General features: G+C 36.4%; 9 protein-coding genes, 1 long non-coding RNA gene and 2 pseudogenes across 12 annotated transcripts; 1 reads left to right on the top strand and 11 right to left on the bottom strand.

Annotated features, from left to right (window-relative positions):
- Positions 1-4,251: 4,251 nt before the first annotated feature.
- On the bottom strand, positions 4,252-5,630 carry LOC133873024 (wall-associated receptor kinase-like 10; annotated as a pseudogene).
- Positions 5,631-21,539: 15,909 nt separating this feature from the next.
- LOC133870815 (NAD(P)H-quinone oxidoreductase subunit 5, chloroplastic-like) lies at positions 21,540-28,992 on the bottom strand. Its single transcript, XM_062308080.1, has 8 exons — positions 28,986-28,992; positions 28,681-28,892; positions 28,496-28,562; positions 28,361-28,400; positions 27,986-28,118; positions 27,459-27,530; positions 27,214-27,294; positions 21,540-22,029 (listed from the first exon to the last, which is right to left on the bottom strand). Exons 1-8 carry the CDS (start codon positions 28,990-28,992, stop codon positions 21,604-21,606), a joined length of 1,038 nt encoding a protein of 345 aa, XP_062164064.1. The 3' UTR covers positions 21,540-21,603.
- Positions 28,993-32,498: 3,506 nt separating this feature from the next.
- LOC133870728 (wall-associated receptor kinase-like 22) lies at positions 32,499-34,781 on the bottom strand (annotated as a pseudogene).
- A 49-nt stretch (positions 34,782-34,830) lies between these two features.
- LOC133870655 (wall-associated receptor kinase-like 6) lies at positions 34,831-35,787 on the bottom strand. The gene has a single exon (XM_062307856.1). The coding sequence runs from the start codon at positions 35,734-35,736 to the stop codon at positions 34,831-34,833; it is 906 nt and encodes a 301-aa protein (XP_062163840.1). The 5' UTR covers positions 35,737-35,787.
- A 9,868-nt stretch (positions 35,788-45,655) lies between these two features.
- On the bottom strand, positions 45,656-49,639 carry LOC133873018 (wall-associated receptor kinase-like 10). The gene is made up of 3 exons (XM_062310727.1): positions 48,540-49,639; positions 48,189-48,329; positions 45,656-47,036 (listed from the first exon to the last, which is right to left on the bottom strand). Exons 1-3 carry the CDS (start codon positions 49,435-49,437, stop codon positions 45,847-45,849), a joined length of 2,229 nt encoding a protein of 742 aa, XP_062166711.1. The 5' UTR covers positions 49,438-49,639; the 3' UTR covers positions 45,656-45,846.
- Positions 49,640-50,123: 484 nt separating this feature from the next.
- Positions 50,124-54,081, bottom strand: LOC133870567 (uncharacterized). Its single transcript, XM_062307761.1, has 2 exons — positions 53,346-54,081; positions 50,124-53,284 (listed from the first exon to the last, which is right to left on the bottom strand). The coding sequence occupies exons 1-2, from the start codon at positions 54,079-54,081 to the stop codon at positions 50,124-50,126; spliced, it is 3,897 nt and encodes a 1,298-aa protein (XP_062163745.1).
- Positions 54,082-65,497: 11,416 nt separating this feature from the next.
- LOC133872999 (uncharacterized) lies at positions 65,498-96,753 on the bottom strand. 3 transcript variants are annotated; one of them, XM_062310703.1, is made up of 18 exons: positions 96,365-96,752; positions 95,299-95,357; positions 94,976-95,057; positions 94,662-94,729; positions 93,731-93,800; positions 91,720-91,801; positions 90,280-90,344; positions 83,016-84,068; positions 82,792-82,854; positions 82,661-82,707; positions 82,227-82,272; positions 82,038-82,117; positions 81,292-81,405; positions 76,243-76,327; positions 73,385-73,510; positions 72,739-72,819; positions 66,191-66,316; positions 65,498-65,916 (listed from the first exon to the last, which is right to left on the bottom strand). In XM_062310703.1, the coding sequence occupies exons 1-18, from the start codon at positions 96,665-96,667 to the stop codon at positions 65,854-65,856; spliced, it is 2,613 nt and encodes an 870-aa protein (XP_062166687.1). In that variant the 5' UTR covers positions 96,668-96,752; the 3' UTR covers positions 65,498-65,853. The 3 variants fall into 3 exon arrangements, 2 of the variants coding, with proteins under 2 accessions (XP_062166687.1, XP_062166695.1); XM_062310711.1 differs by having other exon boundaries at positions 76,246-76,327; positions 96,365-96,751; XR_009901098.1 differs by lacking the exons at positions 65,498-65,916; positions 66,191-66,316; positions 76,243-76,327 and having other exon boundaries at positions 96,365-96,753.
- Positions 96,754-97,395: 642 nt separating this feature from the next.
- Positions 97,396-98,247, bottom strand: LOC133866787 (late embryogenesis abundant protein 1-like). Its single transcript, XM_062303426.1, has 3 exons — positions 98,157-98,247; positions 97,911-98,078; positions 97,396-97,742 (listed from the first exon to the last, which is right to left on the bottom strand). Exons 1-3 carry the CDS (start codon positions 98,178-98,180, stop codon positions 97,662-97,664), a joined length of 273 nt encoding a protein of 90 aa, XP_062159410.1. The 5' UTR covers positions 98,181-98,247; the 3' UTR covers positions 97,396-97,661.
- An 8,527-nt stretch (positions 98,248-106,774) lies between these two features.
- LOC133872990 (late embryogenesis abundant protein 2) lies at positions 106,775-107,576 on the bottom strand. Its single transcript, XM_062310690.1, has 3 exons — positions 107,423-107,576; positions 107,137-107,337; positions 106,775-107,015 (listed from the first exon to the last, which is right to left on the bottom strand). Exons 1-3 carry the CDS (start codon positions 107,447-107,449, stop codon positions 106,935-106,937), a joined length of 309 nt encoding a protein of 102 aa, XP_062166674.1. The 5' UTR covers positions 107,450-107,576; the 3' UTR covers positions 106,775-106,934.
- Positions 107,577-109,513: 1,937 nt separating this feature from the next.
- Positions 109,514-113,536, bottom strand: LOC133872980 (beta-amylase 1, chloroplastic-like). Its single transcript, XM_062310679.1, has 4 exons — positions 113,095-113,536; positions 110,921-111,131; positions 110,647-110,757; positions 109,514-110,568 (listed from the first exon to the last, which is right to left on the bottom strand). Exons 1-4 carry the CDS (start codon positions 113,457-113,459, stop codon positions 109,852-109,854), a joined length of 1,404 nt encoding a protein of 467 aa, XP_062166663.1. The 5' UTR covers positions 113,460-113,536; the 3' UTR covers positions 109,514-109,851.
- A 1,606-nt stretch (positions 113,537-115,142) lies between these two features.
- LOC133872972 (uncharacterized) lies at positions 115,143-116,003 on the top strand. The gene is made up of 2 exons (XR_009901094.1): positions 115,143-115,619; positions 115,713-116,003. It is a non-coding gene; the product is annotated as an uncharacterized LOC133872972 (long non-coding RNA).
- Positions 116,004-116,956: 953 nt separating this feature from the next.
- Positions 116,957-119,922, bottom strand: LOC133872962 (beta-amylase 1, chloroplastic-like). The gene is made up of 4 exons (XM_062310662.1): positions 119,173-119,922; positions 118,399-118,609; positions 118,118-118,228; positions 116,957-118,033 (listed from the first exon to the last, which is right to left on the bottom strand). Exons 1-4 carry the CDS (start codon positions 119,772-119,774, stop codon positions 117,230-117,232), a joined length of 1,728 nt encoding a protein of 575 aa, XP_062166646.1. The 5' UTR covers positions 119,775-119,922; the 3' UTR covers positions 116,957-117,229.
- Between the last annotated feature and the right edge of the window lie 4,073 nt (positions 119,923-123,995).

The raw sequence follows: 123,995 nt of genomic DNA, 5'->3' as shown, positions 1-123,995 counted from the left end.
AGGACATGCTGAACTAATTAGTCCTAGCTAGTTCAATAATTTCATAAAAAAGGCAATGAAAGTCACCCGTGTTTGAACTCATTCATTTCTGATAGTTATCTCATGACATTAGGTAGTTGATTATCAATCACATAAAAATAAATTATATGAAACCTCAAAAATAAATGCACTACATGCATGCTGAGGCCGGCCCTTTTTTTATTTTTATTTATTTATTTTTATTTATTTTTATTTTTTGTAAGTATGCCTTGGAGGAGGAAAAGAAGCAAAATAAATTTACAATGTGGACTAATAAGATGCCCATGAAGATGACCAGAAAAAGGCTCCCATTTAATATCAAGTGATGTACCGAAGAATTTCATAGCAATTATATATTTTCCAACACCAAACTGGGCATTATCTGATTACTAAAATGCTCCGATCGAGGTTTTTCTTTTTCATTTTAGGGGTAAGTTAGAGAGGTGCCATAGAAAAAAGAGGGTATAATACGAACCTAAATTCATAATCATCAACAAATTGCTTCTTCAGTAGGGGTGGAAGTTGCATGTTCACAAGCCTGGCGAGGGGTACGTACTTCTCTCTCCTACCATGCGGTTGGTAAACAATTAGCTCAGTGATAGAAATCAAACTGGATGAAATCAAACGGGCCCCTAACTATTAAGGTCACCGGCTCACCAATGTTGCCGGATGGCCTAGCGGCCCATAACCGAAGGGTCCAAAGAGGTTAACAGTCCACAACTAAGGGTTGGCTAACTAGGCCCCAAATGGCATATGGTAGAGTTGACAATTTTTGACACGATTCCCGAATTCGACACGAACATGACACCAAGTTATATGGTTTGAGTTTAGGCTATAACTTGTTTATGACCTATCTACCCGTTTATGACATGCCCAACCTGTTTATGACCATATTAGCTAAACGAGTTGACCTGCCATTCCAACGTGTTGATTCGACCAACCCGTTTTGCCAACCCTAGCCTATGGTTAGCTCATTTCTAGCTTAAGGTTAAGTTTTATCTAATTTTTAAGAGGCGGTATTATTTTGTAATGGTTAGTAATATTTAATTTATGTTTTAAGAGTCAACATTTAATAATGTGTTTGGCCTAAAAGTCAGTCAATTTAAGGTTAGGGATTCTGTCAAAGTCTATTTAAACAGTCTTTTTTAACCCTATGATTCAAACGATGGTAACATTATGATTGAGATTATGATTTTTATGAAAAAAAGATATTTATTTCTTGAAGACGTGATTTCTCTTCACTTTTGGTGGTGAGAGTCGTGAAACTCTGGTTCAACCATTTCTTATCGTTATTTTGGTGAGCCTTTGAATTAACGTAATATATATATTTATTTTATGTTGTTTTCCTTTCCGTCCCACTTCAGAAAATTGTGTTTATATTTGTAAAAACTAAAAAATATAGGTAAAGAACAAAACTTTTAAAATTAATCAAGTTGCTCGTGCCTCGTGAAAATGAATAAATTTAGGATTCATTCATTCCAAATGAATTTTAAATCAATTATTTTTTAAGTACCCTTTATATGTAATTATATTGAAAAATATTTTATTCAAAAAGGTTTGGTTTAGTTTAGACGCCTAAAAGTAACTTGGTATTGGGTAATGATGTATTACCAGAACATAAAATAACCTATTAAATTTTTAGGAAAAAATATACTTTAACCCTCTAACTATCACCTATTTTACAATTACATGTCAAATTAAACACTTTTTTTTTAAACCTAAAATACCCTTAAAATTATTTAAAAATTAATTTAAAAAATATATAAAAATAACCATTTGAAAAAAATAAATTAAGGGGGTTGTTTTCAATTTTTTTTGTTTAATTTTTTAATAATTTTATTTTTTTCAAATGGTTATTTTTTAATAACTTTAAGGGTATTTTTGCAATAAAAAATATAAAAGTGTCTAATTTAATTGACATGTGATTGTAGTATATAGAATTTCAATGTCACTTTTTAAAATTTAGAAGAGCAATTACAAAATAAATAATAATTCGAAGGCTAACATTATCTTTAAACTTTGACGGTTTAAGGAAATGACAGACACAATTTTATTATTCTATCCTTTCTTGTATATTTTTGTTTTTGATTAATAATGGAGACTAAAAATAGTATTTTACTTAATTAGTTAGACGAATACATATATATATATACACACTTCCCTTTTCAGAAAAACCCAAATAAAATAAGGCCAGAATGGTAAGTTCCATTTGTCCTGAACGAAGCTAATTAGACGACTTGGAGAAAGTGTAGAGCCGACTGGTTTCATTTTACTTGACTTTCTCCTAGTCTTCTTTTATATATATAAATAAATAAATAAATAAAGAAAAAAAGACTTGGAGTCTTGGAGAAAGTGAAGTAAAATTGAACCGGCTGGCTCTGCACTACTAAATTCAAAGAATCAAATAATGACAAAGGGTGGAATTAAAACACAACAGAAGAGCCCAAATTGGTACCAAATACCAAATATTAAGAAGGTTTGTTGCCTGTTGCCATCCCTTGAGTCATTTTAGGTACAGGTGAAAGGTGTGGACAGAATGGAGCCAAGGCCTTGATAATATCATCCACTTATAGAGAGAGAGAGAGAGAGAGAGAGACATCGAACCACCTTTCTCCATCAGTGTCAGCTCTCATTAAAATGAAAATAATGAAAGAAAGTTAGCCTGCTCATTCAGCAGTTTCATTTTCTTCTTCTTCTTCTTCTTCTTATTCTTCTTCATTCAATAGTATTTTCAAATTTCTGCTCTTTTTGTTCCTCACTCACAACAAATCTGAACAAATATAATGGGGTCAGTGGCATTTCAATATCGATCCTACTCTTTCTGGCTCCTCTGTTTTAGTCCTATCGCTCACAACAAACATTAGATCGATACTTGATCAACTAGAAGACAGTAAACCGTTGAAATAAAAAAAGCTATTTGTACAAATTGTTGATATGGTGGCTTTGAACTTTAGCATTCCACCCACACATTAACATGGCCAATCCCTTGTATTGGTGGAAAAGTATGGTCTTTCACGTGAACTCTTTTCTTATCTATAAAAGAAGTGCATTAAATTCTAGAATTCTTGTCCCAAATGAATTTGGCTTTCTCAAACTAACTTCAAAGCTTTCTTCGCTTAACTTTGGACTAGATGTCATGTAATTTTAAGAATTTAAGTGTTCATTTAAAATGAATAGTTTGACACAAAAAGTAAAAAGTAAATAAAAAAATTATTTATATATATATATATATATATATATATATATATATATATATATATATATATATATATATATATATATATATATATATATATATATATATATATATAAGTAAATGGTCCAGCCAAACTACCCGTTTAAGGAGTGGTCAATCACTCCAAAGGTGCGGTTGGGGTGGGCCAACCATCCTCACAGGGTGGCTGATGAGCCCCTCACCCTCACCGCACTCTCAGGGTGGTCAGACCACCCCAGCCACTCTCATGAGGGTAGTCCGACCACCCTTTTTATTGTCTTTTCTGAATTTTGAGAGTGTAAAAAACCCTTCAAACAGCTGTATAAAATAAAAGACAAAAGAAAGCTTTGTTCTAAACCACACCAGAGTATGAAAACAAGAGCCTAATAGAGGCACACATGCAGTACAAGAAAAAATTGTCGTTCCTCAATAACTCTCTCAAGCGCGCTGCTCATAGTAATCGAAGAAGAAAAATTTTCTATAAGTTACTTTTTGTAAGTGTAAAATTTGGGTGTAATGAAATTTTGTGTTTGAATGAATTTTTATTCTTTTCCACTATTTACTCAACCTTTGGTTAGTGATTAGCTTCGTGTTCATTTCTACTTACTCATATATGTATCTCATATCAAGGAAGCATATAACTTGTCAAATTCTCAAGGGTTGACGTGAATTGCTTGATCGTGAAATGGATTAACCAAATAACTTGTTCATTTAAGATGTAGTTTAGTTGGGTTGGGTGCTTATCTTGAAGTTGTTGACATGAATTGATATTGTGTTAACGTGGATTAGATTTATTTTTCATTGTCATTAATTCTTGAACTGTAGTGGAAATCTCGAGGCAGGAAAGACAGCTACTCATAGAATCATAGACTTAGTAAAGCAGCTTAAGGCCTGATTTAATCTAGAAATGAACATAGAGCTTTTGGTTATCTTATACTACCATAAGACAATTGGACATATATTATTAATCCATGTTCTTAGATAATTCTTGAAATAGCTAGCTAGTAGAATACAACATAAACTCCAAATTATATAGCCTACAACATGACATTAAGCAAATAATGATTCAAACTGATTAAGAAGATAATAATGGTTGGACGTCTACAGATGAGGTTGAAATTGTAGATGAGGCAACAACATCCCACGGCCCGTGCATTTCTGCTTGGACATATTCAAGCTCTTCATAGTTTTGCTCGAGGTTAGGAGCTTTTTGCAACATTTGAATTGACTCCAACTCCATTGTAACTTCTTTCATTGTAGGTCGTTTTTTCTCGTTTAAGTTCAAGCACATTTTCACAAGGTTTGCGACCGCAATGATCTTTTCTTTCTTGCCCTCCTTCCAAACTTGACGATTAATAATATCAAACAAATTGTTCTCATCCATCGATTGAATGAAATATGTGGCTAAACTTTTGGATTCTTGTGCTCTTGTTGAAGAGATCGCTTTTTCTTCAGTTAACAACTCAGCATGGATGACACCAAAACTATAAACATCACTCTTTTTTGCAAACTGACTTGACTGAAAATACTCAGGGTTCAAGCATCCAAAAGTTCCATGCACTAGTGTGGTTAAGTGAGTTTGATCAACAGCGATGGATCTTGAAGTCCCAAAGTCAGCCACTTTAACTCTGTATTTATCATCTAAGAGTATGTTTGTAGATTTAATGTCCCGATGTTAAATGGGCATGGAAGCTGCTGAGTGTAAGTAAAAGAGAGCTCATGCAACTTCTGTTGCAATTCGTAAGCGCATATCCCATGTTAGTGGAAATTCTTCGGTTTGGCCATTGACATATTGAAAAAGAGTTCCATTAGGAACGCATTCGTAAACTAGTAGAGGAACTTCTGTCCCCAAACAACAACCAATTAACTTAACCACATCCCTATGAATAATTTGTGAAAGAATAACAACTTCATTAATGAATTCTCCGAGTTTTCCTTCATCAATTACCTTGGACTTTTTCACTGCAACAATTCTTCCGTCTGCCAACATGTCTTTGTAAACAGTACCTTGCCCTTCCTGGCCAAGAATTCTATTCACATTAAAAAGACCAGTGGCCTTGTCTAAATCGTTTGAACTGAACAATTTAGTGTTCTCAACATTGGCTTCATGTGAAGATAATTGTTGTTGTAACAATAAACCACCATTTCGTTTGAAGAACTTGTTCTTCTATTTAATCCTCCTTTTTTTTACCACTTTGTAGGACCACCATTCACCAACAAGTAAAACTAATACCCCAAGGCCGCTGCTAATACCTACTTTAAGCAATGTAGTAGGAAAAGATTATTCATTGCAGTATAAGATTATAACAATAGTTTTCTCAATGAAAATGTTGACTTAAAATAGAGAGACATCTTCTCTTAATGCAACAAACTCGTCTGACAAACTATCCTCTCACAAAACGTATATTAATATATATTTTGATTGGTGTAGTATTCCAATAGATTCCGAAAAGAAGTAATCCTAAAAGTGGTTCGTTGATAGAGGAACACAATTAAAATAAATAAATAAATAAAAATTAAGGTTTTAAAGGTTTCCATTTGAATCCTGCTATTGCAACTTTTAAAATCATGATCGTTTATTTGGTCACGATTTATTTACGCCATCTGATTTGAGGAAAAAAAATTATAGGAAAAATGGTGGTCGAACCACTAGCTTCTTGAGAATTTTAGAGTTGTTGGCTATTCAAAAGAGGTGGTCAACCACCCCATAAGCCTTGAAGGGTGACCAAACCTCCTCCAAAGAAACCTCACCAAAACTCATGAGAAGGTGGTTTGACCACCCGTCAAGGCTTATGAGAATGGCTGACTACCGTTTTAGGGTGATCAATTGCCCCAAAAATCTTGAAGGGTGGTTCAGTCACCTTCTTTAGTTGGTTAGCTGAATAATTATTTTCTAAAATTTTGTTCTACATCAAAATGGTTGACTTAGCAAACTATTGGTCATTCCAATATATCCCAAAATCAAATATACTTGAAGCATTCCTCTAGATAGTAGTAAGTGAATTTCAGGAATTTTATTTTATTTTATTTTTTGGAAAATTTGATTGCTTAGAAGGTGTACTATAATTTTTTTTCAACAAAAAATAATAATAATAATAATAACAAAGAATAAGACACATTCACTTGGAAATACTTCAAAGATTGAGATATGAGCACTTTAAGAGACAAGGAGTATAGTTGATCAGAGCCATAACTTTTAGAAAATGTAAATATGGGGAGTCCATTTTGATCCCTATAAATTTGTGCTTTAATTTTAATTTTAATTTTTTTTCTTAAAACATGTGATTTAAAATTTTTCTCCAAAAGTATTATATTAATTCTCCTAAAAGAATGTCCATACAAAGCAAGTAGAACCAATTGAAACAAGCAAGATGAAAGAAAATCAAGGAAGCCTCAAGTATTTTCCAACCCAAGTAACATATCTATGAGTAATGCTACACATCATCCCTTTGTCCTCCTTTTGTCACCCCAAAATTGATGTGGCTCTTAAAATCACCATTGAATTTTTGATATATCACTTTTAGATTTTGATCCAATGATGATTTTAAGAGCCACATCAATTTTGGGATGACAAAAAAAGGACAAGAGAATGATGTGTAACATTAATCCATACCTATAGTGGCCACTCCAACCGAAGGCTTCGAAGGGTCAATTATCCGTCTGTAATAAAAGAAAGACCCTAGAGTATTTTCACAGGATTTATTGAAACCACAAGGTGACGGTCCGAGCTCGCATTCGTTAATATCTGACAAATATGTACAAGGAGATATACACCGTTAGTATCTAGCTAATAAATCAAAAACAAAATTCAGAGTGATCATTAAATCACAAATTTTTTATTTTATAAAATTAAAAAAAAAAATTAATCATTTAAATTGATATTATAATTTAATTTAAAGTCGTACGCCATTACCGCGTCCTTCTAAAAGTTGCCAAGAAGTTCTATGAAGTTGCCAAGAAGACCAAGTTGTCTTCGTCTGGAATAGCCATTATTGATCAATCAGTACCGTACCTCTCATAAATTACTGGAAAATGATCACAAGGAACATGATGGTCCACAATTGTGACATTCCGAAGTAGATGAGGCCACGCAATTACCTCTGATTTGTCTTAAGTTAACTTGACAAAGATCAAACAACCAATATTTAAGTTGATCATCTACCCCATTCATTCAATTTCAAGATTGAATTATATCAAGATAGAGGTGCTTCCGCGCGTGCCCCGGCCTATAGAATATCGCAATTAAAAAGCCTAAAAGTCATTGCATTCATTTCTAGCAGTGGCGGTCCTACATGGAGGCTAGGGGGGGCCCTGGCCCCCCCAAGCCCCAAAATTTTTCCCTAAAAAAAATATTTTTCCAAAAAAAAAAAATTAAAATTTTACCCCTTAACTTTTCAATTTTTTGGTTTTGCCCCCTCAATTTTTTTTCTTTTCAATTTGGCCCCTCCATTTTTAGAAGCCTAGGTCCGCCACTGATTTCTAGCTAAGTGACTGAAAGTGATGCAAGAGAAGGTATTAATAAATCAATATAGTAGTTGAGTTGTCATACTGAATTAATAAATGGCATTTTAATATCTTAATAAATAAGATTTTCACATGAAAAAAAAAATCATGATATTTGAAGATTATTTTTAGAATAATATCTTTTACATACTTTTTTTACAAGTATTTTACTTTGTCTCCAAGCTTAAAGTTATTTATGTATTTTTATTCTTTTCTTCTTTTTTTTTTAAGTATTTTGCTTGAAAAATACTTAAACTTTACATATATAAATGCAGATCTGTATTATTTTGAAAAGAAGTTTTGAAGCATTAATTAAATCAGTACTCTTTCATAGTTATTTCTCTCTGTTTGCTTATTTGGGCAATTAAGGTATTTCTATTTCATATTTGTTATTTTATCTTTTCTTGAATTTCCTTTTTAATCTTCAATTTTTAATTTTTATTGCTATCATTCAATGTCAGAATAATTTTAGTTATACCCGGCGTCCATCTCCACATCTTTGCAAACATCCTATTGGAAAAAGCTTGAGTTTGTTTGGCAAAAATGTTTAGAATTTTTTTTTTTTTTTTTTTTTTTTTTTTTTTTTTTTTTTTTTTTTTAAATGTGTTTCTGTTTTGACATTTGAGTGTTTTATAAATCTTTTATATTTTGAGTCATTTATTAATGCATTTTATTTTATTTTATTTTAAAAAAATCAAATTAGTAAATAAATTATAATTATTAACGAGTTTATAAATTATTTATAATATTTCATTGTAACAATGTTCAACAAAGCAGATCTGCTCCCTCCTCTCCTCTCTTTTTCTTTCTACTTTTCGCTCCTACCATTTCCCTCCCATTCTGGTTTTTTCTTTTGTTTGTAAGTGTTCTCCGACCATATCAGTAAATCTGGCATTTTTGTTATGCATCTGTCCATCTACCTCCGTGTTGTGCCATTCATTTCCTCCCTGGTCGTTGCTACTGTTTGCTGATTGTGTTTTTGCTTTAAATAAGAGTTTTATTCTTTAGATTTTCCTCATGAACGATTTATGGGATGAAGGTTAGTCAAGTGTGAGAGGTTATCTCTCACGGCCTGGATAGTTCGGTGTGAGGTTATTTTTTATGGCCGGTTTAAATAAATTTTTCTAGGATATTTGACTACCCTTGTCTTTGATCTAGTCTGCTCGGAGTAGATCTGCTATTTAACTATTTTTGTACATAGGTTAGGGAAATATGAAAGTCATAGATAACACTTTATTGTAAGAATTTTGTTTGTATCTATGACTATGTAACCTCATAGCATGTGGCTATGATTTTACAGAGCTTTATACTTTGTGATGTAAGAGCTTTTATGATTGTGATATTTGATTATTGAAATACTCAAATCTTTCGTTAAAAATAAAAATAAAATTATTAGACTCTAAATTATTTTTTTCATAGCTTTGGGGTTGAAAGTCCCCTTAGTCTTTTGGGTTTCCAAGTCCACCCGGCCCAGCCATGTACATGGGTCCATGGAATATCCCCATCATGACTATTTCTACACCCTGGTGCACGCCATTCTTAAACATTAAATGTCTAGCTAAAACTAGATGAAGACGTGGTTTGCACACAGAATAATATAAACTACAAACAAACTAATTCAAGTATAATTAATAGAGTTTAAGAAAAATTAGTACCATAATTCAATGTTATCTTGAGGATTTATTGAAAAACAAACCAAGCACAATCAAGTGCTAGCCGCCCAATTTCAAATATTGAAAAACAATAGAGCGATCTGATTTTTATTCATGCATTACAAAGAACAAATCGAACAACACCAATTTGTTAATTGTACAAAGAGATGATGCAAGACAATCCTGATGGTCAATGTATAATGGCAGAGAAATGATATTTGGTCACCTTATGATTGTCTTTACATACCTATGAGTATCCCAGCATGAAGTGGTTATGAATATTTCATCATGTTTACTGTGTTGGCCTAAATTACTAATCGCTCTATGTCATATCAAAGTGAATTCAAAAGTTCCTAAGATATATGTGCAAAAAAAAATAATAATAAAAAAAAAATAGTTCCTAGAGTCAAATTTCGTTAAAACATTTAACAGATTTTGTTAGGTGTCACGTCAGCACTAATAAAAAGATGACACGTTCCACTCTTAATAAAAAAAAATATAAATATATATAAAAAAAATCTCAAATAATGGTGATATATCATTTGAAAAACAACTTTTTTTAAAAAAAAAAAAAAAGAAGATAAGTGTATCATTTTCCTTTTAAAAAAATCAAGAAGATTTGAGTGTGACGTAAGGGGGATTAATAAACTAATGTTTGGGGGTGCAGTACTGATACATTAATATTTTTATAAGACTCTAAATTAATTTTTCCGTAGCTTTGGGGTTGCTGAGTCCTCCGAGTCTTTGGGGTTGGCAATTAAGTCCCCCAGTCATGTACATGAGTGTCCATGGAATATCCCCATCATGACTACTATTTCTACATGCACCCAGGTGCACGCCATTCTTAAGCATTAAATGCCTAGCTAGCATTAAATGTCTACTATTTCTACACCCTGATGCACGCCAAATGTCTAGCTAGAGCTAGATGAAGACAAGGCTTTCAACATAGCCTATGCAATATTAATGCAAATATATATGATTGATGATTTGATGGTATAATTCTATTTATTATACACAATATAAATAATTAAAATTTATGCACTTCAAAGATTTTTTATATTGTTCTAAGCATTTAATTCAAATGAATGTTGGAGAAAAAAATTATGCACTTTAAACTTTCTTGAATGTAAAAATGGGACTTTTAAAAAGAGTAAATAAGTGAAATTTTTTAACAATTTATAGAAGTTGAGATTTTCCATGAATGTGAATAATGATAATTTCAATTTGTAACTACTTTTACCATAATTGATGGCCCTAATTAGAAAATATTTATCAATTTTTTACCATATTAGAGCCTTCATTTTTTTTTTGGTTGATGTTGTGAAAAGAACTTTTATTGTACAATTATTAATTTGAGGCCTTAATTAGAGAATATTTATTAAATTTTTACCATATTATAGCCTTAAAATGTTTTTTTTTTTTAATATTTATTGTATAATAGTTAGTTGGGAGCATTAGGCGATTGCCTAAGTCGTCTAAGGCTATGTACTACTACGTTTTTCCAAATAGACTTGTCTCCAGCCAACCCTAGAGAAAAGACTTTCAGAAAATCGATCTGAGAGGGGGAGGTAGCAGATCTGCTCCCTCCTCATCTTCCTTTCCATTTCTACTCCCCACTCCTACCCTCCCCCTCCCATTTTTTATTTTTTTTTTAATTTATTTGCAAGTGTTCTCCTACTAGATTAGCAATTTTGACATCTCCGCTATGCATCCGTCTATCTACCTCCGTGTTGTGTTGTTCATCTCCTTTATGGTTGTTGCTACTGTTTACTGGTTGTGTTTTTGCTTTGAATGTGAATTTTTTTTCTCCATAGATCTGCCCTCATAGACGATCTATGGAATGAAGGTTAGTCAGGTGTGAAGGGTACAGTTATCCCTCACGGCCTGGATAGTTCGATGTGAGGGGTTATGTCTTTCGGCCAGTTTAAATAAATTTTTTTAGGATATTTGGCTTCAATTGTCTTAGATCTAGTCTGCTCGGAGCAGATATCATCTTTAACTATTTTTGTACATAGATTAACGGAAGGTGAAAGTTATAAGAATTTTGTTTGCATCTATGACTTTGTAACTTCATAACATGTGACTATAATTTTGCAGAACTTTATGCTTTGTGATATAAGAGTTTTATGCTCATGATCTTTGATCAATAAAATATTTAAATCTTTCGTTCAAAAAAAATGTTCAACAGAATATGAAAAAATAAAATAAAGAAATACATGCAACAAAATCTTATGATCAACCAAAAAAATTTAGAACCAGAGGCTAGATTAATTATTGATTAATTACCCTCAATGTTGCTCCTTAAACCTCCTGATCACGACCCCGCTAATAGCAACGTTAATATTAAAAGTGTCTTTTTAAACTCTCCAAACCTTCTTGAGGTGTTGCAAAAGAGTAATGATAGGCGGGGGCCATCTTGCCGGCCCCTGCTCAGCCCTTTCCTACGTGGAAAGGGCCTTTTGCCTTTTAATATATATATATTTTTAAAAAAAAAAACGAAAATTGAATTTTGAAACCTGATTTAGGTCCATTCTATACCCATATCTTCCCCAAACCATTTTCCCCCCAAATTTTTCCCTCCGTCTCTCTCTACATCTCCTCTCCTCAACCCCACCGTGAGCTCGCCACCGTCGACCACTCCACTGTGCGTTCTCCATCTCCGGCCAAAACCCAACCACCATGCGTTCTCCATCTCCGGTTCGGCTCCGACGACCCAACCAGGTTTCAAAATTCGATTTTCCTTTTTTTCCTCGCCTTGAATCCGAAGCCATGCACACCAGCATGGGTTTGGCGGGTCCGTCCGGCGACAGAAAAAGAAAGATCCAGCCGGAAACCCACGCCGGCGTGGGTTTGGTGGGTCCGGCCGGAAACCCACCCACATCAGCACAGGTTTCCGACGGTGCCAAACCCCTTCTGTCCGGCTCTCCTTCTGTCCAAACCCCTAACACTCAACCTCACAAAAACTGTTCTCGCCTAAGTTTTGGGGATGGGGTTTCGATGGGTTGCAGGTTGGGTTGGGGAGGTGGTGATGGGGATGGGGTTTTGGCGGGTTTGCGGTAGAAGGCAAATCAGAGTGGTGGTGGCAACTGCGATTGTGGTGGCGGCGGTTGCGAGTTGGCTTGAGGAGGTGATGATGGGGATGGGGTTTCGGCGGCTTTGCGGTTGGAGGCGAATCGGAACATGTCTTGGGGAGTTTCGGCTTTTTTTGTTCTTTTTTTCATGAATTTGGTGTGATCGGGTGCTTTCAGCCAATAGTGTTTTGATATGTTCTGGTGTACTAAACCGACGTGGCGTGTTAATATTGGGGGGCAAAAAATAGCCCATTTATGCCAATACCTAATAGAAGTTGCACTCATAAGAACATTAAGGGGGAAAAAAAAAAACAAAGAAAAATATCTAAGTAACTTGACTTTTTATTTTGAGTAATTAAGCAATCATAATTAAACTTGAGATTCGTGATAATTGATTAGTGCTATATTGACAAATGCGCACTCTTTTGATGCTGTAATTAACATTATTAATTTTTAAGTTCTATTTCGGCATGAAAAATAATTTTTGTATAACTTTCGTATAATTTTTGTATAATTTTAACACTTTTTTTTTTTTTTTTTTTTTTTTAATATGATTAACTATTGGATCTATTTTCCTATATGTGAGCCATAGCTAAATATCTAATGGCCGATCTAAAAAAAAATAGTTTTTTTTTTTTTTTTTTTTTTTTTTTTTTTTTTTTAACAAGGAAGAACCTTCATTATAATATGAGACCCAAATGGCCAGTCGCAATAATTAGGGGTACAAAGACTCCTAAAAAAAAATTTTAGGACTAAATCCTGACTTGGGGAGCAGCTGCCTTAGCAGATAGACAAATAATAAAGCTTCTCTTTTTTTACACATAAGTTCCACTATAGGAGATAAGAGAGTGCAAGTTCTAATTTAAAAGTTGTTAAAAAGTTGTGGAAGAAGCATTATTCTTTCACTATAAATATATATGGCATGAACTTTATCGCATGTATTATTATTATGAGGAATGCTAGAGCATCTCCTTGTATTCTCTTGATGTTCTCCTAGAATGACATAGATGTAATTTTTTTGATTAAAAAATTACATTTATGCCATCCAAAAGAATATACATGTAAATTTTTAATTACATCTATGCCATTGCAGGAGAACACTAGGAGAACATCTAGAGATGTTTTAGCATTTCTCTATTATCATTATTAGCCTATTATAATTAGGTTTGAACTCAAAATTACTGCTATTATTGGCCAATTATAATCATCTATGGAAAACGTTTTTGCTCCTGTAAAAATAATATTCTATTGCCATACTATGTTGTATTAATTGTACATTCTTTTATTTTTTAATTTGTTTGCTTTCGTTCTCTTTTCCAAGTCATCTTCAGATCTAGATAGAAACGAATGAGAACGACTTTGAACAAATCCCAAATTAAAACATGCTTAAGATCGAGACTTTTATTATGCATTTTAGGTCTATATTTGTTTTCCAAATTAAGAATGTTCATGGTGCTTCAGCTTGACTTTTGAACGTAAATTAAAGCAGATATATGGTCTAAAATTAAGATGCCTAGCTAGCTAAGCTGGCTATTACTAATTTTCTGACTCAAACTGGTTGAACATAGGATCGTGCCCAACAGGTTCTTGCTTTCTTGTTTTCAACAAGTTAGACCATCTTCTTTCACTAAACTACCAAAAAAAAAAAAAAACTGTTAGTATCATTTGAATAATATCACTTTTAAAAGATTATTAATCATAGGGTTGGAATTTTAATTGAAGTGCCATTACCGCGTCCTATTCCAAAAGGGTACGGGATGCTAACATCCCCACAGATTGCTTGACATGAAGTACTATTAATTGCTAACCCGCTGCTTGTACATATAATATTGCATCAATTAAACACAATAGCACAATCATGATCTGAAATACCATTTTCACCGCCATGGATGACGGAATTGTTAAGCAGCTGGATATAAGCCCCAAGCCCCGGCCCGCTTTATACAACGTACGCCATTACCGCGTCCTTCATTCTAAAAGTTGCCAAGAAGTTCTATGAAGTTGCCAAGAAGACCAAGTTGTCTTCGTCTGGAATAGCCATTATTGATCGATCAGTACCGTACCTCTCACAAATTACTAGGAAAATGATCACATGCAAATGGATGGTCCACAATTGTGACTTTTGCATGGGCGCGTCTTATATATCCCAAGTAGATGATCGAGGCCACGCGCTTACTTCTGAATTTGTCTTTTGTTTAACTTGACAAAGATCAAACAGCCAATTAAGTTGATCATCTACGCCATTCATTCATTCAATTATATCAAGATTGAGGTGCTTCCGCGCGTGCCCCTATAGTAGTTGAGTTGTCACATACTGAATTAATTTATGGCATTGTAACATCTTAATTAATAAGATTTTCACTGGAATGAAAAAAATAGTCATGATATTTGAAGATTATTTTTAGAATAATATTTTTCACGTACTTTATTTACAAGTATTTTACTTTGTCTCCAAGTTAAGATTACTTACGTATTTTTAATTCTTTTTTTTTTCTTTTTTTTTTCAAGTATTTTACTTGAAAAATATTCAAACTCTACCTATATAAAGACATATCTGTATTATTTTAGAAAGAAGTTTTGAAGCATCAATTAAATCACACTTTTAGAGTTATTTCTCTCTGTTTGCTTATTTGGGCAATTAGGGTCTTTCTAGCTATTTCATATTTGTTATTTTATCTTTTTATGAATTTCTTTTTTAATCTTCAATTCTTAGTTTTTGTTGCTATCATACACTGTCAGAATAATTTTAGTTATACCCGACGTCACAAACGTCCATCTCCACATCTTTGCAAACATCCTATTGGAAAAAGCTTGAGTTTGTTAGGCAAAAATGTTTAGAATTTTGTTTTTTTAAAATGTGTTTTTGTTTTGAAATTGAGTGTTTTATGAATCTTTTATATTTTGAGTAGTTTATTAATGCATTTTATTTATTTTTTTAAAAAAATCAAATTAGTAAATAAATTATAATTAGGGTTAAACACCTTTTTAGTCTTTGAGTTTTCACAATTTTATTTTTTAGTCTCTGAGCTTCAAATTGCATCACAAATGATATCTCAATTTTAGGAAAAGACTGAATTGGTACCTCAGTTAAGTTTTACGTTCAAAGACTAACGGTTCGCTACGTGTCAACCTTTGAGGTTGACAAGTGGCACTATATAAAAAAATTAAAAATTAAAAATCTTTAAAAATAAATAAAAAATTGATTTTTTTTTTTTTGAAAAATGAGCCACCCTCTTGGCCACCATGGGTGGTTTAGGAAAAATGAGTACCTTAATTCAATGTTATCTTGATGATTTATTGAAAACAAACCAAGCACAATCAGGTTCTAGCCGGCCAATTTCAAATATTGAAAAACAATAGAACGATCTGATTTTTATTCATGCATTACAAAGAACAAATCGAACAACACCAATTTGTTAATTGTACAAAGAGATGATGCAAGACAATCTTGATCGCCAAGGTATAATGAAAGAGAAATGATATTTGGCCACCTCATGATCGTCTTTACATACTTATTAGTGTCCTAGCATGAAGTGGTTATGAATATTTCATCATGTTTATTATGGTTGGCTTAAATTACAAATCGCTCTCTGTCGAATCAAAATAAAATCAAAGGTTCCTAAGATATATACGCAAAAAAAAAAAGAAAAAAAGAAAAGAAAAAAGGATAGTCCATAGAGTTAAATTTTGTTAAAACATTTAACAGATTCTGTTAGGTGCCACGTCAGCACCAATAAAAAAAATGAGACGTGTCACTCTTAATAAAAAATATAAATATATAAAAAAAAATCTCAAATAATGGGTGATATATCATTTGAAAAACAACTTTTTTTTTGTTTTTTTTTTTTAAAAAAAAAATTATAAGTGTATCATTTTCCTTTTAAAAAATCAAGAAGATTGGAGTGTGACGTAAGAGGGATTAATAAACTAATGTTTGGGCTGCAGTACTGATAAAATAATATTTTTATAAGACTCTAAATTAATTTTTCCATAGCTTTTGGGATTGCCAAGTCCCCCGAGTCTTTGGGGCTGGCAAGTCCCCCCAGTCATGTACATGTGTGTCCATGGAATATCCCCATCATGACTAGTATTTATAATTTTCTACACCCTGGTGCACGCCATTCTTAAGCATTAAATGTCTAGCTAGCTAGAGCTAAACGAAGACATGGTATGCACACGGAATATCTCCATCGATCATGACTATTTCTACACGCTCGTGCACGCCAAATGAAGACATGGCCTATGCAATATTAATGCAAATACACATGATTGAGGGTGTAATTTTATTTATTATATACAATATAAATAATTAGAATTTATGCACTTCGAAGACTTTTTATATTATTCTAAGCATTTAATTCTTCCAATAATTTGTAGAAGTTAAGATTTTTTATAAATGTGAATAATGAGACTTTCAATTTGTAATTACTTTTACCATAATTGAGGGCCTTAATTAAAAAATATTTACCAATTTTTTACCATATTGGAGCCTTCATTTTTTTTTTATTTTTTTTTTATTTATTTTTTGTTGTTGTGAAAAGAACCTTTATTGTACAATTATTAATTTGGGGCCTTAATAATTTATTAAATTTTTACCATATTAGAGCCTTAAAATGTTTTTTTTTTAATATTTATTGTATAATAATTAGTTGGGAGCCTTAGGAGGCTGCCTAAGTCATCTAAGGCTATGTACTACTAAGTTTTTCCAAACAGACTTGTCTCAGCCGACCTTAGAGAAAAGACTCTCAGAAAACAGATCTAAAAGCGGGAGGGAGCAGATCTACTCCCTCCTCTTCATCATTTCTCTTTCTACTCCTCGCTCCTACCCTCCCCCTTCTATTTTGGTTTTTTTTTTTTTATTTTTTATTTGTAGGTTTTCTTTGACCAGATCAGCAATTTTGGCCTCTCCACTATGCATCCGTCCATCTACCTCTGTGTTGTGTCGTTCATCTTCTCTATGGTTGTTGCTGCTGTTTGCAGGTTGTGTTTTTGCTTTGAATGAGAGTTTTCTTCTCCATAGATCGGCCCTCATGGACGATCTATGGGATGAAGGTTAGTCAGGTGTGAAGGGTACGGTTATCCCTCACGGCCTGGATAGTTCGGTGTGAGGGGTTATCTCTCACGGCTAATTTAAATAAATTTTTCTAAGATATTTGGCTACCCTAGTCTTAGATCTAGTCTGCTCGGAGCAGATGTGCTCTTTAACTATTTTTGTACATAGGTTAGCGAAAGATGAAAGTCATAGATAATATTTTATTATAAGAATTTTGTTTGTATATATCTATGACTTTGTAACCTCATAGCATGTAGTTATGATTTTCCATAACTTTATACTTTGTGATATAAAAGCTTTATGCCCGTAATCTCTGATCAATGAAATACTCAGATCTTTTGTTCAAAAAAAATGTTCTACAAAATATGGAAAAATAAAATAAAGAAATACATCCAACAATATCTTATGTTCAACCAAAAAAATTTAGAGCTAGAGGCTAGATTAATTCTTGATTAATTACCCTCAATGTTGCTCCTTAAACCTCATGATCAAGACCCCGCCAATAGCAACATTAATATTGAAAGTATCTTTCTAAACTCTCCAAACCTTCTTGAGGTGTTGCAAAATTATGGGCTACCAATTTGAATGGTGGAAAGGTTTATAGGAGGGGATTCGGATTCTATCTGTAGTCTAAAACAGCACCGTTTTAGACTACAGTAGAAGCCTAGTGACTTAAATGTGAACCTTTCTTTCCCTAAAACTCTAAGCTTTCATTTTTCTCTCTCCCTATCAATTAGTGTACTTAGGGGTGAGCAAATTATCTGATTACCGGCTACCGAAAATATGCCGACAGCCACCGAACCGACTTCAATCGCTTATCACCTACCGATTAATTATAAAATCAAAATTAAAAAAAAAAAATTCAACTTTTCAGGTCGGTTACCGACTTACCTGACCTGACCAAGGCTTAGTTTTTTTAACAAACTAACAAAACGACGCCATTTTGAATACCTATATAATCTAATTTTTGGAAACCCTACCATTCACTCCACTCAACCATCACCCTCAACTCAAACCCACAGCGCCGTCTCCCCGCTAAACCCAGAAACCCTAGCCCGTTCGCCCCTCCCCCCCATTCAACCGTCCATTTAAACGTCTTTCAAATTCCATGCTTTTTAATTTCTTTGCCTTGGTTAACTTTCCCACATCAACCAAATTGATCGGAAGTACTGCGTTTGGGGGTTCATAAATCTCATTGACCTGCCATTCGCTTCTCTTCCATTTTCAGCTTCTCTACCAAAACTCTCTCCCTCTGGTTGCTTCTTTGTAAACCTTGTACAACATAGATATATGTCGTTTATGCTTTTCTCTATTTTTCGATCTACGAAACTCTTTGTTATCGTTTTCTAACTGATTTAGATCCTTGTAGTTATTGTTATTACATATTTCACATAATTTTATTTTATTTTCATGTTTTGAGTTTTACTTGGTTTTTTTGGATGTTGCATGTGTTTATGGGCATATCTGTATGTGTTTGTATTACCGTTTTATCCGACCGACTATTACCGATTTTTCGATTTTCTCAATTTTTCCGACAATTTTGAAATTAAAGTTTAACGGAAAGATGTCGGATAATTATTCGACTTTATCGACAAGGGCGGGTCGGTAATCGGAAATGCTATTTTCGACAACGACTCACTCGATACCCACCCTAATAAAAGATTGTGTACTGCCTTTTCTCTCTACCTGATTTCCTTCTGGCTTCCTCTACTCGCGATACTCTCTAGCTACACAGCACTTGATGTTCTTCAAATACCCAATATTTTATCTTTTTTTTTAAAAAAAAAAAAAAAAAAAAAAACTATTTTCATGCAATTTTAATTTATGCTTCAACTTTTAAAAATAATATTTTAAATTTTCACATTTTTTACTTCATTAATTCCATTTAAAAAGGATTATGTGTCCCTTAAGCATATAAGAAACAATTTTTTTTTTTTAATACTATTAAAAAGCATGTGATAGCACATACTATAAAAAGCATCGACAGCCTAAAGCAGAAGATCATATATACTGGCTAGTGCCAGCTGCACATACTAGTTATTGGAAAAATTTGATACCGACAATTACCAAAGTGACTTGCACAATATATATATATATATAACTAACATTACAAAATGTTGAAATTGAGATGACCCACCTATAAAAAAATCTATCTTTCAAGTATTGTTTAGTTTGGCTTCAATATATATATATAAGAGAAAGAAAGGTATAATTTAGTATAAATAAGGGGTATAGTACTAGTAGATTGGATTAAATAGGATTCCTATATGATTAAATTTCTATTGCATGTGTTTGATAACATCTCAATTATACTCTCTGTACATATCTGATGGAAGATACATGTATAGCCTTGTTGCAGGCTTTGGGGACATCACAAGCTTCTTTGTTCATGGAATTCCAACCTCATGGCAGTTTGGTAATTGGATCTGACATTCTGAAGGAGAAAAAGAAAAATAAACTCGAACCATTTAAATTCGATCACCAATAATGATCTATAGGCTGAAACTAGAAACAAAAGAAAAAGACACAACAGTAGCATACAGCCTGAAGAAATATGATCTATCAATCCAATGAATCAACAATTTCTCAACAGAACTGATTCAATTTGCTATAACTAACTTAGCAACCTTGAAGAGAACCAGAAGAACAATAAAGTACATGTGCAGCTAGCATCTAATTACTCAGATAGATGAAACATACCTCTAGCAATGTGATGTAATAAAAATCCTCCATATGCTGCATAAGAGCAGTCCCATCTCAAATTGAACGGTATATATTTATTTCAGTTTGTAAAACCTTTTCAATAAGTTCCTTCTCACCTTTCATCTGTATAAAATGCTCTCAATCAGAATTTCGTTCAGAAATCAAAATGGTGCAACTGGAATGAATATAAACTCATAAAATCATATTTTCAGCAGTATATAAATTGTTGATGAAGACTATAGTTAATGTATTGAATCTGTAAGAATTGAAAACACTCTATAGAAGAATTGGAGAATTCAAAATACTCTGCTTGGTTAAAATGCAAGTGCAGAGATTGTGTTTCTATTTATACAGTGCAAGTTACACGTTGAGCTTCTTAAGCTAAGAATAAAACAAACTTATGAAACTTAGTGCAAATAATAAACAAACAATTAACTAGATCCTATGCTGATTACATCAGAAAACATGGAGCCAGGAATCCTGGACTGCAGGCGGCTACTAGCTGGAACTGTGGACCGATTATTAGGCTGCTGTCTTCCAAGGTGATTTCTGTATATGACATGCTGTAAGTAGGGTTGCTGATGCAGAGGAAAGTTAGAGGATTATTGAAACGGCTTTGATATGCTGCTAGGAGAGTCTGCTAGAAACTGAGCTAGGTTCGGATTACACTCCTCTGCATGATGCTCTGCATGGTACTGATTTTGAAGCTGATTCTGAGGTGGTGATTTTATCCTCTTAACAGAATCAATAGGTAAAACTCATTGAATCTCTCATGTGACCTCAACTCAGCCTCCCTAGATATTAGACTTCATGTGTTGATCACAATAACATACTCAAAAGAATTTTAATTGCAGTGGCATTGAATCGGGAATTCTGATGTACTTAGCATTTAGTAATTCCTATTCAATAAAATCAATTTTTTTTTTTTAATAAACCAAAAGGCATAATGAAAATTCAGATCTAAAAACCAATTATGCACTCCAACGTCTAAAATCCAATTAAATTTTAAATGAAACTTTTCATTTAAAGGTCCCAGACATGAACATTTTGTAAAGTATTTGGTTTAACTGCTTTTAGTAATGTCTAAACCCAACGATTCAAGGCAACGATAAAGAATCCTGGAACAAGTAAAGACCGTTTTCAGTTGTCTCAAAAATAGATCATAATTAATCAAAATAAATTAATTTCTTACTTCTTAATTTTTTTTTTTTTAAAAAAGTAATGATTTGCAATTAATCCTGCTGTGAAAAAAGCTATTATTGTGAAAATCGGTGAATACAACCAACTATCATTAAGAATTTCATCTTTAGACCTAAAACAGGCAAGGGGTGGAATACCACAAAGGGAAAGTATCCCTAATAAAAAAGCAGTTTTTGTAATCGGCACATGTTATGTTAAACCACCCATAAGAACCATATTCTGACTTTTGTTTGGAGAATATCCAACAATCGCTTCCATTGAATGAATGATTGATCCAGACCCTAAAAACAGCAATGCTTTTGAATAAGCATGAGTAATCAAATGAAATAAAGCAGCTCGATAAGACCCAATACCGAGAGCTAACATCATATAACCCAATTGAGACATTGTAGAATAGGCTAAACTTCTCTTAATATCTTTTTGAGCAAGAGCTAAAGTAGCTCCTAATAGTAATGTTATTATACCTATCAAAGCTATTATATTCATTATGTAAGGTATAACTATGAAAAGAGGAAGAAGCCAAGCTACAAGAAAAATTCCTGCGGCTACCATAGTAGCAGCATGTATAAGCGCTGAAATAGGAGTAGGTCCTTCCATAGCATCGGGTAACCATACCTGAAGGGGAAATTGAGCGGATTTAGCAATTGCACCATAAAATAATAAGAGGGCACACAAAGTAACAAATAAAAAATTAACTTCATTATTATAAATCAAGTTATTGAATATCTTAAACAAATCTCGAAATTCGAAACTGCCCGTTATCCAATAAAGACCTAAAATTCTTAATAATAAACCAAAATTTCCTACACGATTAGTTACAAACGCTTTTTGACAAGCATTCGCGGCAATTGGTCGTGTGAACCAAAAACCTATTAATAGATAAGAACAGACTCCAACTAATTGGTCGTGTGAACCAAAAATGATACTTGTGATTTTAATGCCACGTAGTATGAGAAAAAAAAAAAACCTCAATTTTTTCTTTTATAAAAAAAAAAAAAATGACTCTTTTAAAAAAAAAAAAAAAATTTAAAAAAGGAGAAGCCTGCCACCCCGTGGCAAGTAATTAGGCCACCACCAAAAGGCCTTAAAAAAATAATTGAAGATTGGCCTTAGAGTTGCGAAATCCCTCCAAAGGCCAAGAGTGGCGGAACCACCCAAGTCACCTCATGGCATATGCTCTACATTTCATAACCCAAGGGCCAAAGCCCTTTTTTTTCTGAGCGGTTTTGCCGTTTAGGGGCATATGCTCTATATTTTATAACCCAAGGGCCAAAGCCCAACGTTTTGCGAAACTTAAAACTGAAGGGATGATGGGATATCAAATTACAGAGAGAATTAAAAAAATGCACCTCGAGTTGATACTATTTAGAAATTGACTTCTAGTCAAGACAACACTCAAGCCAACAGAATTGAAGCATTTATGGCGCCAAGCACAGATTTATCTGAAGATTTTTCTCATATCTCTTTGGCCTTATGTTTTGCAAGTGGTAGATTCATTGCTTGCAACTTGGGTGGGTGGGTTGCGCTATCTGTTTGCTGTAGTTGATAACTTCTAATCAATTGGTGCTATTTGCTGGACTGGACCCTCCAATTGGCATTCATGTAGATTCCTAATAAATTAAGATCGTCTATAATTATTTATCTGAATTTAAGAGAATTTTGGTAAGTAAATAAAATCCACACGATCAACTAAAAGTTAGATTGTCCAACCACTTATTCGGTTTGGACTAAAAATGATGTCAGGCCATGACGTGAAGTTTCTTCAATCGCAGTATGTTTCTTGTACGTACGTGAAACGTGTATAACGTGACCCTTCCAATCTCCCGTCCATATTCTAAAAGTCAGACCGCAAAGTAACCACTTGCTACAAGTCATTGTGCCTTCTATTTAACGATCATCTCCCAACTCATTTTTTCTTTATGTTCCCTCCACTTCAGTCGAGTGTGCCTCCTTGCAAAATCAGCTCTTTCTCATTTTTTCTTTAAGTTCACTCTAATCGAGTTCTACCTCCTTCGAAATCAGTCTCTTTCTCGATTACACATTTCACTTCTTTCAAAATATATTCAGTCTTATAAATAATTTATCATAATTACTCATCTAAATAGTTTCAAATTTAGACAAATAACTACATATGATTTGATGTGTTGATAATTTGGCTAGTAAAACAGTTGTTTGCTGGTGAGCTGAAGCTAGCTGTTCCGTTCAAGTCAAAAAAACCCAACTGGCTCGATCGGTCAGTGGTGACAAGATCAAACACACAAGCTACTTGTTATGCCAAGTTTCATATATATATATATATATATATATATATATATATATATATATATATATATATTCAATCAAATTGACATTGTGGATAGCGAAAGAAAAAGAAACGTGCAGAAGCTTTTACGTTTTATTTAATGAAAAATAAAAAAAAAAATCCAAATATATATATATATTCAATCAAATTGACATTGTGGATAGCGAAAGAAAAAGAAACGTGCAGAAGCTTTTGCGTTTTATTTAATGAAAAATGAAAAATAAAAAAAAAAATCCAAAAATGTCAAACTTTGATAAAACTGAAATTCATAAAAAAGTTTGTATAATGCTCAAACTGATGCTTTAAGCTCAATTAAGAACTGTTAAAATAGGATTAAGCGACGTGAAAGCTTACTAGAAAAAATGATTGAGGTCGTTGTCAATTAATAATGGCACAATAGACACTCAAATTGCTGTCAAAATTCTACTGCGCGTGTAATTTTTTTTTTAACCCACTTGTTACCTAGCATTTTGCTGCAAGTTACTCTTAATTACCCTTTGATTATAACTTTCATGTACATAAATTCCAAAATTATATGTAAGTTGAGTTGAGGAGACAAATTATTTGATTTCGGTGTTTGAATCTGAGTTATTGCATTGTCGTGTAGTCCATGAACCACGCGTACAAACAAAGATTAGATTATAATCATTAGGAAAATATATGCAAAACAAAAAACTTCATCTTTTCCTGCTTCTCTAGACCCCAAATTTTCCTTGACTAAGTTGGGCCACGCGGAATAGCTATTCATTCAAAAAAGAAATAAGCTATTATTGGTGTGACACCTGAGAAAAATAAAGGAATTCGAAAATTAGAAGCATAGAAATATTGAGATAAAATATTAAATTTATACACATAAAGAATGATAAACTTGAGCACGAAGGACCGAAAATCAGAACTGAAAGTCAAAATTTCCAAGTTTCTACACAAGTCTTGATCGGCTGAGGAGAGGGCTAGATCGACCGAGAGAGTCATACCACCTATAAAAAATATTTTCGTGCGGGAAAATGAACAGTTGAGATTTGGGGTTGGTGATCTCGATCGACTGAGCAACGGTGTGACACGCATTTAATGTGGTAGAGTGGCGATTTGATCCAAGTTGATCCGCATTTAATGTGGCAAGTCATGATCTCGATTGACTAATCAGCGACAAGACATGCATTTAATGATATCGAATCATGCTCGGTGGATCGAGCATGAGACTTGATCGACCGAGCTCGAGTTATATCGACTTCTTGAGCCAATTTACTGAAAAACTTGAGAAAAACCTAAGTTTTCATATGTTTGTCCCTAGGCTTGAAAAACTAAGAGTGAGGCTGAGAGAAGGGAAGAAAGAAAGAGAAGGAAGTGGGGAAGCAATCTAGAAGGAAAAAACCCTACTCTTTCGTAATGTTATTTGGAACTTGAAATTTTAGTTGATACGTATTGTGTATGGTTGGATTGGGTTAAGCAAGTGTTTGTGAGTGTCTGATTGTTATGATAATGGAGGATGAGGAGCTTTCATGAGGTTGTTATCATGAGACAAGGAGGTTTTGTAAATTAGGGTTTTTATGAGTGCTCGGCCTGGCCCAATGTTGATCGCCTTTAGGCCCTGCCTACCGCTGGCCATTGTTCAGCACAGCCCATCGTCGACCATTTCTCGACCTAGTCTCCAACCATCCTTGGCCTAGCTTGTTGACCACCACCCGACTCCATCTCTGCCCACCACTCAACCTTGCCAACGTCTGGCCCGACGCATAGTCAACAATTGTTCGGCCCAGACTCCGGTCATCCACGGCCCAACTCATCGATCACTGCTCCGCTCCATCTCTAGCCACCCTCAACCTCAGCCTACTGCTGACTACTAGCCGTCCTCCGACCGTAGTGTTTGGCACCTACGACGACCGTTGTACTAGGCCAGTCTCCAGCCACCGCTTTACGCTGATGATTGCCATCTAGTACTCTTTCCTAGCAGTTTAAGCTTGTAAGACAACTAATAATTTAACATGATATCAGAGTAGAATTCATATGTTTAAACTCTTAACTCTATAGTCTATCTCATATTTCAATTAAATATTCCACGTGTTAGACCATACTTGTTGAGAGAAAGTGTTAAATAGATGATAATATTCATCATTTCCTATCGGCTTAAGTTTTTGGGACAGATGATCATTTAACACCAACCACCAATCATTTTAGAGTTATTGGGGCACACAAACTTGTGCAACAAATTTTTTAGCTTATATTGCAAAAAAAATATATATATAGATATCATTCACCCCTAATCAAAAGATAACATCAGTCCATTTTCCTTATAAAGGTTGTCAATGAGTTCATCAGTAACCAAGCATGCTACACGATATCTCAATTTACTCTTTTATCAGTAATGTCAAAACATCAAGGTTAGAGAGAATGGAAGGACTTCCACTTACCAAATGGAAATGGGATAGTTTCTTTACACCAGAGTTATAACAAGAACTGGTAAACACGAGTTATCACCAGAAACTGGGAATAAAAGATGTACATGACAGCAGATCCTCATATGTGCTAAAATAACAAGCAAAGATAAACTCTTGACATGCAAGAAATATTCTTCTAAAAATCCCCCCATTCTCCTTCAATAAACATATTTTTCCCTGACGAAAGTATGAATGGTAGATTAATACTTCCAAGAAGCCTACACTTTGCCAACTTAGTTCACCCTCCTTGATATACTTTCCTAACATTGACTAACGGGTATAACAGATAAATGAATGAACTTAGGCCACTGAGGAAGGCCGAAATGATGTAAGGTGAAACATCTTCTCCTTAAGTATCTTAATAGTGACAGTTCACATCAGTTGACATGGAGTTTCTTTCAAAGGATAAAGGAACTCATTCCTGAAAGTTTGCAGAACAAACCTAAGGACTTCATTTGCATACTAACATCCCCTTAAACAATGGACAAACATGAGATATAAATGGTTTTACTCCAATGGCAAGATAAGTAGACACCACTCAGTAAAATCTGGCTTTTTGTTTGGTTTTGAAATCTCTTTAAAAAGAAAAAAGTTGAAAAAGCAATGTTGTTGACAACGCAAAAAGAATTAGGGCTTTGAAAGCAAAAACCTCCTGCTACTGAGCATATTTCAACTTCGTTATTAGAAGTCTCTGTCATCAACTCATATTTTTCCCTTTGAGGCAAAGAGACACAACATCCAACTAGTCGAACCCATAATCTAAAATATAAGCATTAAGCATGAAAATGGGATTCCCACAAGTTATATTGACAAGTTATGCATTATATTTTTACTACATATCGCCCACAGCATGTCCATGCAAGAGTTGTGAGTATTGCTTTTCCATATAAACAAAGAAGCCAGTTGTCTACTTGTGGTGCATCTGTAAATGAAGTGTGGTCGAGCTGCTCTTTAATGATTTGCATTCTTTCAAGGAGTTTGCAAGAACTCAATTTGGTATGTTTAAGAAACATAACTGAACAAAAAGCCCAAATTAGGAAGGTTAAGAAGCCGAGAACAAACCTCAGATTCGTAATAAAGCCCAGCATACAGAGAAGCATAGAAATACTCATTCTCCCTTCCATTTGAAAATGCAGCAACAAGCTATGCAGTAAAACCAAAATTTACAATCAGATGAAGTTCTTGGAATTATATGCAACCATACTGCTCTTATATGGTAGCTCTTGAAATCAACATGTGCCCAGTTCAAATGACAAAAGAAACAGGAAAAAACTCAAGACTTTTAGGTCAGAAGCATTAAATCAAACCTTTTCAGGATCCCCGCCATTTTTAAACATGTTATAGGCTTCCCGCATGATGGGTCGTGGATCTTTGCCAACCTGCATTCAGTTATTAAGTGATTACATGAACATTATTATTCTTTGCACAGTTAGCACTTGGAGACAGAAAAAGGATGCCATTATACTCTAAATAGACAGAACCATAAAATCCCACTAATTAAGTAACTTTGTTCAGGATACCAGGTCCTTTACCTACAGATGCCCATTAGTAATCGAAGTGTATGCATAATCATAATGTAAACTACTTCGTCAGGTTGGGGATCACCAAATCAATTTATGCATATGCAGGCACATAAATACATTTTTTTGCATCATGTCTCATGCACAGGGAAATATCCATCGGTTGGTGGCTGGCGAGTTAAGTACTCAAAATCAAGGCGTGTGGGCCGCCTAAATTTGGTAATTTTTTTTTTTTTCTGGATGAATAACTAAGTTAATCTTTTTATATTTCAATAGAGTCAATGATGATGTTGCTTCTTTAACAACAAACTTACCTCAAGAAACTGTTTCCTTGCTTCGTCAACCCCACATAATTGGGCTTCACAAAGAAAGCACCATATGGATTCCTCTGTGTCATTTGGATTATGTGCAACATCTAACCGGAATTGCTCTGCCCCTTCTTCAAACCTATGGAAAAGAGAAACCCGCTTTAATCTCCTCACAACATTTTGAGCTTCATGTTTTATCTTGTTTACGTCTATGGGGAAAAAGGAAAAGAATAAATTAGGGAAAATTGAGCAGAGTTTTCCTCTTTACTCGAAATAGCGATTTTCTCTAAGTTCAAAATTCTGCTTGTATTTTCTTTGCCAAAGTATTCTCAGTAACCAAACAAAGGCACAAAGAAAACAGGACCAGTAAAGAATTAATACCTATCAAGATAGTATAATGACAGCCCCCTTTGCCAAAGATCTGACAACAACCATCACCAATTCAATCTGATCTAATTCAACAGATAATATATCCAAATCACAAAGATCCGTTATCAAAACTTCCCTATAACCTACATGCCTTCTGACGAGGATCCAACTCAATTGCCTTATCGAATTCCACCAAAGAACCTGGCACATCACCCTTAACAATAACAAACACTCCAAATTACACAAGCCAAAACTAATTATAAAACAAAGTAGAGAAAGAAAGTGAGAACTAACATGTGTAATTAATTAAGTACATGATGAAGCTAGAATACCTGCCGAAAGAGTAGCATTCCACGTCGAATGGCAGAAACGGCTTCGCGGGCATTGTTACCCCCAGTTAAGGTGTCCCAGATTCCAGAAACTGAAGGGAGGAACAATCTTCTGGATAGAGTTGGCGGTGGGGTTTGGTGGCTATGAATTCTTGAAAGATGGGTGGTGAAGAAGTGTGAGCCAGTGTGCGTTTTGAATGGAAATGGAGGTTGGTCTCAATTTTCCACTCCCATTCTCTCATTCCCGAGTTACCCATTTCAAGGTTGCCCCTCTCTTCCATCCATGGCCATGACCCACATCCTTATACCCGCCATTTCCATGTCCCCTTCTTCACACTTCTCTCCCTCTATACCCAGAAAGAGAGAGATAAGGCGCCGAAGAGTAACTCTTTATGGTTAAGGTTGATCCGGCAATTCTTTCAGTTTCAGTCTTGTCAAGGCATAGTATAAAATAACATAAATTAATTTTAACTGATTTCAAGTCAGATTTATGGATAACATAAAAATTGTCTAACTTAATGTTGTGATTTGGGTTGGAATCGTATTAAGGCATGTATATAAGACTATATAAATCAATTTTAACTCAATTCATTAAATTAAACAGGTCCAATTTAATTAAACAAGTTAGGCCATCAACCCTAACCACAAATTTCATGTTGAATTCTTGTCGAATTTACGAATCTTATAAAAAATTGTCAACATTGGTCTATTATTTTATATGTTCCTAAATATAGGTTAAATGGCTAAAAGGTACATGTAGTTAGGTCCTAAATCAAATTGTTGTCTCGGTTTCAAAAAGCGTCACAAGTAGTACTTATCTGCAATGTATATTCTCAGTTGATACTTCTCTTAGTCCTCTGTCCAATTTTTTAACGGATCTCTATGTCACCAACCTTAAAAATGTCGACATCTATCTCAATTGCCACGAGCCACGTATCACATATGATACTTATAATTTCAATACCACGTAGTATGAGAAAAAAAATAAAAAATAAAAATAAAAAAAAAAAACCTCAATTTTTTTTAATAAAAAAATGATTTTCTTTTTCTTTCTCTCTTTTTTTAAAAAAAAATAAAAGAAAAAAAGAAAAATGAGTAGCCAGCCACCTTGTAACCCTGGGAGATAATTCAGCTATCTCCAGCCACTACCAAAAGGCCTTTAAAAAAAAAATAAAAATAAAAAAATAAAAATAAAAATTGAAAATTAGCGTTAGAGTAGCGAAAGCACTCCAAAGGCCAAGAGTGACGGAACCACCCAACTGCCATGAGCACGGCATCACTTCCTATACTTCATAGAGTAATGATTCACTACCACCTAAATATACAACTTTTTACCATTTTACCTATGTGGTAAGGTGGTCCTTCACCTTAATTTATTTTTAAAAAATAAAAAAAAAAATTCAAAAAGTAGTGGGGGACCACTTTACTACATAGGCAAGATGGTAAAAAATTATATCTTTAGGTGACAGTAAATCATTATTCTACATCATAACCCAAGGGCCAAAGCCCTTTTTTTTCTGAGCGGTTTTGCCGTTTTAGTGGACTTCATTTAGGGGCATAAGCTCTATATTTCATAACCCAAGGGCCAAAGCCCAACGTTTTGCAAAACTTAAAACTGAAGGGATGATGGGATATCAATGGTGTCCAAAATATTAGAGAGAATTAAAAAAATGCACCTCAAGTTGATACTATTTAGAAATTGACTTCTAGTCAAGACAACACTCAAGTCAACAGAATCATTTATGGCGCCAAGGACAGATATCTCTGAAGATTTTTCTCATATTTCTTGGGCCATGTGTTTTGCAAGTGGTAGATTAATTGCTTGCAACTTGGGTGAGCCTTTTTTTTTTTTTTTTGGGTACGTTAGAAAGCAACAGATACAGAATAAGAATTTCAATATTTACATATGTGTGATGCCAATAAATATAGTTTGGAAGAAAACCAAGTCCCCACGAGTTACCCAATAAATACCACTTTTTATGCAAAGATTAAATGGTCATTCATAAATTAGGCTTCAATTTTGAGCCACTCTTTGCAGCTGCATTTTTCAGAACAACCACTATTAGATTGACAGTGGTTTAATGTGACCTAAACATTAGTTCATAATAACATGAACTTGCATGAGTTCATATTAACACGAAGTTATAATCACTCTTTCGACTCCCAATATAAGTTAAAATGCGCACACAAGTCATAGGTATATTAGTAGTGGGCCTAATGTTATGGGTATAATAAGTATTAGGCCTTTGCCTTAGTAGTGTAATGGGCCTTTGGCCTTATTAGTTTAGTAATCGTTTAAGTAGGTTTATATAAACAAGACCAGTAAATAGTTTTAGGCAGAGAAGTTGTAATTCAATCTTAGACTGAAAATGGAGGGGGAGTACCATGGAGGTTTTGGGCATCCTTAAATTTGCCTGTTATCAGTGTTTTCCATTTTCCAGATCAATTCCATTTTAATGTCTTCTTCCATTTCTCTCTATTTCTTCTCTAAATTCCTATTAAACTAAAAAACCTGTTACATATGCCTTCCCGTAGACTCGTTACACATTCTCATTTATATATTTTTGGTGTAAATTTGGTGTTGAGTGATGTCTGTGTCTAAATATTGCTTGATTTATACACTCGTGTACGTTTAGATACAGCACACATGAAGTAAGCACAATATTACTTGCAGTTGTTTGATAAAATGTCTCAACGATGATGAATGGACTGCTTTGTGTTATTGACATATTATCTCTCCTCCAATATCCAAAAAAACTTACATTAATTCTTTTGGTTTTTTTTTTTTTTTAAGCAATTGAAAATTAGTAGTGGCAGTCAATTAGAATTAGATTATATTAGCAGAGAGGCTTGGATACTCAAACTCTTTGCAACATTCTTCAAGAATTGATTTTGAAAAGTTATTCAAAATGCTTCCACTTCGTCACCACATCCACATGTCAATTTTATTTAGGGTAATTACATTTTCTCCTCATCAACTATCAGTCATTGTCAACATGCCCCCATGAACTGACACATCGACCAAAAAAGAGCATCCAACTACCAACTTTACATACTTTGTCCTCCTCCGTCAGGGAATCCCGTTAACTTGGACGGAATATTCTATTTTTGAGCGTTAATTTTGGTTTAAAGACCAAAATGCCCTCCAACAGTAATTAATAAAAAAAATATTAAAATTAATATGTTTAAAAAAGTTGAGGGCATTTATGTCATTTTTGAATTTGAGTTAGGGTATTTAAGTCTTTTTACGAATTAAACTTACGGAAGGAGGCAAAGTATGTAAAGATGGTAGTTGGATGCTTTTTTTTGGTCAAGATGTCAGTTCATGGGGCCATGTTGACAATGGCTGGTAGTTGATGGGAGAAAAAGGTAATTACCCCATTTTATTTTATTTTTTTATTTTTATTTTTTTTAATATTGATTGTGGTGATTGAATTGATTAACTACTGGTTTGATAAATTGGGATAATAACAACTTGGGGTCTAAACCAGAATTTTCAAACCCGAATGAAGTTTATTATCTAATTCAGCAATCTAATTAGTCATCCTCTATAATAGAGTTGATTGAAATATTTCACTAGGAGTAAAGTTCCTCTTCTGTTATGTATCAAGCAGTATCACTAAAAATACCAGACAAGACACACTGATAGAGCCTCGACACGAAGCTCAAAGTGCATGAGCTAATTACCTGATCAAAATCAAGTGAAGTCCCCATTTTGAAATACACTTTTAAGTCATTTATTATGTTTTTTTTTATCAATTGGATAGGCATACCATCATGCAAGATCTTGCGTCGGTAGCATTCACATTTGTCTTCTCCCTTCATTTTGAAAATTTTAAGTACAATAATTGGTTGTCTATGGACCCTGAAGATGGGTGTAACTCCATTGCGACTTCTTTCATTCTTGGACGTTTCTTCCCGTTTAAGTACGAGCACCTTTTCGTAAGGTTTGCGACTGTAATGATATCTTCTTTCTTACCTTCCTTCAAAACTCGACTATCAAGAATATCAAACAAATTGTTCTCCTCCATGGATTCAATGAAATATATGGCTAAACTTATAGATTCTTGTGTGCTCGTTGAAGAGATCGCTTTTTTGCCGATTAACAGCTCAGCAAAGACAACACCAAAACTATAAACATCACTATTTTCTATAAATTGACTTGATTGGAAATACTCAGGGTTCAAGTATCCAAAAGTGCCATGCACTAGGGTGGTTAAGTGCGTTTGGTCAATAGTGACAGATCTTGAAGTTCCAAAGTTAGCTACCTTAGCTCTGTATTTATCATCTAAGAGTATGTTTGTACACTTAATGTCCCGATGATAAATAGGCAATGAAGCTGCCGAATGTAAGTAGAAGAGAGCCCTTGCAACTTCTGTTGCAATTCGTAAGCGCATATTCCATGTTAGTGGAAACTCTTCGATTTGGTGATGGACATATTGGAACAGAGTTCCGTTATGAACGTATTCATAAACTAGCAAAGGAACTTCCGTCTCCAAACAACAATCAATTAGCTTAACCACATTCCTGTGATTAATTTGTGAAAGAATGACGACTTCATTTATACATTGTTCGAGTTTTCCTTCATCGATCAATTACCTTGGACTTTTTCACCGCAACGATTCTTCCGTCTACCAACATGACTTTGTAAACAGTGCATTGTCCTCCTTGGCCAAGTATTCTATTCACATTAAAATGGTCAGTTGCCTTCTCCAAATCTTTTGAATTAAACAATTTGGTGTTCTCATCATTTGTTTCATGTGAAGATATTTGTTGTTGTAACAATAAACCACCATTTCGTTTGAAGAACATGTTCTTCTGTTTAATCATCCTCCTTTTCTTTATCACTTCGTAGGACCACCATCCACCAAGTAGAACCAATAGCCCAAGGCCACCACTGCTAAGACCTGCTTAATACAATGTAATATAAGAAGATTTTACTCATTGCCGTAAAAGGTTATAGCAATAGTTTTGATTGAGAACGTTGACTTAATATTTAGAGATATCTTCTCTTAATGCTAAAAATTAGCCTGACAAAGTATATATCTTGTGCCAAAAATGTAAGTTAATATATTTGGAGTACTATCAAAGTATTCCAAAAGAAGGAGATGGTAAAAGTGGGTTGTTGAATGAGAAATATGATTAAACAAAAAACGCATGAATGTTTAAAGGTTTGCATCAGAATCCTCTGCCTGCAATTTTTAAAATTAGAGCCATTTTTTTAAATGAATAGTCACGATTTTGTCAAGTCATCTATTTTGAATAAAAATAAATAAAAAATTGGGGTGGTCGGCAGTTTGAATGGGGACTGAACCACCCCTTCAAGCCTTGAGGAGGTGGATAACCACCCTCTCAAGGTTTATAGGGGTGGCCAGGCCCTCATGAGATTTTAGGATGGTTTGGAAAACCCCAAAAACCTTTAGGGGGTGGTTGGCGACTTCTCGAAAGTTTTAAGCTCGGTGGTCTAGCCACTCCCAAAAGTACTTGGGGAAGTCGACCATTCTCTTTGATTGGATAGTTGAAGAATCTGAAAATAAATAAATAAATAAAAGAAAAAAAAAAAAAAAAAAAAAAAAAGTTGGCTCGAAATGATTGAGTTGGCAAAATCTTAAGTGCTCATTTAAACTATTTTAAGAGTTGTAGGCCTCCTACAATTGTTAAGAATTTCTAGATCCAAATCCTGATCTTAAAGTTCCATATATCTCAAAATCAATTATACTTGAAGCATCCTCTAGATAGTAATAAGTGAAGTTTAGGCCGGGACATACATTTTTTGAAAATTGATTGCATAGAAAGTGTACGAGAAAATATTAAAAAAAGAAAGAAAAAGAAGAAAAGATTTGCCACTACACACGCTTGAAAATACTGCAAAAATAAATATGAGATTTATATTGTGTGGGTAGTTTTTAACTGGCTCACTTTTTAAAAAGAAAAATAAAATGGGAATTAAACTTGTTTATACTCTGATCCGAGTAAACGTACATACCTATAGTGAGTTGTCTCTTGGTGTCTACACACATGTAAGAACCATACGTATTTGCGCAGTGTCCATTTTTGGAACAAGGGAATCTGCCCGGTACCTCGCATTCGTTAATATCTGACATTTAACACAGTTAGTATCTAACACGTACGAAAAGGAAGAAGGAGGAAGAATTAAAGAGATAAAAATAGAGATAAAAGATAGGGATTTCCTTCAAAGCCCCAATTGCAAAAACATGCAACAGAGGGCTTGTACTTTGTACTCGCTGAAATATAACGATAGTGATCACAATAGTACGCTTTTGTATTTTCTGCGGTCTTATTGGCTATTGGAAGTGTGTTGAATGATGTCTCAAGAATCCACCATTCCAACACCACAGGAACGTGCGACATAATGGAGGACATATTTATTAATGAACAACTTTCCCTGAACCACTCTTCTTCTACCAAGAATGCAGAATTGCATTGTTTGGTGACTGCAGGATCGCTAATTGGATCTATTGTTGTCTCGAACGCATTGAGATCTGAAGCAATTGTGGTTTGGCAGCAGTTAGTGCCATTGCAACTACTACCATTTATCACTACTTTACTCGAATCACAACTTGACTGCTTGCACCCAATAATTGAACCATCCGAGGATCCCATTGAGGCAGAGTTATCGCAACCCATGGCGACGAATATGTTTTTTTCCTGGGAGAAGATGAAAGAGCTGTTTGCTAGCTCTACATTTTGTTTTCTGCTTGAACTATTATAAGTACGAGTAGAAAATGTCGGATAATTGACGCGAACTGTACTTCGTGAAGATCTATAAGCGTCTCCTAATGAAATGTTCAGCACCTCCAGGCCGAAGCTACTCAAGAAAGGTTTGGGAGGGCTGAAAGAGTCATTGCAAACTACTTCAAACCAGTGATCAACGTAGCAACCAGCTCCTATTCCAAAAGGGTACGGGATGCTAACATCCCCACAGATTGCTTGACATGAAGTACTATTAATTGCTAAACCCGCTGCTTGTACAAATAATATTGCATCAATTGAACACAATAGCACAATCATGATCTGAAATACCATTTTTACCGCCATGGATGACGGAATTGTTAAGCAGCTAGATATAAGCCCCAAGCCCCGGCCCGCTTTATAAAACGTACGCCATTACCGCGTCCTTCTAAAAGTTGCCAAGAAGACCAAGTTGCATGTCTTCGTCTGGAATAGCCATTATTGATCGATCACCGTACCTGTCATAAATTAATACTAGGAAAATGATCACATGCAAATGGATGATCCACAATTGTGACTTTTGCGTGGGCGCGTCTTACATATCCGAAGTAGATGAGGCCACGCGCTTACTTCTGATTTGTCTTTTGTTAACTTGACAAAGATCAAACAGCCAATTAAGTTGATCATCGATCTACGCCATTCATTCAATTTCAAGATTGAATTATATCAAGATAGAGGTGCTTCCGCGCGTGCCCCTATAAAATAATATTGCAAAAAAGCCTAAAAGTCATTGAATTGATTTCTAGCTAGTGGCGGGAAATTGACGGAATAACATCTTCTCGATTTTAAATGAAATTGATTATATTTATTTTATTATTAGAATTTAAAGCAAGAGAATATTAAATCAATCTATTAACTGAGTTGCCAAATACTGAATTAATTAATAGCATTGTAATATCTTAATAAATAATATTTTCACAACAATGAAAAAAAATCATCATGATATTTGGGGATTATTGTTAGAATAATAACTTTTACGTACTTGATGGTCGGATTATGCTAAGCCTTGTGTTTCCTGGTCGACATCGTAAGTTCATTACTTGAGGGGATGGACATAGGTTTCGACCAAAAGTATAAAAAGGACATAATTTATTGTTATTGCAATTGGGTTTAATAATAAGAGCAATGCTAAAAATTATATTTGTATCTCATAATTATCATACGATGTTGACGTGTCAATCACAACTAATCCTTAAATTTTTTTTCTTTTTTCTTGAACTAATCCAAAGGTTAGTTAGAACTAACACACACTACAATAAATTTGGCATGTAGCAACGACTTTTTTAACAACAACACAAAAGTTGTTGCTAATAAGCGATCTGTAGCAATAACTTCTATGTCGTTGCTGAAAATCGTTGCTAATATAAAAAAAATTATATCAGCGATGACAAACGTGTCGTCGCTAATAAGTCGTCACAAATACCTCTGCCGTAATTTTCTCCTCACGCACGTTGTGTGGCTGGAAAGTATCAACGGCGATAAGTGGTGCATATAAATATATAATAAATAAAAATTAAAAAATTAATTTTTTTTACTATAGGTTTTATTTTTGAAAAAAATTTAATATGCTAATTTGATTTTTTAATAAGTTACAAAAAATTAAAAATTAGGGTTAAATACCCTACTGCCCCTTGTGGTTTGCAACCTTTATTTTTTGCCCCCTCAGTTTTGTTTTGTATCAAATTTGGTACATGTGATATGAGAAAAAGACGAAAATAGTACCTTCGTCCAATCTCCCGTCCAAAACTAACGTCCAGCCATGTCATTCTACAGGTGTTGGCATGCATGTGTGACACCTGTCCCCGTGGTACACCTCAACGTGCTGACGTGGCTATCATTTTTTATTATTTTTTTTTTCTGATATGTATCGTATCATGCAATTTTAATTTTAAGTAAAATTTTAATTTTAAAAATGGAACTTAAAAAATTGAAAAATAATATATATATATATATATATATATATATATATATATATATATATATATATATATATATATATATATATATATATATATATATATATATATATAATAAATTTATAAGTGGTGTATATAAATATATAGTAAATAAAAATTAAAAAAATTAATTTTTTTACTATAGGTTTTATTTTTGAAAAAAAATTTAATATGCTAATTTGATTTTTTAATATGTTACAAAAAATTAAAAATTAGGGTTAAATACCCTACTGCCCCCTGTGGTTTGCAACATTTATTTGTTGCCCCCTCAGTTTTGTTTTGTATCAAATTTGGTACTTGTGATATGGGAAAAGACGAAAATGGTACCTCCGTCCAATTTCCCGTCCAAAACTAACATCCAGCCATGTCATCCTACAAGTGTCGGCATGCATGTGTGACGCCTGTCCCTGTGGTACACCTTAACGCGCTGACATGGCTATCATTTTTTTATTATTATTATTTTAAGGATTTCTTATATATATATATATAAATAAATTCAGTGGTTGCTCAGTCACCTCTTTGGCCACCCCATTTTGGCCAAAGGGGTGGCTAAGCCACCCTCAAGGCCATTTTTGGGGGTGGTCGGCCACCCCCATATGGCCCAAAGGGGTGGCTCAGGCTCATGGCTGAGCCACCCGTAGAATTTTTATTTTTTATTTTTTTAAAAAAACCTTAAAATTAAAAATGACAATTTTTTTTTCCCAATATATACTCACATGGTTTTATACATTTCATGATGTGCCCCATGTGGTTTTAATAAGAACCAGAAATGGTATTTTAGTTTTGTAATTATATCACAAATGACACTTTATACACAAATAATATTTGGTATATTTGGTATGCCATTTTTGAACAAAAAGTAACATGTATGTCTGTCGTGTATCAAAATAACATGTTGAAAATAATTGAATCCTTCATAAAAAAAGAAAAAACAAAACACAATCAATCATGTGTAACAATTGAAAATACAAAATTATATGTGTGGCCAATTGATATAACTCAAAAAATGACCAAATGTTTGTTACTTAAACACAATTTTTTTTTTCCAATATATACCCATGTGGTTTTATAAATTTCATGATGTACTTCCTGTGGTTTGATTGGCCAAAATGGGGGTGTTAGCCACCCCAGTTTTTTTTTTTTTTAATATATATATATATATATATATATAAAAGAAATCATTAAAAAAATGGTAGCCACATCAACGCTGAGGTGTGCCACCGGGACAGGTGTCGCGCATGTACGCCGACACCTGTAGGATGACGTGGCTGGACGTTAGTTTTGGACAAAAAATTAGACGAATGTACCATTTCCATCTTTTCATATACCATAGGTACCAAATTTTGTAAAAAGTAAAACTGAGGGGACAAAAAATAAAGGTCGTAAAGCACATGGAGCAAATAGGTATTTAACCTTAAAATTAATATCAGTGTCGACTAAGTAGTCGACACTGATAGTATGATTATAAAAAAAACGATGTCGTTTTTGTCTCAAGTGTTGGTGTTGTAAATTTAACATTTTTCCAAAAATAATGTGTAAATTGCGCGATTTCCGAAATTTTCGCACAATTTTTTTTAAATATCCCGCCCCCTCTTCCTTTCTCCATGCCATTTCTTTCTTCTTTCTTGAGAGAGGGAGATCATAGAGGGAGAGCTGGAGACAGAACCGGAGAGACCCTGGGGAGACTTTCGGTGGGTTAGCCACCGTTGGGGCGGACGACGGCGCCGGAGTCTGGTGGGTCACTGCCCGACGCCAGTGAAGCCAAGGGGACGTTTTTCCGGCGTCTTCTCGGCACCCAAACATGAAAAATTTCATTTTTGGGTAAGTAGTGCTTTGATTTCCATTTTTTAGCTTGTTTTGGGAAGATATTCAGTATAGAACCCATGTAGGTATCGTGAATTTGGGTAGAATTTTTGGGTTATTTCGATGCAGAACTGAATGGGCATTGAGCAAAATTTCTGGATTTTGTGATTGTTGGGTTCATTTTTTTTTTTGTTAATTTTTTTTTTTGTGAAATTCTGGGTTTGTTGAGAAGAATAACTGAATGGGTACCAAAAAAAAAAAAACCGAATGGGTACAAAAGTTTCTTTGAGAATGTTGGATTTCTAATTGTGATATTTTGTTGGATTGTTTTTAGTACATTAAGTATAATTTTTAGGCTTGATTTCTTGGTTTTTGTTTTGATTTGGGTTGTTTTGTCAAGATTTTCGGTAGAGAATCTGAATGGGTTTTGTAAATTTTTTTGGATCGTTTCGTGGTGTTTGGGGTTGACTCTAACCGAATGGGTTTTGAAATTTCTGAATGATATCTTGCGGTAGTTAGAATTTTTCATGTACAAAAACAATGCTTCTGATTACTGCTTGATGGATTTTAATATAAAGTAAAATGCCTAAATCTCAACTACCTTGGGTTGCTAACTGAATCCTTTTTTGGCCATTATGCACTATGTTGACTGGCACATTTCCTCAAAATCCTTGGCAGTGGTAAGGCCCCTTGGTCTTCACTAATTGTCGGAAGAAGAAAGATGCCATGGAAGGAAAAAGGCGAGCAGACCCACAGTGACCTCATAGTAATTTATCTATTAAATTAGTAAATGTTGATATATATTTTTTCTCTGGCAATGTGAGCATGCTTGTTTTTCCTATTCGAAATTGTTGTTATAGATGTGTAAGAAATGAGGTAGAGATACAGAGTGTCTTCCTTGGAGTCTCTTATAAATGAACGTGCCACCAAATGTCGGTTTTTTTTTTTTTTTAATTTTTTGTAGTGGCAATTAGTAATTTCTTCTCCTCTGTTATCATTTTGATTTATTTTCAGTGCGCCTGAGAATGGACTGCCCAGAAGTGTACTAAATATGTCACCCAGAATATCATCCTATTTCAATCGTGTAAGTATCCTGACATTTTCACCCACTTGCTTATCAAGTGATCATGAGATATTCTTTACATCTGATTTTTGAGAATTGGAATTCCAGAGTGTAGCCTGCTTAGAGAAACTAGATTAACATTGGCTGTGTTTTTATTTATAAATAACCCTTTTGAGTTATGTTTAAGGCAAGTGATAGATGTTGCAATAGTGCTAAGTGATAGATATTGCTTAAGTTCTTTCTGCACTATAGCTGGTACCTTGTCCAAATGGTTTCGTGAAATAGGTGGTATATACATTATTGGGACGGACAATTTGGCAATTGTCTCCCCAGAAATTTGAAAATGGCTGGTGAGGTTTTGATGAGATCTACATATTTGCAAGCAGCCGAAATAGTGTAGAGGGTAAGCAAAGGCAGGATTGAAGTCGCGTGCAATCCCTCTAATTTTGGCTGTTCATTTAAATCAATACACTAAAAATTTTGCCACATCATTTAAAACCCAAAACTCTTTTTCCAGCAACTTCAAAATGAATGGTTGTGATCTTGCGACATCATTTAAAACTTAAAACTCTTCGTAATTATTGCCGTTGCCACAACGATGCCTCACTGTAATTGATTGGCAGCTGCAAGTTAAAAAGCTAGTGCATGTTGTTTCCTTGGATTTATTTCATAGTTTTCTATACTTAAGTGCAAAACGAGGTCACCATCGTAGAATGTCTCTATCATCTTTACCCTGTCTTGTTTCCAAAATTTCTTTTATATTGATTACTATGTCTGATAGAAAATTAACATACATTTTTCATGTCAAACAGTATACCAGATTTACTTGTAAAAAAAAAAAACAGTAGACCAGATTTACTTGATGCTGCACTGTTCAGACCTGGTAGGCTAGATCGCCTTCTATTCTGCGATTTTCCATCCCCGCATGAGTGGTTGGATATTCTTACAGTTCTCTCTAGAAAGGTATGTAAGGCTGTCTACTTAATGCACACCTCTTTTAGTTTCTATTTAGTTTTGCACATACTAATTAATACCTTTTGACATATTTAGAATAGGTCACCATTTAGTGATTTATATCAAATTCCTTTCTTTCTTTTTTTTTTGGTATCATAATAATTTGTTATATGTTTGACAATCTATACTCTAGTTATATATAAAGAGTGCTTTCTTAAACTTTACAAAAACCTTTTAACGACAAGAAAGCAAGTACATGATCCAAGAAGAAGAAGAAGCAACTGTGTATCAAACAATGTGGAATAAGGTGTAATGATTGAGTGTAATTTATGTTGAATGTGAACTTTAGTTGCTAGGCTTGAACATATGTATACTTCTTGTAATTCATATTTTTAATTAAATGTGAATCATATTTTACTCAAAGAGAGTGGAATATTTTGTATGGTGTAGGAATTTAATGGCAAATTTGGCATTGATAATAATATAAATAAAATTAAAAATTTAACAAAAATAAATAAATAAATATTATTAGAAACGAATGAGAACGACTTTGAACAAGTCCCAAAACAAGCTTAAGAGACTTTTATTATGCATTTGAGGTCTATATTTGTTTTTCAAAGAATGTTCATGCTGCTTGAATTGGAACGTAATTAAAGCAGTCAAGCAGATATATGGCTATAATAGATAATGAAAGTGCAAAAAACGTCATTCATTAGCTTATCTATTCAAAAGCTAGAATAGATTTAGCATCCATTTGTGAATAGTACAACTCTACATGTGGAGTTGCACTGTTCACAGATCTATAATTATTTTATTGTTTTTTCTTTCACCTTTCACCTTTCACATTTCTTTCACCTTTCAACTTATTAATAAAAAATAGTAAAAAGTAATAAAGAAATAATATAGAGTTAAGAATAGATAATCGGATGGATGATGCATTTTAAAATATTCATCTAGCTAAACTAGATAAAGTGAGTTTTGGTTAGTTATTTTAGATTGAGAAATAGACAAGCTATTGGGAGTGGTCTTACATCAAGGGCATTACTAATTTTCTGACTCATAGGGTTGAGTGTCGCTTTTGAAAGGTTATTAATCATAGGGTTAAAACTCCAAATTAGAGTTATTTTACTGTTCAAGCGACATTAATTAAAGTCGATTTTGTTCAAACGACACTAAACAATTAGTGTCGCTTGATTAGTGAACTACACTATTTATTTAGTAAATGACACAAAAAAAAATTATATTTAATATCATTTAAACAGTAAACGACACTAAAATCAAATTTTTTTAGCATTGTTTACTGTTAGAAACAATTTCTGTCAATTTTCTCAATTTTTTAGTGTTGTTTCCTTAGCCGCCGCCGCCGCCTTTTGAAAGTTCAAGGGTAGACAGAGCCTCATTTCAGTCTTCAGAGTTCAGAGGAGGCCAAACTTTGTGCAAATCGATCCTATGATGGGTTCAACGGGAATTTTCAAGCCACCAACCAAAATATTTAAGAATCATTTACATATTATAGATTGAAAAGTCAAAACCCATTGAAAGATGCAATACCCCTTGAAAGAACAACGTACACCAATTTCACAGACACACTGCTTTCTTTTGTATCTTCGGATCTGATCACCTTCTTATGGGAGGACTCATATCAAAGATTGTAACATAAAACAATAAATAACCGAATAAAGACGAACCCCTTGATGCCATTACCGTCCTTCTAAAAGTCGATCGCCAAGAAGATCTATGAAGTTGCCAATTAAGAAGACCAAGTAATTGTCTTCGTCTGGAATAGTCTGTTCTTTCTGTGCATGAACCTAGCCAGCAGCCATTATTGATCACCTCTCATAAATTACTAGGAAAATGATCCCATGCACATGGATGGTCCACAATTGTGACTTTTGCATGGGCGCGTCTTATATATCCTCCCAAGTAGATCGATGAAGCCACGCGCTTACTTCTGAATTTGTCTTTTAACTTGACACTGTTATTGGCAATTCAATTTAGGTGTTGGTGGTCATGGTTGAATTTTAGTGATTGCTGCTCGAATTGGAAGGCTAGTTATGGATTTTCTTTGTGGAGCTTAGTGATTGAGTTGAAATTTCCAAAGATTTTGTCGAGAAAAGTTATAGGTGTTTGGTATGGATTTGCTGTAGGTGTTTGATGCAGGGTTCACTCTGTTTTTTATGGCGGGATGAAATACTGCAGGTTTAAGCACGATTGTTTAGTAATATTAGAGGCCATATTATTATCCTTCTAAAGTTGATGTGGCCTTTAAAATTACCATTGTATCAAAATTCAATGATCTATTTCAAATTTAATGACAATTTTAAGAGCCTCATCAATTTAAGATGATAAAAAGATGATCCCTAGCATTACTTCACAATTATGGTGCTTTGAATGTTTTGGCCCGTTTGGAAGGATCTTCCTGAAATTATGATAGCGGTGTGAGATGTATTTAACCATAGGTGAGGACCAAATGTCCTTGAGGATCGGATCTGTAATTCTTGTGTTATTTTGATTGCAATCTCATTGTTGGATTTGATCGCATTTTGGCCTGAAATCTGCTGGGTAGGTTATTAGTATGTTTTACTGATTCAATGGTTGATTGAGACTTTCATATCAATATTGTGAGATAATTGCAAAATAAAAATATAATTTCTAATGTTACTCTTTAGTGGACTCATGGCTAATGTATATATTTTATTGTGCTTGGTTAATGGTGTTGATATCCTGGATGTTTTTGGGTTGCACTAAGCTAGGGTGTGTATCTGTTTATATTAAGTTAGATAAGAGTGATCCAAGGCACTAGATTGTTAGAAGCTAGTTTTGTTGAATGGGTTGTGCGGACTTTTAATAGCGGGGAGCATGAAGGGGAAGGAACGTACACATGATGTAAGAGGGTCAACCATAGGGTAGACATGTTTTGATCACTCAATTAAGGACATGCTAATTGACTTGTTTTTTAGTTGGGCGAGTTTCGGAAGGCGGTGGGAGTAAGACTGTAACAGTGCTTGGCAATTCTGTGTGACGATATTTAATCAAGGTGCATAAAGCATAATGGACAAGAAGAAAAAGATACACTAAATTCAAGTTATTATCATTGCCCTGTAAATGAGCTTTGGACACCTACACTTTTAGAAACTTAGTTTTTAATTCAATCCATTCATATTTTATTTTTTAAAAAGTAAAATTTTGTTAAGAGTTATACTGCAGTACTAAACAATTTAGTATAAATTCTTTAGAAACTAACGTGACGTTTACGCAGACTTTTGCCACATCAGAAATTTATAAATATATAATCAAAAGAGGAAAAAAAAAAATAATAATAAAAAAAAAAAAAAACCTCCTCACAAGTACCCATTTTCACCTACCATCACAATAACTAAAGAATCACAGACCCAACCCAGCAACAAGGAACAAAACACTACAAGCAGCAACAGCAGCTAAAACCAGCAAATCAACACTCCAATAAGGACAAACAGCAGAAACTAAAACATCCCCTCCAAGTACAAACAGAACCAAACATTTACAAAAGTGAATGGAGGTTCCAACAGTGAATAAGAGGCCTGTCCTTAGCTTCAATCTGAACCAATTTCCTAGCCAAAATCCTGGATCGCACCTCCCATCTTATTTGGCTGACAATAGCTTCCTCGGACCGGGGGAAGTTTCCATGAAGCAGGGCATTTCTTTGTCTCCAAAGATGATAGATGCAAGCACCTAGGCAAAGTTTAGCAAGTCAAACTTTGAGACTTTTACCCTTTAGCTTAGCAACACTCCACGCCACAACTGAGTCCCAGTCAAAAGGAGGATTAGAAAACCCACAATCAAGAATGACAGTACCATATCCGTCTGCTAAATCCACAGTGGAAGAAGAGATCATCACAACTCTCCATACAGCCATAACAAGAAAGGCAATTTGAAGGACCAGCATATCCCCAAGCACACATTCTCTGTTTAGTAACAAAAGCATCACAAAAAACCAACCAAAAGATAAATGAATGTTTAGGGATGGCCATGGAGAACCACACCAGCTTCCACCAAATTACAAGGGGCTTCTTTTCTCTCAAAACCTCCCACGTAGCAGCACATGAGTAGATCCCATTGCTAGAATTCCAAACTGGCAAGTTGGCATCCCCAATAATCACTTCATCAAGCCTACATTGAATCTCAACTATATCCTCAGAGCGAGCAAAAGGCCAATGCCAAGATCCTTCTCTAAGAATGATAGAGAGCTTAGCCCCTAGAGGAAAACCCGAGTCATAAACCACTCAGTAAGCAAACTTATCAAGAAGATATGCAAAAGGATGCCATTGATCAAACCATAGAAAAATATTCCTTCCACTGCCAACCTTGAACCAAAACTGTATAGTATTTCTCATGGAAATCAATAATATTATTGTCAGACAGTGAGGATTGTGTCTTCAAATGAAGAAATTATAGTTAATAAGGAAGAAAATGATCAAGACTTGGAAGTTATTATCAATAATATTAAGTGTTCTCAAACTTTAATCAAATTCAAATATTCTCCTAGTTTATTTATCCTCATTCAAATCATAGAAAAAACCCTACAGCTATTGGAGTTAATTCTGGGTTGAAGCGGACAAGGTTTATTTGTAGCCTACAACATTACATTAAACAAATACTAATTTATACTGATTGGGAAGACAATAATGGTTGAACGTCTAGAGATGAGGTTGACATTGTTGATGAGGGAACATCCCATGGCTCGTACATTTCTGCTTTGACATATTCAAGCTCTTCATAGTTTTGTTGAAGGTTAGGAGCTTTTTGCGACATTTGAACGGCTTCCAACTCCATTGCGACTTCTTTCATTGTTGGACGTTTCTTCCCGTTTAAGTACAAGCACCTTTTCGTAAGGTTTGCGACTGTAATGATATCTTCTTTCTTACCTTCTTTCAAAACTCGACTATCAAGAATATCAAACAAATTGTTCTCCTCCACGGATTCAATGAAATATGTGGCTAAACTTTTGGATTCTTGTGTGCTCGTTGAAGAGATCGCTTTTTTGCCGGTTAACAGCTCAGCAAGGACAACACCAAAACTATAAACATCACTCTTTTCTGTAAACTGGCTTGATTGGAAATACTCAGGGTCTAAGTATCCAAAAGTGCCATGCACTAGGGTGGTTAAGTGTGTTTGGTCAATAGTGACGGATCTTGAAGTTCCAAAGTCAGCTACCTTAGCTCTATATTTATCATCTAAGAGTATGTTTGTAGACTTAATGTCCCGATGATAAATGGGCGAGGAAGCTGCTGAGTGTAAGTAAAAGAGAGCTCCTGCAACTTCTGTTGCAATTTGTAAGCGCATATCCCATGTTAGTGGAAACTCTTCTGTTTGGTGATGGACATATTGGAAAAGAGTTCCATTAGGAACGTATTCATAAACTAGCAAAGGAACTTCCGTCTCCAAACAACATCCAATTAGCTTAACCACATTCCTGTGATTAATTTGTGAAAGAATGACAACTTCATTTATGAATTCTTCGAGTTTTCCTTTATCAATTACCCTGGACTTTTTCACTGCAACGATTCTTCCATCTACCAACATGCCTTTGTAAACGGTGCCTTGTCCTCCCTGGCCAAGTATTCTATTCACATTAAAACGGTCAGTTGCCTTCTCCAATTCTTTTGAATTAAACAATTTGGTATTCTCAACATTTGTTTCATGTGAAGATAATTGTTGTTGTAACAATAAACCACCATTTCGTTTGAAGAACATGTTCTTCTGTTTAATCATCCTCCTTTTCTTTATCACTTTGTACGACCACCATCCACCAAAAAGTAGAACCAATAGCCCAAGGCCGCCACTGCTAAGACCTGCTTAATACATTAATGTAATAGAAGAAGATTACTCATTGCAGTAAAAGGTTATAGCAATAGTTTTGATTGAGAACGTTGTCTTAAAACTTAGAGATATCTACTCTTAATGCTAGAAATTAGCCTGAAAAACTATACTGTGACAAAATGTAAGTTAATATATTTTGACTATCGAAGTATTCCAAAAGGAGATGGTAAAAGTGGGTTGTTGAAGGAGAAATATGATTACACAAAAAAAGCATGAATGTTTAAGGTTTGCATCAGAATCCTCTACCTACAATTTTTAAAATTGTAGCCATTACTTTAAATGAATGGTCACGATTTTGAATAATAATAATAAAATTAAAAAAAAAAAAAAAAAAAAACAAAAAAAAACTTATAGAAAATAGTTTCTTTAGCCAACACCTAGAGAGATTGGGTGCAACATCCCTTGATATTTTTGGGGTGGTCGACCATCCCAAGGAGATGTTCGACCACTCCAATAAGCCTTGAATGGCGATTGAACCACCCCCTCAAGCCTTGAGGAGGTGGCTAACCACCCACTCGAGGCTTATATGGGTTGGTCGGCCCCTCATGAGTTTTTGGGATGGTTTGGCAAACCCAAAAACCTTTAGGAGGTTGTTGACCACCCTCAAAGCTTATATGGTGTGGTTGGCCATTTCTCGAAAATTTTGAGCTCGGTGATCCAGCCACTCCCAAAAGTACTTGGGGAGGTCGACCATTCTCTTTGATCGGATAGTCAAAGAATATGCAAAAAATTATTGCCTCAAAATGATTGAGTTGGCAAAATCGTAAGTGTTCATTTCAACATTTAAGAGTTGTTGCTAGGCTCCTACAATTGTTAAGAATTTCAAGAAATCCCGATCCTAAAGTTCCAATATATCTCAAAATCAATTATACTTGAAGCATCCTTCTAGATAGTAATAAGTGAAGTTTAGGGATATATATTTATTGAAAATTGATTGCATAGAAAGTGTGCGAGAAAATATTAAAAAAAGAAAGGAAAAGAAGAAAAGATTTGCCACTACACATGCTTGAAATTAAATACTGCAAAAATATGAGATTTATGGCTCACTTTTTAAAAAGAAAAATACATATCAAATGGGAAGCTAACTTGTTTATACTTTGATCCGAGTAAATGTACATATATACCTATTGTGAGCAGTTTAACCCGAGTGTTGGTATCAAGCATCCTACACACGTAAGACCCATATGTATTTTCACAGTATCCACTCCTGAATCCATTATTGAAACACACTCCGCGCGCGCCCAGGACCTCACATTCGTCAATATCTGACATGTACACGACATAAACACAGTTAATTAGTATCTAGCTATTAGTTAGCTAATATATATATGATCAGCACCAAAATTGAAGTTGACTATTTCGTACAAGATCATCAATAGAACAATTTAATTCATATATAGAACTATTTAACACGAAAAAGAAGAAGATCGAAGGAAGAATTAAAGAGATAAATAGACTAGAAAAACTTAATTTACCTCCACATCCTCCAACAAGATAGGGATTTCCTTCAAAGCCCTTATTGCAATAACATGTATAAGAGGTCTGGTACTCGCTATCTGAAATATAATTATGATTATAACAATAGTACTCTTCTGCGGTCTTATTGGCTATTGGAAGTGTGTAGAATGATGTATTAAGAATCCCCCATTCCAACACCACAGGAACGTGCGACATAATGGAGGACTTATTTATTAATAAACCAATATCCCTGAACCACTTTTCTTCTACCAAGAATGCAGACTTGCATCCTTCGGTTACAGGGTTGCTAATATTTATTGGATCTATATTTGTCTCGAACGTAATGAGATCTGAAGTAATTGTGGTTTGGCAGCAGCTAGTGCCAAGGCAAGTACTACTATTTATCACTACTATACTCGCATCACAATTTGACATGCACCCAATAACTGAACCATCGTCTGAGGACCTCATTGAGGCAAAGTTGTCGCAACCCATGACGATGAATGCGTTTTGGGATTGAGAGAAGATGAAAGGGCTTGCTAATAACTCCTCATTTTCTTTCTTGCTTGAATCACTGTTACAAATAGAAAATGTCGGATAATTGACGCCAACTGTGTTTCGAATTCCTGAAGAATTGCTTCCAATTCCATATGAAAAGTTGAGCACCTCCAGGTTGATTCTCCGCAAGAAAGGTTTGGGAGGGCTGAAAGAGTCATTGCAAACTACTTCAAACCAGTCATCAATGTAGCAACCAGCTCCTATTCCAAAAGGGTATGGTATATTGCTAACATTCCCACATGAGCTTTTTGCTTCACATGAACTACTAATTGCTAAACCCGCTGCTTGTACAAATAATATTGCATCAATTGAACACAAGAGCACAATCATGATCTGAAATACCTTTTTCACCGCCATCGATGGCGGAATTGTTAAGCAGCTAGATACAAGCCCCAGGCCCCGGCCCGGCCCGGCCCGCTTTATACAACGCCATTACCGTGCTTCTAAAATTCGCCAAGAAGACCAAGTTGTCTTCGTCTGGAATATTCTGTTCTTTCCGTGCATGAACCTAGCAGCCTAGCTAGCAGCCATTATTGATCACCTCTCATAAATTATTAGGAAAATGATGCCTTGCACATGGATGGTCCACCATTGTGACTTTTGCATGGGCGCGTCTTATATATCCCAAAAAGTAGATCGATGAAACCACGCGCTTACTTCTGAATTTGTCTTTTGTTAACTCGACAAAGATCAAACAGCCAACTTTATCATCTACGCCCTTCATTCAATTTCAAGATTGAATTATATAATTAAGATACATCGAGGTGCTTCCGCGCGTGCCCCTATAGAATATCGGAAAAAGCCTAAAACTCATTGCATTCATGCATTTCTAGCTAGTGCCGGGAAACTGATGCAAGAGAATATGTTAAATGATCGATCAATATTGTACCTGAATTAATTAATAGCATTGTAATATCTTAATAAATGATATTTTGGGGATTATTTTTAGAATTATATCTTTTACTTTTTTTCTTTTTTTTTTTTTTTTTTTTTTTTTTTTTTTTTTTCTATTCAAATATGGGAAAAAGGGGGAAAGGGGAAAATTACAAAGGAGGATCCTTTCCACTCCTTAATCTGATAGAGGAAATGAAAGGTGAAAAAGTGGGAATGCTTCCGAACACAAGGTGGGAAGCGGCCCATCCAGCTACAAGGTGTGCATCTAAATTAGCACATCTAGATATCTTAAGAGCACTCCAAACATTTATGGAATACAATTGGACAAGAGAGTCAGAAATTACTGGTGCAGAGATCCAGTCTGAGAAAAGTAAAGGATCTTTCAAAGCCAAAATAGTGAGAAGAGAGTCTCCTTCAATGATCAGGGGGGAACAACCCATTGAGACAGCCAATCTGGAGGCCAATAATGCTGCATGGGCTTCACCCATCAAGGCATCCATAGGGGGCAGCTTCAGAGTATTTATTGCCAGAAATTTTCCAGAGTGATCTCGGAGAACTGCAGCAGCAACTGCAAAAGTAGGACGAATGGCCACATCAAAGTTGACTTTAAAAGAACCTAAGGGAGGAGGATCCCAATCAGCCAAGTTGCTATTCTGCCAAGCCAGCAAGTGATGCTGAGTAATGTTCTTGATACATTTAAGAGTAATGAGAGGTACAGGGGTAATGGCTTCATGAATAAGTTTATTCCTAGCAAACCAAATCTGATCCATTAGCACCAAAGTAGAAATTTGAAAACTATGCACATCTTGCACCGGGATGCCAAGAAAGAAATGAGGCCGAAGCAAAGCCTTAATCCAATCAACAAAAGGCAAATAAGAGAAAGAAACCGTGTGCAAAGGCCAGAGGGAATTCTGCCACATAATTCTAGAGAAAGGGCAACTCAAGAATATATGTTGAAGAGACTCCACTGAGAGTTGGCAAAAAGGGCAACAGAGCATATCCGGATCTTGCTGATGCAAAAACCTGAAAATATTAGGTCTAATAGGCAAGATATTCCAAGCTAATTTCCACAGAAAATGCTTTAGTCGAAACTGGATCTTAAGACTCCACAGCAACTTCCAATCCAAAGGGCACAAAGGGGAGATGGTGGAACTGGATAAAGGATTGATCACTTCATAGGCTGATTTAACTGAGAATCTGCCAGTTGGGGAAGGGATCCAAGACCATAGATCAGGAGAAGGGTTGTGAGGAAGGTGGATATCAAGGATTTTAGATGCTGTGAGGGCATCAAAAATAAAAAGTATAAGGGGGGTATTCCAACCTCTAGAGGGGTAAGAGAAGAGATCAGAAATATTTAAGTTGGGAAGAGAAGGGAGAGAGGGATGAGGGGTAGGTTTAAAACCTTCAATATTTGGAATCCAGGGTTCATCCCAAATATTCAAATTCAGCCCAGAGGAGATCATCCAACAAGCACCCTTTTGAACAGAAGGCATACATTTAAGGATACCTTTCCATAACCAAGAATCTGTGGGCGAAGGCTTTGAATTTAAGAATTTAGTATGACGAAGATATTTGGAAGCAAGAACTTCAACCCAAAATAAGCCACGATCATGTAACATATTCCAACCAAGCTTGGATAGAAGAGAAATATTCTGATATTCTAGAGACCTGAGACCGAGGCCCCCAACCGCTTTGGGGGAACAAATTTTATCCCAACTTAATAAGGATAAATTGTGGGATTTATCCTGGGGAAAACCCCACCAAAATTTTCTCAAAATAGAGTCTATAGAATGACAAAAGGATTTGGGAAGGTAGAAGAGGGACATTGTATAGCTGGGGATGGAATTGGCAACGGTCTGGATAAGGGTAGTACGGGCTGCCTGAGAGAGGAGTTTAGCCTTCCAACCCGAAATTCTGTTGAGAATCTTAAGCTTAAGATCATCAAAGGCCAGATTCTTGTTTCTGAGAAAGAAAAGGGGGAGGCCAAGGTGTTTTGCATTGGTAGGGATGGGTTTCAGTTGAAGAATAGAATGGATGGAAGTTAAGATGGCAGTAGTACTGTTTTTACTGAGGAACAGAGAAGATTTTTCCATATTTACCTTTTGTCCAGACCAAGAGGAGAATTTTGTCAAACAATTTAGTATACTGGATGCTTCAGAGGAGTTTGCCCGAGAGAACACCATCAAATCATCCGCATACAGTAGATGAGAAACTGAAGGGCTGTGCCGAGAGATTTTGATGCCATGAATGTTACCAGCCAGTTCTTCTTTGATAATTAGCCTGGAGAGCACTTCCAAACCAAGGATAAAAAGGAAAGGAGATAGGGGATCCCCTTGTCTGAGACCACGCTGTGGAAAAAATCTGCCAAAAGGGGAGCCATCCAATAGAATAGAGAAAGACACTGTAGAGATGCATTGCTCAATCATTCGAATCCATTTAGAATGGAAGCCCAAAGATTTCAAAATACGGAAGAGGAAACTCCATTCCATTCTATCAAAAGCTTTCTCCATGTCTAATTTCAGAGCCATAAGACCACCTCTACCCCTTTTCTGCTTCATAGTATGGAATAGCTCATGAGCAAGTACAGAATTATCCTGGATAGACCTGCCTTGGAGAAATGCAGATTGATTTGGAGAAATAATTTTATGAAGCAAAGGCTTAAACCGGTTAGCCAAGATCTTAGAGATAATCTTATAAGAAAAGTTAGTCAGACTTATGGGTCTAAATTGGGTCACCTTAAGAGGATTATCTATCTTGGGAATAAGGGCCAAATGAGTATGATTAAACTCTTTGAGGAGAAAACCATTTCGGAAAAAACTCTGGACAAAAAGAATGAAACTGATACGGATTGTTTTCCAATAAGTTTTGAAAAAAAGACCAGTAAAGCCATCTGGACCAGGAGCCTTTGTGAGGCCAAGCTGGGAGATTGCTTGACTGATCTCACTTTCATCAGGGATACTGCAGATAGAATTATTCTCCGCATCGGAAATCACAGGGGAGAAAAGAGAGTCTAGTTCATCATCAAAAGAGGGATTTGAGGAAGTAAACAGATTCTGGAAGTATTCAGAAAAATAGAGACCTATATCATTCCTGTTATTCAAAAATAGGCCATTTTCCATTTTGATGGAAGAGATAGAATTATACCTGCGCCGGATCGCAGTAGAGGCATGGAAATACTTAGTATTTAGATCATTGCTAGTAAGCCAAAGTTCCCGAGATTTTTGTTTCCAAAGACTTTCTTCTCGGAGAAGTTCTTCTTGAAGATTAAGATGGAGATTCTCTTCTATAGCCGAAGAAGAAGGATCGGGAGCTGCACATTGAATGGAATTGATCTGCTCCAAAAGATGCTTGATATTTTTTTTGAATATTACCAAAATGAAGAGTATTCCAAAGCTTCAGGGCAGCTTTGGTGGCTTTAAATTTTCTGCACAAGGAGAAAGCAGCTGAACCATTGGGGATAAATTGCCAGGCATCAGCAATAACAGTATGACTAGAAAGATCCCGAGTCCAAAATTCCTCAAACTTAAAAGGTTTGGGTAGATGGGGAGAATTTCCTAAAGTAGACAACAAAATGGGATTATGATCCGAGGAAGAAGCGGGAAGATGGGAAATATGGGCATTGGGGAAAAGGAGGACCCAGTCCTTATTAGAGAGCCCACGATCAAGCCTTTCACGGAGATTATCCCGCCCTTGTCTTTTATTGTTCCAGGTGAAAGGATTGCCAGAATAGCCAAGGTCTATAAGACCATTAGAATGAACAAAATCCAAAAAATTGTTGTGAGATGTAGATCCAAGACTTTGTCGGCCACCAGATTTCTCAACAGAGGAGAGAATTGCATTAAGATCACCTATTAGAAGCCAGGGGCCCCGAAACCGATTACCAGTGCGCTCAATGTCTAACCAGAACGAATTACGATCGTGCCAAATAGAAGGAGCATGAGCAAAAGTGACCATCCATGGGGTAGAGACCGGATCTGAGTAAATCAAAATAGAAATTTGATGGTTGTTTTGAATCACCGGCTCAGCTTCAATACCAAACTTACAAGCCACCACTAGGCCACCTTTAGAACCAGAGGCAGGGACTTGAAACAGCAAAGGAAAACCCATTCGAGAAAAAGGATTTTGATCAGGGAACAATGGAGACTTTGATTCACAAAGGAAGATAATATCAGGACTGTGGAGACGACAAAGGGCCCTGAGGGTTCTGACTGTCGGGGCTTGGGCAAATCCCCGACAGTTCCAAGATAATATTTTCATGTGATGGAGGGAACAGCCTCAACTATAAGACCTAGCAAACCCAGCAAACCAATACAGAATTCCACCTAGACAAATCCGAGCAAGAGAAAATACAGCAATAAAATATTCAGAGTCTCCCAAGCAAAGCTGAAGTCAGTAACCAAGTAAATCCGAAGATGATCAACCAAAATCTCAAACCCACCGAGAAAGAGAAAATACAGCAATAAAATATTCAGAGTCTCTAAACCAACCGAAAACCCCGATCAAGACAATAACACAGTAGGTATACCAAGCTAAAACTGAAGCCAGCAACCAAGTAAAACCGAAGATGATCAACCAAAATCTCAAACCCACTCCTTACAGAGATTAAGCCCAAAAATCATCAACAGAATCACTCAAGTAACACCAAAATCTTGAAAGACAGCAGCTCGAGAAAAACATACCGTAAACAACCCACAAGAAGAAAGTTCAGAGCTGGAATCCGAAACTCAGCAAATCACATCTGGAATCCGAAGCACATATGGAAGCATCGTGCAAAACCGAATCGCAAAGCAAGCCCACACAGAGAGAAATTTCAGAACTGGAAACCGAAGCCCACACAAGAGAACCGTGTATTTGTAAAGCACCTCAGAGAAGGCCAACAGATTATCACATGAAACACTGAAAATATAAGATTTCAAACTGAAACCTAAAAACAGGGTAGAGAGAAAAATTGGGGAAAAAAACCCAACAGATAACCTCACTAGGAGGTGGAGAAGCCTCACTAGGAGGTGGGAAAACCTCACAAGGAGGTGGAGAAGCCTCACAAGGAGGTGGGAAGGCCTCACGAGGAGGCAGAAAAGCCGCACAGGGCGGAAGGTGCGAAAGGCATCGCAAGGCAAGTTTTTTATATTTAAATTTAACAATAATAAGAAAGCTACACTTATTAGGCCTGTGGGGAGGCGTAGAATTTTTTCTTTTTTACTTTCTTTACAATTAAGTATTTTGCTTTGTCGATCTCCAAGCTTAGGGTTATTTATCTTTTTCTTTTTTTTTTTCTCCAAATATTTTGCTTGAAAAATACTCAAGCTCTGTCTATATATATAAAGACAAATCTGTATTATTTGGAATGAAGTTTTGAAGTATCAATTAAATATCAGTCTTTCAAAGTTTATTTATCTGTTTGCTTATTTGGGACAATTATGGTATTTCTCTGTCCTATTTGTTATTTTCTCTCTTTCTGAATTTCTTTTTCAATTTTCAATTCTTAGTTTCCGCTGCTATCATACGCTGTCAAAATAATTTTAGTTATGCCTGGCGTCAGAAACGTCCATCTCCACGTCTTCTCAAACATCCTATTGGAAAAAGCTTGAGTTTGTTTGACAAAACTTTTTAGAGATTTTTTTTTTAAAAAAAAAAAAAAATTGTGTTTTGGTTTTGACATGGAGTGTTTTATGAATCTTTTATATTTTGAGTTTTTTATTAATGCATTTTATTTGTTTTTTTATTTTTTTATTTTTTTAAAAAAAATCAAAGTAGTAAATAAATAATTATTAACAAGTTTATAAATTATTTATAATATTTCCCTGTAATTGGTATTTCACAATATTTCATTGTAACAATGTTCAACAGAATATGGTAAAATAAAATAAAGAAATACATGATACAATATCTCATGATCAACCAAAAAAATTTAGAACCAAAGGCTAGATTCTTGATTAATTACCCTCAATGTTGCTCTTTAAACCTCCTGATCATTGATCAAGACCCCGCGGCCAATAGCAACATTAATATTAAAAGCATCTTTTAAACTCTCCAGACCTTCTTGAGGTGTTGCAAAATTATGGGCTACGTATATACCAATGTGAATGGAGGAAATTAAAGGTTTATAGGGAGGGGCATGACTACATTAATGCACTTTCTGAAAAGTTTAACGAATCAGACTTCAAAAGAAGCATATTATTAAGAACATTTAAGGAGAAAAAAAATAAAAGAAAAACATCTCTGTAACTAGGCTTTTCATTTTGACTAAATGAGCAATCAAAAACTTGAGAGTCATGATAAATTTTTATTTTTTTATTTTATTTTTTATATTGACAAATGCGCACTCTTTTGTTGCTGTAATTAACAGAATTTCTAAGTCTTATTTCAGCATATATATATATATATATATATATATATTAATGTATACAAATTATTAAAAAAAAGAAAAAAAAAAGAAAAAAGAATATACAATTAATACAACAGAGTATGGCATGCAATAGAATATTATTTTTACAGGAGCAAAAACGTTTATAACCATGGCATGAACTTTAACGCATGTATTATTATCATTATAACCAGGTTTGAACTCAAAATTAATGCTATTATTGGCCAATAATAATCATCTATGGAAAACGTTTTTGCTCCTGCAAAAAATAATATTCTATTGCATGCCATACTCTGTTGTATTAATTATATATTCTTTTTTTCTTTTTTCTTTTTTTTAATTTGTTTGCTTTCCTTCTCTTTTCCAAGTTAAGTCGTTTTCAGATTTAGAAACGAATGAGAACGACTTTGAACAAGTCCCAATTTTTTTTTTTTTTTTTTTTTTTGAACAAGAAGATCTTCATTCCATAAAACTGGAGAAAAAACAACAAAAGTGATCCCAACAGAGGGGATTTAGGGACAAAACTGTTCCCTAAAAACAATATCACTAACACACGACGGGGTTTCTTCTGGCCAACAAAAATCTGAGGAAAAGTGGGAAGCTTCTTTTGCTAAAGTATCTGCTGCCTGATTACAAACATGTGAAATAAAAGAAAAGCTAACCGTCCGAAAGCTTCACATTTCACTATGTATGCACTCTAATAGGTGGCCTATCCGAGAAAAAGAGTGATGCTCTGTCTGAATTTCCTTCACAACTTGAGTTGCATCGCCTTCAAAAATTACATCCATAAACCTCACTTCTTTACTAAATTGAACTGCTTGTAAAGCTGCCAAAATTTCTGCCGTTTTTGGAGGAACCTGCACCTGCTTCGTCACACTACATGCCCCCAAACAAAAGCCTGAGCTGTCTCTAGCAATAATACCCAAACCAATCCAACCTTTTAACACATTTAGTGAGGCATCCCAATTAATTTTGATTACACCAGCAGGGGGGGACTCCATGACAACTCTGCATTCCTATTGTTCCCTGAATCTTGCTGATAAGTGTCTGACTCCTTTAAATTGCATCTTTTGAACTCTTCAATGGATATAACTGCTTCATTATAGATGGCATTTGGGTGAGCAAATTTACCTTCAAAGACGAGAGAATTTCTACGCAGCCATATACGCAGGGCTGTAACAGCCATAAGTGAAAGCTCGTTTTTGTCAAAACACTCCATGCAATACTCAAACAAGGCTCTAAAGGTAGTTCCTGCAAAAGAACATTTTTGAAAACATGACTTTTCACTCCCCCATACATCCTTGGTAGCCGGACAGGACCAAAGTGCATGGAGGGTGCTTTCTTCTTCTAGCAAACAACACGGGCAATTGTTGGTCTCCGTGACTCACCGTTGGCAAAGACTAAGCCGAGTAGGCAGCACATCACTACAAGCTCTCCATAAAAAGAGCTTCACCTGGTTAGGGACCTCAAGAGCCCATAGAGCTTTCCAAACCGTCATCCCCTGGACTTCCGACGAGCATTGTCCCACAGCCAAATCTTGAAGCTCCTTCCCCAAATGGTAAGCACTACAAACTGAGAATTTTCCATGTGTAGTCCCTCTCCAAATTAATTTGTCCTGGGGCAGCAAATGACTTAAAGGAATATTGGGAATGATTTTAGCTTCCTCCTCCGAGAAAACTTCTTGAAGAAGGTTAACTTTCCAGCTCCCTTGCTCCTCATCTATCAATTCAGCCACATAGGACGATGCATTGAGAATTTTGGGGCTTGATTGAATAGCAAAGGTGGTTGGAGTGGGCAGCCACCTATCACCCCATATTTTCACTAATTTACCATCTCATATTCTCTATATAAGACCTTGGGACAGCAGGTCTTTGGCATTGCACAAGCTCCTTCAAGCAAAAGATGGCTTTGAGCCCAAAGGAGCTTCTAGGAATGTACATTTTGGAAAATATTTGGCCTTCAAAATCTGTGTTGCCATAGAATTGGGATCCTACAAAATTCTCCATCCTTGCTTTGCTAGGAGAGCTTTATTAAACACAACCAAGTCCTGAAAGCCAAGCCGCCAATAGATTTTTGATCTCCCCATTTTGGCCCAACTCATCCAATGAATCTTGGAATTATTGGACATGTGGCTCCACCAAAAAGTCTGCATCAACTAGTTTAGCTCCTTACATAGAGAGATGGCCAATTGAAAGACCCCCATGCTGTAAGTGGGAATGACTTGGATCACCGCCTTCAAAAGTATCTCTTTTCCAGCTTGGGAGTGAAACTTGATTTTCTAATTTTCCAACCTATGGGACACCTTTTCCAAGATATACTTGAAAGCCTCATTTCTGGATTTCCCCACAAAAGAGGGTAGCCCCAAATATTTATCAATGCGGTGAGCCTCGGTCAATCCTGAGAGCATTAAATTTCCTGTTTTCATTCCATACTTGTATTTCGGCTAAAAAAAAATATAAGTCTTGTTCAGATTTACCTTCTGTCCAGATCCTGCCTCATACACCTCCAAAATTTGTCTCCGCCATTCCACAAAATTGGATTTGCAAAATAGTAAACTATCGTCAGCAAAAAAAAGATGACTCAGTCTAGGACCCCTGGGGGAAGTTAGCACCCCTGTGATGACTCCTCTCCTCTCAACCCTTTGGAGGAGCGCTAAGAGTTTCTGCGCAAAGGAGGAAAAGGTAGAGAGATATGGGGTCCCCCTGTCTAATCCCCCTAGAAGTGTGAATAAGACCCACTAGATTCCCATTCACTACAACCAAGTAAGACACCATTCGAATGCAAGTCATTACTATCTTCACCCATCTCTCTGCAAAACCCAACTTGATCATTATTGCTTCCAAGAAAGGTCACTCGACTCGATCATAAGCTTTACTCATGTCGAGTTTGATGCCCATGAAACCCACCTTCCTCCACATCCTAGTCTGCATAGAATGCAGAGTTTCATAAGCGGCCAAGATGTTATCTGTGATGAGTCTCCCAGGGATAAATGCACTCTGAGTAGGAGAAATAATTTCAGGCAGCACAACCTTCAATTTGTTCGCCAGCACTCTAGAAATCAACTTATAAATAACATTACATAGACTTATAGGCCGAAATTCTGTAACACTACTAGGCTTGGCAGTTTTTGGAATGAGGGCAATATATGTATTATTTATTCTATCATCCATTACACCAATGTTTAGGAAATGATGGCAAAGCATACCTCGGGATAACCGTGGCCCAGTTTTTTTGACAGAAACAAGAAGAGAATCCATCTGGACTCGGGGTCTTGAGCGAAGGCATCTGATGGAGGGCCATAGAAATCTCTTTCACTGTGTAAACGGCCAGCAGCTTGTCATTCATGGCATTTGTGACCCTACTGTCCAGTGCATCAGTACAAATATCAACCTTTAGGTTCTCCCAGCTCTTGAACAGCTCATTAAAATAGTCCACAAAAGCTCCTTCAATTCCCTCCTTTGTAATGCAAAGTTCGCCATTTTTGTCTTTTATAGTGGAGATCCTGCTGCGTCTATGTTTTTGATTCGCACATGCATGAAAGAATTTTCAATTGTGATCCCTGAATCTAAGCCAATTCTCCTCTACACGTTGTCTCCATTTAATGTCCTTCTGCTCCAACAGATTATTAAGTTCCTCCTTTATAAAATCCTCTTGGCTTGAAATACCCCTATTCTCCTGCATTGGGATAGATTTGAGCTCCCGTTCCTTCTGCTTGATATGATCTTCTACTGTGCCAGCCTGTTTTCTAACCCAAATCTTCAGGGAATTCTGACGACCATTAATTCTGCATTTGAAATTTTTCCAGGGTTCATTAGTCCTAGGCTTGACCTTCCAGACTTTCTTAATGACTGCCTGAGGTTCCTTCATTTTAGACCAACTAGTTTTATATTTAAATATCCTGCTTTTATTCCACTGGACGTCTTTAGTGTTTGAAAAATTCACTAGAAGGGGATGGTGATCTGAAATTTAATTAGCCAGTACCTGAACCTCTATCACATCAAATAAACTAGTCTAACCCACATTTGCAACTGCCAAATCGAGTCTCTCCATAGTAAAATCATCCCCACTCTGACCGTTACACCATGTGAATTTAGGACCCATGAATCCTAAATCAGCAAGATTTCCATCTGCCAAAGCCTGCTTAAAGTCCAGCATTTGCCTCGGGGCCGATACGATGAATTTGATTTTTCAGAATTAAATAGAATCTCACTAAAATCTCCTACACAGAGCCAAGGTTCTGGTGCAAACTCTGATAGATGACGAAGTAATGCCCATGAAGCCGGCCTATGGATAACGTCGGGGTGGCCATAGAAACTTGTAAATTTCCATTCCTTCCCCACACTGCCAGAGTTAATCACAACATTTATATGTCTCCTGCTGTAATTCTGAATTTGGACCGGAGTATCTGACTTCCAAAATAAAGCCAAACCACCACTACGGCCGACACAGTCCACCACAAAAAGGTTATCAAAACCTAATTTTATTCTGATCGATTCCACCTTTTAACTCAAATGTTTGGTCTCCATGAGAAAAACCAAACTGGGCTTCTTATCTTGCACCAAACGGTGGAGAGTACGAACTGTCCGGGGGTTCCCAAGCCCCCCGCAGTTCCATGTCAAAACATTCATTTTGTAAGGCGGGGTTGCTCCACAACCCCCGCCGTTTCAACCTGTGGCTAAGACAATATGGACCCAATTTTCTTACCTCTCTTCTTTTGACTGCTAACCTCCACCTCATTCCCCATCTCCATTTTCCTCTTACCCTCCATAGTTCCAAACTGTCCAGAGAGGTCCTGAGGAGTGCCAGCTCGATGAGCCCTCTTCTTCCAGTGAGTAACTGAGCCCGTGTGAACAGGAGAATGATCGCCATGGGGATTGGGGGTACCGTTGGAAACTCCATGAGCCTCTAGACTGATGGGTTTTTCTTTGGAAACATCAACCTCCATTTGATTACTTCCCAACTCAACACGTGGAAGATAATAGTTAGAATTGGGATCCTTTGCCAAAAAGGCAACACTAGAAGCTTCATCCAGTGGCTCATAAGTAATACGACCCAATTTTGAGTCCCATTGGCCCAAGTATTTCTGTTTGGGCCCACTAGAAGGCCTCACCAAATTCGTATTTAAGCCCTCTGCTGAATTGTCATCTGCTTCATTATTTACATACTGCGACCCCAGAGCTTGCCATCTTTGTCCTTCCGTTGCTTCCGGTAAATCTTCCTTATTCATTATAGCATTTACATCCTTTTCAACTGGTGTTTTTGAAAACGCCAAGTTTCCTTCTTTAGCCACCCAAACTTTCCATTTTTTTCCATAAACTCTACGATATTGGCCAGTGTTTGGAGCACCATGCAGATTTTGCGCCGCTTTACCTGCCTTGCCATAATTGTCATTTGCTAGCTCAACCGCCGCCACCAGAAGGCTAGGGTTTGCTATGGTATCCCCACCGTCATCGGAGTCATGATCAGTGCTCATCGAGTTCGGCTTCCAGGACCCCTCTGGTCGGTTTCCATAAACTCTACGATATTGGCCAGTGTTTGGAGCACCATCCAGCTGATCCCTTTCGTTCCTGTGCTCACCTCCCATGCCCCTTTGTAGCGAAAATTGGACATGGAGCCATGGACCATATGATTGCGTCTCCTCCACATTGGGCTTTGACCTTTTTGCTGTCTTAGAACAACCTTGATGAGCATGTTTGATAGTTCCGCAATCGTAGCAGAATTTTGGTAACTTTTCATACCGAAACGCCACCCAAGTCGAGCGTCCTTGGAGATGCAGCATCCGTCCCCTGGCCAAAGATTTGGTCAGATCAATTACTATTTTTGCCCATAAATGTTCACCCCATCCCGCTTCTCCGCCATACACATCCACTTCACATTGCCAACAGAGGAACCGATTTTTTCCCCTGTAACCTTACCCATGCAAGCTAGAGGTAATTGTACATTCGGATCCAGAAAGCCACATAGTAAAAGTTGAGTTTGGCCGGCGGTGTGAGGCCGTCAAACTCTTCAAGAGCCACTAGGTACCATCAAAAAGCCACAGCCGGCCTTCCATAATCCTGGATTTATCCCACTCATACTCAAATTCCACAATGAACATATTTTCACCAATAACATTAAAAGAAATTGTTCCCGTCTGCCGCCATAATCGGGTCAGAGGAGCCTTATAGAACTCCTTTGGGATTATACGGTCCGTCACCAATTTTCCCACCAAGCATGTTTTTTCCCTGGGCCACCAGTGGGTCAATCTCTGGGATTTCCAAAGAGACCCCCACAGTTTCTTCTTCTCCCAGAGTAAACTTTCCCCACATAGTTGAGAGTTCCTCCATCTATCTCCCTTACAAAATCAGTTTCCGTCAAAAAGAAGTTTTTCACCCACCAGTGTCACGAAATCCTGCTCACCAAATAAAATTCAGAACTCTATGTCCGCAAGAGACGAGAGAACACCCAGCTTCACCCCTATAGTCTCTCGAGAGAAAACTGCAGAGGGAAGATCTCCCTGAACAAGAAGTCCCAAATTAAAACATGCTTAAGATCGAGACTTTTATTATGCATTTTAGGTCTATATTTGTTTTCCAAAGAATCTTTATGCTGTTCGACTTTTGAACGTAAATTAAAGTAGATATGTGGTCTAAAATTAAGATGCCTAGCCAGCTAGCTAGCTATTACTAATTTTCTGACTCAAACTGGTTGAACATAGGATCTTGCTCAACAGGTTCTTGCTTTCTTGTTTTCAACAAGTTAGACCATCTTCTTTCACTTCACTATCCCACCAAAAAAAAAAAAAAAAAGGTGCAGTATCGCTTTTGAAAGGTTATTAATCATAGAGTTGGAACTTCAATTAAAGTTGTTTTACACTTAATGTACATTAATTAATTAAAGTCGCGTTATTAATTAAAGTCGTTTCTGTTCAAGCAACACTAACCGTTTAATGTCGCTGGAAAAGTGAAGCTACACTAAACAGTTAGTGTCGTTTCACTATTCAAGCTGTTTAGCATCGCTAGAACACCTAAAAGACACTAATTTGAATAAATAACTAAAAAAAAAAAAAATAAAGATATTAAGATCCAATTGTCCACCAGCGCAAGAGGCTCCTTCGTTCTAGCGCAGGACAGATGAGAGGGGGAAGAAGTAAAAAAAAGAGAGAGAGGGGGAGAGTAGGAAAAAAAAAGAAAAAAAAGAAAGGGAGAAGTGTGAGATCAAAGAGAGAAGGATAATATGTAAACAAAAAGAATTTGAGTGTCATTTAAACAAGGGATAAATACCTCATTGGTACCTGAATTTTACGTGTTTTTAAATTTAGTACCTCAGTTTTGTTTCGTATCATAGGTGGTACCTGAATTAAGGATAAAAACCCATTTGGTACCTCTGTTAGATTTTCCGTCCGAAATTTAACGGCTCGCCACGTGTCAACCGCTGAGGTTGACACGTGGCACTACATAAAAAAAAATTAAAAATTAAAATCTTTAGAAAATGATTAAAAATAATAAAATTTTAAAAAAAAATTAAAAAAAGAAAAAAGAAGAGGGGTGGCTCCTTGGCCACCATGGGGGTGGCCGGCCACCCCTATTTTGGCCAAGGAGGTGGCCCAGCCACTCCCTTGGCCGGTCTGGGGTGGCCGAACCACCCCCTATGGGATGGTTCGGCCACCCCACAGTTGAAAAAAAAAAAAAAAAAAAATTTGGAAGGGTTTTGGCCCTAGGGGGTGGCCGAACCACCCCCTAGGGCCACGAGGGTGATTCGGCCACCCCCAGACAGGCCGGACTGGGGGTGGCCGAACCACCCCCGTGGCCCTAGGGGGTGGTTCGGCCACCCCCAAGGGCCAAAACCCATCCAAAAAGAAATTGAGGGTTTGCCCTTGGGGTGGCCGAACCACCCCCATGGGCCACGGGGGTGGTTCGGCCACCCCCAGTCTGGCCAGTCTGGGGTGGCCGAACCACCCCCGTGGCCCTAGAGGGTGGTTCGGCCACCCCCAAGGGCAAACCCTCAATTTTTTTTGGATGGGTTTTGGCCCTAGGGGGTGGCCGAACCACCCCCGTGGCCCATGGGGGTGGTTCGGCCACCCCAAGGGCAAACCCTCAATTTCTTTTTGGAAGGGTTTTGGCCCTAGGGGGTGGCCGAACCACCCCCTAGGGCCACGGGGGTGGTTCGGCCACCCCCAGTCCGGCCCCTTCCAAAATTTTTTTTTTTTTTTTTCAACTGTGGGGTGGCCGAACCACCCCCTATGGGGTGGTTCGGCCACCCCAGACCGGTCAGACCGGCCAAGGGGGTGGCTGGGCCACCTCCTTGGCCAAAATGGGGGTGGCCGGCCACCCCCATGGTGGCCAAGGGGGGTGGCTCAGCCACCCCTCTTCTTTTTTCTTTTTTTAATTTTTTTTTTTTAAAATTTTATTATTTTTAATCATTTTCTAAAGATTTTAATTTTTAATTTTTAATTTTTTTTTATGTAGTGCCACGTGTCAACCTCAGCGGTTGACACGTGGCGAGCCGTTAAAATTAGGACGGAAAATCTAACAGGGGTACCAAATGAGTTTTTACCCTTAATTCAGGTACCACCTATGATACGAAACAAAACTGAAGTACTAAATTTAAAAACACGTAAAACTCAGGTACCAATGGGGTATTTATCCCTTTACACAATTAATGACACAAAAAAATATTTGAATTTAGTGTCTTTGAACAATAAACAACACTAAATTTAGCATTGTTTACTGCTCAAACAACACTAAATTCAATGTTTTTTTAGTTGCAACACCAATTCAAACAACACTAAACAGCAATTTTTTTTTTTTTTTTGGGTGATATTCTTTGCGCTTTTATAGTTTTCTGCTTTGTGATTCTTGTGGCATAAATTCAACAGTAATGAAAACTAATCAATTCTTGACCTGCTAGGCCTATTGAAGGATTTCCGTTCTGCATGGTTTCATGGGTGTTGCATAAGGTTCACACATAAAGAAGAAAGGAGAACGCATCTCAACACAAAGAAAATCATGGCCAATCTCTTTCTGATTATATATTCATGTGATGTGCATTTAATCCATTCCATATAATTAAGCATCTCGTCTTTGTCCACTGATATACCCCTTTTCAGTGCAAATTTCCCATTTCTTGAATTAGTGCCAGCTGCACATACTAGTTATTGGAAAAATTTGATACAGACAATTACCAAAGTGACTTGCACAATATATATATATATATACGAACATTACAAAATGTTGAAGTTGAGATGACAAATGGGTAGTGCTAACCCACCTATAAAAAAAAACTATATTTCAAGTATTGTTTAGTTTGGCTTCAATAAAATATATATATATATATATATATATATATATATATATAAGAGAAAGAAAGGTATAATTTAGTATAAATAAGGGGTATAGTACTAGTAGATTGGATTAAATAGGATTCCTATAGGATTAAATTTCTATTGCATGTGTTTGATAACATCTCAATTATACTCTCTCTGTACATATCTGATGGAAGATACATGTATAGCCTTGCTGCAGGCCTTGGGGACATCACAAGCTTCTTTGTTCATCGGATTGCAACCTCATGGCAGTTTGGTAATTGGATCTAACATTCTGAAGGAGAAAAAGAAAAAGAAATTCGAACCATTTAAATTCGATCACCAATAATGATCTATAGGCTGAAACTAGAAACAAAAGAAAAAGAAAAAGAAAAAGGCACAACAGTAGCATACAGCCTGAAGAAATATGATCTATCAATCCAATGAATCAACAATTTCTCAACAGAACTGATTCAATTTGCTATAACTAACTTAGCAACCTTGAAGAGAACCAGAAGAACAATAAAGTACATGCGCAGCATCTAATTACTCAGATAGATTAAACATACCTCTAGCAATGTGATGTAATAAAAATCCTCCATATGCTGCATAAGAGCAGTCCCATCTCTAATTGAACGGTATATATTTATTTCAGTTTGTAAAATCCTTTCAATAAGTTCCTTCTCACCTTTCATCTGTATAAAATGCTCTCAATCAGAATTTAGTTCAGAAATCAAAATGGTGCAACTGGAATGAATATGAACTCATAAAATTAGATTTTCAGCAGTATAGAAATTGCTGATGAAGAATATAGTAAATGTATTGAATCAATAGGTAAAACTCATTGAATCTCTCATGTGACCTCAACTCAGCCTCCCTAGATATATTAGACTTCATGTGCTGATCACAATAACATACTCAAAAGAATTTTAATTGCAGTTGCATTGAATCGGGAATGCTGATGTACTTGGCATTTAGTAATTCCTATTCAATGAATTCAATTTGTTTTTTTTTAATCAACCAAAAGGCATAATGAGAATTCAGATCTAACAACCAATGATGCACACCAACATCTAAAATCCATCTAAAATCCAACTAAAAATTTTAAATGAAACTTTTCATTTAAAGGTCCCAGACATGAACATTTTGTAAAGTATTTGGTTTAACTGCTTTTAGTAAACAATAGATGATCTTTTTTTTTTTTTTTTTTTTGGTAGGTTAGAAAACAACATATACAGAATAAGAATTTCAAGATTTACATATGTGCGAAGCCAATAAATATAGTTTGGAAGAAACCAAGTCCCCACGAGTTGCCCAATAAATACCACTTTTTATGCAAAAGATTAAATAGTCATTCATAAATTAGGCTTCAATTTTGAGCCACTCTTCGCAGCTGCATTTTTCAGAACAACAACTATTAGATTGACTGTGGTTTAATGTGACCTAAACATTAGTTCATAATAACATGAACTTGCATGAGCTCATATTAACATGAAGTTATAATCACTCACTCTTTTGACTCAACATATAAGTTAAAATGCACACATACATCTTATAACCAGAAATTTGGGATTTACATTGCCTTATCCTCCTAATGGAAGTTGGTGAGGACATAAGATCTCAATCTTTTCTCAGTCTTTCAAATTACACAATTGATATGAAAGTAGCAGAGAAATCAAGACCATGACTTCTGATAATATGCCCATTGATTTCAATCTGATAAGAAATGTGATTTACTAGACTTTTATTTGGACATTCTCATTTATAGAAGTGTGCGTTCTCTTTAGCCTTTCATTCCAACTGTGGCAAAAGCAACAGCAGTCACAATAAAAGACTTTAGCCTTCAGCCACACAATCATAGTAATCAAACACTTTATTGGATCTCTAATAAATAAGGAATATACTACACTGCATTTCAAAACCATTTCAACTGAATGTCATCTTTGGGCAGCAGTCCTTCCTTACTTCATAAGAAAAATAAAACGAATGTACAGAAAAGGTGGCTGATTCCCTGGTTCAACCACCAACTCAACCAGCTTGATCATAAGTAAATTTATTGTAGTTAAATAGGTACAATAAATATACTAATACCATATAATATAGTTTATATGCCATTAGTTTGTTGTACGGAATTAATAATCAAAATCTTATACTTAGATCTAGAAAGTACAAGATTTCTTGTTTCTCCCCTTACCTGATTCCCTTGGTATTGCATAGAAAAAAATGGAAAAAATGGGACTTGTCCCACATCAGCCAAGGAGCGGGAGATGGATGAGTTTATAAACACTACGAGTCTTCTTTCAGTTAGCAATTGTCTGGATGGGATACCTTTGTGGATCCCGCTTATGAACTATTCTCTCATATTCAACTCCATTACTGTCATTTCTCCCCTTACCCAATTCCCTTGGTAGCGTAGAATAAAATGGGGCTTGTCTCACATCGGCCAAGGAGCGGGAGATGGATGAGTTTATAAGCACCACAGGTCCTCTTCCAATTAGCAATTGCCTAGATGGGGTACCTTTATGGGCCCTACTTATGAAACCATTCTCTCCTATTTATCTCCGTTAGTCCAAAGAGCGGGATATTGATGAATTTATAAACATCACGCTATGAACAATTCTCTCCTACTCAAATCCGCTAGTGTCATTTCACCCCTTACCCAATTCCCTTGGTATTGCGTAGAAAAAAATGGGGTTTGTTCCACATCGGCCAAGGAGCGGGAGATGGATGAGTTTATAAGCACCACGGATCCTCTTCCAGTCAGCAATTGCATGAATGAAGTACTTTTGTGGGTCCCGCTTATGAATCATTCTCTCATGTTCAACTCCGTTAGTGCCATTTTACCCCTTACCCAATTCCCTTTATTGCATAGGAAAAAAAAGTACCAAAATTTGTTGAATATTTTAGGGAAAAAAAATAAAAATGCCAAATTTATATTTTAAGAAGTTGATAGATTTGATAAAATTAGACGGGTATATCCTGTTCATTGGCCAGTTCAATCTAGTTAAACAACTGAACTGGCCTTGTTCAATTTGATTTAGTCTGACTCAACTGGGCCCCTTTTTTTTTTTTTAATAAGTAATCGAAATATATCATTAAAAGCATAAAGTATCCAAAGGCACACATGAAGTATACAAGAAAAAGCACCTAGCTAAAAGGAGCGAACATAACAAGAAAATCAATATAATTAATCGTCAAAGGAGAAACATAGATTGTGCTCTGATCATTTTCAGGTCTCCATAAAAGGCTTCATAGATTGTGCTTTGATCATTTTCCTATTCTTCTTGATTGTGGCGGTATTCAATGGGGTTCTAGACCGTTCAAGTTTGAGAATATGTGGTTGAAGGGTTTGTGGATAGGGTGCGACTTTGGTAGTCGTCTTGTCATTTTCAAGGCTCTCCTAGCTTCATTTTCGCTCAAAAGCTTGAGGCTTTAAAGAATGATCTTAAGAGATGGAATGAGCAGCATTTTGGTAATGTGGAGTCTCTTAAAAAAGCTGGTATGGAAGAGTTGTGTGCTCTTGATAGGTTGGAGGAGCAACGTGGTTTAGCTCCTGAAGAGAAGGTGAGGAAATGTTTGGTCATCAAGGATCTGGAAAATTATATTCCTCAAGAGGAGATTATTTGAAGACAGAAGTCAAGGGTACTTTGGCTTCAAGAGGGTGACAAATGCACTAAATTCTTTCACCGGGTAGCCAACTCGAATAGGAGGTTCAATTCCATAGAGTCTCTCTCAGTCAATGGCTTAGTTTCTTCCGATCAGTAAGTTATTAGGGATTATGCTGCTCAGTTCCACGAGTCCTTATTTGCATAACCTTATAGTCGGCGGCCTAGGTTGGATGACCTCGCTTTCGACTCTTTGGATGCGGTAGAGTCCTCTTCATTAGAACTTCCTTTTGAGGAAATGGGGGTTTTAGAGGTGAAAAAGGCATGAATCGTGACAAGGCTTCAGGTCCTGATGGGTTCTCTTTAGCGTTCTTCCAAGATTGTTGGGACGTGATCAAGACTAATATCATAGGGGTTTTCCAAGACTTTCACACTCATAGCAAGTTTGTCAAAAGCCTTAATGCCACTTTTATTGCTCTAATTCCGAAGAAGCCTGGGGCTTTGAAGATTAAAGATTTTCGGCATATTAGTCTCGTAAGTGGAGTTTACAAGATCATTGCAAAAGTTCTTGCAAATAGACTGAAAAGGGTAGTGGAGAAGGTTATCTCCAAACCTCAGAATGGTTTTGTGAAAGGTAAGCAAATCCTTGATTAAGTTCTTATAGCAAATGAGTGTTTGGATAGTCATATCAAATCCGGCGAACCAGGGTTGCTTTGCAAGCTGGATATTAAGAAAGCATATGATCATCTTTTTTTTTTTTTTATAGTTAATTAAAGTTTTATTGAGAAAAGAAGCGTAAAGCGGCCCTGAATACACAGGTGGTATACAAAGGAGAACCAAAGCTAACCCGAAAACCCAACCAACAACCAAAACAAAAGGAAAAGTAAACCCAAGGACCTGAGAAACAAACCACAAAAACCCCCAAGGCATACAACCCTACATCACATGGGTCTTGCCTTTCCTACACCTAGAAGAAGTTTTAGAGTCACCGTAATTAACAGAGCTTTGCAGATTCAGCAGGTCCTTTTTGCCCTTAGTCTTTTGACGCTTAATCATTTCATCCGTAATAGCCCTGATCCTCTCGCCATGCTCCTCAGACACCGTCCATGCAAACTCCTAGGACAACATCTCCCAAATCCCAGTAGCCTTCTTCCTGACATCTAACTCCCACTCCGACGTCAACTTCTCATCCACCCCTGATTCTGACCCCAAAGAAATCTCCGGCAGAGTCTCCGGCTGAATCTCCATTGGACCCAAGCCCACATCTCTGTCTAGATCAATGTGCTGACAACTACGCCCACCCCCGAAAGAAGACAAACCCAAAATAACCCCAGAGACTGTCGGTGATGACGACTCTGGCAGAGGAGGAGATGACAAGGTCTCCGATTGAAGAAGACACCTAGCATATGATCATCTCAACTGGGATTTTTTATTGTATATGTTGAGAAGATATGGCTTTGGGGAGAAATGATGTTCTTGGATAACGCATTACATCTCTTCTGTGTGTTTCTCTGTCTTGGTGAATGGCCCCGATCTAGTTTCTTTAGTAGCTCTCGTGGGCTAAGACATGGTGATCTGTCTCCCCTTTTGTTTGTCATTGTGATAGAGGCCCTAAGTAAGTTGCTCAGTGCTATTGTTCATAGAGGTCTCTTATCAGGCTTCTTTGTGGGTTCTAGAAGCTCTGAGGTTGTTAACATTTCTCATCTGTTGTTCGCGGACGATACTTTGGTTTTTTACGAGGTTAATCCTGACCATCTTCGTTATCTATGTGTTGTTCTTGTACTTTGAAGCTGTCTCAAGTGTAAAAATTAATTTGGCTACGTCTGTTTTTGTTCCTGTGGGTTGTGTGGATAATGTGGATGGTTTGGCTGGCATCTTGGATTGTGGGGTTTCCTCCTTACCTTTAAAGTATCTTGGCTTTCCGCTGGGGGCCTCTTTTAAGGCCAAGTCCATATGGGATGGTGTTGTTGGAAAGATTGGAGGCAGTTAGCTAGCTGGAAGCGAATGTATCTGTCCAATGGCGGTAGGGGTACCCCTATAAAGAGCACTCTTTCCAATCTTCCTACGTACTACTTATCTCTTTTCTCCATTCCTGCCAGCGTGGCTAATCGTATAGAGAAGCTCCATCGAGATTTCTTATGGGGAGGCTTAGGTGAAGAGTTCAAATATCACCTAATTAGTTGGTCCAAGACTTGCTCCCCTATTTCTGAAGGTGGCTTGGGCATTCGGAATTTGAGGATCTTCAACAGGGCTCTTTTAGGGAAGTGGTTGTGGCGTTATGTGCATGAGAGAGAGGCTTAGTGGAAATCTATTATGGATGCAAAATATGATACTGCAGGGGTCGGGTGGTGATCCTTAGATCCCCCTAGGTCTCGCGGAGTGGGGCTTTGGAAGAACATAAGGAGTGGAATTTGTTTTGTAGTCATACCAAATTTATTTTGGGAAATGAGTCCAGGATCAGATTTTGGGATGATGTGTGGTAGGGAGAGATGTCCTTTAAGGAAGCATTCCCGGTTTTGTATGGCATAGCTCATGACAAGGATACGATCATTGTAGCTCACTTGGTTTCAGAAAGTGGTTCCTTTTAGTGGGATGTTAGCTTTATTCAAGCGGCCCACGACTGGGAGGTAGACGTCTTGGCTTCCTTCTTCACATTGTTGTATTCCATTAGAGTGGGAAGTGAAGGAGAGACCAGCTTTGGTGGTCTCCTTCTCACAAAGGTAACTTTGATGTTAGTTCTTTCTATAAGGTCCTTGCTTACAAAGAGGTAGTTCATTTCCCCTGGAAAAGTGGCTTTGTTTGCTTCGTTGGCGGCGCTAGGGAAGATCCTTACCTTGAATAATCTTAGAAAGAGGCATGTTATTGTGATTGATAGGTGTTGTATGTTCAAAATGAATAGAGAGTCTGTGGATCACCTTCTTCTCTATTGTGAGGTTGCACGCGCTCTATGGAATGCTATCTTTAGTCGCTTCAGCCTGTCTTTGGTTATACCTCTTCGGGTGGTAGATTTATTCACTTGCTAGTAGACAGGTGATCGCATTCGAAGTGTGGTTGTGTGGAAGATGGTACATTCTTACCTTTTGTGGTGCTTGTAGAGGGAACAAAATGACAGACATTTCGATAACAAAGAAATGACAATTGAGGAGTTCATTAGTTTTTTCTTTTTTTTTTTTAGTTCTCTTGGATTGCTGTGTTCCTAGCTCCATTAGTGATTAGCTTTAATGATTTCCTTGTTCTTTTTTCTTCTCTTTCTTAGACATTTCTTTTGTTTACTCTCTGTATACTTAACTGCGCTTTGCGTTTTTTAATGATATTACTCTTTCTTATTAAAAAAAAAAAATGCCAGCAAATATCATGATTATCAGTAGACATATATTGCAAATGCAAAAACATTAACATACACATACCCTATATACCTACTACATATAATTCGTTTAAATGGATATGAAAGAACCAGACATGCAGAACATGATAAGTACACAGGAAAAGAGAATGAATAAGAAGAAACGTACAACTTCACTGACAATAACATCTGGTGTGGACTCTCCAAGTACATCACCCTGGTAACCATCTCCTGAAAGTTCCATGTTTTCCTGGATAGCATGTACTACACTAATTAGCTAATAATGTAAGCCACAACTTAGCTAATCAGCTGCGTTATTTTCCCGGATAGCATGTGCCAATTAGCTACTTTTTAGTATCTGTTTTGTATCATTCAGCTATCAAACTGACTCTTATATAATGGGAAACCAATTTTCAGCATAGATACTGCCAAGTACTCATTTGGTAAAAACCAATTTTTATTAAATGCTAAAATAATAACCGTTGCTGACCAAGTAAACATGGCCAGTTGAGTTATTCTCAAAAATGACATTTACATATTTGTTGCTGACAGAGTTTCCTGGAATCAAATCAATTAGTTAGTCAATGTTTCAAGCTTGCACATCAACAACCTAGTGAGGACACCATTTATTCCATTCCATCCATAAGAATAAAGTTAAACACAAATAGCAAATACCAAAATTATCCATGAAGATAACAGATGATAGAGCTTCTTGTGTTTTCTATACATTATAAAACTCTAGAGAGAAAAAAAAATAAAAAATAAAAAATAAAAATAAAAATTGGCCAGTAAATAGACGAAAACAAACTACCCACCAAGGCATCTGTTAGATCTCCAGCTGCTAGATAAACAGGTTGAGCTACATGGCAATAACCCATCAAGCGGGGGACTGTTGGTATAATATCTCTGTGGTTTATGACTCGCCAGCTATCTTTAACTTTCTGCAAATGTGAGTACAGAAGGTTGTTTAAGCATTCACCAAAAATGTAATAAGACCAATATAAGAGGCAGACGCATAAAGAGAGTTACAATATTCTTGCCAAGAAAAAAGAATATTATAATACAAGCAGTGTTTTTGTGTGTGTGTCTAATGTAGATCAGCTAACCAACAACTTCATGGAAATGTTTGAGCAGAAGAAGGGTGTCCTAGGAAGGGGTACTTGTGATTTAACAAGTACCCAAGAGTTGGATTGATTTTTGCTCGAGGGCTGCTCGAGCAAGACAATTTGCTCAAGCCACGATCGAGCTTTGCTCAATCGAGAGGATGAGACGCTACTGGTAGAAATTCTTGAGAAGTTCAATCAATTGAAAATGCGATCTTTTGTTTGATCAATCCTCGATCGAACTTGCAATAAGAGTAGTTTTGAACTTTTTTTTCAGGGTTGCGACCCTATTTCTATTGAAGCTTAATAAGGACGGCCAGGCTGACCATAAGTTATATTTTCTCAATAAGAAACACTCAAGAGTGATTTTTCTTCAATTTTCCTACAATTCCTTGATGGAAGAGTTGTGAGTGTGTAATTGTAGATTCTGCTTCCCACTATGTCACAATGCATCAATGAGGATCTAATTGAGCCATTTTACTAGCCAACTCAGTGACCAGTTTGCTCGACATTCATAAACCAGAACTTAATAGACTGGATCCAGAGCTCCAAACAGCTTTTGAAAATCTAAATGAATGACTAGTTTCTCTAGCATATAGTAAGTCTCATCAGCATGCAAGAAAAATACTAAATCCAAAGCCTGAGATCTGAACCAAACTCTGTCAGAATTACAAGGACAGAAATTAATGGAAGAGTAAGAAAGAGTGATCATTGCAGATTAGATGAAGCAATTTTCTGCACTTTAACATACTGAAACCCTACTTAAATTAAGAAACAAAGTTGAATGATGATCTAAGGAAATAAAAAAAAAAATATTTAAAAATGTGAGAAGAGAATGAAATGAAAAATAAACAGATCAACTAATGTTTTTAATAGTCACATAACATCAGCAACATGGAAGATGAAAGAGAAAATAGAAGAGAAAAATAAAAGAACTACAGGAATCCCAAACCCCTTGACCCTAATGTCATATATCTGCAGTACTATAATATGACTAACCACCCTTACAAGATGCAACACGCATTTTACATATTATATTACTAACTAGTAAAACCACCAATGAAAAAGCAAAAAATGGTTGTATGAACTAAAGCTCTCATGCTTCCCATCAGAAGATAACCTCATGATATAGGCCAGCTTGCCCTTCAGTTCATGCAGAATTTATTTCGAAAGATGCAGACCAAGAACTAATTTTCTGCTTGCTTCTTGCCCTACATTTTTCCCTGTTGTATTAGTTGTTTTAAGCGGGAATACTGTAAATATTATTGTAGCATGATATTGTTCACACAACTGTACCTTTTGGTAACTGTGGCATTTTTTTTAACCAGGGCAATTTTTCCTTTTCATTTTGTTTTAAGTATTAATATAGGACTGAGATTAAGCCTGGTGAAAGGTTTAGATTAACTTATATTGAGGTTTTGTAAGTTCCAAAATAATAAGTTGTAGCCTTTGGGGAAGCAGACTGATGCAGGACAATCGAATTAGAAAGAAGAAGAACAGAGGAAGGGGAAAAAAGAAAGAGGACTGAGTCGCACAGTCCAAAGAGAAGGGGAGTTTGGTGTCTCATCACCAAATAAGAGGGAAGAAAAGGAGTCACACCTCAAAAAATCAAAATCTATTTTCATCAAATTCCAATTTGTCACCACTGAGGTACAAAAACACACATACATATATAGACTCGATGACTAAGTCCTAACCCTAATATAACTTCAGGCAAAACCCACTTACTGAATTACAAAATAGCACCCTTAACTCTTAAAAAATTAATTAAAACATAAATTAAATACTCATAACCTAAATAAAACTAAAAGACCCAATTATTCATCTCTCATCCCGCATCATTCTCCCCTCCTTCGACAAAACTCGACCTCAAGTTTTTTTGAAACGTGGAAAATAGGCACAGAAAATTTTGGGTCAAAGCCCAACTTCTCAGGACTAGAAAAAGGGTAGAATAAACGTTTTTTTTTTTTTATATATAAGTGAAAAAGGCAAGAATAATCTGCAGAGTTCAAACTCCTTTTTTCGGTTTTAAAAAACAAAATTTGTTTTCATCAAATTCCAATCTGTCTCCATTGGGGTATAAAAGCACACTTATATAGGTTCAATGACTAAACCCTAACCGTCATTTGACTTTGGGCAAAAGTCCCATTTATTGAATTACAAAATAACACCCCTAACTCTTAAATATTAATTAAAACAAAAATTAAATACTAATAACCTTTTTTTTTTTTTTTATAAGAAATGCTAATAACCTTAATAAAACTAAAAGACCCAATTATTCATCTCTCATCCCGCATCAGACTTGTTATTGAATTTATTTTGAAATTACATTGAAGTTCTTCCCTTTGACAGAACATTTGGGGTTTTCTTGGCTGATTATTATTGCCTTGCAATCAGGCTTGCTCGGTCTTCCTTCTCGCTCTAGTTAATTTTCTACATGCTTGCTGCATCACTTCAGCACAAACAATGGAGCCATATAGAAAAAGCAAGAGTATTTATGCAAAATTCTATGAAAAAAAAAAAAAAAAAAAAAATTGCAAGAAAAATTTGAAGATAATATCAATTTTTACCACCTCGTTATAAAGTTCTGCAAATTTTTTGTTACCAACTCTAGGAGATCCAAAGTTATACATAGTCACAAAGATTGCCCCACGCCTGATACAAACAAAAGAAGAAAATCGATAATCAAGTTTCACTGCCATTACTCTCAAACACATTACACTATAAACTACAAAGAAACAAGTTTCTAAATGTACAAAGATCTAGTAATATCTATCAAATTCTAATCATAAAATAAACATCTTATTAGCCTTCTATAGTTCCTAAGAATTATTTCAGACAAACCTGAAACGTCAGCAGATTTAATTTTCTGATACAATGTTAGAAGCCTCGGAGATGGACCTCGTAACGGGACCTTGGACTGGAAAGTTGGCAGGATTGGTCCTGCGTAGCTTCCCTATGTTTAACGTAGAGGCCTTTAGAGGGACCTCAAAACCTCACAACACAAGGTTGATTTGCTAAATATTCTCTCCCCAACTTTATTCCAACACTTCTCTTAAATAGAGTTACAAACCAACATAGACCCAGACTCCAACTAGGGTTTGTACTACAAACCAACATAGACACAACCCAATAAACCAACATAGAATCAAATTAGGAATTGGGCTAATACTTGACTACAATAGACACCTTACAGATTGGTGTCCCATAATTGACCAAGACTCCACAACAACTGTTCTCTTATATGGTAATATAGATACAACACGGAATAAGGACTACGACTCTTCGTGGAAATAAAGACCCTTATATGGAAACAAGGGTTACAACTCTTACATGAAAATAAAGACTAACACAGCAGGCAGAGATCGACTTCCCAAACTAAGAGAGGATTGTAACATACAACAACCAATTAACATTTACTGGGGATCTTTTGAAGAACTTAACATTATCAACTTCCTAGAAGGCAAGCCGCACTTATTAAATACATAGGCAGAGTTCTTGCATTTTCCTACATTTGCAATAATACATAGGCAGAATTCTTGCATTTTTCTACATTTGAAATAATATGATAACACTATCTATCTTCCAGCATCAGGAGTATGTACCAGGCTTTACTATCCATGACAATTAGTAAGTCATGCTTCCTAATGTTGACAGCTTTTTCACTTTTCGTAAAGATCTTTGGAGACATGGATTTCAAAAGATAATACAAATTCAGAAATAATTATTCATGTAGAAATATTACCAGAACAAAATAACCAGAACATATTACTTGTCTCTATTCCCTATCCCGGGAAGTGTTGATGCTCATATTGAGAAGTTACGACGGGACTTTCTATGAGGTGAGATTGGTGATAAGTTCAAATTTCACTTGATGAGTTGGTCGAAGGTTTGTACCCCAATTTCAGAAAGGGGTTTGGGTATTAGGAACTTGATGATGTTCAACCGCACATTGCTAGGTAAATGGTTATGGAGGTATGGAATTAAGAGAGATGCTTGGTGTAGAGTTGCGGTGGATTCCAAGTTCGGTAGTTTATGGGGCAGGTGGTGCTCCCTTAACCCTGTACGTGCCTATGGAGTGGGGTTGTGGAAGAACATCAGGAAATGGTGGGAAACTTTCTCTGGTTTTGCTAGATTTGAAGTGGGGTATGGGGTTAGGACAAAATTTTGGCACGATCTGTGGCGCGGGGATGTGGTTCTGAATGAAGTTTTTCCTGATCTCTTTGGTATTACTCGGATGAAGGATGCCTCAGTTGCAGATAATATGAAGGTTTTGGGCGGTTCTACTCAGTGGAATGTGAGCTTTGTGAGAGAGGCGCATGATTGGGAAGTAGATGTCTTTACTTCCTTTTTACAGGTGTTGCACTCAGTCAAAGTGAGTAGAGATCGTGCGGATAGGCTTTGGTGGGTCTCTTCCAAGAAAGGTTTGTTCAAGGTCAAGTCTTTCTTCAGATCCTTAGCTTGCTCTGATAGAAGTGGTTTCCCTTAGAAGAGTGTGTGGCGGACTCAGGCTCCTTTGAGGGCGGCTTTTTTTGCGTGGTCGGCAGCCCTCGGCAAGATCCTTACTGTGGACAATCTCAGGAAGCGGCATATCATCATTGTGGACAGATGTTGCTTGTGCAAGAGAGATGGGGAATCAGTGAATCATCTTCTTCTTCACTGTGATGTGACTTACGCTTTGTGGACTAATATTTTTAATCGTTTTGGTATGTCTTGGGTTATGCCGAGAAGAGTTATTGACTTGTTTGCTCGTTAGTGGAAATCTAGAAGGCTGAGGAGTGTTGCGATTTGGAAGATGATGCCTATTTGCATCTTTTGGTGTATTTGGATAGAGAAATCTCAAATATTTCGAGGATTTGGAAAGTTCCATGGAAGATATTTTAGCTTCGTTTTTTCATACGCTGTATCTTTGAACGGTGGCGTTTTTGTCCCCACTGACTATTAGTTTTGCTGATTTCCTTCTTCATTTTTCTATTCCTAGTTAGAAGTTTCCTTTTGTATACTTCCAGTGTACTAAGGAGCACCTTACACTTTCAATATATCTAATATTTACTTATCAAAAAAAAAAACAAAATAACCACCTTTTTTTAAGTAAGAAGACTTTATTAATGAAAGCGTAAGGCGTCCCTCAGTACACAGAAACAACCAAAACTAACCCGCAAAAACCCAACAGAACCAACAAAACCCGAACCCCCGAAATCGAAGAAAAACCCCAAAACAAACTACAGTAGAACCCAACTAAGAACAAAACAACCCACCCACCCACCAAAGCACACAAACCTACATCATGTGTGCCTTGCCTTTCCTACTCCTAGAGGAAACTTTAGAATCACCATAATTGATGGAGCTATGCAGATTTAGTAGCTCCCTTTTTCCTTTAGACTTTTAGCGCGCAATCATCTTCTCCCACTGAAAATCTTCTTCCATGGCATCCCTAATTGCCAAGGCCTCCTTCCCAAAAGCCCCTTCCAATGCCCAATCCAAGGGCAATCCATCCCAATAATCATCTTCCTCCTCCTCCCAAACTACAATCTCCCTGTTGTGATCAAAACCGACAGGCCAATTTTGAGATTTGGAGAATCCATTTCCCTCATCGGAACAGGGAGAGATGCAGTCAACTAAAATAACCACCTTTATAACATGATACTTTAATAAGACTGGAAACCATCCAAGGCATCTGACCAAGTGAATATCTCTCGGCAGCACCAAGAAAGCCAGGTGTCCAAAGGGAGATCTCCCAGGCAATGTCTAACAAGATGATACTTGGTCAATAACAAAAACACCACCCAAAAACTAAGGGGTTATAGTGGCCAATGCAACAAGCATGCACTAGATCTATGCCTTGTGCAAACAAGTGCTTGTTTGTACTGGGAGCAGGACCTAGAGAGTCGGTGGAGGCTCAGCCTTAGATCGTACACCTCAAGGGTTTTGGTTTAGTGGCGACTAAGTAACAGGTAATGCAGTGGAAACTCTACCTTCAATCAATACGTCTTGGCCACAACTTTTTAAAAGAAATTGAGACATGATTCTCTAAGTGGTCCTTTATGATAGGATCCCTAAAGTATTCCCAAAATAATTTCAATAATCATAATAATTGCATATAATTGTAATCTCTTTACTTTTAGGCATTATTTTGTAATAATTGCATGATTGCAATCTTCTCATTAGGTATGTGATTCTATAATAATTACCTTCCTAGAATAAGTTGCAACCCTCTCTATAAAATTTAGATGCCGTATGGCAATTCAATCAGTGAAAACATCAATTGCTTTATGCAATATTTGGAGGTTGATCCCCTCAAAGTGATCAATTGGAGAGAGAAATGAGGCAGAGTTAAAGGCCCTCTTCTTCAATACCCTTTTCCAGTAGATGGCTACCTATGATTGTTTTCATATTTCTAGTTTTTATGACTTTCTTTAATCTTCTTTCTTTATCTGGTTAGGTTTTTTCTTTTGTATACTTCTTATGTATTTGGGTGCACCCTTTGGTTTGTAATAAATTTCATTAAACTTATATAAAAAAAAAAATAATAAAATAAAGATCAATATCATCTGTCTTTGTGAACATAAGTAATATTATAAGGAATAAGTCTATAATAATAAACAAAAGCATTACTTACGGAGACTTACATAAAGACCACTCACGATACACACCAAAGAAGTGTTGGGTGAAGACAAGTTTTGTTGGGTTCTTTCCAAGAGAGGGTTGTTTGATGTTAGATCTTTCTACAATGTCCTTATTTCCCATGTTAGTATTCCTTTCCCTTGGAGGAGTATTTGGTAGAATAAGTTTTCCATTAGAGTGTCATTATTTGCTTGGTCAAACACTTAAGGGAAAATCCTCATCGTGAATAACCTAAGAAATTGACATGTCATAGGGGTTGATTAGTGTTGTATGTGCTAAAAGAATAAGAAGTTAGTGGACCACCTTTTACTTCATTGTGAGATTGCTAGTGCTCAATGGAATACTATTTTCGGTCATGTAAGGCTAGCTTGTGTTATGCGTAGAAGAGTAGTCAACCTTTTCGCTTGCTGGAAAGAGCAATTGGGTAGTATTCAGAATGCTGCAATGTGTCTGTCTTGCCTAATGTGGTGTCTTTGGAGGAAAAGAAATGATCAAAGTTTTAAAGACAATGAGCGGATGGTGGTAGAATTAAAGGCTTTTCTTCAAGACACTTTATCACTAGGTAGCTGCCTTTGACTTTGATATTTCTAGTTTTCATGTTTTTCTTGTTCTTTTTTCTTCTTCTGGTTAATTGTTTCTCTTGTATATTTCTTGTATACTTGGGTTGCACCATTCTGCTCTTTTTTTCTTTTTTTTTTAATTGAGTTTACTTATCAAAAAAAAAAATTCTTCCAACCATCCCAACCAATTAAACTTCTTAAACTAAGAAGCTACCAAAACTAGAAGTTAGACAATTGGTTAGGAACACCAGAGCTTACATGGGAAGGTTGGATTAAGTTCAAGGAAACATCAAACCTCTCATAAGCTTCATTCAAAGCTTTCTACAGTAATTCTTGCCTACACAAATTTTGCATGTAAAACACACTCGCTTACATACTTGATGTAATTAAGGATTAAGAATAATGACTTCAGAAGTAGAAAGATAAAGAACTTACTTAGCTAACTGACTAGAGGAAAGCTCAAGAGCAAGAAGGGTAGCTAATGCACCACCTAAACTATGACCAGTCACATACACATGCCATTTGAGAATCGGCTCAGCAAGATCATCTCTGTCCCACCAAAAAAAAAAAAACACAATAGGGCATGTTAACATAATTTGGCATGTTAAAAAATAATCACAATGCACGACAAGAGTGTCTAAGTTATCCAACATAGCCTGAGGAAATATCTATATATAATAGTGCTACATGTCCAGCCAAACCCTGAATAGCCTATCCATATACATAAAGGATAATCTAAAATTAGTCATAAGGAAAAAGTATACTTTTTTTTTTTCTTTTTGTTTTCCTTTCTTTGCCAGGCAATAGTTAGCTCTCAGTTGTCAGTAATAGTAGTTGAAGATGGTGATCAAGCTAAGAGCTACATGTTCAAACCACAAAAAATTTGGGGAAAATATTAATAAAAAACACACATATTGTTCTAAATATAACATTCTTCTAATATCCAAGAAATTATGGCTTACATTAGATCAGAAGCTACTAGAAGCATCCCATTGCTTTAAAACAATTGAAGTATGTCAAAAATGTCATGTAAATGAAACCTCAAGAGAAAATTTCTGACAAATGTGAAGTTGAGTAACCTATCAAATTTTTACAATATAACCATCTAACATATTTCTCTCATGCAACATTAAGATGTTAGCTTTACGATCATAATAAAGTTGAACAAGAGAACAACTTACATACAACCAATTGCAAGTTTAATTAGAGAAATTATCCTTGTCCTGACCGAATCATATGCACTTAGAAAACCACTGTGAACCTGAAATAATTAAACCACCTTCACTTATACTAAAGTAAACAACAGTCGTTAACACTTGGTGCATCTCATGAATACTTAACACAATTCAATCTACCATTCATTTACATACTTGAATTTCTTGCTTGAAGTCTCCACCTATCCTTTCAGGATTTAGCCTGCATATGTGAAATAAGAATCAGCATAAGAAAGCATATAGAATAAGTGGTACTTTTAATGGAATTATCTCAACAACAACAAAAAAAACAAAAAAAAAAATGAGAAAGAAAGAAGAAGAAGAAGAAGAAGATAATTCTGGTAGGCATAAGCACAACATTTCTTCTCTAAATATAACAAAGTATTATTCAGCTAGTGACAAAATCGCAATTCATGCTGGTGATGGGCAATCTCTCAATTGCAGCCCACATCCACCAAATTAGTAAGGGCATTGTTTTCAAGAACTGCAGACAATAAAACTAGATACATTGACAGAAAAAGTCTCTTAAAAGGAATAAAAATATTAACAAACCACTTAACAAGTTGTAGCCTGGGTAGATAATATATTACCCAGCAGGAACAAGCATCAGATCAGTTCTCAAGTCCTTCCATCGTGCCTGAAAAAAATAAGTAAATGAGCAATTTGAACTGAGAGCCAAATAACCCAACTTCACTGAGGAGAACTACGGGATATAACCTACTTGTTCTGTTCCTCTGAAAGCGACTACTAATCTTCTCCTAGCAGAATCACGCCAAATAGCAACCTGCAGCCCCCTCTATTTTAGCGATTGACAGAATACATTTCTTAAATTCAAATGATGAAATTTCACCACTTATTAGGGTTGAGGTAACATATTCCATTCTATTGAGTTCAGAGAAATATAACAAGAAAAAGTGAACTCCCTGCTGAGGAATAAAAGCTCACCTGTGTGTCTGTGGATGCATTGTCTAAGAAACATATTTTCTCAAACTCAGACTTAATAAAACTAGGATGGCCCAGTGAAGTGGCAAGCATCGCCCAAGCTTCCATGGCGCTTTCTGCAGTTAAAAAAAGTGCTTTCATCTCCTCAGCTCTCTTTTCATCCACCACTGACCCATTCCTTGAGCTGGAAAGAGTCTTACTTTCGGAATATCCTACTTCATTATTATCTTCCAGTTTGGTAAAAGCGTCTTCTTTTGTTTCACTCTTTCCTACAGGCCGTCCACCTTTCTTTAATTGAGAAACTGTTGCATTAAGAAGCATTAATGCTCCTAAAACAGAATCAGTTTGCCTCATTATATCCTGTGTTAATTTTTTAATATCTGGTATTGAAGATTGAATTGTGCTAATGCCAAGTGAGTCAATTTTTTTGTCAATCTCGCTATCTGGACCTTCTGAAGTTGCAAGCCCTGATTCAATATAACCTGCTTCTGCAATTTTTTGTGACTGTAAGCCAATGCTATTTAATAAGTCAAATCCGTCCCACTTTAGTTTCTCGGGAACAGAGAGACCAAGTTTCTGAACAACATTTTGATTGATAACATCAGCAAAGTCCCTCCAAAAAAGTTTATCTGAACGCACTGAATCTCCAACTGGTGTCACTGGTTCAAAGGCATCTCCATTCTCCATACCACCATTATCTGCAAGAAAATCCTCTAATTTGCTCTCTTTGTTGTAGCCCATGCCATTAAAAGTGGCTTGTGAATCTTTATCCTTTTGTGAAGTCATGTCTGACACAATAGAATCATTCAATTTCTCCAGTCCTCCTGTGTCATACTTGTCAACATTTGAAAACTGACCCTTCCAAAGCTTTGCATCATTGAATGCCTTTAACTGCCCAAAAGCATATTTTACGAACTGACGTGCTTGTACAGACTCAGAGCCCACAACCATTTTCAGAGCAGACTCAAAACCATGTTTCCGAAGAAATTCCAGAACAAAAGGGACCCTCCACCATTTTTTATCCTCATCAATTTCATCGAAAGTTTTGTACTTAACCTGAAACCTCACCATTAGCAAGGATAAGCTAGAGAAATATTAAATAAAGCTTACAGAGTCACAAAAACAGTAGATGAAGGCTTAAGAGTAAGATCAATGAAGAAGAACCTCATTCAGCATTTAATTATATGGTACCTAAAATAATTTTTTTGATAAGACTGAGCTTGAAGAAGTTCCAAAAATGCATAAAGAATCAAACCACTTTGCTCTTAAAACTCAATTTATTCCACCCCCCTACACAAGGAGAAAACAATATACTGAACCTGTGGCAACTTTACTCCTGCTTCTATTACCTTTACATTTCTTTTTCCTTCTAACAATCTTTTTTTTTATAAGTAAGAAAAATTTCTTTAAAACGCAAAAAGCGATCAAGTACACAGGTAGTATACAAGAACGGCCACTAAGAAGAAGAAGAGAACAAGACAAGAAAATCATTAAAATTAATCACTAAGGGGGTGAGGAACGCAGCCGTCCAAGAGTACAAAGAATAAAAGAAAAAGAAATGAGCTCCTCAATGGCTCTTTCTTTGTCATCGAACTATCTATCATTGCATTCCCACCACAGGCACCATATAAGGCAACAATGAACCATCTTTCACACAACCGCACTCCGAGTGCGACCTCCTGTCCACCAGCAAGTGAAAAGATCAACCACCTGACGAGGCATAACCCAAGAAAGACTGAAACGGCTAAAGATGGCATTCCAAAGAGCGCAAGCGGCATCACAATAAAGAAGAAGAGGATCCACATACTCCTCATTCTTTTTGCACATACAACATCTATCAATCACAATAACTTGCATCTTTCTAAGATTGTCCAAAGTAAGGATCTTCCCTAACACTGCCGCCCAAGCGAAAAATGCCACTTTCAAGGGAACTTTAGTACACCAAATACTTTTCCAAGGAAAAAAACTTGTCTCCTTAAAGGCAAGAGCCTTATAGAAAGATCTAACATCAAACTTACCTTTGTGAGAAGGAGACCACCAAAGCTTGTCTTCCCCATCACAATCTAGACTGATGGAATACAATAAGGTAAAGAAAGAAGTCAAGACGTCCACCTCCCAATCGTGTACCGCTCGAATAAATCTGACATCCCACAGAAAAGATTCGCTCTCCAGAATCAAATGAGATGCCATGAACGAATTCTTGTCACAAGCTATGTCATACAAGCCTGGGAAGGCTTCCTTGAGGGGCATCTCTCCGCATCACACATCATCCCAGAATCTGATCCTGGATCCATTGCCCAAAATAAATCTGGTATGGCCACTAAACAGACTCCACCCCTTCCTAATGTTCTTCCAAAGCCCCACTCCGTGAGATCCATGGGGGTCTAAGGAACACCATCCAGCCCACGTAGAACCATACTTTGCATCCACAACTGATCTCCACAGAGCCTCTCTCTCATGCACAAAACACCATAACCACTTCCCTAACAAAGCCTGATTGAAGATCCTCAGATTCCTGATGCCCAAACCACCTACTGAAATAGGGGAACAAGCTGTGGACCAGCTAACCAGGTGATATTTCAATTCTTCACCTAGACCTCCCCACAAAAAATCTCGATGCAACTTCTCTATACGACTGGCAACACTAGATGAAATAGGGAACAAAGAAAGGAAGTATGTGGGTAGGTTAGATAAAGTACTCTTTATAAGAGTAACTCTACCGCCCTTAGACAGATACATACGCTTCCAACTAGCTAGCCGTCTTTCAATCTTACCAACTACATCATCCCAAATGGATTTAGCCTTAAAAGGGGCCCCCAACGGAAGACCGAGATACTTTAAAGGTAGAGAGGAGACACCACAACCCATGATGCCAGCCAATTCATCCATATTATCCACATCTCCCACAGGAACCAATACTGACTTGGCGATATTGATCTTTAAACCCGAAACAACTTCAAATGACAAAAATAAAACCCGAAGAAAACGGAGATGATCGGGATTAGCCCCGCAGAAGATTAAAGTATCGTCTGCAAACAACAAATGGGAAATATCAAACACCCTGTTGCTACCAGAACACACTGAGAACCCTGAAAGAAAGCCCCGGCTAATAGAAACAACGAGCATCTTGCAAAGGGCTTCCATCACAAATGACAAATAAGAGAGGCGACAGAGGATCACCCTGTCTAAGTCCACGAGAACTGCTGAAAAAACCAGAAAGGGTGTCATTTACCAATATAGAGAAACGTGCCGAGGATATACAATGCGCTATCCACAAGCACCTTCTAACAATCTAAAAAGCTACTATTGATGTGTTTATGTAATGTTGTTTTATTATTATTATTTTGGGGGGTTTATGTATTTTTAAAATATATGGCAACTATAAATAAAACATGAGCAGGAGGAGAACCCTAATTCTGGCATTCTCTTCTCAGACCATTTTCTCTATTTGTCTTCTTTTCTTTTCTCTATTGTATACTATTTCAACTGGGGTGATGCCTTACTGTTGCATGAGGTCGGATAGTTCTATGGAATGTTACAAGGTCAAATTGGTTGCAAAAGGCTTTACACAAATCTACGGAATTGACTATGAGGAGACATTTGCTCCGATAGCAAAGATGAACTCAATTCGAATCCTACTTTTGGTGGCAGCAAATTTGTATTGGCCGTTGTCTCAATTCGACATGAAAAATACATTTCTTCATGGCAATCTAGAAGAAGTCTATATGGAAGTTCCTCCTAGGCTTGAATGTTCTTTTCTATGGGTAAAGTGTGCAAATTGCAAAAGGCATTGTTTAGTATGAAACAATCTTTGAGAGCATGATTGGATCTTTTTTCCGAGCTATGCAGAGATTTGATTACAAACAAAGTCAAGCTAATCATACATGTCTTATCAAACATTCTTCTCGAGGAGAGGTACAGCTCTTATTGTGTATGTGGATGATATTGTAGTGACAGGAAATGATGATAAGGAGATACGAAACTTAAAAAATTGTCTTCTAAATGAATTTGAAATGAAAGACTTGGGCATGTTGAAGTATTTTCTGAGCATTGAAGTAGCGAGGTCGAAACATGGTATATTTATCTCCTAACGGGAATATATCCTTGATCCTCTCAAGGAAACAAAGATGATCAAATGTAAAGCTATTGATAATCCAATAGAGGTGAATGATAAGTTTGGTAAAAGTAGTGAAAGTCCTCCAGTGGACTACATTAGATATCAGCGTTTGGTTGGCAAGTTGCTTTATTTGTCTCACACCCATCCCAACATTGCATGTTTTGAGTGTGGTAAGTCAATTTATGCATCCATCATGTCAGTCTCATATGGAAGTAATATACCGGATTCTTTGCTACTTGACATCCTCACCAGGTAAGAGACTATTGTTTTTCCAACATTATCACTTGAAAATAGAAACCTATACAAATGCAGATTGGGAAGTGTGTGTGTGAGAGAGAGAGTACTATATTAGTAACATGGAGGCCGGAGAAGTATTACGTAAAAACATTTTTTACATTTTTTTTTTTTGCAAGTTGTGGAGCTAAGAATGGAGTCTTCTTCTTCATGTCTTCTGTCCTTGTGCCAATTGGAGAGAGAGAGACAGACAGACAGAGAGAGAGAGAGAGAGAGAGAGAGAGAGAGAGAGAGAGAGAGAGCTCTAAGTAAGGCTCAACGACAAGCTGGAGTGTGGAGGTTGAAGAGCAAAGAAGAAGAGTGAAGGTTTCTGGGGGATATGCACCGCATCTGAAGAGTTTAGGACTTGGGTTTATTAGGGGGAAAAAAAACTAAAAAGATTAATATATATGTCTAGGGTTTTTTGCGAGGTGGGTAGGTACATTGGGTTGGGCGAGTTTTACCCTTCCTATTTACAACCTTGCACCAATAACTGACTGCCACATAGCCAGTTATCTCGATTCTTCTACTTGCAAAGCCTCAGTCAACATGCCAGCTAGCTCCCACTAATCAGTCTGCTAGTTGCCCAATGCACGCATCTTCCAAGCTTCGAGCCATGTGATAGCTCTGGACTCTAGTTTACACTCTTGTCAAAGTCTGCATCTTTTTACTCACTAAAAGAACAAAAGTCTGCATCTTTATTTACCAAAAAAAAAAACCCTACATCTTCTTTACTTTCTTCTTCTTCTCTTCCAACGGATCTCTTTTGAGTTTTCACTCTATAACCGGTGAATCCTTCTACTGAGATCCATGACAAAGTTATGATTAGGTTAGGGTTTGGCACTTCGGGGAAAAAGATGAATATATAATATATACTACTTTTTCTTCTCAGGGTGGGGCGGGTTTGGTTTGCGGGTATTGAAAAACCCATTTCCACAAGCCGCCCCGTACAGCTCGGTTCCAAAAATTTGAACCCCGTGGCAGAAAAAATCACAATACATACAGCCCAAAGAACACAGCCAACTGAACAATAAGCATAGGAAAATAGCTTTCAGCGAATGTCCATTCAGCTCTACATCGTTAAGAGTAAGGTTATTCCTTTCCCTCCAAGTTATCCACATAATACAAAGAGGAAGAATAGCCCCCAAAATCTCACTGCAGTCAAAACAACTAAATCTATCTTTCTAACTTGCAAACACTTCAAGCGCAGCCCTGAGGCATCATCCAATGCACCCAAAACAAGACGAAGCTAAAGACCAAAATTCTCTTCCCATGACCCAATGTAGGAGGCGGTCTACAATTTTGCCACAATTCTTGCACATATAATATCTATCCACAATACTGTTCCACTTTTTTATCAGATTATCAATTGTCAAAATCTTGCCCCAGGCAGGAAGCTGCTCATCCAAAAAATGTGCAAGGAACTTCTGCACCCAAATATTCCTCCATGGAAATCTGACCTCTGGAGTTTCTATAAGAGCATAGAATAAATGAACCACAACAGTTCCTTTCTTAGAAGACCTCCAACACATTCTATCTTCACCGTCACCAAAGATTATAATATAATAACCAAAAAAGAGTCAACTGCCTCCTTATTCCCAATCCTGCAAAGATCTCATGAATCAAATATTCCAACGTTTTATATCACCAAAACATTCCTAATTGCAGATTCAACTGAACCTTACTCATCCACAACAATCAAGAATAAGTCTGGAAATCTATCCTCCAATGCAGCATAAACACAGCAACTATCGTATCAGAATTGAACCCTCCTACCACCCCCTATCTTGAAACAAACAAATCAAGAAAATAGTTCCCACCACTCCTGATGTTCTCCCACAAACTCATACAGGGTCCTCTTACCTCTTCCAAAGTCCACTCACCCCAGATTTTCCCATATTTCACAATTGTGACCCACCTCCAAACCATTTCCCTAGCAATGCTTGGTTAAAGGGTTTCAGTTTGTGAATAGCCAATCCAACAGTCTTTATCTGAGACCATATCACATTCTAATCAACTAGATGATATTTAAATTCATCCCAAATGCCTCCAACAAGAAATCCCTTTTGTAACTTCTACAAAGTCTTGGCTGCTAAAACAGGAATATTAAAAAGAGACAGGAAATAAGTAAGGATACTGGGCAGAGTGCTTTTGATCAGTGTCACTCTCCCACCTCTTGAAAGATACAATTCTTTTCACCTTGCTAATCTCTTCTCCACCTTCAAATAGCAGCACTCCACGCCCTTTGTGTTAAACAGCAACCCTACAGGATTCCAAGTAAAGACATAGGTAGTTTACCTATGTTACACCCCAACACCTCTTGCAGTCATCCAATGAGTGAAAGAACTTGTAAGGAATGAACAAGCCTGTTTGTTCCAAGAGATCTTGATGCATATCAAATCTGATAGCAGTCAATTTTCTCTGTTAAGACTAGAATAACATCTAATTGACATGGCATGTATATCAAACCAACAGTATGTCTTTTGCATTGCAAGTCAAAAGGCACTATGTCATCCAAATATAACCAAATATTTTAGGTTTATAAGAACTTCTTCAACTTCTTCTTTTTTTTTTCTTTTTTCTTTTTTCTTTTTTTTTTTCTTTTTTTCTTTTTTTGTTTTTTTGTAGTATGGATCCAGATCAAACTAAGTTTGCATTCTCCCAACAATAAGAAAGGTATTCGAAACTTGTTTGCGCTTTCAATAAGATTGATTTAGTTATTATATATTAAAAAATTAAAAAATTAAAAATTAAAAAAATAATAAAAATAAAAAATAAAAAATAAATAAAAAGAAAAGAAAGGGTTATTTCAAAGTCCTTTTGGCCCCTAGAACTGCTAACTTACTGTCAATTTTCTTGTGTACCATAGAAACTTACCTCCAGCTGTATCTTTCCACCACCACCAATTCCTTCCAACTCCACTATTATTTCATGCGAATTGCCTAGCAAAGGACATGTTTGTTATTAGATCGTATTAGAAGAAAATTTTGCAGCCTTGCATCCAACTAACTTGCTGAACATTGGTAAGCTTGTTATCAAAGAAATCAAGTAGTTTTGTTTTCATAACAAAAGGAAAATAAAAAAAAAAATAAAAAAAAAAGGGTGTAAATATCTACAACATTTTTCAATTGTACAACAATTTTCGAAAAAAAATCTGAATCATCTAAAAAAGAAAGTGTAAATATCTATAATATTTTTTAGGAGAAACTTCATTTAACCCCTCTAAACTTTCATCACTTTTGCAATCATCCTAAAAAAATAAAAAACTTTCAATTTAGTGTATCAAACTTTAAAAAGTTTGCAATGTCACCCCTCCCGTTAGGGTTTGGGGTTAAATCAGATGGCAAATAGGTGAAATGACCTTAATACCCTAGTAAAATTACAAAATTATCTTAATTAAAAGAAAAAAGAAAAAAGAAAAAAAAAAAACACTGTGAGTCTAACTTGACCCAATGGTGACCCATGGCTGAGTTTGGGGGTGACCCACGGGTCACAAGGTGGGTCTGGTGATTTCTTCCTATAAAAATAAAATTTTTAAGATAAAAAGACGGGTATTTTGGGAATTTCAAAGGCCTCCATTAGGATATTTTGGATTCAACAAAAAATCTTAACGGAGGGGTGACATTGTAGTTTTTATTTTTCTTTTTCTTTTTTTTTTTTTTTGATAAGTAAGAAAAGTTTATATATGAGCGTAAGGCACCCCTAAGTATACCGAGAGTATACACAGGAACAGCCAAAGCTAACCCATAAAAAGAAAAACCCAACCAAACCCATAAAGACCAACCCTAAAACCCGCAAGCAGCACCCACAACACCCAGAACCACAAGAAACCCAAAAAACCAAAAAAGCCCCCCAACAATCACCCAAATCTGCCCAAAAGCACTCAAACCCAACAGAAATACAAACCCAAAAATACAAAAAAGCCCAAATTACATCTGATAAGCAAACCCAAAATACAAATCAAACCCCAAATACGAAAGAAAAAGAAAAAACTACAGTCGGTGGCGCATGCACCGACTTTATTTTTAAAAACTACCCCAAACTTTTATTTTTAAAAGTTTGTTACACTAAATTGAGAGTTTTTTAACTTTGGGGGGAGTGATTGCAAAAGCGATGAAAGTTGAAGGGTTAAGTAAAATTTTCCCAATTTTTTAATTGGCTGTTTAAGTGCCTACAGAACTACAATAAGGAACATAACACATTTGCTAAATATTGGGACGCACAAATCCAAAATTACTTAAAACAATAGGGCGAGATTGACAATATATTAGCTCTAACCATCAACACATGCCAGTCAGTGTTTGGTTAGATTCTCACCATCACAGAGGCAATCCAGACTAATGCCCGCATTACCCATGCGCTTATGTGGAGTTACAAGGTTTGCATCCCAAGCTGCAACCTAAAGTTTTAACACCAGAAGTTAGAAAGCAAGAAGCAAAGTTGTGAAGTAACTTCACAAGTAAACTTCAACAACAATATAATCATAAAATACATTCTTTGACTACTTAATCAAGGGCTAAACTTATAACTCATGTACACATGACATAGTTTCCCTGCGCATGTATTCATCAAATTTATAAGGTGATTTATCAAATATTACTCTAACAAGAACCACAATATGATAATGATAATGATGGTGATTATTACAGTTACAAAATTGCAGATTTTTAATTCATAGACGTACTCCTGTCCCAAGTTATTTTTCTACCTTTGAAAATCCAACTCTTTAACGGGACATTACTTAATACATAGTCTTCAAAATAAAAAAGTTATTGATTACCAAAATTACCCTCCTTAATTTGAACTCAATTAAAGCAAATAGAAACGAGTATTTAGGTTTCAAAATAATCGGTAAAAGTAGAATTGTGTTCAGTAAATTTTCAAAGTGGACAACATTTTAGGACATTCCAAAGGGGAATAGTGGAGAAACAGTATGGGATGAAGCTAGCAACTATTAATAGGTGGGAAAAAAAAAAAAAAAAAGGAAAAGAAAGAAAGAAAGATCGATGCTGTTTACACAAGTAATGGGTAGAGGTAACTCATATGATCAAATGCAGCAAAATTCATTGATTACTGTCTCCTCAAAATTTTATTTCTAAAATTCTGCCTCCTCAATTTTGCAGTTCCTATTTTAATTCTACAGCACCTTATAAATTACTTCATCCAAGCAGGATCCTCTAGTTTGACCATCCCATACGCAGATAAAGCGAGCAGTGAAGCTGATATTAAGACCCCCATTCTTGATGTTATGAAATATTGGAGATCAGATGTAATGAACAGGCTCATAAGTCTCTGTTCAAAGATGACTTCTCAAGAATAGTTGCTCTGTTTAAGCTTGAAACTTCTTAATATTATGTGAACAATATAGAACTTAGTACAAGAGACACATGCATACAAATAATGCTAATCTGATAAGAGGAAATTACATTCAGACAAGATAATTTAACCCAACATTTTAAACAAAATTTTTTGAAAAAAAAAAAAATGCTCTACTAAGCTATATAATAGGGACAGCCATTAGCCAAATCAGTTGGTCTAACAGTGTTTGTTCAAGAAAATAGAAGTGATTTAGTAAATTACTTTTGAATAGAGGCCAAACCCGGTTTGCAAGATTAGTATTCTGAAAGGCATTTAAATTATCTGATAGGTTTCACAGGAAAAACAATGGTGCAGCACTAGAATTTTGAGTTTTGAAACAGTATTTTCTAGAGATGAAATAGAAACTTAGTTTTAAGCTTTATTAGGGAACACATGAAGAATGGGTCACTGAATAAACACGAAAACTTTTGTCTGAGGATAACAAATACTGAAAGGCATTTCTTGCATCCCTCTGAAGATTCAGAGATGAACTTAAACAAAATAACTCAATGGCATGAAATGAATAACTCAATTGCATCAAATTAAGGATGATATGGGAGATTTTCATCAGGAAAAAACAGGAATTATGTAAAACAATTCAATTATTAAGAAATGCTAAAAGAAGACATGTTTTCTATCATTTTTTATAAAGGAAAATCTTCAGATTTTGTTCCTATATGATCAATTGCTGTAATCATGTCATTATTTTTCAAGAGAATGGCTTAAAAAATGAAGAACTGTTACTCTTTACGAAGAATCTTTGATGATTCCACTTAAAAGAAAGAAACACTACACTTCTTTTGAGTGCTTAGTCTGTCACCTCTAATTTTCACATGTTTTAAGACAATAGCTAAAAAGAAAGGGAAAAAAATATAAGAAAAAAGAAGAAATAAAATGGTGGAGCTTTAGACATGTAGTCAAGTGCATTTTATATGGGAAAATAATATTATCAATGCGTATGCATACAAACCTGGAGAAGTTTTGTTGGAGGCTGCTTGATATTAAAAGTGAAGTCTTCATTCCATGTAGGCTCTTTTGTCCTGTAATCATGTAATTGAAGATACAATCAAACTTAAGTAAGTGTTCAATCCAAAGTAAGCTTCCACAACTTTCCTACATCTGTTAAATTTGATTTTTAGGTCCCATGAGTTACAACTCATGAAACATGTATTTCAACTCAAAGCTCTAACTATTACAATATTCTTACTTTCAAAGGAGTGACAAATGTGAAGAGCTAGTTTGATTCTTCTGTCAATAGTTAAGAATGTACTCCCATCTACAAGTTGATTTTACAAAGCCACAAGCACCCTCAAAAAATTCTGATAAGCAATAGCAAATGAGTAAAATATAGTAATTATACAAGCTTCAAAATTCCTCCAGTTCCTTCAACATCACCAAATGAGAGGTTAAAAACATATAGCATTGAAGGAAAGCTTTTCTGAATTATAAGGTACAATCAGGTGTAATGAGGGTTTTCAAAAGATATAAAAATGAACACACATAAAAGAGAGAATATAACCGCTAAATCCCACTCTCCCTTTAATTTCAGTATGAAATCACTGATATTAAAGGAATCAAAGTAGAATAAATCAACAACAAAAAAAAAAATACAACACTCTGCACAAAGCAGCCTAAAGTGTGAATCATCCTTAACTTTCTAAATCTCACATCTATGGAATTTTCCAACATTATATAGATATTTGTCTAACTTAAATTAGTCAAACTCTAGATACTATGTTAAGTGAGAAGCAATCTCAGTAAAATCACACACATACAAAAGATACAAATGCACAACATTTCAACATTACCAAAGCTTTTTAAGCAAGTAACAGCCATGATCCATGAAGAATTTTCTACAGTTTCTAGTTTTCCAAGAATTCATGAAAGCATTAATAACATACCCCCATTTGACCTTGCTTTTGGCAACCTGTCCATCCAATTGCATGACCACATATGGATCGCTTGTTCCCTAAAAAGCATATAAAAAGTTGCAACAGTAGGGAAAAAACAGAAGAAGAAAAAAAGAAAAAGAAAAAAGGAATATACAAATGTGGGAATTACAACTATTATGATCGTAAACCAACTCAAAGCACCAAATGTATCAAGTGTAGCCATGTAGGTGACAAAAATGGATAGCGCTATGCATGGAAGTGAAAAAAAAAAAATACAAATACAAATATTCTCTATACATGAAAGATTAAAGAAGATAACCTACCCACGGATCCATGGCAGGTAAATCCAAACCCTTCTTTAACTTTATGAACAGTTGGCCATCATATATCTCACGTACAAATGACCTGCATGTATGAAAGTCAAATTTTTATCAGTCCCAAATTGCCAGTTTTACATTTGGAATCACTTCATTGAATGGGATAAGTATGACTCAATTTGAATAAATAAATGGACAAATATTTAAAATGTGATTCTGTAAAAGTGAAGAACTGTTTATGTTTGATTAATCAAGCTTATAGCAGTAAAATAAAAATAAAAACTTAATTTTTTAAGTCTTTAACTATTGAAACAGAAATGATCACATACTCTGAGAGATACACTGTCTTACAATCTGCAGCATCAACTTCAAACCTTCCGACATGTTCCTGAGAAAAATGAAGCCGATTTATAATAACACATCAGAATTTATTAGAACTAAACACTTTTAAGTGATTTTCTGCTATTTTCTCTTGTGAATGAATAATCATCTGTCCTTTTCCCAAGAACCACGTGAAAAAGAAAAAGAAAACAACCCGAGTCTTGTGTTCTGCAATCTGATTCATAAGAATGAATTTAAAAAATAAAAAATAAAAAAGCGATCAACTTATATTATTGTACAAGGTTTAATAGTTAAACTTTCTGTTTCCTGTTTGATAACCAAACAATAGAAACTCTAGGGAGTCATATTCCATCTCGTCTTCTTTTCCTCTGATTTCCAAGACATTGAAACGCAAAACGACGCTTGTTGTCTTGCTTTTGTGTTTTTTTTTTTTTTCAGTTTATATTTAGCATTTGGATGAATAATGATTAAAATGATATCAGAAATAAAGGTAATGAGTTTGAACGTTGACTCTATCATTTATCTCCTATTTCAATTAAATTTTATATGTGTTGGGCTTCACCTATTAAAATGGAGTTTGATCATACACGTGAATAAGAGTGTTAAAATATTAATTATATAATTAAATTCATCCCTTCTACACATGAAGAGAGTGTTAAAGTATTAATTAAATTATTAAATTCATCAATTTACATTAGTTTAAGTTTTTAGGATAAGTGAAGAATTGAGCTAAATTAGCTCATCAGCGAAAACATTTCTTGTTTTCTTTTCTCGGTCCAATATCCATCCAATTAACTTCAAAACCTAGATTAAATTTCTAGAGTTTATTTCTGTTTCTTTTTCTTTTTCTTGATAAATTTGGTTCTTCTTTGTCCACTTGGAACTAAACGGCAGAAAATATCAGCACTCAATTTATTTCCCTTTTCCCATAAAATTCTCAGCAAACAAACAGAGCCCACCCAAAAACTTCAACTATATTATTAAAAAAAAAAAAAAAAAAAAAAAAAAAAAAAAAAAGAAAGAAAGAAAGAAAGCAGTTTAAGAATCATTTACAGGGGGGCTTGTATACGCTTCGAATGCGAAACCAGCAAGAATGACACCGAGATTGATATCGAACAGAGGCCGCTCATTCTCCTCCTCCTGAACCGAAACCCTTTCGATTTCTGACCCGGTTTTACAGAAACAACAAACGGAGTACACTCCCCCTCTGCCTTCGAACTTTTCCCGGAAAGTGAAAACCCTCACTTTCCCGGGAAACGATGCAGGGAACTGACGAGAGAAGCTAGGGTTTCGGAGATAGGGGAGCTTGGGGGAGATGGAGGCGAGGCAGTGATGGAATTGGTGGTGCGTGGCCATGGCCGAGACAACGAGTGACAGTGGGGAATGGGTGAGCTTAATGAAGTGTGTATGTCGGAAGTGGTAGTTGCGTAATTGTGTGTGGAGATGGTGTGCTTATCGTGTACTTCCACGTAAGTGGAGAGGAAACGCAGAGAAGGACGTAGAGCCACGTGGCCAACGGTCGTTCTAGATTCTGTGACGTTACGTGGCTGCTGACGGTTATGGGTGGCCGAAATCTGACTGGATTGGTGCATTCTCTTTTGAAAATAATATTCATTTGGAAACTGCGCTTAACTTCACGAAGTTTCGTCCTTTTTGCAATTTCTCTACTAAAATTTAAAAACTCATTAAATTACAAAATTAACTTTAAATTATTAACCTTTTAAAAAAAAATAATACTATTTTTAAAATTTTTCACCCATATGTTAAAATTTAACAGAAAATATTAACAAAATGATTAGATTATAAATTTTTAAAAATTTCAATGCACTAGTTTCGATGATCTAGTTGTGAGTGTGGTGAAAATTAACTTTTTTTTGGGTGGAGTTGCATAAGGTGGAGGAACGGATGCGATACGTAGTGTTCTCTTGAAGCTAAGTTTCAGATCTCTTAATTTTTAGGTAATGAATAATATTGACGTGACCCTTTCAATTAACATCGGATTAATCCTTGTTAATTGAAAAGAAATTTAATAATATCATTGTTAGATGAATATTAAATAGAATTATCTAACATTTCTCATTTGTCACATTAAAAATAGAACGAAATAATATAGCATTTGGATATGCCGATCGAACAAATTGGTTTTGCATAGGCCAATTGGCTATGCATTTAGAGAATGATATTGAAGAAGGTGAAACAAAATCAGTTTGTTTTGCATTATTGCTAAGCCACAGTAGGCTTTATTACAATTTTGCTTGTCCCAGAATTGGGAGAGAGCAAAAACCTAGAAAAAACTAAATCCATAAATGCAGGACGACATCATAATGAGAGACAGAGAGCTGTTTTTCTTTCATTTCTTGTCACCCATTCCAAGTGTGTTCTTCACATTGCCCACAGCGCCCTGAGCCAAGTTCCTCACCTGTTCTCCTTTCTGTAACAAGACAAATATTGCACTGTGATTGCTGAAGCTCCTAACCAAAAGGCATACAAAATGAAATATCCCCTCCACAAGTATTTTGGAAGCCAAAATAAAACATAAATAAATGTACAGACACACCCATCACATTAGCATCGATCTAAAGGGAGAAAAATAGACAACCTGCTGGATGAAACCGGCACTTTGTTCCTTCCCTTGTTGGGCAGACTCGTTAGCTGATTGAGTAGCATCACATGTCATGTTTTTAGCTGATTGAGTTGCATCAGCTGTCCTGTTTTGGGCTGCATTGGCTGTATCCTTTGTGGATTGCATCAACTCCTCACCCTTGCCCTGTACTCACCCAACAAATATTTAGTAAACACAGTGCTAAATTGGTTAGAAGTAGATTGAAAAATCTTAATTTCCTACCTGGACTTGAGGCGTGTTCGACATCTTTGCTCAGAAATGTAGTACAATACCCGAACTACGTATATATGTATAACAAAGCTTTTCTCTTGATCGATCTCAATGTCAATCTATGTTGTTTGTTTAAAGTATTTATAGCACCCCAGGGGTCCTTGGAGGAGTGACACGTGGAAGTCATCCATTCTGGTATCACACGTGTCGGTTGATTGAAGGTACAGAGCGTGTATTTCGTCCTTTGAAATGGGCATTGGGTGACTGAATTTTCGGTAATCGGTTGATCAAATTCATTGAAGTGGAAAGCTTCACGAGAACCAAGTCCACCCGTGTGCACTATCTACGGTAAAAACGAAAACCTCCTACACTGGATTACCTCAGAAAGAGTTCAATTGAATAATGATCCCTCGCAATATTGTTCTTTGAATTCGGGTGTGTTTAGTTTGGACTGCTATTTGGAAAGGCTTGGGCACGTATGGTTTAATATGTGAAATTGAATGAGTTTTCTGCCTCTATGGGTGATTGTTTACCAAGAAAAGTTTTTAGTATATGGGCCGGGCCTTGTTAATTTTTTCCCATGGCTGCTCAAGGAAGTGAAAATGAACTTTTTTGGGCGGAGTTGCTTAGGGCATACGAACGGAAGTGGTGGGTGGTGTTCTCTGGAAGATGGTTTTCAAATCTCTTGTTCTTTTGGGTGATTATACGTGTAATACAGTGTTTTCGTCTTAAATTGTTTTGGGGTTCCAAGTTAATGTTGTCTATTGCTATTAGAGGGCACAAATAAATGGATTTATGGCGAGTCCATATGAAAGTTATTTGTATTTTTGTTGCGTGTATAAGAACTCATATAAGTAATAAGACCGATAACATATTGTCACATATACGAAATGTCATCCAACTTGACACCAAACCCAAAAACTTTAAAATAATGAAAAAGTAAATATAAAAAATAAAACTAAAAAATACTTGACATAAAATAAAATAAAGTTGTGAAGGGAATGCTTTTTCCTTTCCGCCACTCAGAGGTGGCTAAACCACCCTTCACCCGGAGGTGGGAGGTTCTAACCACCTCTAAATGCATTTTAGAACATGGTTGGACCACTATTTTAAAGAGTTTTTGCGATGACGCCTACAACCCTGTAAGGAGTGGCTAAATCACTCATGTCACCCCCGAAAACTCTTTAAAGAGGTGGCTGTGCCACTACCCCAAGTTATGGAGTGATTTGGCCACCCCTAAAACCTCCTTCAATGGTGGTTGGACCCCTTCTCCCCTCCAGGTGGGGGCCACCGCACGTAAACAAAAAATGGAGAGTCATCCTCTTTGCCACAATTTTTTTTTTCAAGCTTTTTAAAAAAAATTATTAGTTTTCATTTGTCTTTTTGTTATTTTAAGAATTAGGTGTTGTATTTACTCCAGTTAGGTGGACTAGCATAGTCTCCTTTTATTTTAGGTTCATAATGGGCTGGATCAATTATGTAAGCACTTGAGGAAGCCATGTACTCTCACCCTATAAATAAATGGAGTTGGCCCATTAAACTTCATTAGGTCATCTGAAAATTAGGGTTGAGAGACTAGACTCCTCCACACACATTATAAACAAAACGATAACTGCAAAATCAGATATAGAAAACTCATTATCAAACAATGAAGGTACGCTTATATTTTGTTTATTCACGTGCTATAAAGTAAGACAGATTAACATTGATTATTTCTAACAATTGGTATCAGAGTCGATCTGTTCGCTCGATCCGCTGTGTATAAATGTTCACTACAGCACCGTGAACGTTCATACACGGCAATTGTGGAGAGTGGGTTTGATTGCACTTCGGTGGGCAAATGCATTGGGTTTGTTTGCTTTTACTTTAACAATATGTGTGCCAACTGCAATGAGAGGTTTTGATTTTTGTTTTTTGTTTTTTTTTTCTTTTGTTATTTGGTGGGATTTCATTGAATTTTATGGTGGCTTTGTCTGTTTCATGCCACCCGCTGCTTTTACTTGGAATTTTCTATTTCATATTTTGTACATGAGATATATATCTATATATATAATCTTTTTTTTTTTCTTTTTTTTTTGATAAAAGGGTACTACTTTCATTAAAACAAACCAAAGACCCAAAGGTTCCATTACAATGTTAAGGAATACCAAGATTCCCTAAACAGAAAATCAGAATTAAGTTCTGATTTGGGAGCAAACTACCTAAAAAACATCCAAAGATTACAAGATCATACATTGGAAGCCACCCCAACCAAATAAGCACCACTACTAAAAAAAGATGGTTGATCTACTCTAAAAAACGAAAAACTCCAATAAAATCCAAGCATCTAACAGGTAGCTTGCAAATCTAACTAAAAAATACAGCAACCGACAAACACCCCCACAAACGAAGATGGCCGGACCACTGCAACTAAGAAAACCAAAAACCAATACAACCCAAACAGATGCTCAATGAAGTGATGGAGCGATCTTCCGAGAACCGCCATCCGACGAGGGAAAGGAAGCTGGGAGAGTAGCACGTAGCCATCACATGCCAGGAAGGTCTCTGGCGCGTGATTGCCACACGCCGGTGAGGAGGAGGCGGTGGAGAACACGCCGAACGTCGAGGGACTCGGAGAACGCCGGGGAACCCAAACATGAGGTCAGTGTTGCGCAATCATGGAGAGAGAAGCGTAAATCTAGATCAGAAAATTTCGATCCAAACAAATCTTCCAAAAACACACAACACACGCCATCCTCTTCACGGAGCTCACCGGAAAACCCCAGCACCTGAAACCTCTACTTGCACCAAAGAACAACAGAAAAACAAAGAACCAACAAACCAAAAAAACCTCCACCGGTTCAAAACAACCGTGAAGAAACAAACTTCCAACAGCCCTATAGCTTGAAGAAACGGACCATCCACCCCTGAAAACAAGTCAAGGAGGAACAAAAAAACCACCATAACCATAAAGGCTAAGGGGAGACACCAGCACCCGGAGGGGAAGGCGTGAAGCTCCCCCCCGCCCCACCCCCCGCCCCCACCCCCGAGCGAAAACCAAGCAAACGCAAAGCTTTTCCTTCTTCGGTTTTTCCTCTGGAGAAAAATATTAGATTTCATCTATATATATAATCTATATATACAACAATATAGAAAAACCGAAGATTTTTAAGAGTGTTGCAAGCAAAACAAAATTAATTAAATAAAAAATGAAGAAATAAAAACAATATATATAGATCTATATTGCTCATGACTTATAATAATAATAAATAAATAAATAAAAAGGAAAAAAATGAGATATTTCTTTTATGAGCAAATTTTTATATGACTTGCCTTATTTCCCAAAGTTGGTTAAAATCCCAAAAGTGAATAATTGTTTTTATTTCTTCATTTTTTATTTAATTAATTTTGTTTTGCTTGCAACACTCTTAAAAATCTTTACTGCAATGAAGGATTATTGTACATCAAAACTGTAATGGTTTTTTTGGGTTTATGAATAATTTTAGTGTTTTGATCAGTTATGTACCCGCCTATCATTTACTAATCATGACAAATAACTAGGTTTTGTTTGACTTTCATTGGAATTTTAGTGCAATATGGACTATGCTCTCATGTATATGACCAATGGTTTGGATTGATTATATATAAACTCACCTATCATGAGACTAATAATGATAAATCGTTGAGCCGTTTTATTGATTATATACTCACCTATTGTGGGACTAATCATGATAAATTAATTGGGGTGATTATTTTGTGAACCACAATTTTACTAAAGTCCATATGAATAACTAATTTGCCCTATCGGTAAATCAGGGTTTTGGTAGAATGAATAGGACGGTAAAGAAATTATTAAATACTTTGCACTTGATGACTAAGTCTTATCCTCTCGATAGCGGGTCATCTCAAGTCGTTGTGTTTGATTATTTTGCTTTATCATGTGTATAAATTCATTGTGTGTAGAACTCTAATATAAAATGTTAAGAAAAACAATTTGCACAAGAGTCTATTGTGCATGTGACTCTAGCATGAAAAATATGATGACTATATGAGTGCATGTTTTTGTTTTTTACATGTATAATAAAGTCTTGTGATGTTCTCAGTTTTGAGAAATCAAGGTTTGTCCCTCTCATTATCTTCCATCAAAACTATGACGGGGACTAATTATGAAGATTGGTATGAGTCTCTCACTATCAATTTAGCTATCATGAATCTTGATTTGGCTTTGAGGGTTGAGGCACCTACTACACTTACTGAGAAAAGTTCTGCTGAAGAAAAGACCTACTATGAACGATAGGGGCATTCCAATAGGACTTGTCTTATAATCATGAAGTACACTATTGACAAGTCTATTAGGCAAAGTATTACTTGTACTGATAGTGTTAAGAATTTTTTGGCTGCTGTTGGGGATAAGTTTACTAAGTTCGACAGAGCAGAGAAGGGAACTTTCATGAAATTACTTACCACTACCACTTATGATGGTGTTACCATCTCAATTTGATGCCCTTAAAACCGCCTACAATGCTTAGAGAGATGAGTGTAGCTTGAGTGAAATGACTGCTATAGTCACTCAAGAAGAAGAGGTGATAAAAAAGGAAAAATCTCATGTTATTTTTATGATAACAAATGATAGTGGACATTTTAAGAGAAAATTTTATAAGGACAACAATAGTGGCAACGAAACACATAAAGTAAGAAATTTATAAAGTTTTCTCAACAAACTAGCATAGGTGTCTCTTTGGAGCCTAAGATAGAAGAATTCAAAGGAAAATGTAACTTTTGTCATGTGTATGGGCACAAGAAGACAAATTGCAAGAAATATACGGCTTGGTTAGAAAAGAAATGAATTACAAAGCACCAGAAAGCCGAGTAATGAGGAGTTGAAGGTGAACATGGGAAACGGCATGGAGGTTGAAGTTGAATATATTGGCATCGCAAAGCTTGTTCTCGCCTCTGGGCATTTTTGGATCTAAAATGAACTGCTTTTGTATCTTTTATTAGAATGAACCTTATCTCTATTTCTATTTTGGACAAATATGGATACATTTTTTTGAGATTGGAAATTGAATGGTTATCATTTATAATAATTTTGTTGTGGTTGGTTCTAGCATATTGTGTAGTGGGTTATACATGATTGACTTGATACATTCTTTATCTCATTTCTCTTCTAGTACTTATTTTGTGAATGATGTGGTTGTTTCCTAGTGTAGTAGGAACATTGACATTTTCTCTATGTTGTGGTACAGACGTTTGGACCATATTTCTAGGTCAAGAATTGAAAGGTTAATTTATGAGATTAAACAAGTTTCAAGGTAGTGGTATTTGAAATTTGATGGAAGTGTAACCTCTTGTGGTTTCAAGGAAAATGTTGTTGAACAATGTATATATATTTAAAGGTCAGTGGGAGCAGATATATTTTTCTTGTGTTTTATGTGGATGATATATTACTTGCAGCAAATGATAATGAGCTCCTGTTTGAAACTAAGTGTGTGTTGTCTTCCCATTTTGATATGAAAGACCTTGATAAGGCCTCTTATGTATCAGGTATACAGATTCTTCGTGACAGAAATAATGGTGTTCTTGAGCTGTCTCAGAAAATCTTTATTGACTAAGTTTTGAGTAAGTTTCATATGCAGTCCTACTCTCCTAAAAAGGCACCAATTGTGAGAAGTAATGTATTTTCAAAGTCTCAATGTCTCCAGAGTGATAATGAAATGACTCAAATGCAAGCAATTCCATATGCATCAGTTGTGGGCAGTTTTAATGTATGCTCAAGTGTGTACACGACCTAATATTACTTATGCTATAGGTGTACTTGGGAGATACTTGAGTGATCCAGGTTTAAGTCACTGGACAAATGCAAAGAAAGTACTGAGATACTTGAAGGGCACTAATTAAAGATTTTATGCTGACATATCGACGATTCGATATTCTTAATGCAATGGGATATTCCGATGAGGCTTTTATGATGATAGGAGATCCACTTCTAGATATACTTTTATGATGGCAGGAGGAGTTGTTTTGTGGAAATTGTCAAACAGACGCTTACAGCTTCCTCAACTATGGAGGTAGAGTATATAGCTTGTTACCAAGCTTCATGTCAGGTTATGTGGCTGCGAAATTTTATCTCAGGGCTGGTTATTATGGATACTATTGCGAAGCCGCTAAAGATATTTTTGTGATAATTCTACAGTTGTTTCTTTCTCTCGGAACACTGAAAGCTCTTCGCAATTTGAACATATTGACATTTGTTTGTTAGAGAGAAAGTAGCTGAGTCTCACATATGTGTTGTGCATACTCCCACAGAACATATGTTAGCGGATCTGCTAACTAAGGATTGTCTCCTAGAGTGTTTGAGGAGCATGTAACTCATATGGGTTTATTAGAATCTTCTGTTCTATTGAGTTAGTGGGAGTTATGTGCGTTTTGTGGTTTGTGAGTACTCATTTTGTGTTGTCATGTATTGTTCTGCGCGCATTTGTATGAACTATGACATTGGTGTTGTGCTACAAGACATTGTATACGAGTCTCGATTGGCTTCATATGAATATGTAGTGATCACTATTGTGCTATTTGATTTTTATACTTGCATTTTATGTCTTAATCATGTGATTTTAAGTACTTGTTGTATGTTATGCATCCTCTCGATGTATTATAACTTGTCACTTGTAAACACTTTTGGATTAGACGGTGTTTTGAAATGCATATTTGCGTTTGTTTTGTGTCTAAGTGACTTATGTTGTCCAAGTGGGAGATTGTTGTATTTAATCCTGTTGGGTGGATTAGCATAGTCCTTTTTTATTTTGGGTCTATAATGGACTGGACCAATTATGTAAGCACTTGAGGAAGCCATGTACTCTCACCCTATAAATAAATGGAGTTGACCCATTAGATTTCATTAGGTCATCTGAAAATTAAGGTTGAGAGACTAGATTCCTCCACACACACTATAAACAGGACGACGGTCGCAAAATCAAAGATGGAAAACTTATCATCAAACAATAAAGGTATGCTTATATTTTGTTTATTCGCATGCTATGAAGTAAGACAGGTTAAAAACATTGATTATTTCTAACATTAGGTGTCAAGCTCAGATGGAATTTTGTACACGACAACATTTTATTGGTTACACAGCTTTTTATACCTAATGGTCCTATGGAAAAAAATTCCGTTAGGATTTTTAGATGGAAGGAAATATCAAATTAAGAAATTTGCCAAGTACAAAAATTAATTTTGTCACTTTTGAAACTCAAGTACTTTCTTTTATAAAGAAGCAAACCAAACGTACTAATTATTTATAAACTCTTTTAAAAAGAAATTATCTCATATTTATATTTTAACGTCAGATTTAACCTCCACCCATGTTACTTCTATTTTTGCTTTATGGGCTTGGAAAGCCTGTTAAGTACCCTACAATCTTTCTACGTAAGTTATATATTATTGGAAAATTCAATATCAAAACCTGTTGGATTGTAAGCCTAGGTTTAGTGGTTAAGTTGAGGTTCAAAACATAATTAAAATTGAAGAACACAAGATGTTAGTCGCAAGACCATTTAGAAGGCATTCGAACGAGATATTCAAGAATTTTAAGAACTGAATTCAAAAATGGACCTATCGCAGTGCCGATTGCAAATTGTTGTAACGAAAGACTTCATGAAGTAAAATTTTAAGCTCTAGAAAGGGTCGATCAGAAGGGCGATAAGGTTGAATCAATTTGTTTTACAAGCTACCACGGAAAGCAATGTTCGCAAGTAGTTCGAACAGAAGTATTTTACAAGATCGTTCGATGGGGGTTCGAACGCAAAGGTCATCAAGCTAGATTCGAGACACTCTATCGCAATGACATTTCTACTCCATTCGAATGCCGCATGCGATAAATGGTGAAATCCTAATTAACACGCGTTCGTACGCGACTTACTCTTGTTCAAACGTTGCCTCTTTGGACAATATTTTTCTTAAACCGACTTAATTACACCTCAAACCTTTATTTTTTCCAAGGCCTATGTAACGATCATAAGGCATGATTTTCAATAGACCCTAAAGCCATTATTTTGTTCTTGTAGAAAGCTTTTTGGTTCTTACACCTTTGTTCTCTAACCTCTCTCTTAGACTTCATTAAACCACACAAATCAAACCTTTAGCCATTGAAGTTTCGGGTTGCAGAGAAAGCTTGATAGAAGAATGGCCAAACTTCTAAAGCTATTGCGATAAAAAGACAAATGGGTCATTTATTGCTGTACGCATAAGGTTTCACTATAAATGCTTCTTAAGTAAATACTATATGTAATTTGGTTTTTCTATAGTGGATAATTTTTTTTGGAATCAGCTGCACTCGGGAGTAATTTTACTTTTAAAGAGTATGCAGGTTTAACATAAGAGAATCAAGCACTCATTCAGGCATATTACCAAGCGTGCTGATGCTTTAGCTAAGAAGGGATGCAACCTAGCTGAGGAATATTTCATGGTCTACTCTTCCCCACCAAAACTTTGTTATTCCTCTTGTTTCCTTTGATGTTTTGCATGTATCTGTTTCTTAATTCTGTCGCTGTCTAGTTGGTTTTTAAAATGTAGCATTTCTAGCATTTATCATTTGCCACATTATATATAGAAGGAAATAATATAGCATTTGCAGTTAGAGAATGAAGGTGGTCAAACAAAATAAGTTTGTTTTGCATTATTACTAAGCCACAAAAGGCTTTATTACAATTTTGCTTGTCCCAGAATTGGGAAAGAGCTAGAACCTAGAAAAACCTAAATCCATGCATTAATGCAGGAAGACATCATAATGAGAGACAGAAAGCTGTTTTTCGTTCATTTCTTGTCACCCATTCCAAGTGTGTTCTTCACAGTGCCCACAGCGCCCTGAGCCATGCTCATCACCTGTTCTCCTGTCTGTAACAAGACAAATATTGCACTGTGATTTGTGAAGCTCCAAACTAAAAGACATACACAATGAAAGATAGACAAATACCCATCACATTAGCATCGATCTAAAGGGAGAAAAACAGACAACCTGCTGGATGAAACCGGTACTCTGTTCCTTCCCTTGTTGGGCAGACTTGCCAGCTGATTGAGCTGCATCAGACGTCGTGTTTTTAGCTGATTGAGCCGCATCACACGTCTTGTTTTTAGCTGCTTGAGCTGCATCAGCGGTCTTGTTTTGAGCTGCACCGGCTGCATCCTTTGTGGACTGCAACAACTCCTCACCCTTGCCCTGTACTCACCAACAACTAAAGAGTCAATACTTAGCAAACACGGTGATTACCATGCATCCTCATTGAAAAATCTTAATTTCCTACCTGGACTTGGGATTGCGTGTTAGACATATTTGCTCAGAAAAGTAATACAATAATACCCGAACTAAAAATATTAAACAAGTTTATCTCTAGATCTCAATGTTATTCTACGCTGTTTGTTTAGAGTGTTGTTTGTTTGGAGTATTTATAGCACCCTAGGGGTCCTTGGAGGAGTGACACGTGTCAGTCATCCATACTGCTATCACACGTGTCGGTTGATCGAAGGTACAGAGCGTGTATGTCGGCCTTTGAAATGGGCATTGGGTGACTGAATTTTCGGCTTCACGAGAACTAAGTACACACGTGTCCACGATCTACGGTAAACTTGTGTTGTGATATAGGCCACAGAAAGCCTGGTGTCTACTATCCACACCTTGTGAGGATTGCATCTCAAAGGGAGCTTTTGAAAAGATCTTTTTGTCTGGTCTAAATGGATACACGATTCTTAGCACCGAATGAGACGCGGCAAGTTTTATACTGTGATTTACTTTTGTTGACCATTTTAATATAAAACTCATGGGCTGCTCGAGGCTGTCGATTAAAGTCTCTAATTGAATAAAGCTTTCAATTAATAATTATATAATAAATATTTTTTTTAAAAAAAAATTAATACTCAAAAAAACATTTTAAAACTCTAATATGGTAAAAAGTTAAGGCACCCACTTAATAATTGTACAATAAAGGTTATTTTTAAAACAAATTTTTTAAGACTCTAATATAGTAAAAATTTAATAAATAGTTTCTAATTAAGGTCTTTAATTATAGTAAAAGTAATTACAAATTGAAAGTCTCAAAAAAATTCATAAATTCTTGAAAAGTCCTTATTTACTCTTTTTAAAAGTCTCATTTGTACATTCAAGAAATTAGTCTAACGTGCATAATTTTTTCTCCAACATTTATTTAAATTGAATGTTTAAAAAAATATGAAAAAGTTTTCAAAATGCATAAATTGTCATTGTTTACATTGTGTATGATAGATAGAATCACACCCTCATTGAGTTTTTTCAATATCCCAACAATTTTTTCCGCATTATATTTTATTACAAATCAGTTGTTATATAACTTATTTTTAATTTTCTTTTATTTTTCTTTAAATCTTATTATTTTATGTCTTTGAATAAAGTGATAAGCCATTTTATATCTAATAAGTTATGAAAAAAATTAAAAAAAAAAATGAAAAGTTTTAAAATACATTTTAGAAATACAAAATAAGTGCTATGATTGACATATTAAATAAAAATAATAATTTTAATTTTTAAATATAAAAAATTACCTCACCGCTTTATGCCTTAAAATTTATCGAGCCGACCCTTATCCCTTAGCACTAAACTTCTCGAAGCGTCTTTCAACCAGAAAAATCTGAATAGGAGAACTTGGAAAGGGACAAATACATCTTTACCGACAAGCCCCCTCAAATTTGAGATAAGATTCCAGGGGTACTGAAGATATTTTTCACAATAGAAGAACCGTAGAAGACTGTAGAAAGATCCCGAGACACTGCATGTAGTCATCATCAATAAATTTGTAGCTATCACTTATCAGGGCTGAGTAAGATGTTTCGTCGTTACTCCCCACCATTAGATTTATAGATATCACCAGCACTATCTGTGCATAAGTTAAAGTATGATGAAGATAATTGATTTCATGATAAATATCTATTCAGAGATATCGAAAAATCTTTGAAATAGCACAACTCCAGAAAACAAATGATTTACGTTAAAGGGAAGAGAGTAATCATATAATTTGACATCACTGAGTCAAAAATATGTACACAAACGGGCATACAGAGAGGGAGCTAGAGACAGATTATAAGAACGTATATGAATAATATGATAATACAATTATAACTATAAATATGTTATGTATAATCCTGTCAAGACCAAATAAGGAGACTTTAGATTTATGTAGGTTTTATTGATTATTTAGGTATGTATTTTACAATTCAATAATGAGTTTCACTTAAAGTCGGTCAAAATAAAGTTGGAATTATTTTATAATTCAAAAACGAGCTTAGCCCAAAGACAATCTAATTAGAGTTAAGGTTTATTTTATAGTGTATTTAAAGACTCTTTGTACTCCTATAGAGACAGAATATGATTTAAGAAAAAATAATATTTATTTCATGGAAGCGTGATTCCTCTTCATTTTTTGTGGTGAGAGTCTACCAAGAGCAGTGAAACTCTAGTCCTTCATAAACCTAAAGACCGAATATTTTTTTCTTACCTTATTCTGCATCACACGGCATATAAAAAATAGCTACAGAAAAAAGAACATGGCAGAGAGACCATTATTTGCCACGATGTGAGCTTGTTCCCCAAGTCCCCAAAGCCTAACCTAAATTCTTAGTGCATAAGGGTAACAGCAGCTTCCTGCACCAATGACTGCCTAACATGCAAAAAATCCTCGGCTTCCTGCTCCACCTGCTCCCAACACTAGTGAGCTCCCCTTCCTTCCTTCATCTTCTTGACAAATGCAACAAAACGTCCCCAGTTATCCGCCTGGAATAACTGCGGGTTCATACGCAAGTACGTGAATGCACACATCCCTCTGTTGTCCTTATTACCATCTATATTCAACGACGATGCTCGTAAGATCTGCTCATACGCATATTCATCATATCGAGGCAATGCATTTTCCCCAGCAAGTGGGACTTGTGCTTTCAGGGTAGCCAACGCCACTTGTCTGACAAGCTTCTCTGGTGCACAACGAGCATCCTGTGGCTGCTCATGATCGCGCATCTCAATGCAAGTGAAATTGAATATAGCATTGTGGCGTGCCAACATCTGGGCAATAGGAAGGTACCCATCTCGTAAACGAGTGTTGTAGTACCCTGCTGTGAGCTCAGGGGCATGGGACCGAGTCCCATAGTGCCAGTGGATGCCAGCAATCTTGACCGAAATCTTAACACCTGTGTTCTCAAAGATCGACTTGGCTGAGGTAAGTATTCTTTCGCCATGGTCTATTAGCATCTGGGAGTACCAGCTAAGGAAGAATTCACCATAAGGGCTACTCCAACCCCCACCTTCTCTTCTGAAAAATCGGGTGTCTTCCGGCCAGTTGTTGTAGTGACCAGCATCTGTGGGGCCTGTGCTACCCCATCTTGGCTTACCGGAAGCTTCAGCAGCAGCTTTTAAGCTACCCAGCAAATACTGCATCATGTAATTAATATTAGAGAACAAGAAATCTTCATATTATTGGCTCTAAGAAAGAAAAGAGACTGTAAATACCTTGTCATAACACTGGAAGGCACCGATTCCTGGAAATTTCCATGTCCCATTCTGCTCTGGATATGAAGGGTATCGGAGCTCCCCTGCTGGACCCATCCCGACTTGGATTTCCTGGAAGGAACGAATTACAAACAACTTAACTGACCATTAGTTTAATGGCATATCAAAGGAAAATCTAATTGAATTAAACCTCACAATGAACATATCACAACCCAGAACTATCGCCTACCAAAATGAATTAAACTCAAAACAATTTATAGGGATGAGCAATTACCACGATGGTGTCACCAAGTGCGTGCTTGAAGTTGTCTCTGAAGGCAGACATGAAATCAGCATAATGCTGGACAGGTGTCCGGCCTTTAAGGACTGGGAGGGTATCACAGCCAAGTGATAGATACTCATAATTCCTCCTCCCCCATTGATCCGTGTACGCAAGGTCCGGATCTTTGTCAATCTCTTCCACAGCCCACTTGGGCAGAGGAATACTGTACACAAGGAAACTTACCATTCAGATCTATGTATAAACTTATAAACCATCACATAACAATATCAAGACATCAATTAATTCACCAAACATGTCCCTAATTTGTACTCACAACTCACAAGTGAGGCTGCAGCCAACATCGAAGAAGGAAGAGAGGTAACCTAGATCATCTAGGCTAGATGGTTCCAAATGTTTGATTATGGTGCTAACAAAGAGGTGGAAAGGAGAAGGTTGTGGCAAAATTTGGTGTGTCTTAAGCAGTAGACTGGGAAGGTTCCTTGGTTATTGGCAGGGGACTTTAATGTGGTGAAGAGTTTGCAAGAAAAATGGGGTTGTGATAAGCTTAGCAACTGTGAGATTGAGGTTGGGGAGTGTCTCAATCAAATTGAGGTTCTGGATTTGGCTTCTACTAGTTGTAATTTTACGTGGAATAATAAAAGGAAAGAGGGGAGTTTTGTTGCGCTAAGAAACTAGATAGAGTTCGAGTTAATGAATTTTGGCTGAGGAGAGGGGGAAGAAGAAGGGGGGGGGGGGGGGGGGGTGGTCCTCGGATCACTCTCCTGTGATTATATCTATAGGAAAGTTTCAAAGCTTGGGATTTGGACTGAAAACGATAGGTTTCTTTCTAGGGCGGTGTATAGGGGTTGTAGGTACTCCATTGTTCAGAAGTTGAAGGTAGTGAAGAAAGTCTTGAAAATTAAGAATAAGGAGGTTTATGGGGGTATTAAACAAAGGGTAATGCAAGCTAAGGAGAGGCTGGACGAAGCTCAAAGGATGGTGCTAAGTACTTTTAGGAAGGCTGCTGCTGTCCGGAAGGAGAATGAGTGCCACCATGAGTACTTGTCTATAAGCAAAGCTTATGAGGCTTTTCTTAAACAGAAATCCCGAAACCAATGGCTCAATTTGGGTGACCAAAACAATTCCTATTTTCATTGGATTGTTAAGGTTCAAAATTCTAAGAATGTGATTACTCATTTATGGGATGTACAAGGGAGAAGGGTAGAGGATGTAGAGCAGATCAGAAGTATTGCTGTGGATTATTATCAGAAGTTACTTGGGACTTCCAACCAGGTTTTTGATAATAGTAAAGCCGCGATAATTCAGTTTGATGAGTAAGAAACTCTCGGAGGATTGTATTAATGCAATGCAGAAGGATGTGACAGAAGATGAAATAAGAAGTACTATTTTTGCAATGAAGCTCCTGGACCCGATGGGTTTTCTGAGGGGTTTATAAGGCTGCTTGGTCGATTGTGGGAAATGAGGTTGTTTGTGCTATTTAATCCTTCTTTGCTACGGGTAAAGGGGGTTAATTCAACCATTCTTACTTTGGCACCTAAGAAGTTGCATCCAGCTACTATGAGTGCCTTTCGGCCAATATCATGCTGCAATGTTATCTACAAGCGCATCACCAAAATATTAGCTGATAGATTGCTTGTTGGCTTGGATGGGATTATCAGCCCTCATCAAATTCCCTTTATCCCCAATAGTTGCATAGCTGAGAATGTTCTTTTAGCTCAAGAGGTAGTTAAGAACTATCATAAGAGAGGCGGAAAACCAAGATGTACCATTAAGGTGGACCTAATGAATACCTACGAAAATAGAAATTTGTAAAAATTGGGGTATTGCTCTTGATGTTTTGCATTGATAGTTTGGGTTGTATAGTTGTTCCTGTTTTGACAGCTTTGGCTTAGATGCTATATTGCTATTGTTGAGCATCTGGTGGAATTTTTTGTATTGTACTTTTGTTGGTTGTATTATTGTTGTTTGGTTTAGGCAGCTCTTGTTTTTGTTGTTTGTTTTTGGTTGTAGTGTTGGCAATCTGGGTGTATTTTTGAGTTTTGGTGATCTAGCTTTAGTGCTAGAGTGTAGTGTAATCCTTGATTAGTGTTAATGAAAATTCATTCATAAAAAAGAAAATAAGAAAGCGGAAAAGGAAAAAGAGAAGAGGACGAAACGATACGCACGTGATGGAGTCGCCGACGTTTCCACCACATTGGTGAAAGGACATGACGGCCTGGACCTTGAGGCCGTGGCTCTTGGCCATCTCGATGAGCTCCGTGTAGCCGCCCCAGTTGTACGTGCCCGGCGCGTCCCTCTCCACCAACCCCCACCACACGTCCATCATCACCCCCTCCACCCCTGCGCTCTTCAGCTGCTGCAAGCTCTTGTTCATCTCCTTCCGGTTCACCGTGTTGTTCATCGCCACGCTGTCCAGAGGCATCATCACGTAAACCGGCACCCCCTTCCCCTTATCCTGGGCAACCCCCTTCCTGTACACCCTCCCCGTCGCTGGCGCTTCCACCTCCGTCGCCAATGCTCGGCCCGCCATCGATTGATCCGGCCAGTCTTTTTTTTTCTGCTATTTCTTTTAATTTTTTTTTTTTTTTGGCTCTTGAGAATCAATCGCCTTCTTCTTTTACAAACTTTTTCCTCGTGGATTTCTCTTTCAAAAGAATTGTTCCTTTAAGTACATCTGTCCATATGAAGATATTTTTTTTTTTTTGAGGTACATATGTCAAAGTTTAATAGAATAGAATGTGGTAGAAGATTGAAAGAAAAATTTGTCCATAATTATTTGCACCAATGATGTGTCATTTGATGTCAACAACGTAATTTATTACATATCGAACAGACTCAAGAGGGAAAATTCAAAACAAATCGGAATTCATTCTTGATTGAATTTTCAAGAATCAATTGACAATACCAAACTTACATGAAACAAAATAAACCTTAATCAAATAAAATCGAATGGATAACTTTAATAGTCTATCAAGAGTAAAGCTACAAGACATTCTTTTTATCTATTTTTAAAATAAAAAAAGTACACATAATTCTCTCAAATTATTACATTATTGTCAATGTACTTCCAAAACTACCATTTGTGTCAATCTCCCCCTTTAAACTACCAAAAAATGTCAATGTCCCCCTAATAACAAAAATGCCTTCATAAAATTATTAAAAAAAAATAAAAACTAAAAAAAATTATTAAAAAATATAAAATAACAAAAATTTATTCCAAAAATAAAAATTAAAACTGTTTTTTATTTTTTTTAAAAAAAAAATAATAATAATTTTCATTTTTTTTTCTTTTAAAAAAAATTTCTTTTTCGTTTTTTTAATTTAATAAAAACAGGTTTTTTTCTCATTTGTTTTATTTTAAAAAGATAAATTTCAGTTTTTTTTCTTTTAAAAAAAATTTTCTTTTTCATTTTTTAATTTAATAAAAACTGGTTTTTTTTCATTTGTTTTATTTTTTAAAAAAATAAATAAATTTCAGTTATTTTTTGTTTTTTCCTTTTTTTTTTGTTTTTTTTTCTTTAAAAAAAATTGTTCTTTTTAGTTTTTTTAATTTAATAAAAACTGGTTTTTCTTTTTTCTTTTTTTCATTTGTTTTATTTTTTATTTTAAAAAAAAAAATCAGTTATTTTTTGTTTACTTTTTAAAAAAAAAAATTAAAAAAATTTGTTCTTTTTTTAAAAATAAAATTTTCGTTTTTTATTTAATTTTTTAAAAATATTTCTTTTTAAGTTTTTTATTTTTTATTTTTTATTTTTTAAGTTTTTTAGTTTCAGTATTAATTTTTTGAATTTATGAGGACATTATTGTCTTATTCAAAAAAAAAATTAGGGTCTTTTTTATCTTTTTGTTGATCTTAGGGGGGATATTAACATTTTTTTGTAGTTTAGGGGGAACATTGAAACAATTGGTAATTTAAGGGGTACATTAACAATTAAGTGATAATTTGAGGGGATTATGTGTACTTTTTTCTTTTAAAATTAATTAGCCTTTTAAAATTACTATCATATCAAAATTTAATAATAATTTATCATAAATCTAATTAAAATTTTAAAAAACACATGCATTTTGAGATAAAAAAGAACATGAGTTTTCTCTAACATTACTCAAAACGAAAACATCTTAAATTCTATTACCTCAAAAAGATTTCAATTTAGCGATGGTCGCTCCCATTATTGTGTTTTTTTTTTAAAAAGCCCATTGCATTATTGTTGAATTTGCTAACTTACTGTCAACAGAAAAAAAAGACGGGCGTCTTCTCTCGCTCTCAACTTCCTCTCCAAGTTGCTGCCATGGGAAGAGGGATGCATTTCTCTGTCTCTCTCCTCCTTCCTCTCCCTTTCTACTCTCCTCTTCCTTCTTTTTAGAGCTTTTCGACTCTTTTAAGGCCTTATCCGCCTCTTTTGAAGCTTTATTAACCTTTTTTGAGACTATATCCCTAAAATCACACTCATCCTATCCACTACTGTCATACTGCCTTCTCCGATCTACCATACCGTTCATCTCCTCCATTGTTTCGCTTTGTCTCCGCTGCCCTTGATACTGACTTATTTTTTAAGATATGATTTTTCTAAACTAGATCTGTCATCCTATGTTAATTCAGTCCACCCTCACACATCTACCTGGCCCTCACGCACCCCTGCCTAACCCTCACGTCCCCAACACCTCCTCTGTTGATGCTGTTGATTTATGAGTTTGGTGTTTTATTTCTGCTTTTTTCTATGTATTGAAGTTGTTTTCTCATATATATCCATATCGAAGCTTCTCACTATCTCATTCTGATTAGGCTTCAGACTCGCCGTCCTTGAAGGAGATCCCGCTTTCGTTGTGTTCCCGCATCCTTCCTTGGTGGCAACCTCATGGAGTTTGTTAGGGTTCTCTTACTCTTACTCCTGATTGTTATATCTATCACATTACACCGCATATTTCTCTAGTTGCATTCTTGACTTTCACCTAACTGTCTATCTGTTGAATTGCTTGTATTTATTTTCATTCTTTTTTTTGTTTTTTCTTTTTCTTCTTGTAGTTGTTTCACTTTAAAAAAAATGTCACAGAAAAGCATCATCATTATTCATTACCGCTTTGCCGACTAAGAAAAAAATGCAATTTGATGTTGAAATATGAAGATGTTAAAATCTAGGGCCCGCAGCTTGAGATATGTTGGCACACGGAGAGACTATAATGGATGAGTAAGACTAGGAGCCGTACCTTTTTTGTGTTCTTTTAAAATTGATGCAATGATTATATTTGTAATAGATAATTGTCAAATTTTGATTTAATTTTAAAAAGACAAAAAAGATAAAAATCTTCATTCTATCGTTACTCATAATAGAGTACTTGCGTATTGGGTTTAAAAAGAGTAGCTTTAGAAGTGGCTAGTAATGGAGGTGTGCAAAAATTTCCTCAAGCCAGACGGAAATTGTCCCTCGAGTACAACGGCAAAATTTCCTCAAGCCAGATGGAAATTGTCCCTCGAGTACAAAGGCAGAAGAAGTCAAGCAGAAGAGAGCTTGACTTCTAGATGCGTCTTTCAACCAAAAAATAATAGAACTTGGAACAGCACAAATATATCCTCAACAACAAGCCCCCACAAAATTGATAGAAGACTCCAGGGGGGACCATGAAACAATTATGATTCTTTGTACACTCTTTATCCAACAATAGAAGAACCGAGAAGAGTGTAGAAACGTCCTGAGACACTCGAAGTAGTCATCATCAATAAATTTTGGCTTTCATTGCCCACGCCATGGCCAAAGGGCTGAGTAACATGTTTCATCCAGATTCCAGAAAACAATACGACGGCTTTCTCCAAGAGGGGGGGAGGTAGAGAGAGACAAACGTATTTTTCCATTCCTACCCACCACTAGAGATATCCCTAGCTCTATCTGTGCATATGTATGTATTTTCGGAATATTCACTTCTACATTTTACATAGTACAATTTCACAAAACAAATGCTTAACATTAAACGAACAATGTCCACACATTGGTCGCGCTAGCATGCATACACATACAGAGAGGGAGAGAGAGATTATAACAACGTATATGATAATACATTTTATAAGTATAAATATGCTTATTATGTTTTGTATTATCCTGACGAGAGGAAAGAAAGAGGATTTGGGTATTGAAACAATTAACCAACCCTATAATCCCCGCATTACAAGACAACATTATACATTTCCATAGCCGCGGCATATAAAAATAAGAGCTATAGAAAAACGAACATGGCGTAGACCATTATTTGAATATTTGCCACACAATATGAACTTTTTCCCAAGTCACCAAAGCCTAATCTAAATTCTTAGTGCACAAGGGCAACAGCAGCTTCCTGCACCAAAGGCCGGGTAACATGCACAAAATGCTCGGTTTCCCGCTCCACCTGCTCCCTACACTTGTGAGCATCCTTTCCTTCCTTCATCTTCTTCACAAATCCCACAAAACGTCCCCAGTTATCCGCCTGGAATAACTGCGGGTTCATCCGCAAGTATGTGAATGCACACATCTCTCTGTTGTCTGGATTCCCATCAATATTCAACGACGATGCTTGTAAGATCTGCTCGTGCGCAAATCCGTCATATCGAGGCAATGCATTTTCCCCAGCAAGTGGGACTTGTGCTTTCTGGGTAGCCAACGCCACTTGTTTGACAAGCTTCTCTGGTGCACAAAGGGCATCCTGTGGCTGCTCGTGATCGCGCATCTCAATGCAAGTGAAATTGAATACAGCATCGTGGCGTGCCAACATCTGGGCAATAGGAAGGTACCCATCTCGTAAACGAGTGTTGTAGTACCCTGCTGTGAGCTCAGGGGCATGGGACCGAGTCCCATAGTGCCAGTGGATGCCAGCAACCTTGACCGAAATCTTAACACCTGTGTTCTCAAAGATCGACTTGGCTGAGGTAAGTATTCTTTCGCCATGCTCTATCAGCATCTGGGAGTACCAGCCAAGGAAGAATTCACCATAAGCGCTTTTCCAACCACCTTCTTTTCTGAAAAATGGGGTGTCTTCCGGCCAGTTGTTGTAGTGGCCAGCATCTGTGGGGCCTGTGCTACCCCATTCTGACTTACCGGAAGATTCAGCAGCAGCTTTTAAGCTACTCAGCATATACTGCATCATGTAATTAATATTAGAGAAGAACTAGAAATCTTCACATTATTATTGGCGCGAAGAAAGAAAAGAGACCGTAAATACCTTGTCGTAACACTGGAAGGCACCGATTCCTGGAAATTTCCATGTCCCATTCTGCTCTGGATATGAAGGGTATCGGAGCTCCCCTGCTGGACCCATCCCGACTTGGATTTCCTGGAAGGAACGAATTACAAACAATTTAGTAGAATACTTAGTTTCAAAGCATATCAAAGGAAGTTCTAATTCAATTAAACCTCACAGGAGCAATGAACATATCACAACCCAGAACCATCGCCCGACAAAACGAATTAAACTCAAAACAATTTATAGGGATGAACAATTACCACGATGGTGTCACCAAGTGCGTGCTTGAAGTTGTCTCTGAAGGCACGCATGAAATCGGCATAACACTGGACAGGTGTCCGGCCCTTAAGGACTGGGAGGGTATCACAGCCAAGTGATAGATATTCATGATTCCTCCTCCCCCATTGATCTGTGTACGCAAGGTCCGGATCTTTGTCGATCTCTTCAGCAGCCCACTTGGGCAAAGGAATACTGTGCACAAGGAAACAAACCATTCAGATCAATTAATTCACCTAACATGTCCTTAATTCGTACACACAAGTGAGGATGCAACCAACATCGTAGAAGGAAGAGAGGTAACCTAAGTAATGTAATATCACCACTATAAACAGTAATTGTCAGTCCAAGATGCAATCCTACAGAAGGGAACCTCTACAACCAAAAAAGAAATGTAAAAACCCATCAGATTTCATGTGGGGTTTTCATTTCTCAGTACTTTGAAGCAACATGCACGTAGGAAATTTCTAGAGTTCCGATAATTTGATCCTATTCCAATTTCCCCATTGCTGTTGTCCTCTACGAAAGCCAACCAGATCAAGTAAAAGCATGAAAACACCCAACAATAAAAAGCGAATCTACTTTTCGCATAAACCTCTCGTCAGGTGTACACCATCCACGTGTACACCTACAGGGAGCGTGCAGGTGTACCCCAGTCCCCAGGCGCCCCACACAAAAACCGAGTAAAATAAAAATGTTAGACCGAAAATAGGAGAGAGAAAAAAAGGAAAGAAAGAGAAGGACGGAACGATACGCACGTGACGGAGTCGCCGACGTTTCCGCCACATTGGTGAAAGGACATGACGGCCTGGACCTTGAGGCCGTGCCTCTTGGCCATCTCGATGAGCTCGGTGTAGCCGCCCCAGTTGTACGTGCCCGGCGCGTCCCTCTCCACCAACCCCCACCACACGTCCATCATCACCCCCTCCACCCCTGCGCTCTTCAGTGCCTGCAAGCTCACGTTCATCGCCTTCCTCCGGTTCACAGTGTTGTTCATCGTCACGCTGTCCAGAGGCATCATCACGTAAACCGGTACCCCCTTCCCCTTATCCTGGGCAACCCCCTCCCTGTACTCCCTCTCCGTCGCCGGCTCTTCCACCTCCGTCGCGAATGCTTGGCACGCCATCGATAGATCCAGCCGGGTCGCCCCAAGCACCGGCGACCGGCAAGGGCTCACCGGCGGCGATAATCCCTCGACGATATCTGGCTTCTGGACGCTGCACCTGAGTGCCGACGCCGGAGACTTCCACGCCGACGACGCGCTCACTTTCGCTATTGACTCGCCGGATGTGGTCACGTTCTCTACCGGAATCGATGTTCCTGCACGGGTTCCGATCTGGTGCGTCATGCTCAACGCCATTCGTGTAACAGAAAATGAAAAAAGAAAGCGCGAGAACGTGAAAGGAAGTGTGGGAAAGTTATCTGTTTTTGCTGTTTGAAATAATTGGATGTTTGATTTCTGCTTTGTAGTTGGAGCTTTTGGATTTTGAATGTGCGAGAGTAAAGGTCGGAGGAGGTCTAGGATTTATAGGCTCAGATCGGATAAGATTAAAATAATCTTTTTACAACCGTCACTCTTGCGCCACGTGTTGTTCGGCAACGTGGCGGAGAGAGGGCGGTTTAGAAGGCGACGGCTACGATAACTCGTTTCACGTGAGGATGGACGGTAAAGATGTTCATTGCGCGTGAAGCTTCCAGCGAAGAGTTAGAGGTTGGAAGCTGGCGACACGTGTGAGAAAGGGACTGATCACGTGTCCGGCACTTTCGGCTCAAGACACGTAGGGGTTTTTGTCTCTTTATTTTCTACGGCTGCTTTGACGTCCACGAAAGGTCTGGATGTCAGGACAAGGATGGAAGGGTGAGATTTGACACGTGGCGGGAGTGGGTGGAGTGGGCTCGTGATTAGTGCCACAGTCAGTCTTAGCAGGTTCATGTCGATATGATTTTTATGATGATTGGCATTCTTGATTGATGAACCGCTGGATCACTACAAACTGATTTTTTTTGTTTTTTTAAAAGTAAGATAACTATTACTTATTTGGCAAAAGTTTTGCCACCATCTTCGCTCTTTTTTTAAAAAAAAAAATAACAAAAAACTCCAAATTTTTTTTTTTTTTTTTAATATCACATCAAATTTTATTACTATTATTCAAACAAAAATATTCATTATAAAACATTTTTTTTATTCAAATTATTTATATTTTATATCACATCAATCACTTTTTATTATTATTTAAAAACAAAACCCACATAAAATTTTAGGAGTGTGATCTCAACGGTCCAAAAATAGACAATAAACTAAGTCTAAAATTAAAACGAGAAATGGATATAAACATAGTTCATCCCTTAATTTCTTGATAAAAAAGATGAGGAGAGGGTTACCTTGAAGGTAGTTTGTGGTTTTGTTTGAAGATTTAGTAAGTGTGTAAACCCAGCCGATTCTTGGTTATTGGCTAAAACCAATAACCAGTTCCGAGGTCCTCGATTATTAAAAATTACTAATTGGCTCTTGTAATTAGTTAGCCGATTAACTGGCGGTTATCTAGTTACCCACGGTGGTACCTGTTATCTAGAACAGGTATTGAAAGCCTTGAAAAACTGCTGCCCCTTTCGCTAAAAGCTTGAAACCCACTCTCCTTTCCACTCTTTAGAAGATGCATCCCATTATACAAGCATTGAAATAATCAATCTTTGAGAAGAATTCAAGAAGCCTAATCTGATCGATACTGGATTTTGGCGGAAAGGAAAAGAAAGTGAAGAAAGAGAGAACCAAACTTGGCGTTGATGGCATAGCAGGCTGAGGTAGAGGCTGGGTTCAATGGCGCCAACGAAGGGAACCAGCGGAGCTGTTACTGCAGAAAGGCTGGTTGGTTATGTCTGAGCAAGGGATAGCAGCCGAGAGATTAGGGTTGTGAAAAGAAGATAACAAAGGAAATGAAATAATGAAGCGATGAAAGGCTAAAAGCTTGCAGCGGATGGAAGAATCCAAAAATGCATGTGGCGATAGCAAGGTAGTTGGGTGGGATCTCAATGACCACGTGGCTGATGGAGATAAGTTGGAGAGATAATGACTTACAGCTGTTTAGTGTTAACAGTTGTTGTTCACTAAAGTTTAAACTGTCTAAACAGAGTCCAAACGATGCGTTTTAGATGCAATATGAGTATATCACGCAACGCATGACATTCACTAGATTTGCTAGGTGTTCATGATGTGCGTTTCGAACAGAACTTTCTGGATTGTGGTCATATGCGCAATTTCAACACTCGTAACAAAAGTTGTGTCCATTTTACCAGGCATGCACTACATAATGTTATAGGGGCAGTTAGAATGACCCGAGTTGCGTTCAAACGAGGAGTGAACAAAGTCATGTAATGAGCTATAAAAAGTTTTAGGGTTTGCGGCTCATTTGTGCCACCCCACTCCTCAAAAATTGGGAATAAATGGATAAAAGAGAGAGAAAAAAAGAGCAAGAGAGTGAAGGAAATGTTAGAGCTTTAGTGTTCTTGGAGCAATGAGGTGTAGATCGAATTTCAGTAAGATCTTAACACTTTTATCTTTAGTTTATTAGAGTTTTATACTCCGTTTGTTTCAACGTAAAATGGTTTCCGTCGTAAAATATTTTCAACGAATTTTCAAGAAAAATGATTTATCCGAAAATATTTTATGGCGTTTGGCTCGCATGAAAAAATCACCAATAGCAAAAAACTGAATCCGATAACCGTTGCTAGAATCCAGCAACGTCCGATCATCATCACTGGAATTTGGCGAGCCAGATTCCGGCTAAATTCGCCGGAATCTGGCCTAATATGACCAGATTCTTGCTGTACTGGCTGGAATCTTGCCAGATTGGCAATCTGGCCTAATATGGCCGGACTCCGGATTTACTAGCCGAAATTCGGCTAGATCCGAAGTTTGGCTAGATTGGCCAGATCCGGTCGGAATCCGGCAACGGCGACTGGACGTCGCCGAATTCCGGCACCAACCAGTTGCCGGATTCCCGTGATGGTCAACTGCGTCGTTTAAAAGAGGGTCGACTGCGTCTGTCGTCGGGGGAAAATGATTTACATTTCTAAAAAGCGTAAATCATTTTTCGAAATGTAAATCATTTTCTGAAATTAACTAAGCATTTTTTGTCAAACAGAAATTATTTTCTGGTTTACTATTATTTTCACCCCTACCAAATATTAAAAAATACCGAAAACATTTTTTAGAAACCATTTTATACCGAAACAAATGGAGTATTAAAGTAATTTTGTGTGCGTGGAATTGATTTTCGTGATTTTGTTGAAAGGATGGAAGAAAAAGCCACCACCACGAAAAAGGCTCAAGCTTTCTTTGTAAATCTTCAGACTTTGGGTGAGTAAGATGTGAAATTGACAATGCTAATGGAATTATTTTTGCTTTTTTAAAGGTTAAGTACTACTTTTGATTTCTTTGGAGTTTTCTTAGTTTAGGGAACAACAAAAAAATCTAATTTAAATGATGTTTTAAGAATTTTCCCTACATGTAATAAATGAAATAAAATTTAAAAAAATTGTTAATAGTGCTCTCACTCATCTTCGAATCATATTATCCCTTATGATTGTGGTATTAAGCTCATGATTAGCTCTAAGCTTTCAATACAACTGACTTATTGGACAGCAAAATCCAAAAGACACATGAGACTGAAAATGGAGACTAAAAAATGCCAATTTAGTTAGGGGCGAAACTAGCTTTTACAATTTTGAGGACTAAATTGAAAAAAATAAATAAATAAATAGAAGTAAATTTTTATTTTTTGAAAAACCTTATGGCTTGAGAGGCTAGACTTGGTAGTAGCTCTGCCACTCAATATAGTGACACTTTTCCCCTTTCTAAAATCGAAGCCAAGAAAATTGTTTGAAAAAAAGGGTGACAACGGAAAAGCCAACCCTTCAGAAAAGTAACTACTTCAAAAATGAGTTTACCATTTATTTTGCTGAACCAGCTTCTTCGATGCTCAAAATAAATAAATAAAAAAACTCTTCTTCTTCCGCACAACATAAACTCTTTCAACTTTCAAGTTGCTTTAGAGTCTTGTCTACGTATTTGCTGAACCAGGTTTATGAGATTGTGGTTGGTCGTTGAATAATGGAGTCGCTCGTCTACGCTCCGACCCAGCAAGTAATGGAAAATACATGCGCGCAGTAACACGTCCAAATTGTGAACGATTGTTTGGAAATGTCGCCTTTTTCGTACCCCTTAAATCTTGGACCATCACAAGCTCTCCATCAAGCCAACTTCGGGCTCCCATCGCACCGGTGTTCGACCACTCCTCCCACACCATGCACCATGGCTCTCTAAATTCGCTCCCAAGCCCAGTAATCTATTGATTTGTTCTCGTCTTTTTTATTCTTTTCTTCTCTCTTTTGGCTTGTGTACATTCACGCGTCAACAAATAGCGTGCATTCTCTCCCTATTGACAAATACATCTCTCTTTTCGCTCCTAGGATTTTTGGTTTTTTTTTTTTTTCTTTTTTTTCTTTTTCAAAAGAAATTCGGTAAAACTTACAGCATCGATCACCTATTTATGTAAATTGACCCCTCCACATAAAAATAATA

The sequence above is a fragment of the Alnus glutinosa genome, chromosome 1 (assembly GCF_958979055.1).
Source record: "Alnus glutinosa chromosome 1, dhAlnGlut1.1, whole genome shotgun sequence".
Classification (NCBI taxonomy): domain Eukaryota; kingdom Viridiplantae; phylum Streptophyta; class Magnoliopsida; order Fagales; family Betulaceae; genus Alnus; species Alnus glutinosa.
Note: the sequence above shows the minus strand (reverse complement) of the source record. Positions and strands in the feature narration are given on the sequence as shown.

Bases quoted from the DNA above. Each gene is read 5' to 3' on its own strand.
- LOC133870815 (XM_062308080.1), bottom strand. The intron at 28,563-28,680 runs GTATTCTAGCTT...GTTATTGTTAAG, and splicing joins GAATGCTACTCTTTCGGCAG to GGTGATGTGCCAGGTTCTTT. The intron at 27,295-27,458 runs GTTTGATTTAAT...TTTACTGCATAG, and splicing joins ATGGCGGGGATCCTGAAAAG to CTTGTTGCTGCATTTTCAAA.
- LOC133870655 (XM_062307856.1), bottom strand. From the start codon at position 35,736: ATGGCGGTAAAAATGGTATTTCAGATCATGATTGTGCTATTGTGTTCA.
- LOC133873018 (XM_062310727.1), bottom strand. From the start codon at position 49,437: ATGGCGGTGAAAAAGGTATTTCAGATCATGATTGTGCTCTTGTGTTCA. The intron at 48,330-48,539 runs GTAAATTAAGTT...TGTACATGTCAG, and splicing joins TCTTGTTGGAGGATGTGGAG to ATATTGACGAATGTGAGGTC. The intron at 47,037-48,188 runs GTATATATGTAC...TGTATTAAGCAG, and splicing joins GGTTAAACTGCTCACAATAG to GTCTTAGCAGTGGCGGCCTT.
- LOC133870567 (XM_062307761.1), bottom strand. From the start codon at position 54,081: ATGGGTTTTCCTTTGCTGTTTCAAGTCCCTGCCTCTGGTTCTAAAGGT. The intron at 53,285-53,345 runs GTAATATTCAAA...TTCAATGTGCAG, and splicing joins TTGGAATACTCTTCATTTTG to CTCCCGATCCTTCTTCTTCG.
- LOC133872999 (XM_062310703.1), bottom strand. From the start codon at position 96,667: ATGGCCACGCACCACCAATTCCATCACTGCCTCGCCTCCATCTCCCCC. The intron at 94,730-94,975 runs GTAGGTTATCTT...TATGCTTTTTAG, and splicing joins TACCTGCCATGGATCCGTGG to GGAACAAGCGATCCATATGT. The intron at 81,406-82,037 runs GTAAGTTGTTCT...TTGGTGGGACAG, and splicing joins AAACTTGCAATTGGTTGTAT to AGATGATCTTGCTGAGCCGA.
- LOC133866787 (XM_062303426.1), bottom strand. From the start codon at position 98,180: ATGTCGAACACGCCTCAAGTCCAG. The intron at 98,079-98,156 runs GTAGGAAATTAA...GGGTGAGTACAG, and splicing joins CGAACACGCCTCAAGTCCAG to GGCAAGGGTGAGGAGTTGAT. The intron at 97,743-97,910 runs GTTGTCTATTTT...GTCTTGTTACAG, and splicing joins GTGCCGGTTTCATCCAGCAG to AAAGGAGAACAGGTGAGGAA.
- LOC133872990 (XM_062310690.1), bottom strand. From the start codon at position 107,449: ATGTCTAACACGCAATCCCAAGTCCAG. The intron at 107,338-107,422 runs GTAGGAAATTAA...TGGTGAGTACAG, and splicing joins ACACGCAATCCCAAGTCCAG to GGCAAGGGTGAGGAGTTGTT. The intron at 107,016-107,136 runs GTTGTCTGTTTT...GTCTTGTTACAG, and splicing joins GTACCGGTTTCATCCAGCAG to ACAGGAGAACAGGTGATGAG.
- LOC133872980 (XM_062310679.1), bottom strand. From the start codon at position 113,459: ATGGCGGGCCGAGCATTGGCGACGGAGGTGGAAGCGCCAGCGACGGGG. The intron at 111,132-113,094 runs GTGCGTATCGTT...CCTTGTGTACAG, and splicing joins AACGTCGGCGACTCCATCAC to TATTCCTCTGCCCAAGTGGG. The intron at 110,569-110,646 runs GTATTTACAGTC...TACATGATGCAG, and splicing joins CCTTCCAGTGTTATGACAAG to TATTTGCTGGGTAGCTTAAA.
- LOC133872962 (XM_062310662.1), bottom strand. From the start codon at position 119,774: ATGGCGTTGAGCATGACGCACCAGATCGGAACCCGTGCAGGAACATCG. The intron at 118,229-118,398 runs GTAATTGTTCAT...CGTTCCTTCCAG, and splicing joins CACTTGGTGACACCATCGTG to GAAATCCAAGTCGGGATGGG. The intron at 118,034-118,117 runs GTATTTACGGTC...TACATGATGCAG, and splicing joins CCTTCCAGTGTTACGACAAG to TATATGCTGAGTAGCTTAAA.